Source organism: Oncorhynchus masou, chromosome 28 (genome assembly GCF_036934945.1).
Source record: "Oncorhynchus masou masou isolate Uvic2021 chromosome 28, UVic_Omas_1.1, whole genome shotgun sequence".
In the NCBI taxonomy this organism is placed as follows: Eukaryota; Metazoa; Chordata; class Actinopteri; order Salmoniformes; family Salmonidae; genus Oncorhynchus; species Oncorhynchus masou.
In genome coordinates this window covers 82,384,571-82,510,910 of record NC_088239.1, presented here as the reverse complement: position 1 = coordinate 82,510,910, position 126,340 = coordinate 82,384,571, and the positions used below count along the sequence as shown (strand labels likewise).

General features: G+C 48.4%; 1 protein-coding gene across 1 annotated transcript; it reads left to right on the top strand.

Annotated features, from left to right (window-relative positions):
* The first annotated feature begins 6,161 nt into the window (after positions 1 to 6,161).
* Positions 6,162 to 116,592, top strand: LOC135517077 (WD repeat-containing protein 7-like). The gene is made up of 22 exons (XM_064941099.1): positions 6,162 to 6,289; positions 7,250 to 7,421; positions 9,925 to 10,032; positions 12,357 to 12,434; positions 15,813 to 15,987; positions 20,319 to 20,395; positions 20,702 to 20,821; positions 21,080 to 21,225; positions 24,353 to 24,455; positions 34,362 to 34,509; positions 34,766 to 35,014; positions 36,814 to 37,034; positions 47,190 to 47,385; positions 58,295 to 58,509; positions 80,246 to 80,479; positions 81,733 to 82,026; positions 82,267 to 82,463; positions 92,046 to 92,137; positions 107,496 to 107,614; positions 109,126 to 109,370; positions 109,795 to 110,007; positions 116,529 to 116,592. The coding sequence occupies exons 1-22, from the start codon at positions 6,201 to 6,203 to the stop codon at positions 116,590 to 116,592; spliced, it is 3,555 nt and encodes a 1,184-aa protein (XP_064797171.1). The 5' UTR covers positions 6,162 to 6,200.
* Positions 116,593 to 126,340: the final 9,748 nt, after the last annotated feature.

Genomic DNA, 126,340 nt, shown 5'->3' with positions numbered 1-126,340 from the left:
CGTTTATTTTTTACGGCAGTAATATCGATTAACGGCAACGCCGAACGCTGTCCCGTAATCAGCTGACTTGAGAGGATCTGCAAATATCCCGAGTGGAGTAATCAAGACGAATTAGACTACCGATGACCTACACTGACCGAGTATTTCATCAAGACTGTTCCCCTAAAAAAGTTTAATGGTGCAGTATAACCTGTCATAGGTAAGTGTTTAAAACGTATTTGTCAATTTTAGCTTTATTTTGTATTTTTTTAACCAGGAAGTTGCGACATATAGGTGCTTTAATGTCAGCTAGCTAAGCTATCACCTGCTAGCGAAGCCAACGGTTTTTGCCAAGGTATGCAATATAGTGAATAATACTGTACTGTCTTTTGTTACACGGCGTTTTACTTACACTGGCATACATGGATATCATAGCTAGCTATGGTAGTGTCTCTCAACGTATAATGTGCTAGCTAGCTCATATGTGTCAACCCATCATTATCTGGCTAATATCATTATCTCGCAACGATTTGCATCCAAATTCTGTAATAATCGATAACCTAGTTACATGACACAGAGAAGATTGAGCTTCTTCTAGTGACACACATGATAACTCATTGAGTTGGGTATTTCATGCACCCAAACCTTCGAACAGGCATGCTGTCTGGTTGTTTGATGATCATCCATTGAATGATTTTTTTTTTTTTGCGCAAGATCTTCTGTAAATGTCTTCTGCACGCAGTTCACGGTAGACTTACTGCATCCATTACATTTCCCTACACTTGAAGTACACTTTATAGCTGATTTTAGTTTTTTAAATATTTATGTCAGGGTGTTTCGGAACAGTATTGTGGATTCACTTGTTCTGTGTTTGGAAAGAGATGCTAGTAATGAGTGGGCGTTCCGGGTAAGTTACATGGTGTCATCGTTCATCCTTTTGTAACTACCGCACTGTTTCCCAGGCTGCCAGTCGGCATTGTAGGACCCTATAAAATCAACTTTACGCAATTCAACAATATTGACAAATGTATTGAATTTAATAGGGAATCCACTACATGTATTAAACTGTTAAATTGTTACATTGATCATAAGACAATAACAGAATGGATAAGAGACCAGGATAATTCCCCGTCTGCCGAGGCTAGGATGTGCGATGCGCGCAGCTGCAACTTCGTTTAGCCGTTAGCGGTGATGCTAATGAACAATCTATTTGTATATGGAAATTATTTTTCTCAATTAAATGTTAATTACAAAGTATACTGTTAACGTTATCTGTTTTGCAAACTCTACCATCGTATGCGCGCTACAAAACACCACCGAACAACAGCTAGTAGGTCCACACTGGAATTAAAGGGTAGGCCTAACTACACCCCAAAATCAAGTGGTCTCCATATGTGGTTTAAGCATTGTGGACTTAGAACATCCAATGTAGGTGTTTAATTACCCCCCCCCCCCCCCCAAAAAAAAACAGTAACATGGAATCAGGCAAAAAATACAACTGGGTTTTATAGGGCCCTATCAGCAGAGAGTAGAGTGGTTATGGTATCCTCTTTCATTCTACAATGTGAGCTACCTGATACTGGACAAGTCATGATATTCTTCAAAAATAAAATACAAGCATACTTGCACTGATACCTTTTAATGGCAATGTATTGCACACAAAATGATCACCTTATTGGTTGCCAAAATCAAATTGTATTTGTCACGTGTGCTGAATATATGCCTTACAAGCCCTTAACCAACAGTGCAGTTCAAGAAATAGTTAAACTTTTTATTTAGGAAATGTTAACAGTAGAATTACATAATAACGAGGCTATATACAGGGGGCACTGGTACCGAGTGGATGGTCAGGGGTACAGTTTAGTGTAGGTAATTTGTACATGTAGATAGGGGTGAAGTGACTATGCATAGATAGCAGCAGTGTAAAACCAAATGTCAACGTGAATAGTCCGGTTGGCCATTTTGATTAATTGTTCAGCAGTCTTATAGCTTGGCGGTAGAAGCCGTTAAAGAGCCTTTTGGCCCTCTACTTGGTGTCCTGGTACTGCTTGCCCTGCGGTAGTGGAGAGATCACTCTATGATTTGGGTGACTGGAGTCTTTGATAATTCTTTGGGCCTTTCTCTGACGCTGCCTGGTATGGAAGGAAGCTTGGCCCCATTGATGTACTGGGCCTTAAGTACTACCCTCTGTAGTGCTTTTCGGTTGAAGGCCGAGCAGTTGCCATACCAGGCAGTGATGCAACCAGTCAGGATGCTCTCGATAGTGTAGCTGTAGAACCTTTTGAGGATCTGGGGACCCATGCCAAATCGTTCCCGTCTCCTGAGGGGGAAAGGTGTTGTCGTGCGCTCTTCATGAATGAGCAGCTAACGGTTAGCTGCTAACCGATCGCTGCAGCTGTACATAGTCTATTGGTAAATAGCCCAACCATTTTCACCTACCTCATCCCCATACTGTTTTTATTTATTTACTTTTCTGCTCTTTTGCACACCAATATCTCTACCTGTACATGACCATCTGATCATTTATCACTCCAGTGTTAATCTGCAAAATTGTAATTATTCACCTACTTCCTCATGCCTTTTGCACACAATGTATATAGACTCCCCTTTTTTTTGTACTGTGTTATTGACTTGTTAATTGTTTACTCCATGTGTAACTCTGTGTTGTCTGTAAACACTGCTATGCTTTATCTTGGCCAGGTCGCAGTTGCAAATGAGAACTTGTTCTCAACTAGCCTACCTGGTTAAATAAAGGTGAAATAAATAAAAAATAAATAAAGAATGTCTTGGTATGTTTGGACCATGAAGGAGCTTGAAACTCTTGACCCTCTCCCACTACAGCCCCGTCAACATAAACAGGGGCCTGTTTGGCTCTCCCTTTTCCTGTAGTCCACGATCAGCTCCTTTGTTTTGCACACATTGAGGTAAGAGGTTGTTGTCCTTGCACCACACTGCCAGGTCTCTGACCTCCTTATAAGCTGTCTCGTCGTTGTCGGTGATCAGGCCGACCACTGTTGTGTCGTCAGCAAACTTAATGATGGTGTTGGAGTCGTGCTTGGCCAGTCGTCAGTGACAGGGAGTACAGGAGGGGACTAAGCACGCACCCCTGAGGGGAACCGGTGTTGAGGATCTGCGTGGCAGATGTTTTGTTGCCTTCCCTTCCCAACTGGGAGTGGCTCATCAGGAAGTCCAGGACCCAATTGCAGGAGGAAGTGTTTGGTCCCAGGGTCCTTAGCTTTGTGGCCACTATGGTGTTGAATGCTGAGCTGTCGTCAATGAATAGCATTCTCACATTGGTGTTCCTTTTGTCCAGGTGGGAAAGGGCAATATGGAGTGCATTCGAGATTGCGTCATCTGTTGAGATGATATGCAAATTGGAGTGTGTCTAGGGTTTCCGGGGTGATGGTATTGATGTGAGCCATGACCAGCCTTTCAAAGCACTTCATGGCTACCGACTTGAGTGGTACATGAAAGTAGTCATTTAGGCAAGTTACCTTTGCATTCTTGGGTGCAGGGACTATGGTGGTCTGCTTGAAACATGTAGGTATTACAGTTGAAAATATCAGTGTGGACACTTGCCAGTTGGTCCGCACATGCTCTGAGTACACATCCCGATAATCCATCTGTCCCCGCTGCTTGTGAATGTTGACCTGTGTTATGGTCTTTCTTACGTCGGCTGTGGAGAGCATGATCACACAGTCGTCCGGAACAGCTGGTGCTCTCATGCATGCGTCTGTTGCTTGCCTCGAAGCCAGCATAACATTCATTTTCTCGTATGGTAGGCTTATGTCACTAGGCAGCTCGCGTCTGGGTGTCCCTTTGTAGTCTGTTTATAGTTTGCAATCCCTGCCATATCCGACAAACGTCAGAGCCGGTGTACGAGACATCAATCTTAGTCCCCGGCCACTAGGCGCGCCACTTCTGGATGAGCATTTTCCTGTTTGCTTTTGGCCTACAGCTCGTTGAGTGCGGTCTTAGTGCCAGCATCGGTTTGTGGTTGTACAGTTGAAGTCTGAAGTTTACATACACCTTAGCCAAAATACATTTAAACTCAGTTTTTCACAATTCCTGACATTTAATCCTAGTAAAAATTCCCTGTCTTAGGTCAGTTAGGATCACCACTTTAGTTTAAGAATGTGAAATGTCAGAATAATAGTAGAGAGAATGATTTATTTCAGCTTTTATTTCTTTCATCACATTCCCAGTGGGTCAGAAGTTTACATACACTCAATTAGTGTTGGGCCAAATGTTTTGGGTAGCCTTCCACAAGCTTCCCACAATAAGTTTGATTAATTTTGTCCCATTCCTCTTGACAGAGCTGGTGTAACTGAGTCAGGTTTGTAAGGCCTCCTTGCTCGCACACACACTTTCAGTTCTGCCCACAAATGTTCTATAGGATTGAGGTCAGGGTTTTGTGATGGCCACTCCAATACCTTGCCTTTGTTGTCCTTAAGCCGTTTTGCCACAACTTTGGAAGTATGCTTGGGGTCATTGTCCATTTGAAAGACTTATTTGCGACCAAGCTTTAACTTCCTGACTGATATCTTGATTTTGCTTCAATATATCCACCTACTTTTCCTACCTCATGATGCCATCTATTTTGTGAAGTGCACCAGTCCCTCCTGCAGCAAAGCACCCCCACAACATGATGCTGCCACCCCCGTGCTTCACGGTTGGGATGATGTTCTTCGGCTTGCAAGCTTTTTCCTCCAAACATAACGATGGTCGTTATGACCGAACAGTTCTATTTTTGTTTCATCAGATCAGAGGACATTTCTCCAAAAAGTACGATCTTTGTCCCCATGTGCAGTTGCAAACCGTAGTCTGCCTTATTTCTATGGCAGTTTTGGAGCAGTGGATTCTTCCTTGTTGAGCAACCTTTTAAGGTTATGTCGGTATAGTACTCGTTTTACTGTGGATATAGATACTTTTGTACCCGTTTCCTCCAGTATCTTCACAGGGTCCTTTGCTGTTGTTCTGGGATTGATTTGCACTTTTCACACCAAAGTACGTTCATCTCTCGGAGACAGAACACGTTTCCTTCCTGAGTGGTATGACGGCTGCCTGGTCACATGGTGTTTATACTTGCGTACTATTGTTTGTACAGATGAACGTGGTACCTTCAGGCATTTGGAAATTGCTCCCAAGGATGAACCAGACTTGTGGAGGTCTACACATGTTTTTTTCTGAGGTCTTGGCTGATTTCATTTGATTTCCACATGATGTCAAGCAAAGAGGCACTGAGTTTGAAGGTAGGCCATGAAATATATACACAGGTACACCTCCAATTGACTCAAATGATGTCAATTAGCCTATCAGAAACTTCTAAAGCCATGGCATAATTTTCTGGATTTTCCAAGCTGTTCAAAGGCACAGTCAACTTCTGACCCACTGGAATTGTGATGCAGTGAATTATAAATGAAATCTGTGCATGACAAGTCATTTTTCCAACAATTTTTTACTAAGTAGATGTCCTAACCGACAAAACTATAGTTTGTTGACAAGTTTTAATAACTCCAACCTAAGTGTATGTAAACTTCCGACTTCAACTGTATATAGACGGCTACGAATAATCTAGATGAATACTCTCTCTTGGTAGGTAGTGTGGTCTACAGTTTATCGTGAGGTACTCTACCTAGCCTTCTTGAGAGGCTCGTCCTGTGCCTAGGCCTGATGTTGTTGCTATAGGTGATGGAATGGGAAGATAATGATGCCTGTTGCAACCTGCCAGCCTGCCGCCTCAGTCCTCCCACTGCTCTGTCCTCCTCACCTATTATCGACGCAGCTGCTTGTTGTGAAAACTAACCTATCCTCATCCAAAGAAACAAGAAGTTATCACGACCACAAAGTGTGCTTAACACAAAACCAATAACAATGGGTTACAAAAATATACGCAGTTCACAGTCCTGCCCTGTTCATTTTGCCAACAGACGGCACATGTTGTTCTGTACGTCACACAGGTTGTGTCCTAAATCACAGCCTATTCCCTACAAAGCACTATGTGGTTCTATGGATCGCCCTCACTTCACTGACTCCATGTCCTACTGTTGTGGGCACGCTGCCTGTTTTTGATTGATTAAACTCTGAAAGCCTGTGGGGAGAGATTGGTGGTAGACTTTGAAAGTCAAAAGCAGTGTGTCACTGTCTAGTACAAGTTTGTTGGACTGAAAGCAGAGGTAGTTCTGGCGCTACGACAGCGATATCACTGAATTATCTAAAAAATGAAGTTGATGCATCTTGGGAAGATAAAAGTGATGTTTCGCAGGCTGAGGTCTGCTCTGACTGAGACAACTCATGAGTGTATCATAAGGTATTGTACTGCTGATTTTTAAACTTGGAAACTGAATGACACATGACTTCGGCCTAACCTTTTTGTGTTTTCAGTTTTCAATAAGAATCTAGATGTGTCTCTAATCCCTAGCCTCCATTTTATGGCTTAAAAAAAAAGAAAATAAGTTTTGGCAAGACGATTAGGAATTATTTTCACGGTTTGACCGCTTGTTTGGAAGGATGTTAACCAGTAGACATTTTGCAGTAAAGTTTGTTGTAATAGTGTAGGCTGTTCTGTTGTTCAGTACTGTTTAACATGTCATAACTCCACAGTTACGCTTTTATTTCATCAACAGTTTGATCTTTACATTTAATCTGGATATTGTGCTTGGGACTTAGCTCAATATGACTTATGTGTGAAAGCTATGCTACTACGGAAGCAGTAATGTTCAATAGGTGAATGATTGTGTAACATAAAACAGATGACCATTATTTTGTTTTCAAGAGCCTATTTTAATTATTGTAATCATTTAATTTTTGAATGTGATTCATGGGTTTTCGGCCAGGTCATGAAAGCACTCTGACCTACATTGGCAGTTGGTTCTGCTTTTCTGTGTTATGTCTTGGTAATGGTTTCTGTCTGTCATTGGAGGAAATTCCTGTTTTGCGTTGCTTCCCTAAAACTAACCTTAGTCCATCGGTATCTCTGTCACTATCTTATGTTTGAGTGAGCGTCACAATAGTCCTTAATGTTTTATTTTAATTACCACAGATTATTGACCGTAGATTTGTGAAGAGGTTATTGGAAAGTGTGGAATTGATCTGAAACTACTCTAACGTGCCGACAGTAACTCTCAACCTAGCGGTACGTCACCCACTGTAAAGTCTATGGTCTGCCCTTCAATAATGACTTCGATGACCTCAATGCTGCCTTGTGTAGTGCCCTCCCATCAATGTTTGTCAGCTCTTTTAACTCTGTCCCTCTCTCTCCTCTCCACAGGTCAACAGAGAAAATGTCAGGAAACAGCCTGGTTTTACCCATAGTGCTGTGGGGCCGGACGGCGCCCACTCACTGCATCTCCAGCCTGCTGGTCATGGATGACCTCGCCACCATCATCACCGGCTGCCACGATGGACAGATCTGCATTTGGGATATGACCTCCGACCTCGAGGTAAGCCTGACGTGACCTTTGACCTCCAAATATGCGTTTTGGTCCGAAAGGTAAACATGTTACTCATTCTGGTTAAATATGGACTCTGTGAATCATCAGGATTGTCTTCAGTGTGGTGAGATGTAGCAAAATGTTTCGAAACGCCCCCCCCCCAAAAATAAGTTTGTCCATGTAGGCCAGGGATTGGCAACAGGTGGCGCGTGAGGGTGCAAAGATTTTGGGAGAATTTTGTTTTTTGGTCAAAAAATATTGTAATATCACCAGGGTTTAATTTAGGAAACCTGTTCCCAAGTATTCCCACAAATAAATAAAAATAAAGGTGATGCAGTCTCAATGTAATCAAGTGATGAAATTAAACGTGTGTCGTTATTGGGGCTTCTCTAGCAAAATTACTAAGAATAAACAAAATGGTCAGTTGTCAACACCACATTAAGGTGTGGGGGACATTCATTGTATGAAAATAATAAACCAGCAACTCTATTTCGCTCGGGCGTATAGCATTATCTGTCAGTCAACAATTCATCTGTGGGAGCGTGGCGGCTCTCAAAACCAGACCGCAGAAACAGCTGGCCGCTACTTTCCAGGAGATTGTTTGTGAGGAGATTTACTTCCGGGTTAAGTGGGCGGGTGTTAAGAAGCGCGGTTTGGCGGGTAATGTTTCAGAGGACGATTGACTCGACCTTTGACACCCGAGCCCATTGGGGAGTTGCTGCGATGAGATGATCAAAATTGGGGAGAATAAGGGGGTAAAATACAACAGAAAAATACATAATAAATAATAATAATAAATAATACTAATAATAATATTTGGTAAATCTCTGTCGCGTATTACACATCTTAGATGTTCATTACAGCCTTATCTCTCCATGCAGAAAATGGTTTTGAAAAGACTAGAATGGTCATATCTCTGGTCCGTCTTGGAACATGTGGGACTTGGCTCCAATTTCATTCATTTGATTAAAATACTATATGCTAATCCCTCAGCCATAGTAATTAGAGGAAATAACTGTTCTGTTCAGAATCACTAGAAGCCCAGGTAATCTACTTCATTCCAGTATACATAGACATGCAATTTTACTATATCAAGACAATGTATCTCAATCGGTCCCAAGCACATAAAATGAATCTAACCAAATCAGCCTTACTGCTTCCCCAAATGGAGGCCTACGGGTTCATGTTTTAGAAACGTACATTGAAATAAATAATGTACTTGCAAAACATTTTTGTGCTCTGTTTTGGTCAATTTGCGATGTACAAATTATTTGCATTTCCCGGCCACCAGACCATTCAAATCAAATTTTATTTGTCACATACACATGGTTAGCAGATGTTAATGCGAGTGTAGCGAAATGCTTGTGCTTCCAGTTCCGACAATGCAGTAATAACCAACAAGTAATCTAACTAACAATTCCTAAACTACTGTCTTATACACAGTGTAAGGGGATAAAGAATATGTACATAAGGATATATGAATGAGTGATGGTACAGAGCAGCATAGGCAAGATACAGTAGATGGTATCGAGTACAGTATATACATGTGAGATGAATATGTAAACAAAGTGGCATAGTTAAAGTGGCTAGTGATACATGTATTACATAAGGATGCAGTCGATGATATAGAGTACAGTATATACGTATGCATATGAGATGAATAATGTAGGGTAAGTAACATTATATAAGGTAGCATTGTTTAAAGTGGCTAGTGATATATTTACATTTCCCATCAATTCCCATTATTAAAGTGGCTGGAGTTGAGTCAGTGTCAGTGTGTTGGCAGCAGCCACTCAATGTTAGTGGTGGCTGTTTAACAGTCTGATGGCCTTGAGATAGAAGCTGTTTTTCAGTCTCTCGGTCCCAGCTTTGATGCACCTGTACTGACCTCGCCTTCTGGATGATAGCGGGGTGAACAGGCAGTGGCTCGGTTGGTTGATGTCCTTGATGATCTTTATGGCCTTCCTGTAACATCGGGTGGTGTAGGTGTCCTGGAGGGCAGGTAGTTTGCCCCCGGTGATGCGTTGTGCACACCTCACTACCCTCTGGAGACCCTTACGGTTGAGGGCGGAGCAGTTGCCGTACCAGGCGGTGATGCGCTCGATTGTGCATCTGTAGAAGTTTGTGAGTGCTTTTGGTGACAAGCCGAATTTCTTCAGCCTCCTGAGGTTGAAGAGGCGCTGCTGCGCTTTCTTCACGATGCTGTCTGTGTGAGTGGACCAATTCAGTTTGTCTGTGATGTGTATGCCGAGGACCCATCACAGACAAACTGAATTGGTCCACTCACACAGACAGATCTGCATTTGGGATTCACTCTCAACATAAAATCGGCACGTGGCTGAATCTAGTTGTCTTCCCCTGATGTAGGCCAGGCACACCTGAGTGGCCTGTGTAATGTTGTTACTGTGTTAATTCGCAGGTACAAGAGGATCTTAATGTGAAAGTGAAACATCGGTGTGCCTCTGTCCTGGTTTACCTGACTTGACTGTCCTGTCTCCTGTGCTGTTCTCAGATCAGTCCCAGGGCCATGTTGTTTGGTCACACAGCCTCCATCACCTGCCTGTCTAAAGCCAGCCCCTGCAGTGACAAGCAGTACATCGTCAGCGCCTCAGAGAGTGGGTGAGTAGTGAATACAGTAGGCATACCCCACAGGAAGTACAGTGGTGGGCGTACCCCACAGGAAGTACAGTGGTGGGCGTACCCCACAGGAAGTACAGTGGTGGGCGTACCCCACAGGAAGTACAGTGGTGGGCGTACCCCACAGGAAGTACAGTGGTGGGCGTACCCCACAGGAAGTACAGTGGTGGGCGTACCCCACAGGAAGTACAGTGGTGGGCGTACCCCACAGGAAGTACAGTGGTGGGCGTACCCCACAGGAAGTACAGTGGTGGGCGTACCCCACAGGAAGTACAGTGGTGGGCGTACATCATAGGGAGCCAATCAGTTGTTGTTACATGTTAGGGCTATCCTCTGTATACCACCCCTATTGCAAGGACTTTGACTGTTTCTTCAAGTGCAGTCGAAAATACCATCATGCTCTATGATGAAACTGGCTCTCATGAGGACCGCCACAGGAATGGAAGACCCAGAGTTTCCTCTGCTGCAGAGGATAAGATCATTAGAGTTGCCAGCCTCAGAAATTGCAGCCCAAATAAATGCTTCACAGAGTTCAAGTAACAGACACATCTCAACATCAACTGTTCAGAGGAGACTGTGTGAATCAGGCCTTCATGGTCAAATTGCTGTAAAGAAACCACTACTGAAGGACACCAATAAGAAGATGAGACTTGCCGGGCCAAGAAACACGAGCAATGAACATTAGACCGGTTGGGATCTGTCACCGTTCTTTGAGACGCAGAGTAGTTGAATGGATGATCTCCACATGTGTGGTTCTGACCGTGAAGCATGGAGGATGAGTAGTTATGGTGTGGGGGTACTTTGCTGGTGACGCTGTGATTTATTTAGAATTCAAGGCACACTTAACCTGCATGTCTACTACAGCATTCTGCAGCGATACGCCTCCCATCTGGTTTGCGCTTAGTCCCACTATCATTTGTTTTTCAACAGGACAATGACCCAAAACACACCTCCGAGTTGTGTAAAGGGCTATTTGACCAATAAGTATTGTGATGGAGTGCTGCATCAGATGACCTGGCCTCCACAATCACCCGACCTCAACCCAATTGAGATGATTTGGGATGAATTGGGCCGCAGAGTGAAGGAATGGCACTCAACAAGTGCTCAGCATATGTGGGAATTCCTTCAAGACTATTGGAAATGTATAACAGGTGAAGCTTAGTTGAGAGAATGCCAGGAGTGTGCATAGCTGTCATCAAGGCAAAGGGTGGCTACTTTGAAGAATCTCAAATATAAAATATATTTTGATTTGTTTAACACTTTTTTTTTTTGGTAATACATGATTCCATATGTGTTACACTACATGACTAAAAGTACCTGCTCGTCAAACATCTCATTACAAAATGATGGGCATTAATATGGAGTTGGTCCCCCCTTTGCTGCTATAAAAGCCTCCACTCTTCTGGGAAGGTTTTCCACTAGATGATGGAACATTCCTGCAGGGAGTGTTAGTGAGGTCGGGCACTGATTTTGGGCGGTAAGACCTGGCTTGCAGTCAGAGTCCCAATTCATCCCAACGGGTTGAGGTCAGGGCTCTGTGCAGGCAATCAAGTTCTTCCACACCGATCTTGACAAACCATTTCTGTATGGACCTCACTTTTTGCACAGGGGGCATTGTCATGCTGAAACGGGAAAGGGCTTTCCCAAACTGATGCCACAGAATCGTCTAGAATGTCATTGTATGCTGTAGTGTTAAGATATCCCTTCACTGGAACTAAGAGGCCTAACCCAAACCATGAAAAACAGCCCCAGACCATTATTCCTCTCCACCAAACTTTACAGTTGGCACTATGCATTGGGGCAGTTGTTGCTGAATAGTTGTTGAGCTGATGTTGCTTCCAGAGGCAATTTGGAACTCGGTAGTGAGTGTTGCAGATGAGGACAGACGATTTGTACTCTCTACGCTTTAAAGCACTCGCCGGTCCTATTCTGTGAGCTTGTGTGGCCTACCACTTCACGGCTTAGCCGTTGTTGCTCCTAGACGTTTCCACTTTACAGTAACAGCACATACAGTTGACCGGGGCAGCTCAAGCAGGGCAGAAATTTGACGAACTGTCCTGTTAGAAAGGTGGCATCCTATGATGGTTCCACGTTGAAAGTCACTGAGCTCTTCTTTAAGGCCATTCTACTGTCAATGTTTGTCTATTGAGATTGCATGGCCGTGTGCTCGATTTTATACACCTGTCAGCAACGGGTGTGGCTGAAATAGCAGAATCAACTTATTTCAAGGTGTGTGTACATACTTTTGTATCTATGGTATCGGTTATTGCTCTAAAGTTGTCTATTCACTATCTGCTTTGTGTGCAGGAGATGTGCTTGTGGGATGTCAACGATGGACGCTGTATTGAGTTCACTAAGCTGGCCTGCGCTCACACCGGGATCCAGGTAACGTATATGGCTTTTTTTCTCACCACGTATCTCTTTTTCCACGGCTCTCTTCCACGGCTCTCTTCCACGGCTCTCTTCCATGGCTGTCCTCTTCTGGATGTGCCAGGTGGAGATTATAACAACATGCCCAAGATGTTCAAATAATAATAATCACAGTAGTTGTCGCGGGTGCAACAAGTCAGCACCTCAGGAGTAAATGTCAGTTGGCTTTTCATATCCGATCATTAAGAGTATTTCTACCGCTCCTGCTGTCTCGAGAGAGTTGAAAACAGCAGGTCTGGGACAGGTAGCACGTCCGGTGGACAGGTCAGGGTTCCATAGCCGCAGGCAGAACAGTTGAAACTGGAGCAGCAGCACGGCCAGGTGGGGACAGCAAGGAGTCATCATGCCAGGTGGTCCTGAGGCGTTGTCCTAGGGCTCCGGTCCTCCTAGAGAAAGAGAGAGCACACTTAAATTCACACAGGACACTGGATAAGACAGGATAAATACTCCATATATAACAGACTGACCCTAGCCCCCCAGCACATAGAATGTTGCAGCTTAGATACTGGAGACTGAGACAGGAGGGGTCAGGACATTGTGGCTCCACCCGATGATACCCACGGACAGGGCCAAACAGGAAGGATATAACCCCACCCACTTAGCCAAAGCACAGCCCCTACACCACTAGAGGGATATATTCAACCACCAACTTACCATCCTGAGACAAGGCCGAGTATAGCCCACAATGCTCTCCGCCACGGCACAACCCAAGGGTGGGTGGGGAGGGGCGCCAACCCAGACAGGAAGACCACGTTAGTGACTCAACCCACTCAAGTGACGCACCCCTCCTAGGGACGGCATGAAAGAGCACCAGTAAGCCAGTGACTCAGCCCCTGTAATAGGGTTAGAGGCAGAGAATCCCAGTGGAAAGAGGGGAACCGGCCAGGCAGAGACAGCAAGGGCGGTTCGTTGCTCCAGAGCCTTTCCGTTCACCTTCACACTCCTGGGCCAGACTACACTCAATCATATGGCCCACTGAAGAGGTGAGTCTTCAGTAAAGACTTAAAGGTTGAGACCGAGTCTGCGTCTCTCACATGGATAGGCAGACCGTTCCATAAAAATGGAGCTCCTATAGGAGAAAGTCCTGCCTCCAGCTGTTTGCTTAGAAATTCTAGGGACAATTAGGAGGCCTGCGTCTTGTGACCGTAGCGTACGTGTAGGTATGTACGGCAGGACCAAATCGGGAAGATGGGTAGGAGCAAACCCATGTAATGCTTTGTAGGTTAGCAGTAAAGCACGTCACCTAATCCTCTCAGGGCATATCACTGGTCTCGGGGCATATCACTGGTCTCGGGGCATATCAGGGCATATCACTGGTCTCAGGGCGTATCACTGGTCTCAGGGCATATCACTGGTCTCAGGGCGTATCACTGGTCTCAGGGTGTATACTGTCTCCTCTAAGATTCTGACACCCTGTCCTGCCGTCTACCTAGTTCCACTTGTTCACCATCAACACGCAGCCTGAGGGCTGTCTGCTGTAAAACCCTGTTCTGTCATTGCCATACCTAATGGTCTGCTGCGAGCTGTGGCCATTTTAATAGTTTTATTCGACGTTGCGTTTCAGGTTCGGCTGACAGTCGGTCTGCGATTTTTAGATTTATTGAAATTGGAGCTTAAACAACTGCCACCCAAGTCATGGACTGTTCTCTCTGCTACCACACGGCAATCGGAACTGATGCACCAAGTGTAGAACCAACAGGACCCTGAACAGCTTCTACCTCCCAAGCCACAGGACTGATAAATAGTCATGAAAACCAGCGGGCTGCAACCGTTCTGAAATGTTTTGTCACTGGTGGTTGTTTTGTTGACATGTTTACTCCTCACTGTTGCTTCTACTGGACTAATCCGCTGAGACTGTTGTTCCAACGTCACTAATCCGCTGAGACTGTTGTTCCACCTGGACTAATCCGCTGAGACTGTTGTTCCACCTGGACTAATCCGCTGAGACTGTTGCTTCTACTGGACTAATCCCCCTGAGACTGTTGTTCCAACTGGACTAATCCGCTGAGACTGTTGTTCCACCTGGACTAATCCGCTGAGACTGTTGCTTCTACTGGACTAATCCCCCTGAGACTGTTGCTTCTACTGGACTAATCCACTGAGACTGTTGTTCCAACGTCACTAATCTGCTGAGACTGTTGTTCCACCTGGACTAATCCCCCTGAGACTGTTGTTCCAACGTCACTAATCCCCCTGAGACTGTTGCTTCTACTGGACTAATCCCCCTGAGACTGTTGTTCCAACGTCACTAATCCCCCTGAGACTGTTGCTTCTACTGGACTAATCCCCCTGAGACTGTTGCATCTACTGGACTAATCCCCCTGAGACTGTTGCTTCTACTGGACTAATCCCCTGAGACTGTTGCTCCACCTGGACTAATCCCCCTGAGACTGTTGCGTCTACTGGACTAATCCCCCTGAGACTGTTGCGTCTACTGGACTAATCCCCCTGAGACTGTTGTTCCAACGTCACTAATCCCCCTGAGACTGTTGCTTCTACTGGACTAATCCCCCTGAGACTTTTGTTCCACCTGGACTAATCCCCTGGACTGGACTGTGTTGTGTATCCCCCTGAGACTGTTGCTCCAACTGGACTAATCCCCTGAGACTGTTGCTTCTACTGGACTAATCCCCCTGAGACTGTTGTTCCAACGTCACTAATCCCCTTGAGACTGTTGCTCCACCTGGACTAATCCCCTTGAGACTGTTGCTTCTACTGGACTAATCCCCCTGAGACTGTTGTTCCAACGTCACTAATCCCCTGAGACTGTTGTTCCACCTGGACTAATCCGCTGAGACTGTTGCTCCACCTGGACTAATCCCCTGAGACTGTTGCATCTACTGGACTAATCCCCTGAGACTGTTGTTCCAACGTCACTAATCCCCTGAGACTGTTGGGTCTACTGGACTAATCCCCCTGAGACTGTTGCTCCACCTGGACTAATCCCCCTGAGACTGTTGCTCCACCTGGACTAATCCACTACCTTCTGGAGCTCTGCTCAAGCAAGGCATTTGATTGGTTTGTTGTGAGGTGTCATTGATTTACACCGTGTTCCCGCCCTGTTTTCTGTCATTGAACTTCCCTAGACTTCCCGTTTTAGGGATACCTGGTTCGTAACGAGGCGGGCGATACCCTGACCTTATCACTAGTCTGTTTTTATATTGTGGATACCCTGACCTTATCACTAGTCTGTTTTTATATTGTGTCTGAGTCTCACTGGTCCTGTCCTCTACCTATTTCTACCTGTCTGCTGTGTAACGGACATTACCCAGAGATCCTACGTGCTACTATCCTTGGAACTAACCCCAACCCTCACTCTTCTCCGCTGTCTAGTTCTACCAGTTCACCATCGGTACGCAGCGTGAGGGTCGTCTGCTGTGTAATGGACATTACCCAGAGATCCTAGTGGTGGACGCCACCAGCCTGGAGGTCCTCTACTCCCTCGTCTCTAAGATCTCTCCTGATTGGATCAGCTCCATGAGCATCATACACTCACATCGCACACAAGGTAGCCTACTTCACACTATGCTATCCAATACTATCTTATGCTATACAATACTATCCTATCTTATGCTATGCTATACAATACTATCCTATATTATGCTATGCTATACAATACTATCCTATCTTATGCTATACAATACTATCCTATCTTATGCTATGCTATACAATACTATCCTATATTATGCTATACAATACTATCCTATATTATGCTATACAATACTATCCTATATTATGCTATACAATACTATCCTATATTATGCTATACAATACTATCCTATATTATGCTATACAATACTATCCTATATTATGCTATACAATACTATCCTATAATACTATCCTATATTATGCTATGCTATACAATACTATCCTATATTATGCTATACAATACTATCCTATATTATGCTACTATCCTATACAATACTATCCTATATTATGCTATACAATACTATCCTATATTATGCTATACAATACTATCCTATATTATGCTATGCTATACAATACTATCCTATACTATATGCTATACAATACTATCCTATCTATGCTATGCTATTATGCTATGTATACAATGCTATCCTATATTATGCTATACAATACTATCCTATATTATGCTATGCTATACAATATTATCCTATGCTATGATATACTATGCTATACAATGCTATCCTATATTATGCTATGCTATACAATACTATCCTATATTATGCTATGCTATACAATATACAATATTATGCTATGCTATGCTATGCTATACTACTATATTATGCTTCTATAAATGCTATGCTATACAATACTATCCTATATTATGCTATGCTATACAATACTATCCTATATTATGCTATGCTAAGGTCAGTCAACCATAGGGTTCCAAAATTTCAGGAGCTTTACCAGGTTTTTCAAATATCCCGTTTGTATGATTTCCAGAATCAGTAGGAGAAAGGCAGGGAGGGAATCCTGCAAATGGGATTTTTAAAAATGTAACTGAACCTTGCAGCTCTAGTGGTCCCACACGGCTAACATCAGCCTCTGACTGCCGTGCAGGAACAGTCCACTAACGCTTCTAAAACTAGTGGTCCCACGCGGCTAACATCAGCCTCTCTGACTGCCGTCCAGGAACAGTCCACTAACGCTTCTAAAACTAGTGGTCCCACGCGGCTAACATCAGCCTCTGACTGCCGTCCAGGAACAGTCCACTAACGCTTCTAAAACTAGTGGTCCCACGCGGCTAACATCAGCCTCTCTGACTGCCGTGCAGGAACAGTCCACTAACGCTTCTAAAACTAGTGGTCCCACAGGAACAGTCCACTAACGCTAAAACATCAGCCTCTCTGACTGCCGTCCAGGAACAGTCCACTAACGCTTCTAAAACTAGTGGTCCCACGCGGCTAACATCAGCCTCTCTGACTCCAGGAACAGCCGTCTAAAACTAGGAACAGTCCACTAACGCTTCTAAAACTAGTGGTCCCACGCGGCTAACATCAGCCTCTCTGACTGCCGTCCAGGAACAGGAACAGTCCACTAACGCTTCTAAAACTAGTGGTCCCACGCGGCTAACATCAGCCTCTCTGACTGCCGTCCAGGAACAGTCCACTAACGCTTCTAAAACTAGTGGTCCCACGCGGCTAACAACATCAGCTCTCTGACTGCCGTCCAGGAACAGTCCACTAACGCTTCTAAAACTAGTGGTCCCACGCGGCTAACATCAGCCTCTCTGACTGCCGTCCAGGAACAGTCCACTAACGCTTCTAAAACTAGTGGTCCCACGCGGCTAACATCAGCCTCTCTGACTGCCGTCCAGGAACAGTCCACTAACGCTTCTAAAACTAGTGGTCCCACGCGGCTAACATCAGCCTCTCTGACTGCCGTCCAGGAACAGTCCACTAACGCTTCTAAAACTAGTGGTCCCACGCGGCTAACATCAGCCTCTCTGACTGCCGTCCAGGAACAGTCCACTAACGCTTCTAAAACTAGTGGTCCCACGCGGCTAACATCAGCCTCTCTGACTGCCGTCAGGAACAGGAACAGTCCACTAACGCAGTTCTAAAACTAGTGGTCCCACGCGGCTAACATCAGCCTCTCTGACTGCCGTCCAGGAACAGTCCACTAACGCTTCTAAAACTAGTGGTCCCACGCGGCTAACATCAGCCTCTCTGACTGCCGTCCAGGAACAGTCCACTAACGCTTCTAAAACTAGTGGTCCCACGCGGCTAACATCAGCCTCTCTGACTGCCGTGCAGGAACAGTCCACTAACGCTTCTAAAACTAGTGGTCCCACGCGGCTAACATCAGCCTCTCTGACTGCCGTCCAGGAACAGTCCACTAACGCTTCTAAAACTAGTGGTCCCACGCGGCTAAATCATCTGACTGCTCCAGGAACAGTCTGACTGCCGACTCCAGGAACAGTCCACTAACGCTTCTAAAACTAGTGGTCCCACGCGGCTAACATCAGCCCTCTGACTGCCGTCCAGGAACAGTCCACTAACGCTTCTAAAACTAGTGGTCCCACGCGGCTAACATCAGCCTCTCTGACTGCCGTCCAGGAACAGTCCACTAACGCTTCTAAAACTAGTGGTCCCTGACAGGAACAGTCCACTAACGCTTCTAAAACATCAGCCTCTCTGACTGCCGTCCAGGAACAGTCCACTAACGTCTTCTAAAACTAGTGGTCCCACGCTTCTAAAACTAGTGGGCTAACATCAGCCTCTCTGACTGCCGTCCAGGAACAGTCCACTAACGCTTCTAAAACTAGTGGTCCCACGCGGCTAACATCAGCCTCTCTGACTGCCGTCCAGGCTTCTAAAACAGTCCACTAACGCTTCTAAAACTAGTGGTCCCACGCGGCTAACATCAGCCTCTCTGACTGCCGTCCAGGAACAGTCCACTAACGCTTCTAAAACTAGTGGTCCCACGCGGCTAACATCAGCCTCTCTGACTGCCGTGCAGGAACAGTCCACTAACGCTTCTAAAACTAGTGGTCCCACGCGGCTAACATCAGCCTCTCTGACTGCCGTCCAGGAACAGTCCACTAACGCTTCTAAAACTAGTCGTCCCACACGGCTAACATCAGCCTCTCTGACTGCCGTCCAGGAACGGTCCACTAACGCTTCTAAAACTAGTGGTCCCAGCTAACATCATCTGACTGCCTCCAGGACAGTCCACTAACGCTTCTAAAACTAGTGGTCCCTGCGGCTAACATCAGCCTCTCTGACTGCCGTGCAGGAACAGTCCACGAACAGTCCACTAACGCTTCTAAAACTAGTGGTCGGCTAACATCAGCCTCTCTGACTGCCGTCAACAGTCACGCTTCTAAAACTAGTGGTCCCTGCTAACATCAGCCTCTCTGACTGCCCAGGAACAGTCCACTAACGTCTGTATTTCAGCCCTCTGACTGCCGTCCAGGGTCCACTAACCTAAAACGTTGTTCAGCCCTCTGACGGTCTGAACAGTCCACTAACGCTTTAAAACTTGGATCAGATAGTCCTTGACCACGGTAACGTTGTTCAACCGTCACGGTCTGTATTGCCACTGTAACGTTGTTCAACTGTCACGGTCTGTATTGCGGTCTGTATTGTAACGTTGTTCAACTGTATTGCCTGACGGTCTGGTCTATTGCCATGGTAACGTTGTTCAACCGTCACGGTCTGTATTGCCATGGTAACGTTGTTCAACCGTCACGGTCTGTATTGCCATGGTAACGTTCAACCATCACGGTCTGTTGCCATGATAACGTCGTTTCACGGTCTGTATGGTTGCCACTGTAACGTCGTTCAACCGTCATGGTCTGTATTTGCCATGGTAACGCTGTCGGTCATTTACCACTAACGTTGTTCACGGTCTGTATTTACCAAGGTAATGTCGTTCAACTGTCACGGTCTGTATTTTCCACGGTAACGTTGCTCAACCGTCACGGTCTGTATTTGCCACGTTAACGTTGTTCAACCGTCACGGTCTGTATGTCTATATTGATCCATTGATAGTTGATTCAAACTGTAAACTCCTGATTTGGGGCGGCAGGGTAGCCTAGTGGTTAGAGCGTTGGACTAGTAACCGGAAGGTTGCAAGTTCAAACCCCCGAGCTGACAAGGTACAAATCTGTCGTTCTGCCCCTGAACAGGCAGTTAACCCACTGTTCCCCTAGGCTGTCATTGTAAATAAAATTTGTTCCTAGTTAAATAAAAGTAAAATAATAAAACCACTCAGACTAAAACGTATCTGTCTGTGCTTTGCGTTGTCACCCAATTGTTGCGTTTGTAAAATCACTTCATTAAACAATTATAGGCGCTGTTAAACTGACACTATGCCTGTGTCCCCTCATCATAATGTGTGCTATCTTTTCAGAGGACACAGTGGTGGCAGTATCGGTCACTGGGATACTGAAGGTGTGGATCATCACTCAGGATGTCAACAGAATGCAGGTAGAGGGGGACAGAGGCACATCGGGATGTTGTTGTGATCGATACTGTTGTTGTTGTTGTGATCATCTACACAATACTCCAGGATTTGTTCCAGCTAAGATCATGACTATTGGGACTAATTAGAGTAACTGGGACACACGCAGACAATTCAAATGTCTATTATGGTTCTATTTTTTTTTTTTTTAGTGGTTCCTAGGAACATTAGCGGGTCGCTAAGTGGGATGGAAATGAATAATGCATTTTGGTCACCTCCTACGTGTGTGTGTTTCCTGTTTCTGTGTGTTTCCTCTTCCTGTTCCCCAACAGGATCTGGATCCAGTGTTTGAGGAGGAGTCTAAGCCCATCTACTGTGGGGGCTGTCAGAGCATCTCCTTCTGCACCTTCACACAGCTCTCTCTGCTGGTGGTCTGCTCCAAGTACTGGAGGGTAGGTGGCTAGAGCCCATGCTCCCTGCGTCTCTCCCTCACTGCCCTGGTTGAAACATTCATAGAATCACACTGTAGACCTAAGCCCCTTAGATTAGGCCCGTTTCCAGATCTGTTTATGCTGTCAATATGACAATGGGAGTTGTGGCAAGACGACACAAACCGATTTGGCATCAAGCTACAGTAGCGTAGCTTCGGCACGGGGGGGTTGTGACAACTCTTAATCTCAGACTAACGTATCCTGCAATGTTTGTGTCAGGTGTTTGATGCGGGGGACTATTCCTTGCTGTGCTCAGTGCCCAGTGAGAACGACCAGTCGTGGACCGGAGGAGACTTCATCGCCGCCGACAAGATCATCATCTGGACCGAGGACGGATGCTCCTACATCTACAAGCTCCCCGCCAGGTGAGGAACAACATCACCTGTATAGGAGACGTGTGTTATGGCGTCCGTTAGTCTGTTATGTTGTCTGTTATACTCTCCTTATACCTCTACTCACCTGACAACTATGAATGAATGTCAGTATTATTTTTTAAATGCAGTTATCACAAATATATTATTTTCCATGTTAATATCCTCACTAGACGATGGGCTATAAAGGCCTGTGGAAAGTTGTGTAATGTAACTAAAACCAGGGAGGTTGAGTCAAACTAGACTCATTTGGTGACTTTGCGATGCATTCCATAAGAGTCTGCCATTTCCAGCTACAATAGTTATTTACAACCTTAACAATGTCTACACTATATTTCTGATAAATTTGATATTTTAATGGACAAAAAAAGTGTTTTTCTTTCGAAAACAAGAATTTCTAAGTGACCCTAAACTTTTGAACGGTGGTGTTAAGTGTTCAGACCCTTTGCTATGAGACAGGAAGTTGAGATCAGGTGCATCCTGTTTCCATTGATGATCCTTGAGATGTTTCTACAACTCGATTTGAGTCCACCAGTGGTAAATTCAATAGTTTGGACATGATTATTTTGGGAAAGAAACACACCAGTCTACATATGAAGTCCCACAGTTGACAGTGCATGTCAGAGAAGAAAAACAAGCCATGAGGTTGAAGGAATTGTCTGTAGATCCAGACAGAGACATATCTGGGGATTGGGATGGGTACCAAAAAATATCTGCAGTATTGAAGGTCCCAAAGAACACATTGGCCTCCATCATTGTTGAATGGAAGATGTTTGGAACCACCAAGACTCTTTCTAGAGCTGGCCACCCGGCCAAACTGAGCAATCGGGGGAGAAGTGCCTTGGTCAGGGAGGTGTTCAGAACCCAATGGTCACTCTGACAGAGCTGTAGAGCGCTCTTCTGTGGAGAAGGACAACCATCTCTCCACCATTCAGGCCTTTTATGGTAGAGTGACCAGACGGAAGCCACTCCTCAGTAAAATGCACATGACAGCCCGCTTGGAGTTTACCAAAAGGCAACTAAAGGACTCTCAGACCATGAGAAACAAGATTCTCTGGTCTGATGAAACCAAGATTGAACTCTCTTCCCTGAAGGCCAAGCGTTACGCCTGGAGGAAACCTGGCACCATCCCTACATGGTTGTGGCAGCATCATGTGGCAGGGACTGAGAGACCTGTCGAGGGAAAGATGAACGGAGCAAAGCACAGAGAGCCTTGATGAAAACCTGCTCCAGAGCGCTCAGGACCCCAGACTGGGGGCGACAGTTCACCTTCCAACAGGACAATGACCCTGAGCACACAGCCAAGACAACGCAGAAGGGCTTCGGGACAAGTCTCTGAATGTCCTTGTGTCCCAGCCAGAGCCCGGACTTGAAACCGATCTCTGGATAGACCTGAAAATAGCTGTTCAGCGACACTCCCCATCCAACCTGACAGAGCTTGAGAGGATCTGCAGAGAAGAATGGGAGAAACTCTCCAAATACAGGTGTGCCAAGCTTGTAGCTTCATACCCAAGAAGACTCGAGCTGCAATCACTGACAAAGTGCCTCAACAAAGTACTGAGTCAAGGGTCTGAATACTTTACGTAAATGTGATATTTCACTTTTAGGTTTTTATTAAAAGCAAACATTTCTAAAAACCTGCTTTTGCTTTGTCATTGTGTGTAGATGGATGATTGATCCATTTTAGAGTAAGGCTGTAATGTAACAAAGTCAAAGATTAAGTCAAAGGGTCTGAATGCTTTCCAAATGCACTCTATACTCAGTTCTTTGTGCCTGCCTCTTCTCCCTCGCGCTGGCTTGCCTGAACTTTTTCTGCGCTAATGATACCAGTGTGTGTTAAGTCTTCGGTCTGTTGCCTGTAGAATATCCTATAAATTGACGATGGGCCCTGATTTACTGAAGTTGCAAGACATTGCGAGATAATGTGTTGCGAGATAATGCTTTTTATTAATACCGATGGATAGGCCCAGTGCTGATTCTGACTGTCTTGCCTGGTGGCCGACCTGCCTTATACTGTGCCCCTCTCTCTCCGTTCCTTGCTAGCTCGCTATGAAAGATAGCGTGTGTGTGTGTGTTCTCGGAAGTATGACAACTAATCAGTCTCCTCTGTTCCCAAAATACTGAATCTTAGGAGTCGAGTTGTCAATTCCTGGTGGAGTCTGAAAGGGACGTAAACCCGAACCATTGCTGGCAGCAGCACAATGCATTGTGGGATTTTTATGAACTTTTCATTTTAACGGATAAGCAATTTTTTTTATTTTTTTTTATATAAAAAATGTGCGGTTAGAACGTTGAGAAGTCGATATATCGCACCCTTGATTTTGATTGGTCCCTAAAGATGATACACAGTATTGCTGTCAGCTATGATACATGCTTGGAAAGGAACTAGTTTCCCAGGAAGCAATAGACACTTTTCAACTTTTAATCATGTTTGTGTAAACTTTGAACGTAAGAGTTCTATGTAAGAGTATACCTGCACTAAACTAAGTTTCATTTCACTTCCTCTTCTTATGGATTGTGTGTGTCTGGTAAGTGGCTCTGAAAAGCTTTTTTTTTTTAAATATTTGCCACTATGGTTTTTTTCTTGAGACTAGCGGTTTTAGTTGTAGTTTGGGTTTAGCAGGGAAACCACTAGTCAGAAAGGCTGCCCGTCTTCTACGTGCCAATCCGTAAGAAACCATTCTGAGGTGGATTTCCCTGTTAGGTTTAGTTTGTTTTACAGGTTTGTGTGTTTTACAGTTGCAATGGTGGATTAGTTAGTTCTAGTTTTAGTTGATTTGTAGGTGGTGAGAGAAATAACTAAACTGGGCTGACCTCTGCTCCTTTTTCTCTCCACTCCCCTCCCCTCTCCTCTCCTTCCCTCTCCCTCTCCCTCCCCTCTCCTTCCCTCTCCCTCTCCCTTCCCCTCCCTCCTCCCCTCCTTCCCTCCCTCTCCCTCCTCCCTCTCCCCTCTCCTTCCCTCTCCCTCCTCCCTCCCTCCTCCTCTCCCTTCCCTCTCCCTCTCCTCTCCTCTCTCCTCTCTCCCCTCTCCTTCCCTCTCCTCCTCCCTCTCCCTCCCTCCCCTCTCCCTCTCCTCTCCTCTCCTCTCCCTCTCCTCTCCCTTCCCTCTCCTCTCCTCCAGCTGCCTGCCTGCCAGTGAACACTTCCGTACTGATGTAGGAAAGACTGCCGAAGGCTCCATCCCACCTCTGGTGTACAGCATCGCGGACCGTACAGACAAACAGGTTACTCCTCTCCATCCATCACTCACTCTGTGAAGAGCTTTCTGGTTTAAAGACATAAATAAGATCTGTTTTGAAGTCCTTTTTGCACAACTAAACCCTGTGCCACCTCTATGTTAATGGAACATGCGCTCTCATGTCGAAGAGAGTCAGTAGCACTGCTAGTATCAATCCTTTAACTAGGTAACGGAGTGTCTTTTGTTGTTTGTCAATGTCTTTGTTTTGTCTGTTAGCCTGGGTGGGTGCCAGTCTGTTTTTGCTTTCTCGCCAAATGTGACAAGGAGTTGTCAAGAATGGCACAAACAGATCTGGGATCAGGCTAGTGTTTTGTACTGTATTTAATTTAAGATGTTACGTAGTCTATATATTAATTTCCTGTCTGCCTTTGTTGTTTTTCTTATTGTTTTGCTCTTTGTCTGTCTGTTTTATTACCCTCCCCTCCCCAATGGGCCTTGGCCCTGATCGGAGGGCCTGTGCTCCTCAGACTGAGGAGTCTGGTGAGGGGGTAGACATGGTGGTGTTGTGCCACCCTGCCAGCGGAGTAGATTTGGAGCTCTACATCCCAGAGCTGCTATTCCACCAGCAGCCTCTAGAGGCACCAGTAAGCTCAGTGCTGCAGTGTTCAGCAGGAGAGACGCACACACTGGCTCTGTCCAGTAGGGGGAGCCCTCAGCTCTCAGTCACAGATTCAGCACATCCACTCAATGTTCAGAGATGAAGCATGCAGACCGGGGATAGGAAGATGTATGTTGGTGTGATGTTATGGGGAAATTACAGATAACGACATTTAGTGCCCCATGTATAGTATACTAGTGATTTGATCAATACCATATTTGATGTTAATTAAAAGTAGACACAGCGATATGACGTAGCTGCAGAAGGTCATCAGCGGTGTGGGGCGATTTCCGCGAGCATTGAAGCACGAGGATCAACTTCTCCCCTATTTTGGTCCCGTGACGAACAGTGTGAAGCCAACCCGTGCTCATGCGCAGATACTGTGTGAGAGTACAGTCTTTCATCTTGCTCATCTCAATATCTGCGGTGCTGCTCGTGGGCAATGTAATTTCGCTGAGTCTATTTGCAAATTGGTATCCAAAAATATTACTAATATAGTCTTTGATCTGTATTATCTTGGCGACATGCCTGATAATCGATCTGCAATACATTGATCTGAATTCCGATTGACTCTCATGCTTTGGTTTATGATATATCAGCCAATCAAAATCAAATCTCCAAAGCCCTGTTTATTTAGTAAGCTGAACAGCGATTTGATGCCTGACCCTGTGACGTGTGCACCTCTACGATGCTGTCTTTCTGATTGGCCAGTTCTGTCAACTCACTCTGACTCACCTGATTCCATGCTCCTCCCACTAAAATCTCAATCATCATTCTCATCTTGGTCTTCACACTGGGGCAGATGCATGCCAAGTCCCTAAACTGCTTTCCCTCTAGAAATCAGATCAATACACCGATAATGACCTATGATACATTGATAACAGGTAGACAATTTATCATCTACATTTAAACTAAAACCCAGTGGAAGAAGAGTGGAAGCCATTCTTAAGTCTGTTGCCCCCCCCCTTTATTCTCTAGTCATTCTCCAACACTCCAGTGCCTTTGTCTTTAACCTATGGATTATATTTCGTAATCTTTTGGATTGAGTTCATCTTTCACATCAATCTTTGATTAGTTTTCTGTGTGTTCTCGTGTGTGTGTGTGTTCTGTGTTCTCGTTTGTGTGTTCTGTGTTCTCGTTTGTGTGTTCTCGTTTGTGTGTTCTCGTTTGTGTGTTCTCGTTTGTGTGTTCTCGTTTGTGTGTTCTCGTGTGTGTGTTCTCGTGTGTGTGTTCTGTGTTCTCGTGTGTGTGTTCTGTGTTCTCGTGTGTGTGTTCTGTGTTCTCGTGTGTGTGTTCGTGTTCTCGTGTGTGTGTTCGTGTTCTCGTGTGTGTGTTCGTGTTCTCGTGTGTGTGTGTGTGTGTGTGTGTGTGTTCTCGTGTGTGTGTGTGTGTGTGTGTGTGTTCTCGTGTGTGTGTGTGTGTTCTGTGTGTGTGTGTGTGTTCTGTGTATGTGTGTGTGTTCTGTGTATGTGTGTGTGCTTCTGTGTGACCCGATGGGCGTGGCACTTTTTTTTTTTTTGTAGGCTATTTGTTAGTTAACTTGTCTATAATTAGATACATGCTGCCTCTCTGTCATTACTTGTTGCCCTAAAGGACTAAATAAACCCTTGCTCACCAAAAAAAGATGTCGTACATCGATAGAATGAATGTCTCAATTGAGTTGACACAGTTTTCTCTTTCATTTCTGCTTCTCTCACACAGAAAATAAGTTTAGGGACCGGGGGAAAAAAATACAACAACAACCACAACAAAACTGGAACATTTCCAAGTTCGACTGGTTTTAAGGGAACTAAAAGCTGTGAAAACAACACGTTTCTGATAAGTTTGTCTTGGATGCATACGGGGCGGCAGGGTAGCCTACTGGTAACCGGAAGGTTGCAAGTTCAAACCCCGAGCTGACAAGGTACAAATCTGTCGTTCTGCCCCTGAACAAGGCAGTTAACCCACTGTTCCTAGGCCGTCATTGAAAATAAGAATTTGTTCTTAACTGACTTGCCTAGTTAAATAAAGGTAATCATTTTTTTTTTTTGTGGTTGAAATACTATCAGCTCTGACGATGCTGATAAAGAGAGCACCTTTGCAGATATTCCCTGACCACGCTGTCATTCTCTGACGATGCTGAAATGAATCATATTTCTCCACTCTTGTTCCCGAGTCAAAATTTGACTGCAACAATTGCTTAATCCTGCTGGAGTTAACTTAAGATGAGGCTTTGTGACAGGTTATAGACCAACAGTTAATATTATATGAGGCTATGTGAGGGGTTATAGTTAACATGAGGCTATGTGAGAGGTTATAGATCATCAGACTTCCATTCCATTTATACCACCTGCACAGTAGCCTTCAGTTCCCTTCATATCTAATTGTATTGGTCACATACACATATTTAGCAGATGTTATTGTGGTTGTAGCGAAATACTTGTGCTCCAAGCTCCAACAGTGCAGTAATATCTTACAATACACACATCTAAAAGAATGAGAAAGAAATACACTGCTCAAAAAAATAAAGGGAACACTTAAACAACACAATGTAACTCCAAGTCAATCACACTTCTGTGAAATCAAACTGTCCACTTAGGAAGCAACACTGATTGACAATAAATTTCACATGCTTTGTGCAAATGGAATAGACAACAGCTGGAAATTATAGGCAATTAGCAAGACACCCCCAATAAAGGAGTGGTTCTGCAGGTGGGGACCACAGACCACTTCTCAGTTCCTATGCTTCCTGGCTGATGTTTTGGTCACTTTTGAATGCTGGCGGTGCTTTCACTCTAGTGGTAGCATGAGACGGAGTCTACAACCCACACAAGTGGCTCAGGTAGTGGAGCTCATCCAGGATGGCACATCAATGCGAGCTGTGGCAAGAAGGTTTGCTGTGTCTGTCAGCGTAGTGTCCAGAGCACGGAGGCGCTACCAGGAGAAAGGCCAGTACATCAGGAGATGTGGAGGAGGCTGTAGGAGGGCAACAACCCAGCAGCAGGACCGCTACCGTCACCTTTGTGCAAGGAGAAGCAGAAGGAGCACTGCCAGAGCCCTGCAAAATGACCTCCAGCAGGCCACAAATGTGCATGTCTGCTCAAATGGTCAGAAACAGACTCCATGAGGGTGGTATGAGGGCCTGACGTGCACAGGTGGGGGTTGGGCTTACAGCCCAACACCGTGCAGGACGTTTGGCATTTGCCAGAGAACACCAAGATTGGCAAATTCGCCACTGGCGCCCTGTGCTCTTCACAGATGAAAGCAGGTTCACACTGAGCACATGTGACAGACGTGACAGTCTGGAGACGCTGTGGAGAACGTTCTGCTGCCTGCAACATCCTCCAGCATGACCGGTTTGGCGGTGGGTCAGTCATGGTGTGGGGTGGCATTTCTTTGGGGGGCCGCACAGCCCTCCATGTGCTCGCCAGAGGTAGCCTGACTGCCATTAGGTACCGAGATGAGATCCTCAGACCCCTTGTGAGACCGTATGCTGGTGCAGTTGGCCCTGGGTTCCTCCTAATGCAAGACAATGCTAGACCTCATGTGGCTGGAGTGTGTCAGCAGTTCCTGCAAGAGGAAGGCATTGATGCTATGGACTGCCCCGCCCATTCCCCAGACCTGAATCCAATTGAGCACATCTGGGACATCATGTCTTGCTCCATCCACCAACGCCACATTGCACCACAGACTGTCCAGGAGTTGGCGGATGCTTTAGTCCAGTTCTGGGAGGAGATCCCTCAGGAGACCATCCGCCACCTCATCAGGAGCATGCCCAGGTGTTGTAGGGAGGTCATACAGGCACGTGGAGGCCACACACACTACTGAGCCTCATTTTGACTTGTTTTAAGGACATTACATCAAAGTTGAATCAACCTGTAGTGTGGTTTTCCACTTTATTTTATTGTGACTCCAAATCCAGACCTCCATGGGTTGATACATTTGATTTCCATTGATCATTTTTGACGGATTTTGTTGTCAGCACATTCAACTTAGTATTTAATAAGAATATTTCATTCATTCAGATCTAGGATGTTATTTTAGTGTTCCCTTTATTTTTTGGAGCAGTGTACATAAATATTAGGATGAGAAATGTAGTTATGAGACGAGTAAAGCGGTATGTAAACATGATTAAACTGACCAGTGATTCCATGTCGTATGTAGGACAGTGGCCTCTAAGGTGAAGGGTTGCGTAACTGGGTGGTAGCCGGCTAGTGATGGCTATTCAACAGTCTGATGGCCTTGAGAAGGAAGCTGTTTTTCCATCTCTCGGTCCCAGCTTTGATGCACCTGTACTGACCTCGCCTTCTGGATGGAAGCGGGGTGAACAGGCAGTGGCTCGGATGGTTATTGTCCTTGATTTATCTTTTTGGTTCTCCTGTGACATCGGATGATGTAGGCGTCCTGGGGGGCTGGCAGTGTGTCCCCGGTGATGCGTTGGGAAGACTGCACAACCCTCTGGAGAGCCCTGCTGTTGCCGACACTACAATTGTGCATCTGTTAAAGTTTGAGGTTCTTTGCTGAATTTCTTCAGCCTCCTGAGGGTTGAAGAGGCACTGTTGTGCCTTCACCACACTGTCTGTGTGACTGGACCATTTCAGTTTGTCAGTGATGTGTACGCCGAGGAACTTGAAGCTTTACACTTTTAAGGCCGTCGAGGTTTCGGCTTGAGGTGGGATGTAAATGACCGTGGTGATGACTCGTTCTCTTGGGAGGTAATATGGTTGCTATTTTAATTGAGGTTTTCTAGGTCAGGTAAACAAAATGACTTGAGTTCCTGTATGTTCCTAGAATTACACTATGAATGAAACATACACCCCCGCCCTTCTTCTTCCCGTAGAGAGATTTATTCCTGTCTGTGTGATGTACTGAGAATCCTGCTGGCTTTACTGACTCTGACAGAGTATCCCAAGAGAGCCATGTTTCCTTGAAACAAACTATGTTACAGGCCCTGATGTCTCTCTGGAAAGAAAGCTCTAAGCTCATCAACTCTGGAAGGAGATCAAATCAAAATCATCAAATCAAATGTTATTTGTCACATACACATGGTTAGCAGATGTTAATGCGAGTGTAGCGAAATGCTTGTGCTTTTAGTTCCGACAATGCAGTAATAACCAACAAGTAATCTAACTAACAATTCCTAAACTACTGTCTTATACACAGTGTGAGGGGATAAAGAATATGTACATAAGGATATATGAATGAGTGATGGTACAGAGCAGCATAGGCAAGATACAGTAGATGGTATCGAGTACAGTATATACATATGAGATGAGTATGTAAACAAAGTGGCATAGTTAAAGTGGCTAGTGATACATGTATTACATAAGGATGCAGTCGATGATATAGAGTACAGTATATACGTATGCATATGAGATGAATAATGTAGGGTAAGTAACATTATATAAGGTAGCATTGTTTAAAGTGGCTAGTGATATATTTACATCATTTCCCATCAATTCCCATTATTAAAGTGGCTGGAGTTGAGTCAGTGTCAGTGTGTTGGCAGCAGCCACTCAATGTTAGTGGTGGCTGTTTAACAGTCTGATGGCCTTGAGATAGAAGCTGTTTTTCAGTCTCTCGGTCCCAGCTTTGATGCACCTGTACTGACCTCGCCTTCTGGATGATAGCGGGCAGTGGCTGCCGGCGTCGGTTCTGGCTGCACCACACAGGCACTGAGGTTACCAATAATTTAATACCTTTATTTACCGATTGATTGCCTTCAACATAATAATTAAAACAATTGATATTTAAAAAAACAACAAACTACATCTACCATTTAAAAACTGTCAGCTTATTATAATCCACATAAGAAGTCAGCAAACGCTGTAGCCTCAAAAACAAAAAAGCCTCCACTTAGCCTACATAGAAACTCAGCAACAACAAAAAAACGTCCTTGTCCTGTCAACTGCGTTTTATTTTCGGCGAACGTAACGTGTGTGAATATTTGTATAAACGTAAGATTCAACAACAGACACAAACGTAACAAGTTCCACAGACATGTGACTGACAGAAATGGAATAATGTGTCCCTGAACAAAGGGGGGGGTGTCAAAATCAAAAGTAACAGTCAGTATGTGGTGTGGCCACCAGCTGCAGTAAGTACTGCAGTGCATCTCCTCCTCATGGACTGCACCAGATTTGCCAGTTCTTACTGTGAGATGTTACCCCACTCGTCCACCAAGGCACCTGCAAGGTCCCGGACATTTCTGGGGGGAATGGTCCTAGCCCTCACCCTCCGATCCAACAGGTCCCAGATGTGCTCAATGGGATTGAGATCTGCGTTCTTCTCTGGTCACGGCAGAACACTGACATTCCTGTCTTGTACGAAAACACACACAGAACTAGCAGTATGGCTGGTGGCATTGTCATGCTGGAGGGTCATGTCAGGATGAGCCAGCAGGAAAGGTACCACATGGAGGAGGATGTCTTCCCTGTAACGCAAAGCGTTGAAATTGCCTGCAATGACAACAAGCTCAGTCCGATGATGCTGTGACACACCGCCCCAGACCATGACGGACCCTCCACCTCAAAATCGATTCCGCTCCAGAGTACAGGCCTCAGTGTAACACTCATTCCTACGACGATAAACGCGAATCCGATCCTTCACTGACAAAACCGTGACTCGTCAGTGAAGAGCACTTTTTGCCAATCCTGTCTGTCTGGTCCAGCGACGGTGGGTTTGTGCCCTTAGGCGACATTGTTGCCGGTGATGTCTGGTGAGGACCTGCCTTACAACAGGCTTAGAAGCCCTCAGTCCAGCCTCTCTCAGCCTATTGCGGACAGTCTGAGCACTGATGGAGGGATTGTGCGTTCCTGGTGTAACTCGGGCAGTTGTTTCTGCCATCCTGTACCTGTCCCACAGGTGGTATGTTCGGATGTACCAATCCTGTGCAGGTGTTGTTACATGTGGTCTGCCACTGCGAGGACGATCAGCTGTCCAACCTTTCTCGCTGTCTTTGGCGTCTCCCAGTACGGACATTGCAATTTCTTGCCCTGGCCACATCTACAGTCCTCATGCCTCCTTGCAGCATGCCAAAGGCACGTTCACGCAGATGAGCTGATTTATTTTTGGTTTTTCAGAGTCAGTGGAAAGGCCTCTAGTGGACTAAGTTTTCATAACTGTGACCTTAATTGCCTACCGTCTGTAAGCTGTTAGTGTCTTAATGACCGTTCCACAGGTGCATGTTTATTAATTGTTTATGGTTCATTGAACAAGCATGGGAAACAGTGTTTAAACCCTTTACAATGAAGAGTCTGTGAACTTATTTAGATTTTTACGAATTATCTTTGAAAGACAGGGTCCTGAAAAAGGGATGTTTTTTTTTGCTGAGTTTAGTACTGCATGGTTTACAAACACCGCTTCATGCTGCCACCTGGTGGCCATTCTAAATATATTCTTCTGATATTCAAACCTTCCTGCTGCAGGATTTATTATTTTCCTCCTGCGACGAACGAGGTCAAATTAAGATCCGACTTCTGTATAAGTCTGTTTTTTTTTTTTTAAATTGATGTTTATTTTACATTTATTTAACTAGGCAAGTCAGTTAAGAACAAATTCTTTTTTTCAATTACGGCCTAGGAACAGTGGGTTAACTGCCTGTTCAGGGGCAGAACGACAGATTTGTACCTTGTCAGCTCGGGGGTTTAAACTTGCAACCTTCCGGTGACTAGTCCAACGCTCTAACCACTAGGCTACCCTGCCGCCTCTACACTCTAACCACTAGGCTACCCTGCTGTCAACGTACAGATTTGACATATGGTAAACCGTAAGGAATTTCATACATGCTACGTTTATTATTCAGTCCGCTGATTTCCATGTAAACTTCTGATTTTGACATTTTATTTTATTTTAAGGTTAGTTCTTTTTTGACCAAGTCCTTCATTTAACTACCCTGTTTTGTTTCTCAGACAGTGTCAAGTCAATCGACTGTCGTCTGAGCATCTACCTCAACATCTAGCCACCTCATATTAGGTGCCTGACTACCTGACAACCTGGCCACAGAGTGTCTCCTCCATTAGACATTACAGGGATCCGGTTCCATCCCATCTTTTTCTGTTACCGTGACGATCACATTAACTAGGACTTCCTGGAAATGGGGTCAGCGGGCAGGTTGCCAGGTCGTTAGGTTGGTTACCACGTTGCCTTTTTTTTCTACTGCAGTCAGGAACACAATTATAGCTGTGTAAATAGGTCAAATGAAAGATCAACGTTTGCATCCCAAATGGCACACTGTTCCCTACATAGTGCCCTACTTTAGACCAGAACCCTATGGCACCCTATTCCCTACATAGTGCTCTACTTTAGACCAGAACCCTATGGCACCCTATTCCCCACGTAGTGCTCTACTTTAGACCAGAACCCTATGGCACCCTATTCCCTACTTCTGACCAGAACCCTATTCCCTACGTAGTGCACTAGCCCGTGGCACCCTACTAGTGCCCACTTCTGACCAGAGCCCTATGGCACCCTATTCCGTATGTCGTGCCCTACTTCTGACCAGAGCCCTATTCCCTACGTAGTGCCCTACTTTAGACCAGGGTGCAATTAGTTTTATTAGGCAAAGGGTCAGTTAATGAAGGACCATTAACCAACATGCATAACTATGGATATTCAGTCCTGCTAGATCTTTTAGGTAGACAAATTAAAACCGATCCCAAGTCTCATATGTTGTTCATGGCACCAGTGTTCTGCCTCAACAATTTATTGTGTCTAGCTAGCTGGTTTGTATCCTGATGATTCAGTGCTTTGCTGTCCAGAGAACTGAGTTAGGGGATATTTTAGTATGGGGGAGGGGGGGAATCAATGCATGTGTTGTACTGTAGGTAACCCTGTTGGTAGTTGAGTAAGCGGTCAGTTCTTCCAGCTTGGCATCCTCTTTATATCACAGTGGTGTTTTCTAGTGCTAAACGTTAATAACAGCACATCCCAATGCTCCCATGGCATGAGATCATGTCCCCTGCAAGGCTGGCTTCCCCTTCTTGTACAGAGCAGAATATAACATTCTGGAGTTTTTAGATCCATGGTACAACAAGACGACGGTATGCTGTCCTGCTTTCATTGGCACCATTTACTATCCTTCAATACAATCCCTGTAGTTGTTATGAAATAATTGTTATCGTTAAGACGGCATGGATATAGGAGGGTGTCGGTGTCTCCTGTATGTATGTTACATGGTACTGTGCTTTGACAGAGACGGTCATGTCCTGCAGTAGACATGGCCCTGAACGCAGAGATATACAGACAAAATAGATTCTAGATTCAGATTCTAGAACACTATTTTCATCTTCTAACGTTCTGTGTTCCGTGTTCCAGCTCCTCATCTGTCCCCCGGTGACACGGTTCTTCTATGGCCGCCGGGAGCCCTTCCACAAGCTGCTGGTCCAGGGAGATTCAGCCGGACGCCTCACCCTCTGGAGCATCCCAGACACCTCGCCCCTGCAGCCCCTCTCCACCGCAGCAGGTACCATTTAGTCCACTAGGTGGCGGAAGTGTCCCAAGTCTTTATTGATGCTGTGGGTGAGAATTAGATGACTTTTATGCCATCAGCTTGCAAAAACCAGTGAAATCCTTCCAGTGCATGTGAAGTACATTCCTCATGATTCATCGTCATGACGATGCAAAGGCCCTTGTCTGGTGTAAGTCAGGTTGGATAGATGTGTCTGTTTTGGATCTGTACGTAGTTAATACTGTTGTTATCTACTTCCCCTGTCCCTCAGAGCTCCAAGTGTCCTCCACCATCTCCCTCCAGGAGGCCTTTGACAAGCTGGCTCCCCTGTCGGCGGGCATCATAGACCAGCTGAGTGTGACGCCCGGGTCGGAGGAGCCCATCAAGGTGACGGCCAGCGTCTACATCCCCTCCCAGGGCAGGCTGGTGTGTGGCAGAGAGGACGGAAGCATCATCCTGGTCCCCGCCACGCAGACCGCCATCGTACAGCTGCTGCAGGGAGAACACATGCTGCGGAGAGGTGAGGGAGGGGGTCAGGGGAGGGAGGGGGTCAGGGGAGAGTGTGGGTCAGGGGAGAGTGTGGGTCGGGGGAGAGGAGGGGAGAGTGTGGGTCAGGGGAGAGTGTGGGTCAGGGGGGTCAGGGGAGTGTGTGGGTCAGGGGAGAGTGTGGGTCAGGGGAGAGTGTGGGTCAGTGGGGAGTCAGGGGAGTGTGGGTCAGGGGAGAGTGTGGGTCAGGTCAGGGGGTCAGGGGAGTGTGGGTGGGGTCAGAGTGTGGGTGGGGTCAGTGTGGGTGGGGTCAGGGGAGAGTGTGGGTGGGGTCAGGGGGTCAGGGGAGAGTGTGGGTCAGGGAAAAAGCAAAGGTGATACCTAAGACTGTTGCGACGGCTGTATTACCGCCACACCGGCAGTCATGAGTCATGACCGCAGACAAATTCCACGTGACCGTTGAGTCATGGTAACCTCCTTTTAATCACTCTGGACATGTGTTAGTAGTACCCAGCTTGTTAAACAACCATCAGGTCACCATTGGCCAGGTACTCGGGGCTCTATTGTCCCTCCATCAGGACCTAATGGCCTGGTACTCATTGCTCTATTTTTGAATGCAAATCCATTCAGAAATCACATCAAACACTCATCAAAACAGTGTGTGTTTTTAAGTCACCTCACTGTGGTTGAAACTGAGTGTGAAAACTCGGGTTTGTGGTGGTGGATGTTTTCTAAAAACCAAACACAATGAAATGGACAGTGCTTTCTAAGGGGATGAGTTTATGCATAAATGTAGACCTATATATATGAGGCCAAGCTCCCCCCCCCAAAAAAAATAAATAATCCAGATTTTAAAATAATGATTGTGACCTTATACAATACATAGTAAACAGCTGGTGGAAAAGTGTGTTAGTGGTTTTAAGGTATCTTTGGTGCGTCAATTGGTCTAGCCTAAATTGAACGTTATAGCCTAAATTAAACTGTTATGATTTGGTCTAGCCTAAATTAAACCGTTATGATTTGCCTTCAATTATAGTGAATTTGAATAGCCTGGTAATAGGGGCTTTTTTGTTTATATATTCATATTTATTAATAGTCTGACACATGATCTTTTTTTAAAATAGAGATTATCACTGAGCGTTTCCATCTCCTCCCTCACTGCTTTCCCCAGCGCGTGGAGGGAGAGGGGCTGTCAACCGTTTTTAATGAAATGTGTTTTCTTGTGAAATACATTTTTACTGTGCTATGTTCCCAGACAGATTTAACTTGGTTTCCCAAACGATTCACTGGGTCGCTGCAGAAACACGGAGAGTTCGTGGCGGAGTTTGGGTTTAATATCACTTAATATCACTTGTCGCGCAGCCAAAATGACCAGAGTAAACCTACCCAATAGGAGTTATAAAATGTACCCGGAGGTTGAAGTGGTCTCCATCCTCTATTCCAGTGTGTATACACACAACAGGTGTTCCTTCCCCTCCTCTTGTTCCTGCCCGTTTAATAATGGGCCATTCTCAAATCAAAACTCATTTTTACATATTCGGTAAGAATAGTCTGATTGATGGGTGAAAATGTGATCACTTGCTGAGAGAACAGTTTGTGCAGCCCGAGGCGAGGAGCAGAGCGCAATATATTTTATTTGCTACATTCTCAAATAATCAATAGCCTGTAGTCGTATCCTGCAGCCCATATATCTTGTGATTTCTAAGGTTTGTTTCATCAGGGTCTACAGTATTAGATGGGGGGGGTGGTGGGGGTGGGGGTGATTGTTTTACCACAGATTGTATCTCTGGATAAGAGCATGTGCAGCATTATAAAATCTTCTCTCGTTCCCAGGCTGGCCCCCTCACCGCACCCTGCGGGGTCACCATAACAAAGTGACGTGCCTGCTGTACCCCCACCAGGTGTCCCCTCGCTACGACCAGCGCTCGCTGGTGTCCGGCGGTGTGGACTTCAGCGTCATCGTCTGGGACATCTTCACTGGGGAGATGAAGCACGTCTTCTGTGTCCACGGGGGGGAGATCACACAGATCCTGGTCCCGCCTGAGAACTGCAGCGTGAGTGCTGTTCACACGTGTGGAAGGGACTTTGTTTTTCAATTCCCCTCCCCAGGCCTCACTCTTTCATCTAAGGATTTTCTTGTGGGTGGTACTGTTGTGAAAATCTGTTTAAAAAAAATATATATATATCCCTTTTAAAAATGATTTATTGTATAAAGACTGTCGTGGATTTTCCAGCGTGGAGAGGTGAGGCCTCAGAGTGATCGTTGATTCTAGTCCTGCCCTCTGATCTCACTCAATGATGCCTCCTGCTTCTTCTTAAGAAAAGTGGAGAGGCCTGTCACACACACACACAGACACACACACACACACACACACACACACACAGACACACACAGACACACACACGCACACACACACACACACACAGACACAGACACAGACACAGACACGCACACCAACACACACAACCTCCATCCATCCATCCACCCTCAGCAGCCTTGTGTTCTCCTTCTATCCCGTCTGTGTCTGTCTGAATGACAGGTACTAACTTGGTGTCCATTACATGAGACTGGTCCACACTGTAAGTAAAGGTGTCTCTTCTGCTCTGAATGACCTGTTTAGTTATGCAGCTGCTTTAAAGCACGTCGATACTTAAGGAGCGGGACATTTAATTGATACGTGTGAGAGAGAGAGAGAGAGAGAGAGAGCGAGCGAGGCTGGCGGGATGGCGGGATCCATAATCCCTGTTGGGGCGTTACCTGTGCCCGTCTGGCTCCTCCTCCTCGTCCTCCTTAGTACATCCAACATCCAAGCGGATTGGTTGATGAACATGACCCTGAGCAGCAGTCTTCTCCTGCGTTGTTCAAGGCTCTCTGTACGTCACCTATACACTTCCCACTGTCTGTCAAGCCCTGCTCTTAGCCCTGGATACAGACTGTAGTCCTTGTACAGTACAATGGCCTTGACGTGTGCTTGACGTGTGCTTGACGTGTGCTTGACGTGTGCTTGACGTGTGCTTGCTGGATGTGGTGAGGTGTGTTTTTAATTATTTTTTAATTTCACCTTTATTTAACCAGGTAGGCAAGTTGAGAACAAGTTCTCCTTTACAATTGCGACCTGGCCAAGATGAAGCAAAGCAGTTCGACACATACAACAACACAGAGTTACACATGGAGTAAAACAAACATACAGTCAATAATACAGTATAAACAAGTCTATATACGATGTGAGCAAATGAGGTGAGATAAGGGAGGTAAAGGCAAAAAAAGGCCATGGTGGCAAAGTGTGTGTGTGTGTGTGTTAGTTGGATACATTATAACCCTGGTGTGTGTGTGTGTGTTAGTTGGATACATTATAACCCTGGTGTGTGTGTGTTAGTTGGATACATTATAACCCTGGTGTGTGTGTGTGTGTGTTAGTTGGATACAGTACAACCCTGGTGAGTGTGTGTGTGTGTGTTAGTTGGATACAGTACAACCCTGGTGAGGTGTGTGTGTTGGATACAGTATAACCCGTGTGTGTGTGTGTGTGTGTGTGTTAGTTGGATACAGTATAACCTTGGTGAGGTGTGTGTGTGTGTGTGTTAGTTGGATACAGTATAACCCTGGTGTGGTGTGTGTGTGTTAGTTGGATACAGTACAACCCTGGTGAGGTGTGTGTGTTAGTTGGATACAGTATAACCCAGGTGAGGGTGTGTGTGTGTGTTAGTTGAATACATTATAACCCTGGTGAGGTGTGTGTGTGTGTGTGTGTGTGTGTTAGTTGGATACAGTATAACCCTGGTGAGGTGTGTGTTAGTTGGATACAGTATAACCCTGGTGAGGTGTGTGTGTGTTAGTTGGATACAGTATAGCCCTGGTGAGGTGTGTGTGTGTGTGTTAGTTGGATACAGTATAACCCTGGTGAGGTGTGTGTGTGTGTGTGTGTTAGTTGGATACAGTATAACCCTGGTGAGGTGTGTGTGTGTGTTAGTTGGATACAGTATAACCCTGGTGAGGTGTGTGTGTGTGTGTGTGTTATTTGGATACAGTATAACCCTGGTGAGGGGGGTGTGTGTGTGTGTTAGTTGGATACAGTATAACCCTGGTGTGTGTGTGTGTGTGTTAGTTGGATACAGTATAACCCTGGTGAGGTGTGTGTGTGTGTTGGATACAGTATAACCCTGGTGAGTGTGTGTGTGTGTGTGTGTTTTTATAGATGTAATAAAACATAAAAAATAAAAATCTTTATAGATTGTGTTTAATACTGTCTACTAAGATACTGAAAAATCGGATTTCTTACATTTGAGGAAAGAACATTAATTTAAGCACCACGTAATATTTAGGAGCACCAGAGACTATTTATTTAAATGAATAACGGTGTTAGTCTCGTGAAAGGAGAATAAACTGCGCTCATTCCAGAAATAAACTTTCCTCTGAAGACGTATTTTCAATGTATTGGTGTTTCAGCCGTGTTTTCGTGGATTGTTGTAGGGCTGTAGTCGCTGAATTCTCGTAGTTGGCACTTGAAAGGAAAGACATCCATTGCAAAATTCATAGCTGGCACAGCGTTGCCTTTTGCCCCGAGCGTTGCCTCAGTGACCGGTCCTTGCTATCCGGGATCCCACTGAAGTTGACTTTTTATTATGGCTACGGGAAGGGTTGAGGTTTGAGTTAGGGAAGGGTTGAGGTTTGAGTTAGGGAAGGGTTGAGGTTTGAGTTAGGGGAGGGTTGAGGTTTGAGCTAGGGGAGGGTTGAGGTTTGAGCTAGGGGAGGGTTGAGGTTTGAGCTAGGGGAGGGTTGAGGTTTGAGCTAGGGGAGGGTTGAGGTTTGAGCTAGGGGAGGGTTGAGGTTTGAGCTAGGGGAGGGTTGAGGTTTGAGCTAGGGGAGGGTTGAGGTTTGAGCTAGGGGAGGGTTGAGGTTTGAGCTAGGGGAGGGTTGAGGTTTGAGCTAGGGGAGGGTTGAGGTTTGAGCTAGGGGAGGGTTGAGGTTTGAGCTAGGGGAGGGTTGAGGTTTGAGCTAGGGGAGGGTTGAGGTTTGAGCTAGGGGAGGGTTGAGGTTTGAGCTAGGGGAGGGTTGAGGTTTGAGCTAGGGGAGGGTTGAGGTTTGAGCTAGGGGAGGGTTGAGGTTTGAGCTAGGGAGGGTTGAGGTTTGAGCTAGGGGAGGGTTGAGGTTTGAGCTAGGGGAGGGTTGAGGTTTGAGCTAGGGGAGGGTTGAGGTTTAGTGTAGCGATGTCGCAAAGATTCCGCAATGCACTCACCCACGGTGAATGGCATCAAGTACACTCACACAGCTAGCTAGCTGGATAGATGTGGGTGGTGAATCTTGAATTTGGACCAGTCCCTGACAAATAACAGCCCATACATCAATGCTGTATAGATGTGTTGGCTGATTGTGTCCATTCTTGCTGTAGAGTGCCAAGGCAAGATGGCTGTCCAGGCTTTACCTCTCCAGGACAAATAATGAAATACAAGAATCGAAGTCCTATTCTATGAAGAACGGCTAGTTTCCTCAAGCGTTTTCTCTGCGTCTTATATCGGTCATTGTTCGGTGGGTTGAAAAAGCTGATACAAATACGTCGGTAAAAGGATAATATCGGTCTACCGATAAATCGGTCAGGCTCTCTAGCCAGGTGTGGCGTCGAGTGGTGTGGGGTGGATGGGTAATTGCCCTGCAGCCGCGGCAGCAGCCGGTGGAGGCCGGAGGGACGACGGTGATGAAGAGTGATGAAGAGTGATGTGTCCTTGTATTCCCGACATCCCCCGCTCTCCTCTCCTTCCCTCCTCACCCCCTCTCATCTCTCATCTCTCTCATGGTCAAGGTTTCCTATGCCACTACATCAACACTCAGAACATTGCCTGTCAGCGCTCATCACCATTTAGTCTGCTTTCAGTTCCCCTCCCTCCGTCTCTCCCTGCCTCCGTCTCTCCCTGCCTCCGTCTCTCCCTGCCTCCGTCTCTCCCTGCCTCCGTCTCTCCCTGCCTCCGTCTCTCCCTGCCTCCGTCTCTCCCTGCCTCCGTCTCTCCCTGCCTCCGTCTCTCCCTGCCTCCGTCTCTCCTGCCTCCGTCTCTCCCTGCCTCCGTCTCTCCCTGCCTCCGTCTCTCCCCCTCCGTCTCGCCTCCGTCCCTCCTCCCTCCTCTCCCTCCCTCCGTCTCTCCCTCCCTCAGTCTCTCCCTACCTCCGTCTCTCCCTACCTCCGTCTCTCCGTCTCCCTCCGTCTCTCTCTCCCTCTCTCCCTACCTCTCTCCGTCCCTCCGTCTCTCTCTCCCTACCTCCCTCCGTCCGTCTCTCTCTCCCTACCTCCCTCCGTCCGTCTCTCTCTCCCTACCTCCCTCCGTCCGTCTCTCTCTCCCTACCTCCCTCCGTCCGTCTCTCTCTCCCTACCTCTCTCCCTACCTCTCTCCCTCCCTCCCTACCTCTCTCCCTACCTCCTCCTATCTCCCTCCCTCCCCTCCCTCCCTCCCTCCCTCCCTCCCTCCCTCCCTCCCTCCCTCCCTCCCTCCCTCCCTCCCTCCCTCCTCCCTCCCTCCCTCCCTCCCTACCTCTCTCTCTCCCTACCTCTCTCCTCCCTACCTCTCTCTCTCCCTACCTCTCTCTCCCTACCCTCTCTCTCTCCCTACCTCTCTCTCTCCCTACCTCTCTCTCTCCCTACCTCTCTCTCTCCCTACCTCTCTCTCTCCCTACCTCTCTCTCTCTCTACCTCTCCCTCTCTCTCTCCCTACCTCTCTCTCTCCCTACCTCCTCTCTCCCTACCTCTCTCTCTCTCCCTCCTCTCTCTCTCTCCTCTCCCTCTCCTCTACCTCTCCCTCTCTCTCTACCCTCTCCTCTCCTCTCTACCTCTCCCTCTCTCTCTACCTCTCTCCCTCTCTCTCTACCTCTCTCCCTCTCTCTCTACCTCTCTCCCTCTCTCTCTACCTCTCTCCCTCTCTCTCTACCTCTCTCCCTCTCTCTCTACCTCTCTCCCTCTCCTCTACCTCTCTCTCTCTCTACCTCTCTCCCTCTCCCTACCCTACCCTCCCTCTCTACCTCTCTCCCTCTCTCTCTACCTCTCTCCCTCCCTCTCTACCTCCCTACCCTCCCTCTCTACCTCCCTACCCTCCCTCTCTACCTCCCTACCCTCCCTCTCTCCCTACCCTCCCTCTCTCCCTCTGTCTCTCCCTCTGCTTTGTAGACAACAGGTGTAGACTAATAGTGAAATGCTTACTTACGGGTCCTTTTCAAACAATGCAGACTTAAAGATAAGATAAAATAGACAATGACAGGGTTATATACAGGAAGTAGAAAACAACATGGCTATATACAGGAAGTAGAAAACAACATGGCTATATACAGGAAGTAGAAAACAACATGGCTATATACAGGAAGTAGAAAACAACATGGCTATATACAGGAAGTAGAAAACAACATGGCTATATACAGGAAGTAGAAAACAACATGGCTATATACAGGAAGTAGAAAACAACATGGCTATATACAGGGAGTAGAAAACATCATGGCTATATACAGGGAGTAGAAAACAACATGGCTATATACAGGGAGTAGAAAATAACATGGCTATATACAGGGAGTAGAAAACAACATGGCTATATACAGGGAGTAGAAAACAACATGGCTATATACAGGGAGTACAAAACATGGCTATATACAGGAAGTACAAAACAACATGGCTATATACAGGAAGTAGAAAACAACATGGCTATATACAGGAAGTAGAAAACAACATGGCTATATACAGGGAGTAGAAAACAACATGGCTATATACAGGGAGTAGAAAACAACATGGCTATATACAGGGAGTAGAAAATAACATGGCTATATACAGGAAGTAGAAAATAACATGGCTATATACAGGAAGTAGGAAATAACATGGCTATATACAGGAAGTAGAAAACAACATGGCTATATACAGGGAGTACCAGTACCAAGTTGGTGTGTAGGGGTTGGAGGTAATTGAGGTAGATATGTTCATGTCGGTGGGGGTAAAGTGACTAGGCAGCAGGAAAGACAGCAGCTGTGTGTGTGTGTGTGAAGAGTCAGTGCAAAAGAGTTAATGCAACAATGGATAATTGCAGGTAGTCCGGATAGCCATTTTGATTGTGGTCAAATGCCAAGCAGTTGCCATACCAAGCAGGGATGCAGCCAGTCAAGATTCTGTAAGGCTTTTTGAGGATCTGAGGGCCCGTGCCAAATCTTTTCTGTCTCCTGAGGGGGTTGGTGTGTTTGGACCATGATAGTTTGTTGGTGATGTGGACACCAATGAACTTGAAACTCTCGACCCGCTCCACTACAGCCGCGTACATGTTAATGGGAGCCTGTTCGGCCCACCTTTTCCTGTAGTCCACAATCAGCTCCTTTGTCTTGCCGGAGAGGTTGTTGTTGTCCTTGCCTGTTCTCCTCCCAATAGGATGTCTCATCGTTGTTGGTAATCAGGCCTTCCACTGTTGTCGTCGGCGAACTCAATGATGGTGTTGGAGTCGTGTTTGGCCATGCAATCGTGGGTGAACAGGGAGTAGATGAGGGGACTAAGCATTAGAGGTCAACCGATTATCATTTTTCAATGCCGATTTATTGGAGGACCAAAAAAGCCAATTAATCGACCCAATTTTTTTATATTTTATTTTTTTGTAATAATGACAATTACAACAATACTGAATGAACACCTATTTTAACTTAATACATCAATAAAATCAATTTAGCTTCAAATAAATAATGAAACATGTTCAATTTGGTTTAAATAATACAAAAACAAAGTGTTGGAGAAGAAAGTAAAAGTGCAATATGTGCCATGTAAGAAAGCTAACGTTTTTGTTCCTTGCTCAGAACATGAGAACATAGAAAGCTGGTGGTTCCTTTTAACATGAGTCTTCAATATTCCCAGGTAAGAAGGTTGAGGTTGTAGTTATTATAGGAATTATAGGACTATTTCTCTCTATCATTTGTATTTCATTAACCTTTGACTATTGGATGTTCTTACAGGCACTTTAGTATTGCCAGTGTAACAGTATAGCTTCCGTCTCGCTCCTACCTGGGCTTGAACCAGGAACACATCGACAACAGCCACCCTCGAAGCAACGTTACCCATGTAGAGCAAGGGGAACAACCACTCCAAGTCTCAGAGTGAGCGAGTGACGTTTGAAATGCTATTAGCGCGCGCTAAATAGCCAGCCATTTCACTTAGGTTACACCAGCCTCATCTCAGGAGTTGATATGCTTGAAGTCATAAACAGCGCAATGCTTGACGCACAACGAAGAGCTGCTGGCAAAACGCACGAAAGTGCTGTTTGAATAAATGTTTACGCGCCTGCTTCTGCCTACCACCGCACAGGCAGATACTTAGATACTTGTATGCTCAGTCAGATTATACACAACGCAGGACACGCTAGATAATATCATCAACCATGTGTAGTTAACTAGTGATTATGATTGATTCATTGTTTTTTTACAAGATAAGTTTAATGCTAGCTAGCAACTTTCCTTGGCTAACTACATTCGCGTAACAGGCAGTCTCCTGCAACGAGAGAGAGGCAGGTCGTTATTGCGTTGGACTAGGTAACTGTAAGGTTGCAATATTGGATCCCCCGAGCTGACAAGGTGAAAATCTGTCGTTCTGCCCCTGAACAGGCAGTTAACCCACTGTTCCCAGGCCGTCATTGAAAATAAGAATATGTTCTTAACTGACTTGCCTAGTTAGAAAAAAAAATGCCGATTTATTTTGTAATTTTTTTTTTTTTAATATATATATATATATATATTTCCTCCGATTGTTATGAAAATCGGCCCTAATTAATCGGCCATTCCTATTAGTTGGTCGACCTCTACTATGCATGCACCCCTGAGGGCCCCCGTGTTGAGGGACAGCGTGGCGGATCTGTTGTTGCCTACCCTCACCACCTGGGGGCGTCCCATCAGGAAGTCCAGGATCCAGTTGCAGAGGGAGGTGTTTAGTCCCAGGGTCCTGAGCTTAGTGATGAGCTTTGAGGGCACTATGGTGTTGAACGCTGAGCTGTAGCCAATGAACAGCATTCTAACGTTAGTGTTCCTTTTGTTCAGGTGGGAAAAGGGCAGTGTGGAGTGCAATAGAGATAATCTGTGGATCTTACCTATGTGATGAGCTTTGAGGGCACTATGGTGTTGAACGCTGAGCTGTAGTCAATGAACAGCATTCTAACATTAGTGTTCCTTTTGTTCAGGTGGGAAAAGGGCAGTGTGGAGTGCAATAGAGATAATCTGTGGATCTTACCTATGTGATGAGCTTTGAGGGCACTATGGTGTTGAACGCTGAGCTGTAGTCAATGAACAGCATTCTCACCAAGATGTGAAAGGGCGTTGTGGAGTGTAATAGAGATTACGTCGTGTGTTATGGGAAGTGGAGAGGGTCCAGGGATGATGGTGTTGAAGTGAGCCAATCATTTAGACAGGTTACCTTGGTGTTCTTGGGCACGGATGGTCTGCTAGGGGGGCACGGGTGGTCTGCTAGGGGGGGACTCTGGTGGTCTGCTAGGGGGGGACTCTGGTGGTCTGCTCGGGGGGACTCTGGTGGTCTGCTCGGGGGGACTCTGGTGGTCTGCTAGGAGGGACTCTGGTGGGGCAGGCGGGCGGTCTTTCTCTGTGGGGCGGGCGGGCGATCTGTCTGTCTGTGTGTCCATCTCTATTCCTCTCTTCCTGACTCAGCTGTGTGTGTGACGGCAGCGGTGGCTGGTGATTTACTCTCAGGAGGCCCTGAGCAGCCTCCTTCTCATTAGTTAACTTTGTGCCGGTTTGACTTGAAAAAAAAATTCAAACCTTGTCGAGTTTTTCTCCCCGGCAACAACTCCACTACCCTGAAATGTCAGTCATTTATAGGTCCTCCTGTCCAGTTGACATGGGGATAAAAGGGCCTTGCTCTTAGATCATTGGTTAATGACATTACTAATCCAAATGGAGCAGGTCGTTTCATTGTCGTAACCGTGGAGATGGAGTTTGTGTTCCGTTCTATTGTCATTGACACCATTGAAGGGTCAGACAGTAGTGTTTCACCTATTCCTTCATTCAGCCTTTCTAAATGTCATGATGTATGCTGTTCTTGTCCATCGTCTGCAACAATACCTTTTTTATGTTCAGTATTTTTTTTGCTTAATTATGTTGGTGTTTAGCCGTCTCTTGTTTCCACAAAGAAACAACATATTTGACATTTACACAAATGTTGTCTTCCCTTGATACCACAACCTGACTCTGGTCTGGGCCTGGTGACTGTCCGACACCTCTCTGGTCTGGGCCTGGTGACTGTCCGACACTTCTCTCTGGTCTGGGCCTGGTGACTGTCCGACACCTCTCTCTGGTCTGGGCCTGGTGACTGTCCGACACCTCTCTCTGGTCTGGGCCTGGTGACTGTCCGACACTTCTCTCTGGTCTGGGCCTGGTGACTGTCCGACACTTCTCTCTGGTCTGGGCCTGGTGACTGTCCGACACTTCTCTCTGGTCTGGGCCTGGTGACTGTCCGACACCTCTCTCTGGTCTGGGCCTGGTGACTGTCCGACACCTCTCTCTGGTCTGGGCCTGGTGACTGTCCGACACCTCTCTGCCCCCAACAGCTTTGGTTCAGCTGTGTGACCACTCTGTAACTCTCTCTCTCTCAATTCAATTCAATGTGCTTTAATGGCATGGGAAACATATGTTAACATTGCCAAAGCAAGTGAGGTATATAATTTACAGAAGTGAAATAAACAATAAAATGGACAGTACACATTACACTCACAGAAGTTCCAAAATAAACACATTTAAAATGTCATATGTCTGTCTATATACAATGTTGTATATAGTGCAGCTCAGTTTCCACCTCATTTTGTGGGCAGTGAGCACATAGCCTGTCTTCTCTTGAGAGCCATGTCTGCCTTTCCTTAAGTTTGGGTCAGCCACAGAGGTCAGGTATTCTGTCACTGTATGCTCTCTGTTTTGGGCAAAATAGCATTCTAGTTTGCTCTGTTTTTCCAATGTGCAAAATAATTATTTTTTTCTCATGATTTGGTTTGGTCTAATTGTGTTGCTGTTGCTGTCCTTGGTGCTCTGTGGGGTGTGTTTGTAAACAGAGCCACAGGACCTGCTTGCTTAGGGGACTCTTCTCCAGGTTCATCTCTCTGTAGGAAATGTCTTTTATGGGAGGTTTGGGAATCACTTTCTTTTAGGTGGTTGTAGAATTGAACAGCTTTTTTCTGGATCTTGATAATTTGCTCTCTTCTCTCTGGCCCCCCGACAGAATCGTGTTCAGCACTGTGTGTGCTCTGTGGCCAGTGACCACTCCGTGGGTCTGCTCAGCCTGCGGGAGAGGAAGTGCATCATGCTGGCGTCTCGACACCTCTTCCCCATCCAGGCCATCAAGTGGCGGCCCTGTGATGACTACCTGGTGGTGGGCTGCTCTGATGGCTCAGTGTATGTGTGGCAGATGGACACAGGTGAGACACACACACAGTCATCACAGAGACTAGCTGGTGGAAGGGGGGAACTACCTGGTGGTGGCTGCTTTGATGGCTCAGTGTGTGTGTGTGGCAGATGGACACAGGTGAGACGGAGAGACACACACACATACCGTTGCGACACGCATACATGTACACACATGATTAAAATAGAATGCTGTGTTACATGGCAGAGGGTTTGTTCATTGTAACCATGATTAATGGGAGTTTTGTTGGTGTCTATATTCTTATTTTTTGACTATTTTATTTAACCTTTTTTTTTAACTAGGCAAGTCAGTTAAGAACAAATTCTTATTTTCAATGACGGCCTAGGAACAGTGGGTTAACTGCCTGTTCAGGGGCAGAACGACAGATTTGTACCTTGTCAGCTCGGGGATTTGAACTGGCAACGCTCTACCCTGCCGCCCCGGCACTCTGGTAGCTGTTTGTAATTCAACAACCTTCTCTGTTGTCTGGTAATGGAACGGTGCTGAATGCACGACATCAAGCTTTAATACACTTTGCTTTTTCTTCAACTCTGTACTATTTGTTTGCTGGGGACTTTGTTCTGTCTGCATTTATAAGAGTACATGGCCATTATGGGCAGATCGTTCTTCAAGATGTTCAAATGTTCATAGATGACCAACAGGGTCAAATAATAATCAGTGGTTGTCGAGGGTGCAACCGGTCAGCACCTCAGAAGTAAATGTAAAAAAATAATAATAATTCTTTCCAAGCCAAATCTTCATATCATAACCGCTAACTGCTACACACAGCCTACCTTGTTAACAAATTACTTCATAGTTCAACTTCATAGTCAACGTAGATAAGAACTAACACATTAGTGAACCGCTACAATCATTCAGTACGGTATATTTACATTCGCTTGCTGGGAAAGTGAAATAAATACAAGGAAATATAAATCAAATCAAATGTATTTATATAGCCCTTCGTACATCAGCTGATATCTCAAAGTGCTGTACAGAAACCCAGCCTAAAACCCCAAACAGCAAGCAATGCAGGTGTAGAAGCACGGTGGCTAGGAAATACTCCCTAGAAAGGCAAGAACCTAGGAAGAAACCTAGAGAGGAACCAGGCTATGAGGGGTGGCCAGTCCTCTTCTGGCTGTGCCGGGTGGAGATTATAACAGAACATGGCCAAGATGTTCAAATGTTCATAAATGACCAGCATAGTCAAATAATAATAATGACAGTCAGAACAGTTGAAACTGGAGCAGCAGCACGACCAGGTGGATTGGGGACAGCAAGGAGTCATCATGCCAGGTAGTCCTGAGGCATTGTCCTAGGGCTCAAGTCTTCCGAGAGAGAGAATAAGAGAGAGCATACTTAAATTCACACAGGACACCGGATAAGACAGGAGAAGTACTCCAGATATAACACTGACCCTAGCCCCCCGCCACACAAACTACTGCAGTATAAATACTGGAGACTGAGACAGTCGGGGTCAGGAGACACTGTTGCCCCATCCAATGATACCCCCGGACAGGGCCAAACAGGAAGGATATAACCCAACCCACTTTGCCCCACACCACTAGAGGGACATCTTCAACCACCAACTTACCATCCTGAGACAAGGCTGAGTATAGCCCCAAAGATCTCCGCCACGGCACAACCCAAGGGGGGGCGCCAACCAGATTCATTGTCAGATCAAACAGGAGATCTCGTTGTTTCTTGGGACCTAGAATTAGCATCTCTGTTTTGTCCAAGTGTAAAAGTAGAACATTTGCCGCCATCCACTTCCTTTATGTCTGAAATACAGGCTTCCGGGCAATTTAGGGGCTTCACCATGTTTCATCGAAATGTACAGCTGTGTGTCGTCTGCACAGCAGTGAAAAGTTGTCGTTGTGTTTCCCGAATGACATCACCAAGAGGTAGCATTATGTAGTGAAAACAATAATGGTCTGAAAACGGAACCTTGAGGAACTCTGGAACTTTCCATTGGTTTGTCAGAGAACAAACCATCCACACAGACAAACTGATATCTTTCCCACATATCTAAAACAGGCAAGAACTTGTCTGCATAGTTGTTTTAATAACCAAAGTCATTGAGATGTAGTAGGTTACAAAGTGAGCCGATAGGCTGATATGTTGTCTTGGTGGAGGTGTTCGATAAGACACCACTGATAGGCAGATTGGTTTAATACAATATTCCTGTTTTATCACTGGTTGGCGTCCCAAAGGGCTCCCTGTTCCCTGCTGTGGCGCCCTGTTCCCTACCGTGGCGCCCTGTTCCCTACCGTGGCTCCCTGTTCCCTACCGTGGCTCCCTGTTCCCTGCCGTGGCTCCCTGTTTCCTGCCGTGGCTCCCTGTTTCCTGCCGTGGCTCCCTGTTTCCTGCCGTGGCGCCCTGTTTCCTGCCGTGGCGCCCTGTTTCCTGCCGTGGCGCCCTGTTTCCTGCCGTGGCGCCCTGTTTCCTGCCGTGGCTCCCTGTTTCCTGCCGTGGCGCCCTGTTTCCTGCCGTGGCGCCCTGTTTCCTGCCGTGGCGCCCTGTTTCCTGCCGTGGCGCCCTGTTTCCTGCCGTGGCGCCCTGTTTCCTGCCGTGGCGCCCTGTTTCCTGCCGTGGCGCCCTGTTTCCTGCCGTGGCGCCCTGTTTCCTGCCGTGGCGCCCTGTTTCCTGCCGTGGCGCCCTGTTTCCTGCCGTGGCGCCCTGTTTCCTGCCGTGGCGCCCTGTTTCCTGCCGTGGCGCCCTGTTTCCTGCCGTGGCGCCCTGTTTCCTGCCGTGGCGCCCTGTTTCCTGCCGTGGCGCCCTGTTTCCTGCCGTGGCGCCCTGTTTCCTGCCGTGGCGCGCCCTGTTTCCTGCCGTGGCGCCCTGTTTCCTGCCGTGGCGCCCTGTTTCCTGCCGTGGCGCCCTGTTTCCTGCCGTGGCGCCCTGTTTCCTGCCGTGGCGCCCTGTTTCCTGCCGTGGCGCCCTGTTTCCTGCCGTGGCGCCCTGTTTCCTGCCGTGGCGCCCTGTTTCCTGCCGTGGCGCCCTGTTTCCTGCCGTGGCGCCCCTGTTTCCTGCCGTGGCGCCCTGTTTCCTGCCGTGGCGCCCTGTTTCCTGCCGTGGCGCCCTGTTTCCTGCCGTGGCGCCCTGTTTCCTGCCGTGGCGCCCTGTTTCCTGCCGTGGCGCCCTGTTTCCTGCCGTGGCGCCCTGTTTCCTGCCGTGGCGCCCTGTTTCCTGCCGTGGCGCCCTGTTTCCTGCCGTGGCGTTCCCCTGTTTCCTGCCGTGGCGCCCTGTTTCCTGCCGTGGCGCCCTGTTTCCTGCCGTGGCGCCCTGTTTCCTGCCGTGGCGCCCTGTTCCTGCCGTGGCTCCCTGTTCCCTACTGTGTTCCCTGCTGTGGCTCCCTGTTCCCTGCTGTGGCGCCCCCTGCCGTGGCTCCCTGTTCCCTGCCGTGGCTCCCTGTTCCCTACTGTGGCTCCCTGTTCCCTGCTGTGTTCCCTGCTGTGGCTCCCTGTTCCCTACTGTGGCTCCCTGTTCCCTACTGTGGCTCCCTGTTCCCTACTGTGGCTCCCTGTTCCCTACTGTGGCTCCCTGTTCCCTACTGTGTTCCCTGCTGTGGCTCCCTGTTCCCTACTGTGGCTCCCTGTTCCCTACTGTGGCTCCCTGTTCCCTACTGTGGCTCCCTGTTCCCTACTGTGGCTCCCTGTTCCCTACTGTGGCTCCCTGTTCCCTACTGTGTTCCCTGCTGTGGCTCCCTGTTCCCTACTGGGGCGCCCTGTTCCCTGCTGTGGCGCCCTGTTCCCTGCTGTGGCTCCCTGTTCCCTGCTGTGGCTCCCTGTTCCCTACTGTGTTCCCTGCTGTGGCTCCCTGTTCCCTGCTGTGGCTCCCTGTTCCCTGCTGTGGCTCCCTGTTCCCTGCTGTGGCTCCCTGTTCCCTGCTGTGGCTCCCTGTTCCCTGCTGTGGCTCCCTGTTCCCTGCTGTGGCTCCCTGTTCCCTGCTGTGGCTCCCTGTTCCCTGCTGTGGCTCCCTGTTTCCTGCTGTGGCTCCCTGTTCCCTGCTGTGTTCCCTGCTGTGGCTCCCTGTTCCCTACTGTGGCTCCCTGTTCCCTACTGTGGCTCCCTGTTCCCTACTGTGGCTCCCTGTTCCCTACTGTGTTCCCTGCTGTGGCTCCCCCTGCTGTGGCTCCCTGTTCCCTACTGTGGCTCCCTGTTCCCTACTGTGGCTCCCTGTTCCCTACTGTGGCTCCCTGTTCCCTACTGTGGCTCCCTGTTCCCTACTGTGTTCCCTGCTGTGGCTCCCTGTTCCCTACTGGGGCGCCCTGTTCCCTGCTGTGGCGCCCTGTTCCCTGCTGTGGCTCCCTGTTCCCTGCTGTGGCTCCCTGTTCCCTACTGTGTTCCCTGCTGTGGCTCCCTGTTCCCTGCTGTGGCTCCCTGTTCCCTGCTGTGGCTCCCTGTTCCCTGCTGTGGCTCCCTGTTCCCTGCTGTGGCTCCCTGTTCCCTGCTGTGGCTCCCTGTTCCCTGCTGTGGCTCCCTGTTCCCTGCTGTGGCTCCCTGTTCCCTGCTGTGGCTCCCTGTTCCCTGCTGTGGCTCCCTGTTCCCTGCTGTGGCTCCCTGTTTCCTGCTGTGGCTCCCTGTTTCCTGCTGTGGCTCCCTGTTCCCTGCTGGGGCGCCCTGTTCCCTGCTGGGGCGCCCTGTTCCCTGCTGTGGCTCCCTGTTCCCTGCTGTGGCTCCCTGTTTCCTGCTGTGGCTCCCTGTTTCCTGCTGTGGCTCCCTGTTCCCTACTGTGGCTCCCTGTTCCCTGCTGTGGCTCCCTGTTCTCTACTGTGGCTCCCTGTTTCCTGCTGTGGCTCCCTGTTCCCTACTGTGTTCCCTGCTGTGGCTCCCTGTTCCCTGCTGTGGCTCCCTGTTTCCTGCTGTGGCTCCCTGTTTCCTGCTGTGGCTCCCTGTTCCCTGCTGTGGCTCCCTGTTCCCTACTGTGGCTCCCTGTTCCCTGCTGGGGCGCCCTGTTCCCTGCTGTGGCTCCCTGTTCCCTGCTGGGGCGCCCTGTTTCCTGCTGTGGCTCCCTGTTCCCTGCTGTGGCTCCCTGTTCCCTACTGTGGCTCCCTGTTCCCTGCTGGGGCGCCCTGTTCCCTACTGTGGCTCCCTGTTCCCTGCTGGGGCGCCCTGTTCCCTGCTGTGGCTCCCTGTTTCCTGCTGTGGCTCCCTGTTCCCTACTGTGTTCCCTGCTGTGGCTCCCTGTTCCCTACTGTGGCTCCCTGCTGTGGCTCCCTGTTTCCTGCTGTGGCTCCCTGTTTCCTGCTGTGGCTCCCTGTTCCCTGCTGTGGCTCCCTGTTCCCTGCTGTGGCTCCCTGTTCCCTGCTGTGGCTCCCTGTTCCCTGCTGTGGCTCCCTGTTCCCTACTGTGGCTCCCTACTGTGGCGCCCTGTTCCCTACTGTGGCGCCCTGTTCCCTACTGTGGCTCCCTGTTCCCTACTGTGTTCCCTGCTGTGGCTCCCTGTTCCCTGCTGTGGCTCCCTGTTCCCTACTGTGGCGCCCTGTTCCCTACTGTGGCTCCCTGTTCCCTGCTGTGGCTCCCTGTTCCCTACTGTGTTCCCTGCTGTGGCTCCCTGTTTCCTGCTGTGGCTCCCTGTTTCCTGCTGTGGCTCCCTGTTTCCTGCTGTGGCTCCCTGTTTCCTGCTGTGGCTCCCTGTTCCCTGCTGTGGCTCCCTGTTCCCTACCGTGGCTCCCTGTTCCCTACTGTGGCGCCCTGTTCCCTGCTGTGGCGCCCTGTTCCCTGCTGTGGCTCCCTGTTCCCTACTGTGGCTCCCTGTTCCCTACTGTGGCGCCCTGTTCCCTACTGTGGCTCCCTGTTCCCTACTGTGTTCCCTGCTGTGGCGCCCTGTTCCCTGCTGTGGCTCCCTGTTCCCTGCTGTGGCTCCCTGTTCCCTGCTGTGGCTCCCTGTTCCCTACTGTGGCTCCCTGTTCCCTGCTGTGGCTCCCTGTTCCCTGCTGTGGCTCCCTGTTCCCTGCTGGGGCGCCCTGTTCCCTGCTGTGGCGCCCTGTTCCCTGCTGTGGCGCCCTGTTCCCTGCTGTGGCGCCCTGTTCCCTGCTGTGGCGCCCTGTTCCCTGCTGGGGCTCCTGTTCCCTACTTTTTACCAGTGCCCATAGGGAACTACATAGGGAATAGGGCTCCATTTGGGATGCACACACTGTGTGGTGACTACTAGAAACCAGTAGGGTCCTTATGTCCATTCTGTTTCTGTACCATCCCGGGGTCTCCAGTATGACAGGAAGTCGTTTTCTATTTTTTGATTCAGGAACGTGAATCAGTATCGAGGAGGGCATTGAATGTCTCTGCTGGAACCAAAGATGCTTGTTCTTCCCAACTTGCCATCGAGCAAACCAAATGCATAATATAATATGATTATATTTCTAAGCAGTGGTGTGCCGATGTGAAGAAGAGGGGAGGAGGAAGAAGCTTGAGTCTCTTCTGTTCTCCCTCCCGATGACGACCGACTTAAAAAAAACTACCAGGGTAGCTCCGACCTTGTGTTCTTCCCCTCACTTCGCGATGTTTTTGCTCAGCGACGATCACACAAACACACACCCTTTCCCAGGTTGAATAATAGATTGTCTGAAGTATTCGTTTCTTCCGTCCTGCCCCCTATATACGAAGCCGCATGTTTAGCGTTTGTAAAGCAACGCAGCACTCTCATAAAACGTTAGACCGATTTTTAAACTCCCCCTCACAGCAATGGAAGTTAAGATGATGGCTGAGGAGGAAGTGGGGGGAGGGGAGGAGAGAGTAGGAGGGAAGTCAAGCACTTACAAAACATCTCCCTAAATGTGGAGTCTCTCTCTCTCTCTGCCCATTGCTGCATTAGCGAGGCACATTAGTGTGTTTATGTCTGCTCTTAAAGCTGGTTATGTTTCGTTGTGCTGAGTAGGACAGAAGAACGTACAGTAGCAAGCCTCGTCGACTCACAGGGCTGGGGTGCAGAAGGGGCGTGGCTGTAAGGTGTGTGTGTGTGTGTGTGTTAGACATGCGGAGGGGTAGCCTAAGTAATGATCCCTGAGGTTTGTCTGGAACCACTTGATAGGAGCTGAAGGAGTGAGGGAAACAGCCTCTCCATTTATAGAGTCATTATATTACTGATGGACAGCTACATTTCCTCTCTCCTCTGTTCAGTGCTTTTTCCCATAGAGATAAATCATTTATCTTCTATGGGTTCCCACCCCCATACACATCAGCTCTAATGGAATAGAACTCACTTTCTTAAAGGGAAATTTTACCATTCATTCATCTCCAGCAACCCTCCCAACATCAACATAATATGAGAAAATGTTTTGTAGTAAAAAGAAAAGATGGACTGTTTCCAATGACATCATTGGTGTGCATTAAGTGGTCTTAACCCGTTATGAGAAGGAATGACCTACTAGTTGGTGAGTGTTTCCAATGACATCATTGGTGTGCATTAAGTGGTCTTAACCCGTTATGAGAAGGAATGACCTACTAGTTGGTGGATGTCATTGAAAACACTCATCTTCCTCTTTTTTATTACTACAACACATAGAAACGTGACATTTTCACATGTTGATTTTAAGGTGGTGCTGTAGATTTTGTTATCAATTAAAACAAAAAAAAAATGATTTAGCTAGTCCAGTTAATAACAAATTCTTATTTACAATGACGGCCTAACAACCAAAAGGCCTCCTGCTGGGACGGGGGCCTGGGATTAAAATAAATAAATACAGTTCATATAAATATAGGACAAAACACACATCAACACCACATAAAGAGAGACCTAAGACAGCACCGCAACATGACAACATAGCATGGTTGCCAACATATCATGAATATGAAGTTGGAACGTCTGTGTGAATTTCCCTTTAAGGAGAAGATGAAGCTTCGTCAAATCCACTTACAATGACGAGAACATGTTATACATCTCCTGGTATATTATGACAACCGATACATTCATACTGGTTTCACATGCAGGATGTTGGAGACCAGTGTTGACCTGCTGGGCTGGGAACCGATACATTCATACTGGTTTCACATGCAGAATGTTGGAGACCAGTGTTGACCTGCAGGGCTTTGAATTGCCAAGGGGCCACACAATACAATACTATATTGATACTTCAGTGTCGACACGACGATATGTATTGCAATCAAGGGTTGGAACCGGTTCAGGGAACAAAACCGGAATATTATGTCATTTCAGTCACATCTTGCTTCATAGGCTACACTTGTCTGTCCATAACGCAATGTAAACAACTAGCTTAGCTGCTCTATTCGCACTGATTGGTGTAAACAACTAGCTTTGCTGCTCTATTTGCACTGGTTGGTGTAAACAACTAGCTTACCTGCTCTATCCGCACTGATTGGTGTAAACAACTAGCTTAGCTGCTCTATTCAGTGATTGGTGTAAACAACTAGTTTACCTGCTCTATTCGCACTGGTTGGCGTAAACTAGCTTACCTGCTCTATCCGCACTGATTGGTGAACTCATTTAATGAGCTATAAGTTTTTATAAAATGGTTGATTTCACAGGTTAAAAAAAGGGACAGAAAGGAACGATATTATACAATTTTTCAGGCCTTTCTCTGACACCGCTGAGTATACACTGAGTGTTCAATACATTTAAACAACTCCTTTGTGTTTCAGAGCTTTGCCTCTCCCGAGTCTGTGTGGAAGTTTCAGCGACAGGGCAATACTGTAACTACTAATTGGATTACATGAAGTTGGGGAGAGAAAAGGATAAAAAGTACCCCCCCCCCAAAAAAAAACAAACAAACAAAACAAATTATTTCTTCCTAATGTTGAGTTGCACCTCCCCATTTTTCCTCAGAACAGCCTCTATTCGTCGGGACATGGACTCTACAAGGTGTTGAAAGTTCTCCAAAGGGATGCTGGTCCATGTTGACTCCAATGCTTCCCACAGTTCAAGTTGGCTGGATGTCCTTTGGGGTGGCGGACTGTTCTTGATATAAACCGGAAACCGTTGAGCTGGCACCTACTACTATACCCCATTCAAATGCATTTTAATATTTTGTCTTGCCCGTTCACCCTCCTAAATGGCGTACGTTCACAATCCAAAATTGTCCCGAGGCCTAAAAATCCTCCTTTCACCTGTCTCCTCACCTTGATCTACACATACGAGGAATACAACATCAGGAAAAGCTCATGCTGGTCCTGATGACGACGTGATCTCGCGCTCTGTGGTCGATGTTTACATTTACATTTAAGTCATTTAGCAGACGCTCTTATCCAGAGCGACTTACAAATTGGTGAATTCACCTTCTGACATCAGTGGAACAGCCACTTTACAATAGTGCATCTAAATCATTTAAGGGGGGGGGTGAGAAGGATTGCTTTATCCTATCCTAGGTATTCCTTGAAGAGGTGGGGTTTCAGGTGTCTCCGGAAGGTGGTGATTGACTCCGCTGTCCTGGCGTCGTGAGGGAGTTTGTTCCACCATTGGGGGGCCAGAGCAGCGAACAGTTTTGACTGGGCTGAGCGGGAACTGTAGGGAGGCGAGCAGGCCAGAGGTGGATGAACGCAGTGCCCTTGTTTGGGTGTAGGGCCTGATCAGAGCCTGAGCAAAATGTTTAATACATGCGGCGAGCGTCAGAGCTACCTTCTACCTTCCTACCATATTGTCCTTTTAGCGAGGTCGTAGTGGGTTTTCTTGTACGAGTCCATGTCAGTATCCCGTTCATTATAAGCGGTAGCGTGAATATTGCCTGTAATCCAGGGTTTTAGGTTTGGATACGTTCTATTGCTACTGCTTGCTAACTCCAATGCTAGATTTGGATACGCTCAAATGTCACTGCTAGTTAGCTACAATGCTACTGCTGTTTAGCTCCAATGCGACTGTTGGCTAGCGACTGTTGGCTAGCGACTGTTGGCTAGCGACTGTTGGCTAGCGACTGTTGGCTAGCGACTGTTGGCTAGCTCCAATGCGACTGTTGGCTAGCGACTGTTGGCTAGCTCCAATGCGACTGTTGGCTAGCTCCAACACGTTTTGTTGGGAGAGAGTTTAGTATCTGGGCAGAACTTTACAGGAGAGCTTGACGGAGGAGGGCATTGGTCTTGGAGATGGTGACCAATATCCCTAGTGACCAGAAAACTATCTTTTCTCTCGCTCTCTCTATTTTCTCTCTGTCCTCTATCCACACACACTCACTCACCCACACACACAGAGGTGCCTAATAGAGTAGAAATGGGAGTGTCTTTGTATCAGGTTGACAGTTGGAATCAATTTTACTTTCACATTTTCTCGGTGAAGTATGGTATAAAAAAAAAAAATGCTAATCCCAGTAGCCATCATCCCAGTAGCCATCATCCCAGTCTGTTGAACCCAACCAGAACGGTATCTGAATGTCCCGATTTTTCTCTCTCTCCCCCGTCTTCTCTCTCTCTCTCCCCCGTCTTCTCTCTCGATCTCCCCCGTCTTCTCTCTCTCTCTCCCCCGTCTTCTCTCTCTCTCTCCCCGTCTTCTCTCTCTCTCTCTCCCCCCGTCTTCTCTCTCTCTCTCCCCCCGTCTTCTCTCTCTCTCTCCCCCCGTCTTCTCTCTCTCTCTCCCCCGTCTTCTCTCTCTCTCTCCCCCCGTCTTCTCTCTCTCTCCCCCCGTCTTCTCTCTCTCTCCCCCGTCTTCTCTCTCTCTCTCCCCCCGTCTTCTCTCTCTCTCTCCCCCCGTCTTCTCTCTCTCTCTCTCCCCCCGTCTTTCTCTCTCTCTCTCCCCCGTCTTCTCTCTCTCTCTCCCCCCCGTCTTCTCTCTCTCTCTCTCCCCCGTCTTCTCTCTCTCTCTCCCCCCGTCTTCTCTCTCTCTCTCCCCCCGTCTTCTCTCTCTCTCTCCCCCCGTCTTCTCTCTCTCTCTCCCCCCGTCTTCTCTCTCTCTCTCTCTCTCTCTCTCCCGTCTTCTCTCTCTCTCTCTCTCTCTCTCCCCGTCTTCTCTCTCTCCCCCGTCTCTCTCTCTCTCTCTCTCAGGTGCGTTGGACCGTTGCGTGATGGGCATCACGGCTGTAGAGATCCTGAATGCGTGTGACGAGGTGGTGCCGGCCGCTGTGGACGCTCTAAGCCACCCTGCGGTCAACCTGAAACAGGCCATGACACGACGCAGCCTGGCCGCGCTCAAGAACATGGCCACGCACAAACTACAGACCCTGGCTACCAACCTACTGGCTGCAGACAACGCAGACAAGGTCAGTTGTAACCCCTTGTTCATAATGTTTGTGACCTACTATGACTTTATGAATGCATACATAGGGGAATAGCTAAACCCTAACCCTATAACTTATTGAAACCATGAGCCCTGTATACTGTATGTAGGGTTGCTTCTCGGGGGTCCGGGGTCAAAGGTTAGAAAGCAATGAACTCAGTCTGGTGTACTGGTCCTTTTTTAATGGATATGTTTCAAAACCTGATCAGCACTTCATCACTGGAGAGGTGTTCTCCATCGCAACACACACACACACACACACACATCACTGTTTCTCTGCCAATGGCCATTGTTACGCACGCCTCTATGAAGAGGGAACGCAACACCTTGCTACAACTAAACTCTCCGTGAAGTGAAAAAGGTATGGACTGTAGGTGCCAGGATGTTTCACTTTTCAGATGTGGCCGGGAGAAGAAGGAAAGAGCTCCGAGCTCTGACTAGAATCGTCATAGTTCAGGGAGGCTGATTGGTTCTGTGGTTGTGCCTGTCACCCTCTGTGCTGGGATGCAGAGAGCAGCGGAGCGTCTCCTTCTGAGTAAAGGGAAGCACTTTACTGGTGGCCATTTTGGAAACCGGTGGGCTTTTTAAAAAGCATGAAGGCGATATTGCGGGGGTCGTGAACAGGTCAAATAGCAGGAGATTATCATCTGGAGAAATATCGTAGAGCCCGACCGATATATCGGTTCATCGATTAATCATTGGCCGATATAGGCCTTATAAATTGCTATCGAAAGATAATTCTGCCGATAAGATATTTAATAAATAGGATGAAAAAAGGGAATCTGAATACTTGCGGCAATTCTTATGATGTTGTTGTTATTATTGTCACAATAATCAACATTTTATTGTTATTGGTTAATTGCTCTTTTGGCAATTTATGAGATGTCAATGTATGGGGAAAATGACCTTTCATTTGCCCGCTGTAAAACACTATATAGGTATTGGTAAGTTTAAAAAACATATTTTTTTTATTTTTATCCCCCCACCCCACAAATATCGGAATGGGTGTCGGGCCCCCAAAAAATGTATGCCTTGCTTCCATCCCATGGGAGGACACGAGCCAGCCAGCCGACCAGCCAGCCAGGCAGGCAGGCAACATTCTAAGATGTTGCTGGAGAGAATAGATAAAGAGGAAGAGAGTGGTTCTTCCACTCTTCCTCCTTCCTCCTCTTCATCGCTCTTCTCCTAGTCCTCCCCCTCTTCCTCCCGCTTCTCTTCCTCCCTCTCGTCACTTCCTGCATGGAGGTGGTGTGTGTGGTGAAGAGGGTTTTCCAGTCCGGCGGCCTGCAGGGACCAGGGCTTAGTTAAAGTGGAGCCTGGGCTCTTAGTGTTGTGGGCTTGGGGGTGTTGGGATGGAGGCATGGATCTGGATACTACCAGGGGAGAAGATGGAATGAGAGGTAATCCTCCCTCCCTCTTGTCCTCGTTTCTCTCATCTCACTCCATCGCTCCCTGAGATTCACACCTCTGCCTCAGATTGCCAGAAGGGATAGAGGAATGGAACTCAAGCTAGATACCACTGTGTGTGTGTGTGTGTGTGTGTTTTATAGCACCATCTAGCTAACACTAGAAGTGTCCTATGTGGCTTACTTGCAGTTGGTGCGAGTGTGGTTCAGCTGGTGTGAAGTGGGCCTAAATGACTCAGTTGGTACGAGTGTGGTTCAGTTGGTGTGAAGTGGGCCTAAATGACTCAGTTGGTGCGAGTGTGGTTCAGTTGGTGTGAAGTGGGCCTAAATGACTCAGTTGGTGCGAGTGTGGTTCAGCTGGTGCGAAGTGGGCCTATATGACTCAGTTGGTGCGAGTGTGGTTCAGCTGGTGTGAAGTGGGCCTAAATGACTCAGTTGTTGCGAGTGTGGTTCAGTTGGTGTGAAGTGGGCCTATATGACTCAGTTGGTGCGAGTGTGGTTCAGCTGGTGCGAAGTGGATTATTTCAAACAGATTATTTCACTTAGAATTCACTGTATCACAATTCCAGTGGGTCAGAATTTTACATACACTAAGTTGACTGTGCCTTTAAACAGCTTGGAAAATTCCAGAAAATGATGGCATGGCTTTAGAAGCTTCTGATAGGCTAATTGACATCATTTGAGTCGATTGGAGGTGTACCTGTGGATGTATTTCAAGGCCTACCTTCAAGCTCAGTGCCTATTTGCTTGACATCATGGGAAAATCAAATGAAATCAGCCAAAACCTCAGAAAAAAAATTGTATACCTCCACAAGTCTGGTTCATGATTGGGAGCAATTTCCAAATGTCTGAAGGTACCACGTTCATCTGTACAAACAATAGTACGCAAGTATAAACACCATGGGACCACGCAGCTGTCATACCGCACAGGAAGGAGACGCTTTCTGTCTCCAAGAGATGAACGTTCTTTGGTGAGAAAAGCGCAAATCAATCCCAGAACAACAGCAAAGGACCTTGTGAAGATATAAAAGTATCTATATCCACAGTCCTATATCGACATAACTTGAACGGCCGCTCAGCAAGGACAAAGCCACGGCTCCAAAAACGCCAATAAAAAGGTTTGCAACTGCACATGTGGACAAAGATTGTACTTTTTGGAGAAATGTCCTCTGGTCTGATGAAACAAAAATAGAACTGTTTGGCCATAATGACTATCGTTGTGTTTGGAGGAAGAAGAGGGAGGCTTGCAAGCCAAAGAACACCATCCCAACGGTGAAGCACGGGGGTGGCAGCATCATGTTGTGGGGGTCCTTTGCTGCACGAGGGACTGGTGCACTTCACAAAATAGATAACATCAAGAGGAAGAAAAATTAGGTGGATGTATTGAAGCAACATCTCAAGACATCAGTCAGGAAGTTAAAGCTTGGTCGCAAATGGGTCTTCCAAATGGACAATGACCCCCAAGCATACTTCCCGAAGTTGTGGCAAAATGGCTTAAGGACAACGAAGTCAAGGTATTAGAGTGGCCATCACAAAGCCCTGACCTCAATCCTAAAGAAAATTTGTGGGCATAACTGAAAAAGCGTGTGCGAGCAAGGAGGCCTACAAACCTGACTCAGTTACACCAGCTCTGACAAGAGGAATGGGCCAAAATTCACCCGACTTATTGTGGGAAGCTTGTGGAAGGCTACTCGAAACGTTTGACCCACGTTAAACAATTTAAAGGCAATGCTACCAAATACTAATCGAGTGTATGTAAACTTCTGACCCACTGGGAACGTGATGAAATAAATCATTCTCTCCACTATTATTCTCAAACTTCACATTCTTAAAATAAAGTGGTGATCCTAACTGACCTAAGACGGGTCATTTTTACTTGGATTTAATGTCAGGAATTGTGAAAAACTGAGTTTAGATGTATTTGGGTTAAGGTGTATGTAAACTTCCGACTTGAACTGTATCTGAAACAGATCAGAATGGTTTCCCTGTCATGGCTGGTCATAGAAAGACCAACATCCGGTGCCTTTCCTCTCCCTCTGTCGTGTTTCTCTTCCTGCTGGTCTGTAGTGGCTGAATGGCAACCAGGCCAGATGTGCTCCTCTCTGATGAGCTGTGTGTGTGTTTTGGTCTGAGAGCCCAGGAGCTCGTTAAGGCTATCAAGCAGCAGAGGAATGTTGGGGAGGAAGGATGACCTTAAATGAAGAACATAGCAGGCTGCCAGGAGAGTTGTGTATAGCCAGTCTGGCTGTTTCCCTTCTCTCTGTCGGTCTGGCTGTCTCCCTTCTCTCTGACTGGTCTGGCTGTCTCCCTTCTCTCTGACTGGTCTGGCTGTCTCCCTTCTCTCTGACTGGTCTGGCTGTCTCCCTTCTCTCTGACTGGTCTGGCTGTCTCCCTTCTCTCTGACTGGTCTGGCTGTCTCCCTTCTCTCTGACCGGTCTGGCTGTCTCCCTTCTCTCTGACTGGTCTGGCTGTCTCCCTTCTCACTGCCGGTCTGGCTGTCTCCCTTCTCTCTGCCGGTCTGTCTGTACAGAGCCTGTGTCTTCCCTTCCGAACGCATGTCTCTGTGTAAAGCATGTTGGTCTGTGTCCGTCCGTCTGCCTGTCTATACAGAGTAGGGATGGGCGACTTGTAGTTCCCCCTCCCCCCACCCACAACTCATCATGAGGGGTCACTGTGGCTCGCCTGTCTGCGTATCCACATCTGTATCCTCACATACAGTCAGATCTGGGCCTCTCACAATTTTACAGCAATTGTACACATTTTTGCCATGGGGCGGAGAGACATATTTGGAGTTTTGAATATGATATCTGATTGAAAGTGACTAACACAATTAATGTGGGCCCCCCGGTCTGTAATTTGACCATGATTACTACAAGTTTAGACAGCTGGCAAACTTACCAATCTAAAACGTTAGCAGACATGAAATAACAAGAGAGAAACTGCTGATGCACAACCACATGACCAAATGACACCTGGTGTATCGTATTGTCATCATTCTAACTGTCACCTGGTGTATTGTACTGTCATCATTCTAAATGACACCTGGTGTATTGTACTGTCATCATTCTAAATGACACCTGGTTTATTGTACTGTCATCATTCTAAATGACACCTGGTGTATTGTACTGTCATCATTCTAAATGACACCTGGTGTATCGTACTGTCATCATTCTAAATGACACCTGGTGTATTGTACTGTCATCATTCTAAATGACACCTGGTGTATTGTACTGTCATCATTCTAAATGACACCTGGTGTATTGTACTGTCATCATTCTAAATGACACCTGGTGTATTGTACTGTAGAGTAGACTCTGGACAAAGAGCCCCCCCCCCACACCATACCACTGTCTTCCCGTCACTAAGGAAGAGGGACTTGGTTGTCAGGTGTGTGTAGATGGATGTACAGTGTGAATTGGTCCACGGTGTCACAACCTGGCTCTTAGATGTTGACAAGCACGGAAGTCCACACATTGGTAGTTAAGGAGTAACAAAGACATTTATTAAATAACTGAAGTATAAAACTATTAAGGAGAACTAACCTGTGACGTGTAGGGGTTGTCACGGAGATGCATGGATGAAGTGTAAGATGGGTTTAAGTGTTCAAATCATTTCTAATTCCTAATACAAAAACATTATCAACCTAGATGACAAAACAAAATGTGTTTTTTTTGTGGAGGGGGAGAAGGGTGGAGAGAGAGAGACTCTGATCTCCTAGTTGATCCCAAACCCAGGTGCAACTTGTCACCGTAACGACCCAATCAGCTCCACGTGTCTGTAAATGAAAGGACACAGTGAAGGGGGTCGGGAGAGGGCAACAACGGACACGATATCTTTCCTTTGTTCAGGGGGTAAAGGTCACAGTTTTTCTTTTTTTTTTTTCTTTGCTGTTTTCAGAATCCGAAACACAACTCTTCCTCTTCCTCTTCCTCCACTTTAGTGGTCATCACAAGGTGGTATCATTTATGATTATTATTGCTATAGCTTGGTCTCCTGTTCTCTGTAACAGCCCGTAATAACACGGTTCTCCACATGAAGACAGGCAGTTGTTCAATTTGTGTCTACTGGCTCCTTCCCTCATCATAACGGTTGTCTTGGACTTGTCCCAGATGGCACCCTGTTCACTAGATACGGCACTACTTTCCTACCAGAGGTCCTGGTCAATAGGGTGCCATTGGGGACACAGACTAAGTGTCTTGACTGGAGATCAAATGGTCCGAGCCGGGAATCCAAAGAGCCCCCCCCCCAGGCCAGCTGCTGTCTTTCTATAATGTCCCATCATTTCCTCCGACACCATAATTCTACCTCCACCCTGGGGCTGTGATACCTGCTGTCAATGCGCACCATTATTCCCACTACAACACACACAGCCAGCCCACAACAACAGGCCCTGATGCAGCCTCTAGCCAGCCCACAACAACAGGCCCTGATGCAGCCTCTAGCCAGCCCACAACAACAGGCCCTGATGCAGCCTCTAGCCAGCCCACAACAACGGGCCCTGATGCAGCCTCTAGCCAGCCCACAACAACAGGCCCTGATGCAGCCTCTAGCCAGCCCACAACAACAGGCCCTGATGCAGCCTCTAGCCAGCCCACAACAACAGGCCCTGAGGCAGCCTCTAGCCAGCCCACAACAACAGGCCCTGATGCAGCCTCTAGCCAGCCCACAACAACAGGCCCTGATGCAGCCTCTAGCCAGCCCACAACAACAGGCCCTGATGCAGCCTCTAGCCAGCCCACAACAACAGGCCCTGATGCAGCCTCTAGCCAGCCCACAACAACAGGCCCTGATGCAGCCTCTAGCCATCCCACAACAACAGGCCCTGATGCAGCCTCTAGCCAGCCCACAACAACAGGCCCTGATGCAGCCTCTAGCCAGCCCACAACAACAGGCCCTGATGCAGCCACTAGCCAGCCCACAACAACAGGCCCTGATGCAGCCTCTAGCCAGCCCACAACAACAGGCCCTGATGCAGCCTCTAGCCAGCCCACAACAACAGGCCCTGATGCAGCCACTAGCCAGCCCACAACAACAGGCCCTGATGCAGCCTCTAGCCAGCCCACAACAACAGGCCCTGATGCAGCCTCTAGCCAGCCCACAACAACAGGCACTGATGCAGCCTCTAGCCAGCCCACAACAACAGGCCCTGATGCAGCCTCTAGCCAGCCCACAACAACAGGCCCTGATGCAGCCACTAGCCAGCCCACAACAACAGGCCCTGATGCAGCCTCTAGCCAGCCAACAACAACAGGCCCTGATGCAGCCACTAGCCAGCCCACAACAACAGGCCCTGATGCAGCCACTAGCCAGCCCACAACAACAGGCCCTGATGCAGCCTCTAGCCAGCCCACAACAACAGGCCCTGATGCAGCCTCTAGCCAGCCCACAACAACAGGCCCTGATGCAGCCTCTAGCCAGCCCACAACAACAGGCCCTGATGCAGTCTCTAGCCAGCCCACAACAACAGGCCCTGATGCAGCCTCTAGCCAGCCCACAACAACAGGCCCTGATGCAGCCTCTAGCCAGCCCACAACAACAGGCCCTGATGCAGCCTCTAGCCAGCCCACAACAACAGGCCCTGATGCAGCCACTAGCCAGCCAACAACAACAGGCCCTGATGCAGCCACCAGCCAGCCCACAATAACGGGCCCTGATGCAGCCTCTAGCCAGCCCACAACAACAGGCCCTGATGCAGCCACTAGCCAGCCCACAACAACAGGCCCTGATGCAGCCACTAGCCAGCCAACAACAACAGGCCCTGATGCAGCCACTAGCCAGCCCACAACAACAGGCCCTGATGCAGCCTCTAGCCAGCCCACAACAACAGGCCCTGATGCAGCCTCTAGCCAGCCCACAACAACAGGCCCTGATGCAGCCTCTAGCCAGCCCACAGCAACAGGCCCTGATGCAGCCTCTAGCCAGCCCACAACAACAGGCCCTGATGCAGCCTCTAGCCAGCCCACAGCAACAGGCCCTGATGCAGCCTCTAGCCAGCCCACCTGGCCACCCATTGGGGTAACTGCCTTCCAATCAACCTGCCTGCCTGCACTTTGGTGCCACCATTACACTTGCACTGCCTGCCTGCAAAACCACTTTTATTTGCGTGTGTGTGTGTGTGTGTGTGTGTGTGCCGTGGTCAGTTTTTCTGTGTTGGGGTTCTTGAGTGTCAAAACATGTGCCTTTTTTATAAAAGTGTATTTGTGAGTCCTGACCCTTTGGTGTGTGTGTGTGTGTTGCATGTTTGTTGTTGTGGAGGTGTGTGTATGTGTTGCATGTTTGTTGTTGTGGAGGTGTGTGTGTTGCATGTTTGTTGTTGTGGAGGTGTGTGTGTGTGTTGCATGTTTGTTGTTGTGGAGGTGTGTGTGTTGCATGTTTGTTGTTGTGGAGGTGTGTGTGTGTGTGGGTGGTGTTCTGGAGGACGGTTGGTAACAGAGTAGCTCTTGAGGCATATTGATTTTGTAACGTCTCCCTGAATGCTCTTAATCAAGGTTCAACAAAGTTTTTCACCGAGTTGATTAGTCTCAGTCCAAGGCTGGCAGCACCAGAACCATTAGCAGCCCCCGCAGCATCCTAATGATAGACTGGTGCTCTACAAGATGGACTTTCACTGGCACGTGAAGGACAACATTCGACATGTCGTTTCCCCCCTTTTGACCCAGACAGTGTCAGTGAAAATCACCCCCATGGGGTTATGGATCCTATTTCATATAGACAGCAAATACAATTTTATTTGTCACGTGCACATGTTTAACAGATGTTAATGTGAGTGTCGCGAAATGCTTGTGCTTCTAGTTCCCGACAGTGCAGTAATATCTAACAATTCCCCCAACAACTACCTAATGCACACACATCTAAAGGGATGGATGAGAATATGTACATATAAATATATGGATGAGCATTGGCCCGAGTGGCATAGGCAAGATGGTATAGAGTACAGTATATACATATGAGATGAGTAATGTAAGATATGTAAACATTATTAAAGTGACTAGTGATCCATTTATTAGAGTGGCCAGTGATTGGGTCTCAGTGTAGGCAGCAGCCTCTCTGAGTTAGTGATGGCTTTTTAACAGTCTGATGTCCCAGCTTTGATGAACCTGTACTGACCTCACCTTCTGGATGATGCCTTGTGGTTGTGGGCGGTACAGTTGACGTACCAGCCCGACAGGATGCTCTCGATTGTGGGTGGCAGGTAGCCTAGTGGTGGGCGGCAGGTAGCCTAGTGGTGGGCGGCAGGTAGCCTAGTGGTGGGCGGCAGGTAGCCTAGTGGTGGGCGGCAGGTAGCCTAGTGGTGGGCGGCAGGTAGCCTAGTGGTGGGCGGCAGGTAGCCTAGTGGTGGGCGGCAGGTAGCCTAGTGGTGGGCGGCAGGTAGCCTAGTGGTTAGAGCGTTGGACTAGTAACCGAAAGGTTTCTAGATCGAATCCCCGAGCTAGTTGTTCAGGGGTAGAATGACAGATTTGAACAAGGCAGTTAACCTGCTGTTATTGTTGTGAGAATTTGTTCTTAGCTGACTTGCCAAGTTAAATAAAGGTAAAAAAACAAAAAAACATTGCATCTGTAAAACTTTGTCAGGGTTTTAGGTGACAGGCCAAATTTCTTCAGCCTTCTGAGGTTGAAGAGGCACTGTTGTGCCTTCACTACACTTTCTGTGTGAATGGACCATTTCAGTTTGTCCCTGATGTGTACGCCGAGGAACTTAAAACTTTATACCTTTTCCACTGCTGTCCCTTCGATGTGGATAGGGGCGTGTTCCCTCTGCTGTTTCCTGAAATCCACGATCATCTCCTTTGTTTTGTTGATGTTGAGTGTGAGGTTATTTCCCTGACACCACACTCAGTGCCTTCACCTCCTCCCTGTAGACCGTCTCGTCGTTGTTGGTAATCAAGCCCACTACTGTTGTGACGTCTGCATAGACACTTCCTCTATAGCTTCTGGGTCTTTCTGTCTCCCTGCCTGCCGTTTTCACTCCTCTAGTCTGGAGAGGGGAGGACGAGAGAGGAGGAGGGGTCCTGTGGGACAATGACCTTTTTATAATAACCTGGGTCTTTGTTTACAGTTCAGGAGCCCTTCCTCTCCTCCCCTCCGCCCGGTCACACCGCTCTCCTCCCCTCCCCTCCGCCCGGTCACACCGCTCTCCTCTCCTCCCCTCCCCTCCGCCCGGTCACACCGCTCTCCTCCCCTCCGCCCGGTCACACTGCTCTCCTCTCCTCTCCTCCCCTCCGCCCGGTCACACCGCTCTCCTCTCCTCCCCTCCGCCCGGTCACCGCTCTCCTCTCCTCCCCTCCGCCCCGGTCACACCCCTCTCCTCTCCTCTCCTCCCCTCCGCCCGGTCACACCGCTCTCCTCTCCTCTCCTCCCCTCCGCCCGGTCACACCGCTCTCCTCTCCTCCCCTCCGCCCGGTCACACCCCTCTCCTCTCCTCTCCTCCCCTCCGCCCGGTCACACCGCTCTCCTCTCCTCTCCTCCCCTCCGCCCGGTCACACCGCTCTCCTCTCCTCCCCTCCGCCCGGTCACACCCCTCTCCTCTCCTCCCCTCCGCCCGGTCACACCGCTCTCCTCTCCTCCCCTCCGCCCGGTCACACCGCTCTCCTCCCCTCCCCTCCGCCCGGTCACACCGCTCTCCTCTCCTCCCCTCCGCCCGGTCACACCGCTCTCCTCCCCTCCGCCCGGTCACACCGCTCTCCTCTCCTCCCCTCCGCCCGGTCACACCGCTCTCCTCCCCTCCGCCCGGTCACACCGCTCTCCTCTCCTCCCCTCCGCCCGGTCACACCGCTCTCCTCTCCTCCCCTCCGCCCGGTCACACCGCTCTCCTCTCCTCCCCTCCGCCCGGTCACACCGCTCTCCTCTCCTCTCCTCTCCTCCCCTCCGCCCGGTCACACCGCTCTCCTCTCCTCTCCTCTCCTCCCCTCCGCCCGGTCACACCGCTCTCCTCTCCTCTCCTCTCCTCCCCTCCGCCCGGTCACACCGCTCTCCTCTCCTCTCCTCTCCTCCCCTCCGCCCGGTCACACCGCTCTCCTCTCCTCTCCTCTCCTCCCCTCCGCCCGGTCACACCGCTCTCCTCTCCTCCGCCCGGTCACACCGCTCTCCTCCCCTCCGCCCGGTCACACCGCTCTCCTCCCCTCCGCCCGGTCACACCGCTCTCCTCCCCTCCGCCCGGTCACACCGCTCTCCTCCCCTCCGCCCGGTCACACCGCTCTCCTCCCCTCCGCCCGGTCACACCGCTCTCCTCCCCTCCGCCCGGTCACACCGCTCTCCTCCCCTCCGCCCGGTCACACCGCTCTCCTCCCCTCCGCCCGGTCACACCGCTCTCCTCCCCTCCGCCCGGTCACACCGCTCTCCTCCCCTCCGCCCGGTCACACCGCTCTCCTCCCCTCCGCCCGGTCACACCGCTCTCCTCCCCTCCGCCCGGTCACACCGCTCTCCTCCCCTCCGCCCGGTCACACCGCTCTCCTCCCCTCCGCCCGGTCACACCGCTCTCCTCCCCTCCCCTCCGCCCGGTCACCGCTCTCTCCTCTCCTCCCCTCCGGCCGGTCACTCCGCTCTCCTCCCCTCCGCCCGGTCACACCGCTCTCCCCTCCGCCCGGTCACACCGCTCTCCTCCCCTCCGCCCGGTCACACTGCTCTCCTCCCCTCCGCCCGGTCACACCGCTCTCCTCTCCTCCCCTCCGCCCGGTCACACCGCTCTCCTCCCCTCCCCTCCGCCCGGTCACACCGCCCTCCTCTCCTCCCCTCCGCCCGGTCACACCGCTCTCCTCTCCTCCCCTCCGCCCGGTCACACCGCTCTCCTCTCCTCCCCTCCGCCCGGTCACACCGCTCTCCTCTCCTCCCCTCCGCCCGGTCACACCGCTCTCCTCTCCTCCCCTCCGCCCGGTCACACCGCTCTCCTCCCCTCCGCCCGGTCACACCGCTCTCCTCTCCTCCCCTCCGCCCGGTCACACCGCTCTCCTCTCCTCCGCCCGGTCACACCGCCCTCCTCTCCTCCCCTCCGCCCGGTCACACCGCTCTCCTCTCCTCCCCTCCGCCCGGTCACACCGCTCTCCTCTCCTCTCCTCCCCTCCGCCCGGTCACACCGCTCTCCTCTCTCCTCTCCTCCGCCCGGTCACACCGCTCTCCTCTCCTCCCCTCCGCCCGGTCACACCGCTCTCCTCTCCTCCCCTCCGCCCGGTCACACCGCTCTCCTCTCCTCCCCTCCGCCCGGTCACACCGCTCTCCTCTCCTCCCCTCCGCCCGGTCACACCGCTCTCCTCTCCTCCCCTCCGCCCGGTCACACCGCTCTCCTCTCCTCCCCTCCGCCCGGTCACACCGCTCTCCTCTCCTCCCCTCCGCCCGGTCACACCGCTCTCCTCTCCTCCCCTCCGCCCGGTCACACCGCTCTCCTCTCCTCCCCTCCGCCCGGTCACACCGCTCTCCTCTCCTCCCCTCCGCCCGGTCACACCGCTCTCCTCTCCTCCCCTCCGCCCGGTCACACCGCTCTCCTCTCCTCTCCTCCCCTCCGCCCGGTCACACCGCTCTCCTCTCCTCTCCTCCCCTCCGCCCGGTCACACCGCTCTCCTCTCCTCCCCTCCGCCCGGTCACACCGCTCTCCTCTCCCTCCTCCCCTCCGCCCCGGTCACACCGCTCTCCTCTCCTCTCCTCCCCTCCGCCCGGTCACACCGCTCTCCTCCCCTCCGCCCGGTCACACCGCTCTCCTCCCCTCCGCCCGGTCACACCGCTCTCCTCCCCTCCGCCCGGTCACACCGCTCTCCTCCCCTCCGCCCGGTCACACCGCTCTCCTCCCCTCCGCCCGGTCACACCGCTCTCCTCTCCTCTCCTCCGCCCGGTCACACCGCTCTCCTCTCCTCCCCTCCGCCCGGTCACACCGCTCTCCTCTCCTCCCCTCCGCCCGGTCACACCGCTCTCCTCTCCTCCCTTCCGCCCGGTCACACCGCTCTCCTCTCCTCCCTTCCGCCCGGTCACACCTCTCTCCTCTCCTCCCCTCCGCCCGGCCACACCGCTCTCCTCTCCTCTCCTCCCCTCCGCCCGGTCACACCGCTCTCCTCCCCTCAGCCCGGTCACACCGCTCTCCTCCCCTCTGCCCGGTCACACCGCTCTCAACTCCTCCCCTCCGCCCGGTCACACCGCTCTCCTCTCCTCCCTTCCGCCCGGTCACACCGCTCTCCTCTCCTCCCTTCCGCCCGGTCACACCGCTCTCCTCTCCTCCCCTCCGCCCGGTCACACCGCTCTCCTCTCCTCTCCTCCCCTCCGCCCGGTCACACCGCTCTCCTCCCCTCAGCCCGGTCACACCGCTCTCCTCCCCTCAGCCCGGTCACACCGCTCTCCTCCCCTCCGCCCGGTCACACCGCTCTCCTCTCCTCCCCTCCGCCCGGTCACACCGCTCTCCTCCCCTCTGCCCGGTCACACCGCTCTCAACTCCTCCCCTCCGCCCGGTCACACCGCTCTCCTCTCCTCCCCTCCGCCCGGTCACACCGCTCTCCTCTCCTCCCTTCCGCCCGGTCACACCGCTCCTCTCCTCCCCTCCGCCCGGTCACACCGCTCTCCTCTCCTCCCCTCCGCCCGGTCACACCGCTCTCCTCTCCTCCCCTCCGCCCGGTCACACCGCTCTCCTCTCCTCCCCTCCGCCCGGTCACACCGCTCTCCTCTCCTCCCCTCCGCCCGGTCACACCGCTCTCCTCTCCTCCCCTCCCCTCCGCCCGGTCACACCGCTCTCCTCTCCTCTCCTCCCCTCCGCCCCGGTCACACCGCTCTCCTCTCCTCTCCTCCCCTCCGCCCGGTCACACCGCTCTCCTCTCCTCTCCTCCCCTCCGCCCGGTCACACCGCTCTCCTCTCCTCTCCTCCCCTCCGCCCGGTCACACCGCTCTCCTCTCCTCTCCTCCCCTCCGCCCGGTCACACCGCTCTCCTCCCCCTCCGCCCGGTCACACCGCTCTCCTCCCCCTCCGCCCGGTCACACCGCTCTCCTCCCCTCCGCCCGGTCACACCGCTCTCCTCCCCTCCGCCCGGTCACACCGCTCTCCTCCCCTCCGCCCGGTCACACCGCTCTCCTCCCCTCCGCCCGGTCACACCGCTCTCCTCTCCTCTCCTCCGCCCGGTCACACCGCTCTCCTCTCCTCTCCTCCGCCCGGTCACACCGCTCTCCTCTCCTCTCCTCCGCCCGGTCACACCGCTCTCCTCTCCTCTCCTCTCCTCCGCCCGGTCACACCGCTCTCCTCTCCTCTCCTCCCCTCCGCCCGGTCACACCGCTCTCCTCTCCTCCCCTCCGCCCGGTCACACCGCTCTCCTCTCCTCCCCTCCGCCCGGTCACACCGCTCTCCTCTCCTCCCCTCCGCCCGGTCACACCGCTCTCCTCTCCTCCCCTCCGCCCGGTCACACCGCTCTCCTCCCCTCTGCCCGGTCACACCGCTCTCAACTCCTCCCCTCCGCCCGGTCACACCGCTCTCCTCTCCTCCCTTCCGCCCGGTCACACCGCTCTCCTCTCCTCCCTTCCGCCCGGTCACACCGCTCTCCTCTCCTCCCCTCCGCCCGGTCACACCGCTCTCCTCTCCTCTCCTCCCCTCCGCCCGGTCACACCGCTCTCCTCCCCTCAGCCCGGTCACACCGCTCTCCTCCCCTCAGCCCGGTCACACCGCTCTCCTCCCCCTCCGCCCGGTCACACCGCTCTCCTCTCCTCCCCTCCGCCCGGTCACACCGCTCTCCTCTCCTCCCCTCCGCCCGGTCACACCGCTCTCCTCTCCTCTCCTCCCCTCCGTCCGGTCACACCGCTCTCCTCTCCTCTCCCCCCCTCCGTCCGGTCACACCGCTCTCCTCTCCTCCCCTCCGCCCGGTCACACCGCTCTCCTCTCCTCCCCTCCGCCCGGTCACACCGCTCTCCTCTCCTCCCCTCCGCCCGGTCACACCGCTCTCCTCTCCTCCCCTCCGCCCGGTCACACCGCTCTCCTCTCCTCCCCTCCGCCCGGTCACACCGCTCTCCTCCCCTCAGCCCGGTCACACCGCTCTCCTCCCCTCAGCCCGGTCACACCGCTCTCCTCCCCTCAGCCCGGTCACACCGCTCTCCTCCCCTCAGCCCGGTCACACCGCTCTCCTCCCCTCCGCCCGGTCACACCGCTCTCCTCCCCTCCGCCCGGTCACACCGCTCTCCTCTCCTCCCTTCCGCCCGGTCACACCGCTCTCCTCTCCTCCCTTCCGCCCGGTCACACCGCTCTCCTCTCCTCCCCTCCGCCCGGTCACACCGCTCTCCTCTCCTCCCCTCCGCCCGGTCACACCGCTCTCCTCCCCTCAGCCCGGTCACACCGCTCTCCTCCCCTCCGCCCGGTCACACCGCTCTCCTCCCCTCCGCCCGGTCACACCGCTCTCCTCCCCTCCGCCCGGTCACACCGCTCTCCTCTCCTCCCCTCCGCCCGGTCACACCGCTCTCCTCTCCTCCCCTCCGCCCGGTCACACCGCTCTCCTCTCCTCCCCTCCGTCCGGTCACACCGCTCTCCTCTCCTCTCCTCCCCTCCGTCCGGTCACACCGCTCTCCTCTCCTCCCCTCCGCCCGGTCACACCGCTCTCCTCTCCTCCCCTCCGCCCGGTCACACCGCTCTCCTCTCCTCTCCTCCCCTCCGCCCGGTCACACCGCTCTCCTCTCCTCTCCTCCCCCTCCGCCCGGTCACACCGCTCTCCTCTCTCCTCCCCCTCCGCCCGGTCACACCGCTCTCCTCTCCCCTCCTCCCCTCCGCCCGGTCACACCGCTCTCCTCTCCTCCCCTCCGCCCGGTCACACCGCTCTCCTCTCCTCCCCTCCGCCCGGTCACACCGCTCTCCTCCTCCTCCCCTCCGCCCGGTCACACCGCTCTCCTCCCCTCCCCTCCGCCCGGTCACACCGCTCTCCTCTCCTCCCCTCCGCCCGGTCACACCGCTCTCCCTCCCCTCCCCTCCGCCCGGTCACACCGCTCTCCTCCCCTCCCCCTCCGCCCGGTCACACCGCTCCCCTCCTCCCCTCCTCCTCCCCCGGTCACACCGCTCCTCCCCTCCGCCCTCCTCCTCCTCCCCTCCGCCCGGTCACACCGCTCTCCTCTCCTCCCCTCCGCCCGGTCACACCGCTCTCCTCTCCCTCCCCTCCGCCCGGTCACACCGCTCTCCTCCCCCTCCCCTCCGCCCGGTCACACCGCTCTCCTCTCCCCTCTCCGCCCTCCTCCCCTCCGCCCGGTCACACCGCTCTCCCTCTCCTCCTCCCCTCCGCCCGGTCACACCGCTCTCCTCTCCTCTCCCTCCCTCCCCTCCGCCCGGTCACACCGCTCTCCTCTCCTCCCCTCCCCTCCGCCCGGTCACACCGCTCTCTCCTCTCCTCCTCCCCTCCCCTCCGCCCCGGTCACACCGCTCTCCTCTCCTCCCCTCCCCTCCGCCCGGTCACACCGCTCTCCTCTCCTCCCCTCCCCTCCGCCCGGTCACACCGCTCTCCTCTCCTCCCCCTCCCCTCCGCCCGGTCACACCGCTCTCCTCTCCTCCCCTCCCCTCCGCCCGGTCACACCGCTCCTCTCCTCCCCTCCCCTCCGCCCGGTCACACCGCTCTCCTCTCCTCCCCTCCCCCTCCGCCCGGTCACACCGCTCTCCTCTCCTCCCCTCCCCTCCGCCCGGTCACACCGCTCTCCTCTCCTCCCCTCCCCTCCGCCCGGTCACACCGCTCTCCTCTCCTCTCCCTCCCCTCCGCCCGGTCACACCGCTCTCCTCTCCTCCCCTCCCTCCGCCCGGTCACACCGCTCTCCTCTCCTCCCCCCCCTCCGCCCGGTCACACCGCTCTCCTCCTCTCCTCCTCCCCTCCGCCCGGTCACACCGCTCTCTCTCCTCCCCTCCCCTCCGCCCGGTCACACCGCTCTCCTCTCCCTCCCTCCGCCCCGGTCACACCGCTCTCTCCTCTCCTCCCTCCCCTCCGCCCGGTCACACCGCTCTCCTCTCCTCCCCTCCCCTCCGCCCGGTCACACCGCTCTCCTCTCCTCCCCTCCCCTCCGCCCGGTCACACCGCTCTCCTCTCCTCCCCTCCCCTCCGCCCGGTCACACCGCTCTCCTCTCCTCCCCTCCCCTCCGCCCGGTCACACCGCTCTCCCTCTCCTCCCCTCCCCTCCGCCCGGTCACACCGCTCTCCTCTCTTCCCCTCCCCTCCGCCCGGTCACACCGCTCTCCTCTCCTCCCCTCCCCTCCGCCCGGTCACACCGTTCTCCCTCCCCTCCCTCCGCCCGGTCACACCGCTCTCCTCTCCTCCCCTCCCTCCGCCCGGTCACACCGCTCTCCTCCCCTCCCCTCCGCCCGGTCACACCGCTCTCCTCCCCTCCCCTCCGCCCGGTCACACTTTCTATTCATGGCTTGTCACTGGGCTGGCCAGTCAGTCAGTTACAACAAGGCTAGCTATCTACCAGCTATCTACAGGTTTTAAAGCAGCCGATGTATTCATCAACTGAGAACTTAGAATGGGTTAGTTGGCAAATATGAGTGATAGTTATGACCTATTTTTGCTCGATTGCAGTCTCTTGGCATGTAGCACTATCCATATGTTCCTGTGTGTACACTGTGAGTGTTCAAATGGCCAATATGATTTGTATATTTCATTATGGGGGTTGGGGTCAAATCTCTGGTCAATAATGTCCATTTTTCAACAAGTAAACTGCAATTCCAATTTTCCTCTTTGAAAATGATCTACTATGATAATGCACTGTATGATAATGCACTGTACCAGTCTTCCTCTCTATGTTTTGACTGCTCTCCAGGGCTCCGGCCAGCCAGTCAGATGTGTGGGTTGCTATGCAGACTCTCCAGTCCACTGGCTCTATATGTAGTCCAGGGGGAGAGTTTAATAGAAGTGATATGAAATGCTCCTTCCCTGGCATTGCAGGCGCACTGGCTCTGTGATTCTGTGATTGAATTATCTGCTGTTATTCTGGTGTCTGTCCTCTCCGAGCTCCACTCTGCTCTCCTGTGTGTCTGTCCTCTCCTAGATCCACTCTGCTCTCCTGTGTGTCTGTCCTCCGAGCTCCGCTCTGCTCTCCTGTGTGTCTGTCCTCTCCGAGCTCCACTCTGCTCTCCTGTGTGTCTGTCCTCTCCTAGATCCACTCTGCTCTCCTGTGTGTCTGTCCTCTCCGATCTCCACTCTGCTCTCCTGTGTCTGTCCTCTCCTAGATCCACTCTGCTCTCTTGTGTGTCTGTCCTCTCCTAGATCCACTCTGCTCTCCTGTGTGTCTGTCCTCTCCGATCTCCACTCTGCTCTCCTGTGTGTCTGTCCTCTCCGAGCTCCGCTCTGCTCTCCTGTGTGTCTGTCCTCTCCGAGCTCCGCTCTGCTCTCCTGTGTGTCTGTCCTCTCCTAGATCCGCTCTGCTCTCCTGTGTGTCTGTCCTCTCCTAGATCCGCTCTGCTCTCCTGTGTGTCTGTCCTCTCCGAGCTCCGCTCTGCTCTCCTGTGTGTCTGTCCTCTCCGATCTCCGCTCTGCTCTCCTGTGTCTGTCCTCTCCGATCTCCGCTCTGCTCTCCTGTGTCTGTCCTCTCCGATCTCCACTCCGCTCTCCTGTGTGTCTGTCCTCTCCGAGCTCCACTCTGCTCTCCTGTGTGATTTGGGAATTAGCCCTGGTTCCCTTGTGGTCTCAGATGTTAGAGATGCACCTGATTCCACACAGCGATCTACCATCAGATCTACTACCCCTCTCCAGCCCGACGCCCGGTCCCCTCTCCAGCCCGGTCCCCTCTCCAGCCCGGTCCCCTCTCCAGCCCGGTCCCCTCTCCAGCCCGGTCCCCTCTCCAGCCCGGTCCCCTCTCCAGCCCGGTCCCCTCTCCAGCCCGGTCCCCTCTCCAGCCCGTTCCCCTCTCCAGCCCGTTCCCCTCTCCAGCCCGTTCCCCTCTCCAGCCCGGTCCCCTCTCCAGCCCGGTCCCCTCTCCAGCCCGTTCCCCTCTCCAGCCCGTTCCCCTCTCCAGCCCGGTCCCCTCTCCAGCCCTCCCATCATCTCGTCAGGCCGTCAGTAAAGACATTGGAGAAGATGGCTGTCATAAGAGCGTGTGTGTGTGCGCGTGTGTGTGTGTGGCGTGCGCGTGTGTGTGTGTGGCGGGGCGATAGAAATAAATGAACGCCTGCAGCTATGATAGAAGGAATGGGTGGAGGAGAGGGGGCTGTTTTCTTCTCATCTTCTAGAGTCCACCTGCAGCCTAGTTGTGTCCTCAGAGGGAGGGGGCTGGAGGGAGAGGGAGGGAGGGAGGGGGCTGGAGGGAGAGGGAGGTGGGCAGGGGAAGATGGTGCTGGGGGAGGGTCCCTTTTGTCTTGTGGTTTTGGCAGTCGTTATCCTGTGGAGGGCAGCCTTCCTCCATCGAAACAACACCACTGGCTGGTAGAAATCTGTCATCATCAGTGAGCGGTTAAAAAAGCTAATTCATTAAGCCACACTTATCAGAACCCATCACTACTTCTGCTGTAGGACACAAAAAAAATCTGAACGTAGCATCATGTCTAAGGACATTTGTGCAACGTCTCTACTGTGTGTGTGTATTCTGTGTGTGTGTGTGTGTGTCACAGGTGCAGGTGCAATGGCTCCCCATCAGTCAGGACACTAGAAAGGCTAATTACTGAACAGGGAAGCCGTGAACTGGGCTGGGCCTTCTCTCTCACACACACACTGCCGTCTCATGGCTCGTTACGGAGTGTGACTCGGAGCCTGGAGAAGTAGACATCTGTCGAACAACTGAGCCAACGTACGGTCTGTGGCTTTGATTCGCTGTTCCCTCATCAAACAGACAAAACTGATGGCTCCAATCCCAGGCGGACCAAGCTGATGGCTCCAATCCCAGGCGGACCAAGCTGATGGCTCCAATCCCAGGCGGACCAAGCTGATGGCTCCAATCCCAGACCGACCAAGCTGATGGCTCCAATCCCAGACCGACCAAGCTGATGGCTCCAATCCCAGGCCGACCAAGCTGATGGCTCCAATCCCAGGCGGACCAAGCTGATGGCTCCAATCCCAGGCGGACCAAGCTGATGGCTCCAATCCCAGGCGGACCAAGCTGATGGCTCCAATCCCAGGCGGACCAAGCTGATGGCTCCAATCCCAGGCGGACCAAGCTGATGGCTCCAATCCCAGGCGGACCAAGCTGATGGCTCCAATCCCAGGCGGACCAAGCTGATGGCTCCAATCCCAGGCGGACCAAGCTGATGGCTCCAATCCCAGGCGGACCAAGGAGCTGGACTGTACCTATCCTCACGCCGCTGCGCTTCTCTCTGCTGGTGTGTGTGTGTGTGTGTGTGTGTGTGTGTTAGGAGTCTCTTCTCTCTGATAAATGTCTGTCAGACAGGGTCCTGGTTATAACTTTCAATAAAGACTTATAACACACACCACACCATGTTGTCTTCTTTTTAAAATCCAATTCTATTACTATAATTATAGATTTTGCTACTCATTCAAAAATAGTTTAGGAGTACTGCAACATGTATATCATACTATGTGCTATTGTTCAAGTCCCATAACAAAAGACTGTGTAATTGTTAGTTCAAGTCCCATAACAAACCAATGTCCCTTTTCGTATATTGTGCGTTCTGGTTTTGTAATTTTTCACTGAGATGCTGGTGTAAAGTAGTTGGTTTTGTGTCCTTTCATGTCATGAAGCCGATAGAGGAGGTCCAGCCTGTTAGGCCTCCCTCCATCCCTCATCCTTTCTCCTCTACGCCTGACATTGTTCTGCTCTGTGATCACTGAGACACACACAGCAGTGCCCATTGAAGCTGTTTAACTGCCATTGAGCACAGTGACAATGCTGACCCTGTGTGCTAATTGTTAGAGATAGACCTTACTCTATTGTCTGAGCCCTCCCTCCCTCCCTCCCTCCCTCCCTCCCTCCCTCCCTCCCTCCCTCCCTCCCTCCCTCCCTCCCTCCCTCCCTCCCTCCCTCCCTCCCCCTCCCTCCCTCCCTCCCTCCCTCCCTCCCTCCCTCCCTCCCTCCCTCCCTCCCTCCCTCCCTCCCTCCCTCCCTCCCTCCCTCCCTCCCTCCCTCCCTCCCTCCCTCCCTCCCTCCCTCCCAGACAGAGCAGATGCAGGATGGGGGTTAGGGGGCTTGGGGACCTAACAGCAGCTTCTCTGTCTTTCTCGCTCTTCTCTCTCCTTCTCTCGTTCTTTATCCTCTCTTGTTCTTTCTCTCCTCTCTCGTTCTTTATCCTCGCTCTCGTTCTCTCGTTCTCTCTCTCTCTCTCTCTCCTCTTGGAAGAAAGTAAACTAATGTTGTGACGTCCTAGTCCAGTCATTATAGACCTTGTTTGTTTTATGTGAACATCCTTTCCTGTGCAAAGAGTGTGGTGCCTTTCAAGTTGAATAGGGATTAGCATGTTTGTAAATGACACGTAATGTGGTTAGAAAACGGAATGAGATTCTGTGGAAGAAATGTGGTATATTTCACCCCCCCATGTCCCCCATGTTAACACACAGTGACTAAAACCTGTATCTACATCTTTGCTCCTGAATCCAGACCCAGTGAAATGGAAGGGCAACACGGTGATTGAGATTGATGGACTGCTGTTCAGAGTTGACCTACACATTGAACTCCTAAAAGTATTGGGACACACAGTGACACATTGTTTTGTTGTTGTTTTGGCTCTGTACTTCCAGCGCTTTGGATTTGAAATGATATGATGACTATGAGGTTAAAGTGCAGACTGTCAGCTTTAATTTGAGGGTATTTTCATTCCTATCGGATGAACTGTTTATAAATTACACCACTTGTTGTACACTGTCCCACCATTTTAGGGGACAAATTCACGTGTGTGTATTAAATTAGTAGAAAGTGAAGTGTGTGGTTCTAAATTCATAGCACGCAATTATTACATCAAGTTTGTGACTCTACACATTTGTTGGATGCATTTGCACTTAGTTTTGGTTGTTTCAGATAATTTTGTGCCCAATAGAAATTAATGGTAAATAATGTAGTGTGTCATTTTGGAGTCACTTTTATTGTAAATCAGAATAGAATGTTTCTACAGACTTCTAATGAGACGTTAGCATGTCTTGGTGGGTATGATATAAAAGGCTAACCTCTTATGGTGAGACGTTAGCATGTCTTGGTGGGTATGATCTAAAAGGATAACCTCTAATGGTGTGACGTTAGCATGTCTTGGTGGGTATGATCTAAAAGGATAACCTCTAATGGTGAGAGGTTAGCATGTCTTGGTGGGTATGTGATTTGTGCGTGTGTTACTTTCTCACTCATCATTATTCACGATTCATTCAGGATTGTCCGTAACCATGGTAGCATCCACATTAATGTAGAAGTTTGTAGAAACATTCTATTCTGATTTACAATAAAAGTGTCTTTGTTGTTTCCCAGGGCAACCTACAGAAGTACTCCAACAACAGTCTGGTGGTGCAGGCCATGAAGACCAATCTGACAGACCCTGACATGCATGTCCTGTTCTTTGACGTGGAGTCGGTGATCATCCAGCTGCTGACTGAGGAGGCCCAGCGGCCCAACCCCACCCTGGTCTCCCCTGAGACCCTCCAGAAGGCCCAGGGAGCAGCCGACAAAGGAGGGTCCTTCCTCGCTAACAAGATCTTCAAACAGGTGAAGGAGCGATGGCTAGTTGGTCCTGCTGGGTTGGGACTGAGATGACTACCTGTGTCGTGCACTTTTGGCTATGGCCAAATGGGGACGAGGGTGCCGTGCTGGCTCTGGCCAAATGGGGACGAGGGTGCCGTGCTGGCTCTGGCCAAATGGGGACGAGGGTGCCGTGCTGGCTCTGGCCAAATGGGGACGAGGGTGCCGTGCTGGCTCTGGCCAAATGGGGACGAGGGTGCCGTGCTGGCTCTGGCCAAATGGGGACGAGGGTGCCGTGCTGGCTCTGGCCAAATGGGGACGAGGGTGCCGTGCTGGCTCTGGCCAAATGGGGACGAGGGTGCCGTGCTGGCTCTGGCCAAATGGGGACGAGGGTGCCGTGCTGGCTCTGGCCAAATGGGAACGAGGGTGCCGTGCTGGCTCTGGCCAAATGGGAACGAGGGTGCCGTGCTGGCTCTGGCCAAATGGGGACGAGGGTGCCGTGCTGGCTCTGGCCAAATGGGGACGAGGGTGCCGTGCTGGCTCTGGCCAAATGGGGACGAGGGTGCCGTGCTGGCTCTGGCCAAATGGGGACGAGGGTGCCGTGCTGGCTCTGGCCAAATGGGGACGAGGGTGCCGTGCTGGCTCTGGCCAAATGGGGACGAGGGTGCCGTGCTGGCTCTGGCCAAATGGGGACGAGGGTGCCGTGCTGGCTCTGGCCAAATGGGGACGAGGGTGCCGTGCTGGCTCTGGCCAAATGGGGACGAGGGTGCCGTGCTGGCTCTGGCCAAATGGGGACGAGGGTGCCGTGCTGGCTCTGGCCAAATGGGGACGAGGGTGCCGTGCTGGCTCTGGCCAAATGGGGACGAGGGTGCCGTGCTGGCTCTGGCCAAATGGGGACGAGGGTGCCGTGCTGGCTCTGGCCAAATGGGGACGAGGGTGCCGTGCTGGCTCTGGCCAAATGGGGACGAGGGTGCCGTGCTGGCTCTGGCCAAATGGGGACGAGGGTGCCGTGCTGGCTCTGGCCAAATGGGGACGAGGGTGTCGTGCTTATTACATTTTTTTTCTTCACATTATTCACAACAAAAGTAATTGTTGGACTTATACAATTACTTGACCTTTTGTACCGTGTACCTTTTCATGAGAATCTGACTGTATAACATTTCCTTGGACAATAATCCAATTGAAATAATTCTCATAAGAACTGCTCACAATAAGCAACAATAATTATTATTTCTGTTGTTTTTATCACTGACTGGCGGCCATTTTGTCATGTCCAACAGGTGAAGGAGACAATGAAGGAGACCATTAAGGAGCACCTCCTGGATGAAGACGAGGAGGAAGAGGAGGAGATGAGGAGACGCGAGGAGAAGTCTAAATCTCTGTCTCTGTTGGAGTATAACCTGACTATGGACACGGCCAAACTGTTCATGTCCTGTCTCCACGCCTGGGGCCTCAACGGACCACTGGACGAGGTGTGTCTGAGCAGACTGGGCATGCTCAAACCCCATTGCCCCATCTCCTTCGGTCTCATATCCCGAGGAGGTCATATGTCTCTCATGCTGCCCACCTTCAAGGTAAGGTGTTCATTTTTACAATTTATGGATTTTCCGTATATTTTTGTGTGTGTATATCGATAGATAGAGATAGATATAGAGATAGATAGAGATATATAGATATATGTGTATGTATGTGTATATATGTGTATATATACATAAATGTATATATGTATGTATATATATGTATAGATATATAGATATAGATATGTGTGTGTGTGTGTGTTTCGACTCAATATGTAACTCCTCTGTACTAATTAGGAGTCCCTGCTGCGTCAGATGGCCCTGTCCACGGGCAGGAAGTTGTCCCTGTCAGAGATGGTGGGTAAAGGGACATACGGAGTGTCCCGGGCCGTGACTACCCAGCACCTGCTCTCTGTCATCTCATTGGCTAACACCCTGATGGGCATGACCAATGCCACCTTCGTGGGAGAACACATGAAGAAGGCACCTGTCAGGTAAGCAGCGTTGTCACACAGGCACCGACACCTGGCTCAGGTGATATTTCATTAAAGGGGCAATCAGCAGTAGAAACGATAACAAAGCAGCCTCCCATTCCTCTGTTTCGGTATACTGCTGAGGATTGATGCTGAATAAACGTATCCACTCTATCAAATTCATAGACAGAGCTGTGGAGGCAACGACTGACCAGCCAGGATGTCACAATGATCATTTGAACCATGTTTTGAGGCTATATAGTTAAGATTTTCTTTGTTTACTGACAGTGGAGTGAAAACACGTTTATATTTGGGTTCTGGTGGACTGTGACAGTTACACTGAGCTCATGAGGGATGCAATATTCCTAAAGAATCAATGGGTACATATCATTCATTTAGAAGTCCAAATATACTTGTAGCAATGACTGATTGCCCCCTTTTTAAAATATGTACACACACACACACACACACACACACACACACACACACACACACACGTAGGTAGAGACCTGCTCGACGTGTGTGTGTGTAGGTAGAACCCTGCTCGACCTTTGTATGTGGGTAGAGCCCTGCTCGAACTTTGTGTATGTGGGTAGAGCCCTGCTCAAACTTTGTGTCTGTAGGTAGAACCCTGCTCGACGTGTGTCTGTAGGTAGAACCCTGCTCGACGTGTGTGTATGTAGGTAGAACCCTGCTCGACGTGTGTGTGTATGTAGGTAGAACCCTGCTCGACGTGTGTGTGTGTGTGTGTGTGTGTGTGTGTGTGTCTGTAGGTAGAACCCTGCTCGACGTGTGTCTGTAGGTAGAACCCTGCTCGACGTGTGTGTGTCTGTAGGTAGAACCCTGCTCGACGTGTGTGTGTCTGTAGGTAGAGCCCTGCTCGACGTGTGTGTGTGTAGGTAGAGCCCTGCTCGACGTGTGTGTGTGTAGGTAGAACACTGCTCGACGTGTGTGTGTGTAGGTAGAACACTGCTCGACGTGTGTGTAGGTAGAACCCTGATTGACGTGTGTAGGTAGAACCCTGATTGACGTGTGTAGGTAGAACCCTGCTTGACGTGCGTGTGTATGTAGGTAGAACCCTGCTTGACGTGCGTGTGTATGTAGAACCCTGCTTGACGTGCGTGTGTGTGTAGGTAGAACCCTGTTTGACGTGCATGTGTGCGTGGGTAGAACCCTGTTTGACGTGCGTGTGTGTAGATAGAACCCTGCTTGACGTGCGTGTGTATGTAGGTAGAACCCTGCTCGACGTGTGTATGTAGGTAGAACCCTGCTTGACGTGTGTATTTAGGTAGAACCCTGCTTGACGTGAGTGTGTATGTAGGTAGAACCCTGCTTGACGTGAGTGTGTATGTAGGTAGAACCCTGTTTGACGTGCGTGTGTGTATGTATTGTCGTTGTTTCTGGCTATGTCGGATGAAGTGGTATGACATGCAATTCTATAAAATCATTTCTCCGTAATTAATATTACCTGATTGAGCTAATCATGTAAATGTAATTAACTAGAGAGTCGGGGCACGCCAAAATAATATTTATAGAGCTGTTATCTTCCGAATAAACTCTTAAAGACCTAGTAATATTTTACATCAATAGCAGTCAATATTAATAGTCCTCTTAATTCAGTCTCATCTGAAAGTTGTAAAGTCTTGGTTATCTGCACAAACCCTGCCTAACAAGTTGAATCAGCAATACAGAATTGGGTTTAATTATTTATTTACTAAATACCCAACTAATCACACAGAATTACACATACACATAATTAAATCATAACTTAATTACAAATTGCGTCATAAAGGAAAACGTCCCTAGCGGGCGGAACAGATATGACAGCTTGTTACTCAAAGGAAAAGGGGCGGGGTTAGAGTGAAAGAGCGGGAAGACTGAGGGACACAGGGAGAAGCTGTGCTATCGCAAATACAGTATCTGATGCATTCTAAATTACCGCCCATTTGGAAAAGGAAAATGCAATACATATTTACTCTGAGCTGCGTTTCAGTACGTTGGTGGTAGATGGAAGGCCGTGTTGCCAAACCGAGTCCTTTGTCCTTTGAAGAATGTCTCTGGTGGTCAATTGGATACGTTGTAGTAACGTCGTTGTGTGGTAGATGGGATACTCTGTCTGTTCCTTCCTAACCCACGTTTGCAGCTGCTGTTGCTAACTCAACGGCGAGGAGGTATCACTTCTGTAGTGAATAATAGTTCAAAGTTCATAACATTCGCAACCAAAGCTCACGCTGATGTTGGCTTCGTTCTGTAGTTATTATCTGAAACATTCTGACATCGGACCGTCGTCTTCACATCCTCAGAACAGAAGGTTATGTTGTCGTCAAGGCTTTTTATAGGAAGGGAGAAGGAGGGCGTGTTTGAAAAGGTTTATAGCCCATGTCTCTTCACAGGGGAGGGCCACTGATTGAGCAGAGCCCTAACTTATGAAGACCCAAATCTCACATTTTAAATTGAACAACAATTCCTTGTGAATCCGATAACTCTGATGTGTAGACTTTCCACTGTAGAGTTAGGATGACAATCATCGATGAGAATGTCTCAGATGACAACCGAACTGACATCATATTCATTAAGTACCAACCCATATGTTCAATTGGTCGGATTACCAGAATATAGTTCATTTCCCCCCACCTTCTGATGTTCTCAGGATCTCTATGTTAATGAAGGGGTTTTCAAATGTCACATCAGTAGGGTAGAGAGAGGAAGAAGGGGGGGGGGGAAGAGGTGTTTGTAACTGTCATAAACCTACCCACAGGCCAACGTCTTGACAGTATGTATGTAGGTAGAACCTTGCTTGACATGTATGTAATGTATGTATGTATGTATGTATGTATGCATGTATGTATGTCTAACATTAAGAAGGGTGCTGTGTAGCTTTGAATGGTGGGTAGATCCTCAGTCTCTAGTACCCCCAGGACCCCCATGTCCTCTGTGGGCCCCTGGCCCTGTGACTACCTGTCCCCAGTCTGTAGGACCCCCAGGCCCCCCATGTCCTCTGTGGGCCCCTGGTGAGGCGTTGCTGAAATTGGGGAGGATTGCCTGGTTTGTATTGAGCTGTTGTTCAGTCTTAGTTTACTATTTGTACAGTGACCCGCGAGCAGAGACCGGAGCAGTGGTGGTCTGATTGTTGGAGCTTCCTTCTCTTGGTCTCGTAGGGAAGCTGAATGATTTAACAACATGCTGTTGCTGAAATGCCAGAAAGATGATGACAATTTTATGAAGTCTGTCGACGGCCGGCCCGTTGCCCCTTGATGTGTGTTTTGTATTTTTATCTTACATAAAACGGGGGGGCGGGCGAACGGACAGACGTGGTTCATAGTTAACGAGGGAGTACAGATGGATGGACAGACGTGGTTCATAGTTAACGAGGGAGTACAGATGGACGGACAGACGTGGTTCATAGTTAACGAGGGAGTACAGATGGACGAACAGACGTGGTTCATAGTTAACGAGGGAGTACAGATGGACGGACAGACGTGGTTCATAGTTAACGAGGGAGTACAGATGGACGGACAGACGTGGTTCATAGTTAACGAGGGAGTACAGATGGACGGACAGACGTGGTTCATAGTTAACGAGGGAGTACAGATGGATGGACAGACCTCTTCGCATCCTGTCTCCTAGCCATACAGATGCTCCAAGTCCTCAATATTTCAAACTTCCTGGTCTTCCTGGTTAAAATGTAAAGAATCTCCAGAAAGCCCATTTAAACAATGTATTATCCCCCCCAGCCAGGGCCTAGTGCGTTATTTCCCCCCCCCCCCCCAGCCAGGGCCTAGTGCGTTATTTCCCCCCCCCAGCCAGGGCCTAATGCGTTATTTCCCCCCCCCAGCCAGGGCCTAATGCGTTATTTCCCCCCCCCAGCCAGGGCCTAATACGTTAACCCCCCAGCCAGGGCCTAATGCGTTATCCCCCCCCAGCCAGGGCCTAATGCGTTATCCCCCCCCAGCCAGGGCCTAATGCGTTATCCCCCCCAGCCAGGTCAACACATGTCTCCTCATGTAAAAGAGGAGCTTTAAACACCTCTGACATGTATTACTTTAAGTTGTGCAGTTGTCGGCCTGGTACACGTCAGGATCTCTGTCGGCCTGGTACACTTCAGGATCTCTGTCGGCCTGGTACACGTCAGGATCTCTGTCGGCCTGGTACACGTCAGGATCTCTGTCGGCCTGGTACACGTCAGGATCTCTGTCGGCCTGGTACACGTCGGATCTCTGTCGGCCTGGTACACGTCGGATCTCTGTCGGCCTGGTACGCGTCGGGTCTCTGTCGGCCTGGTACACGTCGGATCTCTGTCGGCCTGGTACACGTCGGGTCTCTGTCGGCCTGGTACGCGTCGGGTCTCTGTCGGCCTGGTACGCGTCGGGTCTCTGTCGGCCTGGTACACGTCGGATCTCTGTCGGCCTGGTACACGTCGGGTCTCTGTCGGCCTGGTACACGTCGGGTCTCTGTCGGCCTGGTACACGTCGGATCTCTGTCGGCCTGGTACACGTCGGGTCTCTGTCGGCCTGGTACACGTCGGGTCTCTGTCGGCCTGGTACACGTCGGGTCTCTGTCGGCCTGGTACGCGTCGGGTCTCTGTCGGCCTGGTACGCGTCGGGTCTCTGTCGGCCTGGTACGCGTCAGATCTCTGTCGTAAGTTTACATGCACCTTAGCCAAATATATTTAAACTTATTTTTTCACAATTCCTGACATTTAATCCTAGTAAAAATCCACTGTCTTAGGTCAGTTAGGATCACCACTTTATTTTAAGAATGTGAAATGTCAGAATAATAGTAGAGTTTCATTTCAGCTTTTATATCATTCATCACATTCCCAGTGAGTCAGACGTTTTCATACACTCAATTAGTATGTGGTAGCATTGTATTTGGTAGCATTGTCTTTGTCCCCATGTGCAGTTGCAAACCGTAGTCTGACTTTTTTTATGGGGGTTTTGGAGCAGTGGCTTTTTCCTTGCTGAGCGGCCTTTCAGGTTATGCAGATATAGGAATCGTTTTTACTGTGGATATATAGATACTTATGTACCTGTTTCCTCCAGCATCTTCACAGGGTCCTTTGCTGTTGTTCTGAGATTGATTCGCACTTGTCGCACCAAAGAACATTCATCTCTAGGAGACAGAACGCGCTTCCTTCCTGAGCGGTATGACGGCTGCGTGGTCCCATGGTGTTTATACTTGCGTACTATTGTTTGTACAGATGAACGTGGTACATTCAGCCATTTGGAAATTGCTCCCAAGGATGAACCAGACTTGTGGAGGTCTACATATTATTTTTCTGAGGTCTGATTGGCTGATTTCTTTAGATTTTCCCATGATGTCAAGCAGAGAAGCACTGAGTTTGAAGGTAGGCCTTGAAATACATCTTCAGGTACACTTCCAATTGACTCAAATTATGTCAATTAGCCTATCAGAAGCTTCTAAAGCCATGACTGCTAATAGCAGTAAGGAATGTCTGTTGAATCTGTTATCCAATGTGCTTGTCTGAGCTAATAGCAGCCCAAAACATTTTTCATGTTTATTTTTATATACTTCAAGGGGTCTTAATATTCATAATCAAATAGCTAAATGACCCTTGGTATGACCTTAAAACAATTCCGTATAGGTTAGTAGAACCTCCCCTCCCCCCGGTTTAGGCAGGGCTTAGACTCTTAAGGTTTAACACATTTTGGCAAAGGGATCCGTGGAATAACTTTAGCGGGTGTAATATAATACAATGTATTATTAATTATTAATCTGTAAATATGTTTTTAACCCTTGGCAACATGAGTCTTCGATGCTCACAGCGATATTGGTATCCAAAGTACGCCACCAATTCAATTTATTTCCAACTCAATGCATCTTGTATTTCTCCAACTTTTTCAGTTTTTTTTTTTTTTTTTGCTATAAATGTATTTTAAACTTTAAAACTGCAAAGTTTTCTCTCTGCCGCATGGAAAAAGCTGTAGAATTGCAGTATATTCGCTTTAAGGTTGCAACAACAAAAACATCTCTCTGTGTTGACACATTTGTCGAATTGCAGGAAATTACAGTAGCTTGAAAACGGCAACATTTTATTTCCGATGCCAAGAGGCGAGCCTTTAAAATGGTCTTTCCTAGGGACAGAGATTTGGTTGGTCCGGCCGTGCTCTGCCGACATCATAAGTAAAACTCCTTGTTTGCTATTTTCATCTCACTTGAGCTTTTCTGACTATGAGGGGGTCCCTGATGAATTTCTTAACATTAAAGGGGTCCCTGGACCCACAACAATTTGAGAAGCCCTGGCCTAAACAACAACAACAGTAATTGTGTGAAGGCAGGGATGCAAGGCTGTGTTCAAAACAACTACAAGTGTGCTTGCTCTTGTTCCTCAACGGCACAGCTCGGAGAACAAAAAAAACAACACTTATAATATATAGTAATAATAATAATATATCCCATTTAGCAGACGCTTTTGTCCAAAGCGACTTACAAGTCGGCTGGGGCCACTACTTTTACATATGGGTGGCCCCAGCGGGAATCGAACCCACGACGCTTGGCGTTGCAAGCGCCATGCTCTACCGACTGAGCCACACAGGACCCAGGACCCTTATAGTTGAAGACTCTGGTTTGACAGCTGTGTTCACTTGGAAACACCAGTTAGACCTCTCACTCAAACCCTTATTATTGTCTTATGTTGCAACTATCCCAATTTCTAATAGGGTCCTGTGTGGCTCAGTCGGTAGAGCATGGCGCTTGCAACGCCAAGCGTCGTGGGTTCGATTCCCGCTAGGGCCACCCATATGTAAAAGTAGTGGCCCCAGCCGACTTGTAAGTCGCTTTGGACAAAAGCGTCTGCTAAATGGGATATATATTTATATATATATAATATTATTATCATGCTACTGATTGTATTCAGAGTATTTTCAGTGTTCATGATCAACACATGCGGCCGAAAAGTACAGCTAATATTTAATATGAAATCAACAGTGTAATGTTTAGATTCAATCTCGTATCAGGTGAATTGTCCTCACCTATTTTGCCTAATCATTACCCCATCGTTCCAAACTCTTCCATTTGAATTGCTACCGTGGTTACACATGTTTTCCATATTGGCCAATCCCCTGGAGTTCAGCTTTTGCTGCACTTTTTCCACCCTATTCGTTGTGTGTGTGTTTCCTGTATCTTGTGTTAACAATGGGTAAGATGTTCAGTGTTAAAGAGGAGTGCATTTCCATGTTTGCATCCCAAATTGAATCCTATTCCCTACGTACTGCACTAAATAGGTAATAGGGTGCCCTTTTTGGGATGCATGCATAGCTGTGTCTATCTGCCTGGCCTTTAAGTGTGATAAACAGTGGATGGGCCCTAAATTAAATGAATGCTCTGGGTAGCGGTATTGTACAGCTCTCTCTTAGCGAATCATTGAACAGGCCTCTTCTACAGACTGGGACAATGGGCCCTGATCACTCTAAAGGGGTTCTATCCTGTTTCTATGCCGACTTCAACGAGCTGAGTAAACGTGTCCGTGTCGCGTGATGATTAGGAATTCAGCCTCCTGTTGTTCAGATTACCGTTGGCTGTCTACCACATCTAGCGAGTCGCTTTATGCAGGCAGGCAGGGTAGCCTAGTGGTTAGAGCGTTGGACTTGTAACCTGAAGGTTGCAAGTTCGAATCCCCGAGCTGACAAGGTACAAATCTGTCGTTCTGCCCCTGAACAGGCAGTTAACCCACTGTTCCTAGGCCGTCATTGAAAATAAGAATTTGTTCTTAACTGACTTGCCTAGTAAAATAAAGGTGTAAAACAAAAAACAAAAAAAACAAAATGGAGAAGTGTCATCTGGGATCCAACTTAAAGGGGATGAAATACATCAATTAAATAAAGATCCAAAGTCCAAACATAAATGTAAATACTTCACTATTGACGGTACAAGTTAGTTCTCTGTGATAAGATGTTGACCGCTTTTACTGTCGTGATATTTTATAGAGACCCACCATGGACGTAGGAGTCACGTTTCTGGACCGAACGTGGGGCGAAGGGGACTGGGGTGGAGGGGACTGAACGAAGGACCCGGCTGGGGTGGAGGGGACTGAACGAAGGACCCGGCTGGGGTGGAGGGGACTGAACGAAGGACCCGGCTGGGGTGGAGGGGACTGAACGAAGGACCCGGCTGGGGTGGAGGGGACTGAACGAAGGACCCGGCTGGGGTGGAGGGGACTGAACGAAGGACCCGGCTGGGGTGGAGGGGACTGAACGAAGGACCCGGCTGGGGTGGAGGGGACTGAACGAAGGACTCGGCTGGGGTGGAGGGGACTGAACGAAGGACCCGGCTGGGGTGGAGGGGACTGAACGAAGGACCCGGCTGGGGTGGAGGGGACTGAACGAAGGACCCGGCTGGGGTGGAGGGGACTGAACGAAGGACCCGGCTGGGGTGGAGGGGACTGAACGAAGGACTCGGCTGGGGTGGAGGGGACTGAACGAAGGACCCGGCTGGGGTGGAGGGGACTGAACGAAGGACTCGGCTGGGGTGGAGGGGACTGAACGAAGGACTCGGCTGGGGTGGAGGGGACTGAACGAAGGACCCGGCTGGGGTGGAGGGGACTGAACGAAGGACCCGGCTGGGGTGGAGGGGACTGAACGAAGGACCCGGCTGGGGTGGAGGGGACTGAACGAAGGACTCGGCTGGGGTGGAGGGGACTGAACGAAGGACCCGGCTGCGGTGGAGGGGACTGAACGAAGGACCCGGCTGGGGTGGAGGGGTTGCTCAACGAAGGACCCGGCTGGGGTGGAGGGGTTGCTCAACGAAGGATCTCATCATCACGCTTTTTCTCCAGACTTAGTAAAAGCGACAGACTTCTCTCTGTGGCTAAACTTCTCTCTGTGACTAAACTTTACTCTGTCTTCTCTCACCTGAGAGAATAACTAGTTTTTTCAGATTAAATGTCAGAACGTTTCCCTCCAGGCCAGGATTTGTAACATCACAGGATCACAGTAAGCCCTGTTAGTGTCAGATCGCAGTACAGCACATGTCTACTTTTAGCTAACGAGAGAGAAACTGTTCTACTCTTCATTGTCTTCATTAGTCCCAATGCAACAGGTGTAGTCAGCAGAATGGAACACTTACCCTGAGGCTTTTCTTAAAAGGGGGTGGCGTGGGCTGTGAGGCGCTGTAAAGATCACAGGTGGAGGTCTGGAGACACCTGTTAACAGCCTGTGATTTTATATGTGCTACGGTGTATTTTTGTCCTTGGTGATTTAGTCAGGATGGAAAGGAAACCCTAGTGGGAGGAGAACTGCAAGGTGTTCGAGGTAATAATGATGGGGCCACCTTCCCTTTAACATTGTGGACTGAGAGGTGGGGGTGGGGGGGGGAGCCTTGGGTCTTTCAACTACTAGATAGAACAGAACACATCTGAACCTGTAGTTAGCCTGAATTTAAAAAAAAAAGAAGGAATTTGAGTGTTTGTATAGTGATGATTTGTTGTTCATCACCTCTCTGACCACATACACACACATGCTTACATACCCCACCCCCACCCCCCTCATACTACTAAGCTTGTCTTTTCTACACAGTACATGGACACAATTCAAGCTTCTCTGTCTGCTAAATATTTGATGGTATCTTATGTATTCTATTCTCCAGGCCTCCTAGACCCGGGACCCCTGAGACCCCCAAGAAGACTGCAGCACCCCCCCAGGTGTCTAGTCCGGCCGTGCAGGGACAGATCAAACAAGGTAACTACAAAAGGCTGTTTTCCCTCGGGGCGGTGCTCGGAGATCCACTGATGTACAGGGCAGGCAGCGGGCGCTGTGAACCTCAGATCTAGGAGAGAATCCGCTCCTGGCCTTTCAAACTTAGGATGAGTCCCTAATGCACCCTATTCCCTATATAGTGCACTACACTGGTCAAACGTTTTTCACTATATAGCGGGATAGAATGTCATTTGAGACCCTAGAATACTTCATGTCGTCTCCACAGGAGTAAACGAAGGTGTCACCGACAGTCTCTACAGGGTAGCCTAGTGGTTAGAGTGTAGAGGCGGCAGGGTAGCCTAGTGGTTAGAGTGTAGAGGCGGCAGGGTAGCCTAGTGGTTAGAGTGTAGAGGCGGCAGGGTAGCCTAGTGGTTAGAGTGTAGAGGCGGCAGGGTAGCCTAGTGGTTAGAGTGTTGAACTAGTAACCGGAAGGTTGCGAGTTCAAACCCCCGAGCTGACAAGGTAAAAATCTGTCGTTCTGCCCCTGAACAGGCAGTTAACCCACTGTTCCTAGGCCGTCATTGAAAATAAGAATTTGTTCTTAACTGACTTGCCTAGTTAAATAAAGGTGTAAAAAAAACAACAACAAAAAAACAATAACAAATCAAGCTGTGTTTGTCCAATGCCCCGAATACAACAAGTGAAGACCTTACCGTGAAATGCTTAGTTACAAGCCCTTAACCAACAATGCACTTCAAGAAATAAAGTTGAGATAATATTTACCAAATAAACATAATTAAATTATAATCAAAAGTAACACCATAAAATAACAATAACAAGGCTATATACAGGGGGGTACCGGTACCGAGTGACTGTGCGGGGGTACAGGTTAGTTGAGGTAATTTGTACATGTAGGTAGGTGTGAGGTGACTATGCATAGATAATAAACAATGAGTTGCAGCAGTGTACAAAACAAATGGAGGGGAGGGGAGGGGCGGGGGTGTTGGTGTAATATATACATTTACAGCACAGCGCACCTGTTATACTACAGGATTGGGGTCAATTCATGAAGTAAAGGTGTCATTTAGAATGATGATCCCAGTACGATACACCAGGTCAGGACATTTATATTCAATCATTGAAAAAAAATACCATCTACTTTCAACGATTTCTCAGAAATTAAAGGATAGGCAAATGATGACGTGCATTTTTTAACTCAAAACACTTCCTCAATTTACTGACTTAAATTTGAATTGACCCCAGCCCCTGGCGTTTGCCCCCAGCCCCTGGCGTTTGCCCCCAGCCCCTGGTGTTTGCCCCCAGCCCCTGGCGCTTGACCCCAGCCCCTGGCGCTTGACCCCAGCCCCTGGCGCTTGACCCCAGCCCCTGGCGCTTGACCCCAGCCCCTGGCGTTTGACCCCAGCCCCTGCCCGACAAAACAACAGTTATGTCTGTCTCACTGCTGTCTGTCTGGCCTTGTCCCTGACTCATACCAGTCAACGGTTGTTCAGTATCTACATACTTCAGTGAAAGGCAACTGGCCCTTTTTGTAAGCAAGGGGGGAGGGGTCTCAACTTACTGTTAAAATAGTAGAATACCCCAGGTGACATTTAGAATGATGACAATACGATACACCAGGTGTCACTTAGAATGATGACAGTACGATACACCAGGTGTCATTTAGAATGATGACAGTACGATACACCAGGTGACATTTAGAATGATGACAATACAATACACCAGGTGTCATTTAGAATTATGACAGTACGATACACCAGGTGACATTTAGAATGATGACAGTACAATACACCAGGTGTCATTTAGAATGATGACAGTACGATACACCAGGTGTCATTTAGAATGATGACAGTACGATACACCAGGTCTCATTTAGAATGATGACAGTACGATACACCAGGTCTCATTTAGAATGATGACAGTACGATACACCAGGTGTAATTTGGTCATGTGGTTGTGCATCAGCAGTTTCTCTCTTGTTATTTCATGTCAGCTAACATGTTTTAGATTGGTAAGTTCGCCAGCTGTCTAAACTTGTAGTAATCATGGTCAAATTACAGACCGGGGGGCCCACATTGATTTTGTTAGTCACTTTCAATCAGATATCACATTCAAAACTGCAAATATGTCTCTCCGCCCCATGATAAAATGTGTAAAATTTCAGGACTCACTTCACTAACTAACTTCACTTGGGCCCTCCAAAAGACTAAGGCTGCCTCTGACTGCATGTGTGGGGTATGTATCTGGACAGCAGACCCACAAGTCACTGCAACCTGTCATGATAAGTTCAGAGAGTTCCCTGTCAGTTGCCCATCCCTGAGCGAGGTGATCCAGGTCAGTTTGGGTGGTGTGTCCATATATGGAATGATAATAATAATATTGTACCCCATGACTAGGGATCAGACGATGTCTTAATGGCATATATTAAACACATTTAATAAAAATAAATTGATAAAAAAGAAAAAGGAAGATAAACCGGAAATGAAATGATTTGTTCTTGCATGTACATATTTTAATATTATCTATTTATCTAGCTATCTAACTATTTTTTTTATTTTTCTGTTCTTAATTTTATTTTATTTTTTTACATTATGTAAAGATGCACTATGCAGAAATCGCTCCGCCACTTCCTGGTTTGCTAAAAGTCTAATAGTTTTCCTAATTTCAGTTTGTGACAAAACATGCAACAAGTGTAGTGTAGAGAATCATTGTACCGTCTAAACCACTGTGAAATATCTTTTCACCAAAAATGTGTTCTCAGCTGTTTGAAGCTGGTGTATAAAACCCGAAAGTAAAAGACTCAAACTAAATTTAAGAATGGGAAGCATAGAAATAGAGTACATAGAACAGATCTACCGCTTCTTAGACTTGCTTTCAATGTGAACGACATATCTATAACACGCATTTCTATGTGAATGCGGTCACATACTGCAGCTTTAATTGTAGGAACTGAGTAGTGTATGTGGTATGGCCCAATCATGGCCCTGCTGCACTCGTCTTTTGTTGTTGTATCATAATTAAATGTAGAAATTAAAGTATAGTGCTTATGCATGAACATCGTTATTAACTAACGACGACCCCGCTAACCTTGAACACACACACACACACACACACACACACGTACGTACTGGTCTCCATGCAGATGACACAAAGGCCAGTTGAACAAACAACAACGCCCCCTTCCCCACACACACACACACACACACGTGCCTGCGCCCCCCCATTGGCTCTCGGAGCCATGGGGCCGTTGTTACACCTCTATATCAGAGGGTGGTGAGGACAGCAGGGTACATCACTGGGGCCGAGCCCCCTGCCATCCAGGACCTCTCTATCAGAGGGTGGTGAGGACAGCAGGGTACATCACTGGGGCCGAGCCCCCTGCCATCCAAGACCTCTATATCAGAGGGTGATGAGGACAGCCCAGTACATCACTGGGGCCAAGCCCCCTGCCATCCAGGACCTCTATATCAGAGGGTAGTGAGGACAGCCCAGTACATCACTGGGGTCCAGCCCCCTGCCGTCCAGGACCTCTATATCAGAGGGTAGTGAGGACAGCCCAGTACATCACTGGGGTCCAGCCCCCTGCCGTCCAGGACCTCTATATCAGAGGGTGGTGAGGACAGCCCAGTACATCACTGGGGCCAAGCCCCCTGCCGTCCAGGACCTCTGTATCAGAGGGTGGTGAGGACAGCCCAGTACATCACTGGGGCCGAGCCCCCTGCCATCCAGGACCTCTATATCAGAGGGTAGTGAGGACAGCCCAGTACATCACTGGGGTCCAGCCCCCTGCCGTCCAGGACCTCTATATCAGGCGGTGTGAAAAGAAAAGCCTGGGAAATTGTCACTCAAGCCATAGACTATTTTCTCTGCTGCAGGCATGGCAAGAGGTACCGGTGTATCAAGTCTGACACCAACCTCCATCACGCCCGTATCCCTTTCCCCTTCCCCCTATACATATCTACCTCCATCACTCCAGTATCTCTGTCCCCTTCCCCCTATACATATCTACCTCCATCACTCCAGTATCCCTGTCCCCTATACATATCTACCTCCATCACTCCAGTATCCCTGTCCCCTTCCCCCTATACATATCTACCTCCATCACGCCCGTATCCCTGTCCCCTTCCCCCTATACATATCTACCTCTATCACTCCAGTATCCCTGTCCCCTATACATATCTACCTCCATCACTCCAGTATCCCTGTCCCCTTCCCCCTATACATATCTACCTCCATCACGCCCGTATCCCTGTCCCCTTCCCCCTATACATATCTACCTCCATCACTCCAGTATCCCTGTCTCCTATACATATCTACCTCCATCACTCCAGTATCTCTGTCCCCTTCCCCCTATACATATCTACCTCCATCACTCCAGTATCCCTGTCCCCTATACATATCTACCTCCATCACTCCAGTATCCCTGTCCCCTATACATATCTACCTCCATCACTCCAGTGTCCCTGTCCCCTATACATATCTACGTCCATCACTCCAGTATCTTTGTCCCCTTCCCCCTATACATATCTACCTCCATCACGCCCGTATCCCTGTCCCCTTCCCCCTATACATATCAGTATCCCTGTCCCTATACATATCTACCTCCATCACTCCAGTATCTCTGTCCCCTTCCCCCTATACATATCTACCTCCATCACGCCAGTATCTCTGTCCCCTATACATATCTACGTCCATCACTCCAGTATCTTTGTCCCCTTCCCCCTATACATATCTACCTCCATCACGCCCGTATCCCTGTCCCCTTCCCCCTATACATATCTACCTCTATCACTCCAGTATCCCTGTCCCCTATACATATCTACCTCCATCACTCCAGTATCCCTGTCCCCTTCCCCCTATACATATCTACCTCCATCACGCCCGTATCCCTGTCCCCTTCCCCCTATACATATCTACCTCCATCACTCCAGTATCCCTGTCCCCTATACATATCTACCTCCATCACTCCAGTATCCCTGTCCCCTATACATATCTACCTCCATCACTCCAGTATCCCTGTCCCCTATACATATCTACCTCCATCACGCCAGTATCCCTGTGCCCTATACATATCTACCGCCATCACTCCAGTATCCCTGTCCCCTATACATATCTACCGCCATCACTCCAGTATCCCTGTCCCCCTATACATATCAACCTCCATCACTCCAGTATCCCTGTCTCCTATACATATCTACCTCCATCACTCCAGTATCTCTGTCCCCTTCCCCCTATACATATCTACCTCCATCACTCCAGTATCCCTGTCTCCTATACATATCTACCTCCATCACTCCCGTATCCCTGTCCCCTTCCCCCTATACATATCTACCTCCATCACTCCAGTATCCCTGTCCCCTATACATATCTACCTCCATCACTCCAGTATCCCTGTCCCCTATACATATCTACCTCCATCACTCCAGTATCCCTGTCCCCTATACATATCTACCTCCATCACTCCAGTATCCCTGTCCCCTTTACATATCTACCTCATCACGCCAGTATCCCTGTCCCCTATACATATCTACCTCCATCACGCCAGTATCCCTGTCCCCTATACATATCTACCTCCATCACTCCAGTATCCCTGTCCCCTATACATATCTACCGCCATCACTCCAGTATCCCTGTCCCCTATACATATCTACCTCCATCACGCCAGTATCCCTGTCCCCTATACATATCTACCTCCATCACTCCAGTATCCCTGTCCCCTATACATATCTACCGCCATCACTCCAGTATCCCTGTCCCCTATACATATCTACCTCCATCACGCCAGTATCCCTGTCCCCTATACATATCTACCTCCATCACTCCAGTATCCCTGTCCCCTATACATATCTACCGCCATCGCTCCAGTATCCCTGTCCCCTATACATATCTACCTCCATCACTCCAGTATCCCTGTCCCCTTCCCCCTATACATATATACCTCCATCACTCCAGTATCCCTGTCTCCTATACATATCTACCTCCATCACTCCAGTATCCCTGTCCCCTTCCCCCTATACATATCTACCTCCATCACTCCAGTATCCCTGTCCCCTTCCCCCTATACATATCTACCTCCATCACTCCAGTATCCCTGTCCCCTTCCCCCTATACATATCTACCTCCATCACTCCAGTATCCCTGTCCCCTATACATATCTACCTCCATCACTCCAGTATCCCTGTCCCCTATACATATCTACCTCCATCGCTCCAGTATCTCTGTCCCCTATACATATCTACCTCCATCACGCCAGTATCCCTGCCCCCTATACATATCTACCTCCATCACTCCAGTGTCCCTGTCCCCTATACATATCTACCTCCATCACTCCAGTATCTTTGTCCCATTCCCCCTATACATATCTACCTCCATCACTCCAGTATCCCTGTCCCCTATACATATCTACCTCCATCACTCCAGTATCCCTGTCCCCTATACATATCTACCTCCATCACTCCAGTATCCCTGTCCCCTATACATATCTACCTCCATCACTCCAGTGTCCCTGTCCCCTATTCATATCTACCTCCATCACGCCAGTATCTCTGTCCCCTATACATATCTACGTCCATCACTCCAGTATCTTTGTCCCCTTCCCCCTATACATATCTACCTCCATCACTCCAGTATCTCTGTCTCCTTCCCCCTATACATATCTACCTCCATCACTCCAGTATCCCTGTCCCCTTCCCCCTATACATATCTACCTGGTATTGGATTTGACTTTTTAAATGTTTCCTGCTTGCTTGCTTACTTTGTTTATTTCGTATTCTTATTTCTCGTGTGTTTGTTTTCTAGTATTACACTATTGATTATTGCATTGTTGGGTTTTGAGTTGTCAAGAAAGTTATTTCACTGTACTTGTGCATCTGAATGGCACCTATAATGTAGATTTAGCCATGTGTTATAGGTTATTGTCCTGCTGAACTGCACCTATAATGTAGATTTAGCCATGTGTTATAGGTTATTGTCCTGCTGAAAGGTGATTTAATCTCCCAGTGTCTGGTGTAAAGCAGAAGGAAGCAGGTCTTCCTCTAGGGTTTTCCCTGTGCTTAGGTCCATCCTGTTTGTTTTTATCCTGGGAAAAACTCCCCAGTCTTTGCCATTGACAAGCATACCCATACCACGATGCAGCCTCCACCATGCTTGAAAATAAGGAGGAAGTTACTCAGTGATGTGGTGGTTTGCGTTTCGGCCAAAAAGTTTGTTCCTTTGCTGTGTTTTTTTTTTAGCAGTATTACTTTAGTGCCTGTTTTTGGAATATGTTTTATATATTTGTATTCTGCGTATTTGTATTCCTCTTTTCAATCTGTCATTTACGTCATTACATTTACATTTACATTTAAGTCATTTAGCAGACGCTCTTATCCAGAGCGACTTACAAATTGGTGAATTCACCTTCTGACATCCAGTGGAACAGCCACTTTACAATAGTGCATCTAAATCATTTAAGGGGGGGGGTGAGAAGGATTACTTTATCCTATTGTGGAGTCACAACAATGTTATTGATCCATCCTCAGTTTACTCCCATCACAGCCAAACTGAACTCTGTAAGCTGTTTTTAAAATCACCAATAGAGTCATGGTAACATCCCTGAGCAGTTTCCTTCCCGTCCTGCAGCTCAGTTCGGAAGGACGACTGCGTCTTTGTGTCTGGGGTGGTTTTAATACAGCATCGTTATTAACTGGTCCATGTTTAAAGACATATTTAATGTCGGATTTTGTTGTTGTTTCCCATCTGCCAATCAAAAGCCTCAAAAGTAGGGCAGTGAAAAACTTCCTGGTCTTTGTAGTTGAATCTGTGCTTGAAATTCACTACTAGACTGAGGGACCTTACAGATGCTGTATGTATGACAGAGGAAGGGCTAGTCATTCACTACTAGATTGAGGGACCTTACAGATGTATGTATGGGGGACAGAGGAAGGCGTGGTCATTCACTACTAGACTGAGGGACCTTACAGATGCTGTATATATGGGGGACAGGAAGGCGTGGTCATTCACTACTAGACTGAGGGACCTTACAGATGCTGTATATATGGGGGACAGGAAGGCGTGGTCATTCACTACTAGACTGAGGGACCTTACAGATGCTGTATGTATGGGGGACAGGAAGGGTTAGTCATTCACTACTAGACTGAGGGACCTTACAGATGTATGTATGGGGGACAGAGGAAGGAGTAGTCAACCCCTATCATTTCACACAGAGTAAGTTCATTTAATTTAAGTTTTTTTTTTTGTTCAGCCAAATTTGACTCCTGAACTAATTTCAGTTTGCTTTAACAAAGGGTGTGAATACTCATGCACCAATTATTTAAGTTATTTAATTGCTCGTCATTTGTAAAAATATGTGTGTGTGTGTGTGTGTATGTTTCTTTACTTTGACAGTATCTAGTATTTTGTATAGATCCAAAAAAAAAAACACAATTGAATCTATTTCAATCCCGCACTGTAACACCACATAATGTGAAGAGATAATGATACCCACTGTATATAGTGGCTATTGATTCTGGTTTTTATTTTGGTTTTGAGGAGATAACGAAAGTTACTCAAAGCGTGAGAAGGTTTTTTTTCTTCTTCTCTCGTTTCCTGTTCTATTGATCTGAACGCGTTTTGTGAAAACTGTTCCACGATTGTATCATTAAGTGTTCTTTAATGGAGTCGTTCTGTTAACTCTGGTGCCAAGATAAAGGCCGAGGCTCCGTTCCAAATGGTACCCGTTTCCTTATAAATATAACTAATAAATACGAAAGTAGTGCCCTAATGAAGGGAATAGCGTGCAATTTGGAACACTTTGTAAGTGTTTTGAACGGCATGGTGAGCCGTTGTAGCAACTTGTTAAAAGAGAGGGATTTGGAGGAACTAATGCTTTCTCAGGCTGTCACACAGCCATTAAGGAACATGAAGGGCTTGGAGGGAGAGGGGGAGCGAGAAGGGGAGCGATGGGGGGGAGAGAATCCACGATCACGTCTCGTCTTTTTATTATGGGAACGGCAGTCGGACTGGAGGAAGACTTCTACTGCTTCATAGGTTTTTATTCTGAAACGGCTTTATTCGCGCACGGCAACAACAACAACAACAACAACAAAAATAACATTCAATATGCGTTTCTGCAATGCCTTTATAATTTTAGTTGCATTAATCCATTATATTATAATACATTATATTACATTACATATACATTATATTATAATCCATTATATTACATTACATATACATTATATTATAATCCATTATATTACATTACATATACATTATATTATAATCCATTATATTACATATACATTTATTGCATTATTGTGTTTGACTTCACCATGAAAAGGGAGAGGTTTGATTTCAACCAGGGACACAGACACTGCTCTGACACCGATAACCTGCTATCAGTCTGCCAGCCTCTCCTCCTTTTCTCCCTTGCCTCTCCTTGCCTCCTCCTCTCCCTCGCCTCCTCCTCTCCCTCGCCTCCTCCTCTCCCTCGCCTCCTCCTCTCCCTCGCCTCCTCCTCTCCCTCGCCTCCTCCTCTCCCTCGCCTCCTCTCCCTCGCCTCCTCTCCCTCGCCTCCTCTCCCTCGCCTCCTCCTCTCCCTCGCCTCCTGCTCTCCTTCGACGACGACTCTCCCTCGACGACCCCTCTCCCCCGACGACTCCTCTCCCCCGACGACTCCTCTCCCCCGACGACTCCTCTCCCCCGACGACTCCTCTCCCCCGACGACTCCTCTCCCTCGACGACGACTCCTCTCCCTCGACTCCTTCTCTTCCTCCTGGTATTATTTACTGTTTTCATGGCTTGAGCTTCCTCTCTGCCTGTTAGTGCCTGCTCACCAAAGGCCCTCACCTCTCTCTTGACCCCCAGCCCTCACCTCTCTCTCGACCCCCAGCCCTCACCTCTCTCTCGAACCCCAGCCCTCACCTCTCTCTCGAACCCCAGCCCTCACCTCTCTCTCGAACCCCAGCCCTCACCTCTCTCTCGAACCCCAGCCCTCACCTCTCTCTCGAACCCCAGCCCTCACCTCTCTCTCGAACCCCAGCCCTCACCTCTCTCGAACCCCAGCCCTCACCTCTCTCTCGAACCCCAGCCCTAACCTCTCTCTCGAACCCCAGCCCTAACCTCTCTCTCGAACCCCAGCCCTCACCTCTCTCTCTAACCCCAGCCCTCACCTCTCTCTCGAACCCCAGCCCTCACCTCTCTCTCGAACCCCAGCCCTAACCTCTCTCTCGAACCCCAGCCCTCACCTCTCTCTCGAACCCCAGCCCTCACCTCTCTCTCGAACCCCAGCCCTCACCTCTCTCTCGAACCCCAGCCCTAACCTCTCTCTCGAACCCCAGCCCTCACCTCTCTCTCGAACCCCAGCCCTCACCTCTCTCTCGAACCCCAGCCCTAACCTCTCTCTCGAACCCCAGCCCTAACCTCTCTCTCGAACCCCAGCCCTCACCTCTCTCTCGAACCCCAGCCCTCACCTCTCTCTCGGGCCCCCAGCCCTCACCCCTCTCTCGCACTCGCCTTCCTCCGCTCTGCTCCTCTCTAGGGAGAGTTCAGTGGGGAAACCACAGGTGGGTTTTTCAGGTCACATGACAGGTTTGTGCCACCACCACCCATCTTCCTAGTTGACATAACAGCCCAAATCCATCCTCCTAACTCGCCGGTTTGGAAACAAAACACGTTTTTTTCCCCACTGAACTCTCCCACCGTGTGTGTGTGTGTGTGTGCGCGTGTGTGTGTATGACGTGTGTCTGACCAATACACATGTCTTTTGGAAACGTCTGTTCTGTTTCTCATCTGATGTACTTTATTGTTTCTCTGGTCTCTCATTCTAGCTAACGCCAGCAAGCTGTATACATTTATAAACAGAACCAGTGAAAAGACAACACTAACCGTTCAGTTAGCTAACGCCAGCAAGCTGTATACATTTATATACAGAACCAGTGAAAAGACAACACTAACCGTTCAGCTAGCTAACGCCAGCAAGCTGTATACATTTATATACAGAACCAGTGAAAAGTTTGGACTCACCGACTCATTCAAGGGTTTTTCTTTATATTTACTATTTTCTACATTGTAGAATAATAGTGAAGACAGTAAAACTATGAAATAACACATATGGAAGTAACTAAAAAAGTGTTAAACAAATCAAAATAGTTTTGAGATTATTCAATGTAGCCACCCTTTGCCTTGATGACAGCTTTGCACCCTCTTTGAATTTTCTCAACCAGCTTCATAACGTAGTCACCTGGAATGCATTTCAATTAGAACTTTGAAAGTTTCTTCAAGTGCAGTCGCAAATACCACCAAGCGCTATAATGAAACTGGCTCTCATGAGGACCGCCACAGGAAAGGAAGACCCAGAGTTACCTCTGCTGCAGAGGATAAGTTCATTAGAGTTACCAGCTTCAGAAATTGCAGCCCAAATAAATTCTTCACAGAGTTCAAGTAACAGACACATCTCAACATCAACTGTGCAAAGGAGACTGTGTGAATCAGGCTTTCATGGTCGAATTGCTGCAAAGAAACCACTACTGAAGGACACAGATAAGAAGAGACTTGCTTGGGCCAACAAACACGAGCAATGGACATTAGACCGGTTGGGATCTGTCCTTTGGTCTGATGAGCCCAAATTTGAGATTTTTGGTTCCAACCGCCGTTCCTTTGTGAGACGCAGAGTGGATGTTCTCTGCATGTGTGGTTCCCACTGTGAAGCATGGAGGAGGAGGAGGTGGGATGGTGCTTTGCTGGTGACACTGTCAGAGATTTATTTAGAATTCAAGGCACACTTAACCAGCATGGCTACCACAGCATTCTGCATCAATATGCCAGACCCACTAAGCCCAGACCAGATGGGAATTAATTTATTTTTCAACATGACAATGACCCAAAACAGACCTCGAGGCTGTGTAAGGGAAGGAGCGTGATGGAGTGCTGCATCAGATGACCTGGCCTTCACAATCACCCAACCTCAACACAATTGAGATGGTTTGGGATGAGTTGGACCACAGAGTGAAGGAAAAGTAGCCAACAAGTACTCAGCGTATGTTGGAACTCTTTCAAGACTGTTGGAAAAGCATTCCAGGTGAAGCTGGTTGAGAGACTGCCAAGAGTGTGCGAAGCTGTCATCAAGGCAAAGGGGGCTTCTTTGAAACCAATATTTTGATTGGTTTAACACTTGTTTGGTTACTACATGATTCCATATGTGTTATTTCATAGTTTTGATGTCTTCACTAGTATTATGCAATGTAGAAGATATCAAGAAAAACCATTGAATGAGTAGATGTGTCCAAAATATTTAGTATACTGTGTATACTTGTTTTTGTCACAAGAAGTTATGTATTATGTTTTGTTAAAAAAAAATTATGGCATTTGTTTTATAAAACGCAACATTTAGATGATTCATGACATCAATAATTACATGTTTGGGCTGAAATAAATTTAAAAAGGTTTCAAATGCTCAAACCTAGCTCTGTAATTAATTTGATTTAAACAAATTTAAAAAAAATCACATTTTTAAAACTAAAATGAAATTACTGCAACTGTTGATATTTACATCAATTTGCTAGAAAATCTTCTGAAATCTTTAACTCCCGACCCAAACTCTGTGGTTCTCTGTTTGCTTCATCTCTGTTACTAACTGCTGTTCTCCTGAAAACTGTGGAGTCCGTGTGTTTTTATTTTTATTTTTCTCCCTCTTGACTGATCTTTAATTTCCTCTGCAAGCCGCTGCTGTTGCTGCTTCTACCAGTCCTGGCATTGGGGCTTTCCCCCCAGGTCCAACTGCTTTCCATTGTCCCTCAGTCAACGAAGGTACAACCAACCCCTGACAACATTGCCCTCTAACTATATACTCTCTCCATCTTCATCTTTCTTTCTCTCTCAATTTCAATTCTCTCTGTTCCCCCCCCCCCCCATCTGCCATGCGCTCATCTTCCCCTTGGTCCAAATAGTGCCCCATCTCGGTCGTGTGTTGTTTTGTCTGTCTCTTCTGGTCTGTCTTTTGTCCTGGTGATTTCCATGTCTTGTTAGTCTTTCCTATACAGGACCTATATTCACAAAGCATCTGTGTTGTTTTGCTGCTTTTTAAAAATCAAATTCTAATGAATAAGGCAACTGGATGCTTTGTGAATGTGGTTCCAGATGTCACTGTGTGTGCATGCTGGTTCCGCCGGGGAGACTACCAGAAAACACCCCCAACATCAACACATCCAGCTGAATCACGGGGACCCACTTGGCTTTTTCTCCCTTTTTATGCAGTGCTGAATTTCATGTTGTATTTTTCAGCTGGATTCAATAAGCATTTTTCCAGGTGGATTTAAAAAAAAAAAAATTATCGTAATTTTTTTAAATTTTTTTTTAAATAGAAAAACTAAAATGTGGTTTTCGTTTTTCTCCTTTCATCACAAGAGAACATATATTTTCAAGTTAATTCAATAGATTCATAGAAATGTACACTTTCAGGATCTATAACATTTTCTCTGTGGAATCTAAATATGTTCACTGATATTTGCAGTGCAACAGATAGTTGCGTAAGTGTCCTGAGTGGCCTTTTATTCTTTAACAAAAGGCAGATCCAATGCAATATTGGCAAATGATTAAACAATTGTTTGTTGCAATTTTTAACAATCAATGTTGTAATTATTTTTTCGACGCCTTGGATTTAATGAAATAATAAATTACTCATTTTACAAAGATGGTGACATAGATGCCCCTGACATTTTGTTGAATTCTGTAGTGAGTAAATAATTGAATTAAAAAATAAAATAAATAAAAAATAAAATAAATTTGCCTTAAGTGTTCACACCCCTTTTTCCACATGTTATCTGAATTCAAAATGGATTTATTTGAAATTGTTTTTACCCCATAATGACAATGAAAACATGTTTAAAAAATAAATAATTTAAATATCTAAATTACTTAAGTATTCACACCCCTGAGTCGATTTGTATCAGCACCTGCTATGAGATGCACCTGCTATGAGATGCACCTGCTATGAGATGCACCTGCTATGAGATGCACCTGCTATGAGATGCACCTGCTATGAGATGCACCTGCTATGAGATGCACCTGCTATGAGATGCACCTGCTATGAGATGCACCTGCTATGAGATGCACCTGCTATGAGATGCACCTGCTATGAGATGCACCTGCTATGAGATGCACCTGCTATGAGATGCACCTGCTATGAGATGCACCTGATATTAGATGCACCTGATATTAGATGCACCTGATATTAGATGCACCTGAGCTGAATATGGAGTGTCACAGCAAAGGGGCGTGAAATAATTATGTAAATTAGTTTTCTGTATTTCATTTTCAAATACATTTGCAAACATTTCTCGGCTATGTTTTCACTTTTTGTCATTATAAGGGGGTATATTGTGTGTAGCAAGGTGAGAGAGAAACACGTCTATTTTAAATCCATGTTGAATTCAGGCTGTAACACAACAGTACTTTGTGGAGGCAGCGGAAACACTGTTTTATTGGCGTTATACATAACAGAACCGAAATCAAACGAAGGTAAGTACTTATTGTATGGGGCAGCATTGGATAGTACCATACGATGTTCACATACAAATACATTTTGTATGCCGTGCATCCCCAAATCGGCAAGATTTAATCCCGAACCATATATTTGAATGATATATGTGAATAGGATGCATACCATTGTTCGATATTAAATAGTCTCTTCCACATTCATATGTTATTTTGATGACATTCAAAGTTATTCAAATTGTCCACAAGCTCCGGTTGCTTCCTTGCTGTTTGTTCATGTCTGTCTGAAGGTTGTAGGATCTTCCAAATATTTTTTATTTTTTTTAATGCGCCCGTGAACGGATGAGACTGCTGTGACTGCCCCCCCCCCGGTCACTGTTACCATGTGACTACTGTTATAACCCCCCTGGTCACTGTTACCATGTGACTACTGTTATAACCCCCCTGGTCACTGTGTTACCATGTGACTACTGTTATAACCCCCCCCTCCCCCCTTGGTCACTGTGTTACCATGTGACTACTGTTATAACCCCCCCCTCCCCCTTGGTCACTGTGTTACCATGTGACTACTGTTATAACCCCCCCCCCTCCCCCCTTGGTCACTGTGTTACCATGTGACTACTGTTATAACCCCCTGGTCACTGTTACCATGTGACTACTGTTATAACCCCCCCCCCTTGGTCACTGTGTTACCATGTGACTACTGTTATAACCCCCCTGGTCACTGTGTTACCATGTGACTACTGTTATAACCCCCCCCCCTGGTCACTGTGTTACCATGTGACTACTGTTATAACCCCCTGATCACTGTTACCATGTGACTACTGTTATAACCCCCCCGGTCACTGTTGATCTGTGACTACTGTGTCGCCCTGTGTGACCTTGCGGCTGCTGTTTTTAACCCCTGCAGGTTGGAGCCAGCTGGCTGCTATGCACTGTGTGATGCTGCCTGACCTGCTGGGCCTGGACAAGTTCAGACCACCTCTTCTGGAGATGTTGGCTCGCCGCTGGCAGGACCGCTGTCTGGAGGTAAATCACTCTACAGATATTTCAAATCTATTCAAACATGTCAACGTAAACTCTCTGGTGCACAGAGTAACACGGCCAGGCCAGGATTAGAGTTAGTGGAGCTGTGTGAGGGGGTTAGTGGAGCTGTGTGAGGGGGTTAGTGGAGCTGTGTGAGGGGGTTAGTGGAGCTGTGTGAGGGGGTTAGTGGAGCTGTGTGAGGGGGTTAGTGGAGCTGTGTGAGGGGGTTAGTGGAGCTGTGTGAGGGGGTTAGTGGAGCTGTGTGAGGGGGTTAGTGGAGCTGTGTGAGGGGGTTAGTGGAGCTGTGTGAGGGGGTTAGTGGAGCTGTGTGAGGGGGTTAGTGGAGCTGTGTGAGGGGGTTAGTGGAGCTGTGTGAGGGGGTCAGTGGAGCTGTGTGAGGGGGTTAGTGGAGCTGTGTGAGGGGGTTAGTGGAGCTGTGTGAGGGGGTTAGTGGAGCTGTGTGAGGGGGTTAGTGGAGCTGTGTGAGGGGGTTAGTGGAGCTGTGTGAGGGGGTTAGTGGAGCTGTGTGAGGGGGTTAGTGGAGCTGTGTGAGTGGGTTAGTGGAGCTGTGTGAGGGGTTAGTGGAGCTGTGTGGGGGTTAGTGGAGCTGTGTGAGGGGGTTAGTGGAGCTGTGTGAGGGGGTTAGTGGAGCTGTGTGAGGGGGTTAGTGGAGCTGTGTGAGGGGGTTAGTGGAGCTGTGTGAGGGGGTTAGTGGAGCTGTGTGAGGGGGTTAGTGGAGCTGTGTGGGGGGTTAGTGGAGCTGTGTGGGGGGTTAGTGGAGCTGTGTGAGGGGGTTAGTGGAGCTGTGTGAGGGGGTTAGTGGAGCTGTGTGAGGGGTTAGTGGAGCTGTGTGAGGGGAGCTGTGTGGGGGTTAGTGGAGCTGTGTGAGTGGGGGGTTAGTGGAGCTGTGTGGGGGGGGGAGCTGTGTGGGGGTTAGTGGAGCTGTGTGAGGGGGTTAGTGGAGCTGTGTGAGGGGGTTAGTGGAGCTGTGAGAGGGGGTTAGTGGAGCTGTGAGAGGGGGTTAGTGGAGCTGTGTGAGGGGGTTAGTGGAGCTGTGTGAGGGGGTTAGTGGAGCTGTGTGAGGGGGTTAGTGGAGCTGTGTGAGGGGGTTAGTGGAGCTGTGTGAGGGGGTTAGTGGACCTGTGTGGGGGGTTAGTGGACCTGTGTGGGGGGTTAGTGGACCTGTGTGAGGGGTTAGGGTTAGTGGAGCTATGTTAGGGGAGCTGTGTAAGGGGCTAGTGGAGCTGTGTGAGGGGTTAGGGTTAGTGGAGCTATGTTAGGGGTTAGGGTTAGTGGAGCTATGTTAGGGGTTAGGGTTAGTGGAGCTGTGTGAGGGGTTAGGGTTAGTGGAGCTATGTTAGGGGAGCTGTGTAAGGGGCTAGTGGAGCTGTGTGAGGGGTAGGGGAGCTATCTGTCCACTGCCGTACACCCTGAGAGACTGACTGGTTTCCTTCCTGTTGGGATGTCTCTGTTGTCAGCTACTGATGTTAATATCCTGCGTCTTTCTCCACTAGGTGAGGGAAGCGGCCCAGGCCCTGCTCCTGGCTGAGCTGCGGAGGATTGGTCAGTCAGGCAGGAAGGACACCATTGACCTGTGGGCCCCCTACCTGCCCCAGTACGTGGATCAAGTCAGCTCACGTAAGTGGGGGGACGGGTGTGGGGGCCGGGGAGCGGGTGGGGGGCCGCGGTGTGGGGCCGGGGGGCGGGTGTGGGGGCTGGGGTGTGGGGCCGGGGTGGGGGGACGGGTGTGGGGGCCGGGGTGTGGGGCCGGGTGTAGGGGCCGGGTGTAGGGGCGTGTGGGGACGGGTGTGCGGGCAGGAAATACAGTCTATAACATCAGTGGGCAGTCAGTCATATCCTATAGCCAACCTCAGTCAGAGCTGCCTTTCCTTCATCTGTTTTACTGTGTTCTCAGTTCTTTACAACACTTATTTCCTCGGTGCTCGTTGTCCGTCAGAACAAAAGTTGTGGGACAGAGGGGTTGTGAGCTCTTATTATAAACGACGGAGAACCAAAGAAATGTACCAGAACACGGAACGAAATAATGGATTGTGAGCGGCTGATCGAAGCCTTCGAATTGAGCTTCTGTGGTACGGCGTGGGCGTTGAGACGGGAAGAGGTGTGTGTGTGTGGGGAGAGGGGCTTGTGTTTCTTTACACACAGCTCCTGTATTGATCACACAGGTCAGATGTTATTGATGGAATCAAGAGAAGCCAGGCGTCACGGCGACGCCGCTTCCCCGACGTCACGGTGACGCCGCTTCCCCGACGTCACGGCGACGCCGCTTCCCCGACGTCACGGCGACGCCGCTTCCCCGACGTCACGGCGACGCCGCTTCCCCGACGTCACGGCGACGCCGCTTCCCCGACGTCACGGCGCTTCCCTGACTTCACAGTGTATGGGACAAACGCACACAATGCATGGGAAGGCAGTGTGGGAGTGTCACAGTGGTGTTTTGAAAGTGTACTGTGTTATTGAGCTGCTGATCCATCCCCTGATAGAGGTGTGTGTGTCCACTATGTGATGTGAGTGGCCGTGCCTCTCAAAGCATTAACCAATTAGCCCCATTCCAACATTTATCCTATTCCAACCAGAAACACACAGACCAAGAAAACATGAGTAAACACACCTTCACTATGATGAAACACTACAACATTACAGAAATACGCTATGGAAAAAGAAGGAACAGCAAGTCAGACATCAACTCAATGAAGAATCCAATGGATCTAACAATTGGAACTCACTAAACATAACTTTTCTATTGTTCCTCAACTTGTGTATGATATAATTAGACTAGCATAGCTAAATAAAGGTTAAATAAATACAAAAAAATATATATAATATTGTTTCTTTTTTTTTTTAGCTTTGGGTCCCTTTATCCAACCTAAAAAAGATATATATATATATATATATATATATATTTTTTTTTTAATTTGCTACATGAGACCGAATCAAGCCGGTCCATCACATTCATGAATGTGTTATTCAATGCAATAGTAGTGAAGGCCAAATTTTAAATATTTTACCAAATCATTTTTTATATATATTTCTAGAATAACTAAAGCGGTCATAAAATTTAGAAAATCCAAATGTCAGCGTAGAACCCCCCCCCCCCAATGTAATTGGCTTTTCACCAAATTACCGTACGAAAGACCACGTATTTACCCAGCACACCCTAATTGACAAACAAACAAAAGCAAAGTCTTTAATGCATATTGATTTCAAAAAAGCTTTTCACTCAATTTGGTGTGAGGGCTGCTATATAAATTGATGGGAAGTGTTGGGGGAAAAACAACATAAAATGTATGAAAACAAGTGTTTTGGTTAAAATGGGAAAAATACACGTTTCTTTCCTCAAGGCCGTGTGGTGAGACAAGGATGCACCTTGAGCCCCACCCTCATCGACATAATAGAGTATATAAATTAATTGGTGAGGGTACTTGAACAGTCTGGCTAACCCTATTAGATTCTGAAGTCAAATGTCTACTGTTTGCTCACGATCTGGTGCCTCTGTCACCAACCAAGGAGGGCCTATAGCAGTTCCTAGATCTTCTGCACAGATTGTCAGACCTGGCCCTGACAGTAAATCTCAGTAATACAGATATGCAGATACCCGCCATGTTGTGGAGTCAACAGAAGTCAGAAATAGCATTATAAATATTCACTTACCTTTGATGATCTTCATCGGAATGCACTCCCTGGAATCCCAGTTCCACAATAAATGTTTGTTTTGTTCGATAAAGTCCATAATTTATGTACAAATACCTCCTTTTTGTTCACACGTTTAGTTCACAAATCCAAATTCACAAGGCACAGGCACTTTGTTCAGACGAGAGTTCCAGTTCAGTTCGTAGAAACATTTCAAATGGTGTGTAGAATCAATCTTTAGGATATTTTTATCATAAATCTTCAATAATATTCCAACCGGACAATTCCTTTGTCTTTAGAAATGAAAACGAACAGAGCTCATGCTCACGGCATTCTACCACGGCATTTGACCTCACGGCATTTGACCTCACGGCATTTGACCTCTTAGTCAAACAGATCTTATTCGCTCCCCCTTCACAGTGGAAGCCTGAAACAAGGTTCTAGAGACTGTTGACATCTTGTGGAAGCCTTAGGAAGTGCAATCGGACCAGATTTTACACTCTGTATTGGATAGGCAAAGACTTGAAAACCTCAGATTTCCCTCTTCCGGGTTGGATTTTTTTCTCAAGTTTTTGCCTGCCATATGAGTTCTGTTCTACTCACATACATCATTCAAACAGTTTTAGAAACTTCAGTGTGTTTTCTATTCAAATCTACTAATATTATGCATATCTTAGCTTCTGGGCCTGAGTAGCAGGCAGTTTACCCGGGGCACCTTTTTTATCCAAGCTACTCAATACTCCCCACAGCCATAGGAAGTTAACCAACAGTGCAGTTCAAGAAATAGTTAAGAAAATATTTACCAAATAGACTCAAGTATCAAAATAACAGTAGTGAGGTTATATACAGGGGGGTTCCGGTAGCGAGTCAGTGTGCGGGGCTACAGGTTAGTTGAGGTAATTTATACATGTTGGTAGGGTCTTCCAAATGGACAATGACCCCAAGCATACTTCAAAAGTTGACAAAATGGCTTAAGGACAACAAAGTCGAGGTATGTACAGTGGCCATCACAAAGCCCTGACCTCAATCCTATAGAACATTTGTGGGCAGGACTGAAAAGTGTGTATGAGCAAGGAGGCCTACAAACCTGACTCAGTTACACCAGCTCTGTCAGGAGGAATTGGCCAAAATTCACCCAACTTATTGTGGGAAGCTTGTGGAAGGCTACCCGAAACGTTTGACCCAAGTTAAACCATTTAAAGGCAATGCTACCAAATACTAATCGAGTGTAGGTAAACTTCTGACCCACTGGGAATGTGATGAAAGAATTAAAAGCTGAAATAAATCACTCTGCTATTGTTCTGACATTTCACATTCTTAAACTAAAGTGGTGATCCTAACTGACCTAAGATGTGGAATTTTTACTAGAATTAAATGTCAGGAATTGTGCAAAGCTGAGTTTAAATGTATTTGGCTAAGGTGTATGTAAACTTCAGACTTCAACTGTATTAGGTGAAATACCACGGTGTGACATCACAACAGATGTTGTGCAAATATGAATAAAGGCCAATGACTTTTAGAGAAAATATTCAGACCCCTTTGATTTCCACATTGTTACGTTACAGCCTTGTTCTAAAATTAATTCAATGTTTTTTTCCCCCTCATCAATCAATCTACACCCGATACTCCATAATGACAAAGCAAAAACAGGTTTTTATAAATGTTAGGAAATGTATAAAATATATATTTTTAAATGAAGTATCACATTTCATATGTATTCAGACCCTTTACTCAGTACTTTGTTGAAGCACCTTTTGCAGCCATTGGCGCATCAAGTCTTCTTGGGTATGACGCTTCAAGCATGACACACCTGTATTTGGGGAGTTTCTCCCATTCTTCTCTGCAGATCCTCTCAAGCTCTGTCAGGTTGGATGGGGAGCGTGGATGCACAGCTATTTCCAGGTCTCTCCAGAGAACTTCACATCTGGGCTCTGGCTGTGCCACTCAAGGACATCTTTACCTCGACCTTTCCCAGTCCCTGAAAAACATCCCCAAAATATGATGCTGCCACCACCATGGTCCCCTTTAGGGATGGTGCCAGGTTTCTCCCAGTCCCTGAAAAACATCCCCACAGCATGATGCTGCCACCACCATGCTTCACCGTAGGGATGGTGCCAGGTTTCTCCCAGTCCCTGAAAAACATCCCCACAGCATGATGCTGCCACCACCATGCTTCACCGTAGGGATGGTGCCAGGTTTCTCCCAGTCCCAGTCCCTGAAAAACATCCCCACAGCATGATGCTGCCACCACCATGCTTCACCGTAGGGATGGTGCCAGGTTTCTTACAGACGTTTGAACTCTTTGGCCTGAATGCCAATCTCGCTTCCATCAGACCACAGAATCTTGTTTGTGGTCTGATTTGTCTCCACCATAAAGGCCAGATTGGTGGAGTTCTGCGGCGATCGTTGTCCTTCTGGAAGGTTCTCCCATCTCCACAGAGGAACTCTGGAGCTCTGTCAGTGACCATCGGGTTCTTGGTCACCTCCCAGACCAAGGCCCTTCTCCCCGATTGCTCAGTTTAGTTGGGCGGCCAGCTCTAGGAAGAGTCTTGGTGGTTCCAAACCTCTTCCATTTAAGAATGTTGGAGGCCACTGTGTTCTTGGGGTCCTTCAATGCTGCAGAAGTGTTTTGGTACCCTTCCCCAGATCTGCCTCGAGACACAATCCTGCCTTGGAGCTCTTACAGACAATTCCTTCAACCTCATGGCTTGGTTTTTGCTCTGACATGCATTGTCAACGGTGGGACCTTTTTTATATAGACCGGTGTGTGTGCCTTTCCAAATCATATCCAATCAATTGAATTTACTGCAGGTGGACTGCAATTTGTAGAAACATTCCAAGAATGATCGATGGAACCTGGATGCACCTTAGCTCAATTTCGAGTCTTGGGGATGTCATTTATGGGGCATTGTGATGTCATTTATGGGGCATTGTGATGTCATTTATGGGGCATTGTGATGTCATTTATGGGGCATTGTGATGTCATTTATGGGGCATTGTGATGTCATTTATGGGGCATTGTGATGTCATTTATTGGGTATTGTGTGTAAATTGCTTAGGATATTGTTTTATTGAATACGTTTTAGAATAAAGGCCGTAACGTAATTAAATGTGTTAAGGTTGAGGAGTCTGAATACTTTCCCGAAGGCACTGTATTTGTGACTTTCAGAAATAGAGACATGGAGGCTGAAGTTAGAAACGGCTTATCTGCCTGCCTGCCTCCCGGGCTGAATAATTAATGCAGAGTGGAACCCCCCCAGGGAGGCGGCATCCTCTTCCCTCCATCCCTCTCTACATTTCGTCATCCAGTCCACAGAGGATATCTTTATACCCAACATCCACCCAGCTTCTCCTCTGATCTGTGCTGCTGTGTGTGGTCCTGGAAGAGAGGGGTTGTGCCATGTCCACAACAGTGGAGCCACCAGGCCACACTGACGGGACAGACACTGGTGGCTCTGGGGAACAGCTGCCATGGCAACGGACCCTTGCTGCTCAGTCTAGTGTTACCACGGGGAGGGGGAGAGATGGAGAGAGAGAAAGGGGAGGGGGAGTTAAATTTGGTTTATTTATTTCACTTGCTTTGGCAATGTAAACATGTTTCACATGCCAATAAAGCTCCTTAAATTGAATTGAGAGAGCTGTGGCGGCTGACCTCGGCAGGGGAACAAGGCGGCAGGGGTCAGTGAATCGGATATCTTTTCGTTTTCCTCTGCAGCGCTCCTCTCTCTGCCTCCCCAAAGTGCTCTGGGACGGGTCTCTGGTCTCTCTGCCTCCCCAAAGCGCTCTGGGACGGGTCTCTGGTCTCTCTGCCTCCCCAAAGCGCTCTGGGACGGGTCTCTGGTCTCTCTGCCTCCCCAAAGCGCTCTGGGACGGGTCTCTGGTCTCTCTGCCTCCCCAAAGCGCTCTGAGACGGGTCTCTCTGCCTCCCCAAAGCGCTCTGAGACGGGTCTCTCTGCCTCCCCAAAGCGCTCTGAGACGGGTCTCTCTGCCTCCCCAAAGCGCTCTGAGACGGGTCTCTCTGCCTCCCCAAAGCGCTCTGAGACGGGTCTCTGGTCTCTCTGCCTCCCCAAAGCGCTCTGAGACGGGTCTCTGGTCTCTCTGCCTCCCCAAAGCGCTCTGAGACGGGTCTCTGGTCTCTCTGCCTCCCCAAAGCGCTCTGAGACGGGTCTCTGGTCTCTCTGCCTCCCCAAAGCGCTCTGAGACGGGTCTCTGGTCTCTCTGCCTCCCCAAAGCGCTCTGAGACGGGTCTCTGGTCTCTCTGCCTCCCCAAAGCGCTCTGAGACGGGTCTCTGGTCTCTCTGCCTCCCCAAAGCGCTCTGAGACGGGTCTCTGGTCTCTCTGCCTGCCTGCCCTGCTACATGGCTGTTGGCCTGGCAGCATGTATACAGAGGTTTGGTCCAGGCAGGGAGAATGTGACAGATCCTATGTAGACCTGGGTTAGAATTGACTCACCACACACTACCATACTAACCCAGCTAGCTGTATGTATCTATACAACATGTGTTTCTTATCCAGATAGATGTATGGGTCTGTACATCGTGTGGTTCTAATTCAGATAGATGTATGTGTCTATACAACATGTGGTTCTAATCCAGATGGCTGTATGTGTCTATACAACATGTGGTTCTAATTCAGATAGATGTATGTGTCTATACAACATGTGGTTCTAATCCAGATGGCTGTGTGTGGTTCTAATCCAGATGGCTGAATGTGTCTATACAACGTGTGGTTCTAATCCAGATAGCTGTATGTGTCTATACAACATGTGGTTCTAATCCAGATGGCTGTATGTGGCTCTAATACAGATAGCTGTATGTGTCTATACGACGTGTGGTTCTAATCCAGTGTCAATACGACGTGTGGTTCTAATCCAGATGGCTGTATGTGTCTATACAACGTGTGGTTCTAATCCAGATAGCTGTGTGTGGTTCTAATCCAGATGGCTGTATGTGTCTATACAACGTGTGGTTCTAATCCAGATAGCTGTATGTGTCTATACAACATGTGGTTCTAATCCAGATGGCTGTATGTGGTTCTAATCCAGATAGCTGTATGTGTCTATACGACGTGTGGTTCTAATCCAGATGGCTGTATGTGTCTATACAACATGTGGTTCTAATCCAGATGGCTGTATGTGGTTTTAATCCAGATGGCTGTATGTGTCTATACAACGTGTGGTTCTAATCCAGATGGCTGTATGTGTCTATACAACGTGTGGTTCTAATCCAGATGGCTGTATGTGTCTATACAACGTGTGGTTCTAATCCAGATGGCTGTATGTGTCTATACAACGTGTGGTTCTAAGCCAGTGTCGATACGACGTGTGGTTCTAATCCAGATAGCTGTGTGTGGTTCTAATCCAGATGGCTGTATGTGTCTATACAACGTGTGGTTCTAATCCAGATAGCTGTATGTGTATATACAACATGTGGTTCTAATCCAGATGGCTGTATGTGGTTCTAATCCAGATAGCTGTATGTGTCTATACGACGTGTGGTTCTAATCCAGATAGCTGTATGTGTCTATACGACGTGTGGTTCTAATCCAGATGGCTGTATGTGTCTATACAACGTGTGGTTCTAATCCAGATAGCTGTATGTGGTTCTAATCCAGATAGCTGTATGTGTCTATACGACGTGTGGTTCTAATCCAGATAGCTGTATGTGTCTATACAACATGTGGTTCTAATCCAGATGGCTGTATGTGGTTCTAATACAGATAGCTGTATGTGTCTATACGACGTGTGGTTCTAATCCAGATGGCTGTATGTGTCTATACGACGTGTGGTTCTAATCCAGATGGCTGTATGTGTCTATACAACGTGTGGTACTAATCCAGATAGCTGTGTGTGGTTCTAATCCAGATGGCTGTATGTGTCTATACAACGTGTGGTTCTAATCCAGTGTCAATACGACGTGTGGTTCTAATCCAGATGGCTGTATGTGTCTATACAACGTGTGGTTCTAATCCAGATAGCTGTGTGTGGTTCTAATCCAGATGGCTGTATGTGTCTATACAACGTGTGGTTCTAATCCAGATAGCTGTATGTGTCTATACAACATGTGGTTCTAATCCAGATGGCTGTATGTGGTTCTAATCCAGATAGCTGTATGTGTCTATACGATGTGTGGTTCTAATCCAGATAGCTGTATGTGTCTATACGACATGTGGTTCTAATCCAGATGGCTGTATGTGTCTATACAACATGTGGTTCTAATCCAGATGGCTGTATGTGGTTCTAATCCAGATAGCTGTATGTGTCTATACAACGTGTGGTTCTAATCCAGATAGCTGTATGTGTCTATACAACCTGTGGTTCTAATCCAGATGGCTGTATGTGTCTATACAACATGTGGTTCTAATCCAGATGGCTGTATGTGGTTCTAATACAGATAGCTGTATGTGTCTATACGACGTGTGGTTCTAATCCAGATGGCTGTATGTGTCTATACGACGTGTGGTTCTAATCCAGATGGCTGTATGTGTCTATACAACGTGTGGTACTAATCCAGATAGCTGTGTGTGGTTCTAATCCAGATGGCTGTATGTGTCTATACAACGTGTGGTTCTAATCCAGATAGCTGTATGTGTCTATACAACGTGTGGTTCTAATCCAGATGGCTGTATGTGTCTATACAACGTGTGGTTCTAATCCAGATAGCTGTATGTGTCTATACAACCTGTGGTTCTAATCCAGATGGCTGTATGTGTCTATACAACGTGTGGTTCTAATCCAGATAGCTGTATGTGTCTATACAACGTGTGGTTCTAATCCAGATGGCTGTATGTGTCTATACGACGTGTGGTTCTAATCCAGATGGCTGTATGTGTCTATACAACGTGTGGTTCTAATCCAGATAGCTGTATGTGTCTATACAACATGTGGTTCTAATCCAGATGGCTGTATGTGGTTCTAATCCAGATGGCTGTATGTGTCTATACAACGTGTGGTTCTAATCCAGATGGCTGTATGTGTCTATACAACGTGTGGTTCTAATCCAGATGGCTGTATGTGTCTATACAACGTGTGGTTCTAATCCAGATGGCTGTATGTGTCTATACAACGTGTGGTTCTAATCCAGTGTCGATACGACGTGTGGTTCTAATCCAGATAGCTGTGTGTGGTTCTAATCCAGATGGCTGTATGTGTCTATACAACGTGTGGTTCTAATCCAGATAGCTGTATGTGTATATACAACATGTGGTTCTAATCCAGATGGCTGTATGTGGTTCTAATCCAGATGGCTGTATGTGTCTATACAACGTGTGGTTCTAATCCAGATAGCTGTATGTGTCTATACAACATGTGGTTCTAATCCAGATGGGCCATGCTGAGACACACACACAGGGCCATGCTGAGACACACACAGGGCCATGCTGATGTGTCTATACAGGGCCATGCTGGTTCTAATCCAGATGGCTGTATGTGTCTATACAACGTGTGGTTCTAATCCAGATAGCTGTATGTGTCTATACAACGTGTGGTTCTAATCCAGATGGCTGTATGTGTCTATACAACGTGTGGTTCTAATCCAGTGTCGATACGACATGTGGTCGTATCCAGATAGCTGTGTGTGGTTCTAATCCAGATAGCTGTACGTGTCTATACAACGTGTGGTTCTAATCCAGATGGCTGTATGTGTCTATACAACGTGTGGTTCTAATCCAGATGGCTGTATGTGGTTCTAATCCAGATAGCTGTATGTGTCTATACGACGTGTGGTTCTAATCCAGATGCTATGTGTCACTAACATAGGGCCATGCTACACACAGGCTGTATGTGTCTATACGACGTGTGGTTCTAATCCAGATGGCTGTATGTGTCTATACAACGCCATGTGGTTCTAATCCAGATGGCTGTATGGGTCTATACAACCAGTGGTACTAATCCAGATAGCTGTGTGTGGTTCTAATCCAGACAGCTGTATGTGTCTATACACAACGTGTGGTTCTAATCCAGATAGCTGTATGTGTCTATACAACACTGTGGTTCTAATCCAGAGGGCTGTATGTGTCTATACAACGTGTGGTTCTAATCCAGATGGCTGTATGTGTCTATACAACGCCATGTGTTCTAACACACAGGGCCATGCTGGTTCTAATCCAGATGGCATGTATGTGTCTATACAACGTGTGGTTCTAATCCAGATGGCTGTATGTGTCTATACAACGTGTGGTTCTAACAGATGGCATGTGTCATACAACGTGTGGTTCATGATGGCTGTATGTGTCTATACAAGGGCCATGTGGTTCTAATCCAGATGGCTGTATGTGTCTATACAAGGGTGTGGTTCTAATCCAGATGCTGTATGGTTCTAATACAGATGCTGTGGTTCTAATACAGATAGCTGTATGTGTCTATACAACGTGTGGTTCTAATCCAGATGCTGTATGTGGTTCTAATCCAGATGGCATGAATGTGTCTATACACACGTGTGGTTCTAATCCAGATGGCTGTATGTGTCTATACAACGTGTGGTTCTAATCCAGATGGCTGTATGTGTCTATACACACGTGTGGTTCTAATCCAGATGGCTGTATGTGTCTATACAACAGGGCCATGTGGTTCTAATCCAGATGGCTGTATGTGACACACAACAGTGCCATGTTCTAATCACAGATGGCTGTAGACACACACACAGGGTGTCTATACGACAGGGCCATGTGTTCTAATCCAGATGGTTGTATGTGTCTATACAACGTGTGGTTCTAATCCAGATGGCTGTATGTGGTTCTAATACAGATAGCTGTATGTGTCTATACAACGTGTGGTTCTAATCCAGATGGTTGTATGTTCTAATCCAGATGGCCATGAATCCATGATGGCTGTACAGGGCCATGTGGTTCTAATCACAGATGGCTGTATGTGTCTATACAACGTGTGGTTCTAATCCAGATAGCTGTGTGTGGTTCTAATCCAGATGGCTGAATGTGTCTACACACGTGTGGTTCTAATCCAGATGGCTGTATGTGTCTATACACGTGTGGTTCTAACAGGTGCCATGTTGGTTCTAATCCAGATAGCTGTATGTGTCTATACAACATGTGGTTCTAATCCAGATGGCTGTATGTGTCTATACAACGCCATGTGGTTCTAATCCAGATGGCTGTATGTGTCTATACAACATGTGGTTCTAATCCAGATGGCTTTATGTGTCTATACAACGTGTGGTTCTAATACAGATGGCTGTATGTGTCTATACAACATGTGGTTCTAATCCAGATGGCTGTATGTGTCTATACAACATGTGGTTCTAATCCAGATGGCTGTATGTGTCTATACACACATGTGGTTCTAATCCAGATGGCTGACACTACACACATGCCATGTTCTATACAACAGGGCCATGCTGGTTCTAATCCACATGGCATGTTGGTTCTACAACAGATGGCCATGTTGTGTCTACACACACAGGGCCATGTTAATCCACACACAGGGCCATGTTGAGACATACAACATGTGGTTCTAATCCAGATGGCTGTATGTGTCTATACAACGTGTGGTTCTAATCCAGGGCCATGCTGACACGACATGTGGTCTATCCACAACAGCTGTGCCATGTGGTTCTAATCCAGATAGCTGTACGTGTCTATACAACGTGTGGTTCTAATCCAGATGGCATGTATGTGTCGTATCCATACAATGTGTGGTTCTAATCCAGTGCTGTACGTGATACGACATGTGGTCTAATCCAGATGGCTGCCATGTGGTTCTAATCCAGATAGCTGTACGTGTCAGATACAACGTGTGGTTCTAATCCAGATGGCTGTACGTGTCTATACACAGGGTGCTGGACATACAACAGGGCCATGCTGTTCTAATCCAGATGGCTGTATGTGTCTATACAACGTGTGGTTCTAATCCAGATGGATAGTCTATACAACTGTGTTCTAATCCAGATGTGGTTCTAATCCAGATGGCTGTATGTGTCTATACGACGTGTGGTTCTAATCCAGATGGCTGTATGTGTCTATACAACGTATGTGTCTATACAACGTGTGGTTCTAATCCAGATAGCTGTGTGTATGTATTTGCTTGGTGCAGGGACTCCACACTTTCATTTGAAAAAGCACCACTGAACCTACAGTACTCTGCCCCTAAGTGTAGGCTCGCTAGATGTCCTACCTGCTGTTAATTCTCCTCTCGTAAACTTTAGACTTCCTCTGCACTTAAGCAGATCTGTTACAGTGTAAAGGTCACTGATGCACAATGGTGTACACAAGCGGCCATGCTGAGACACACACACAGGGCCATGTTGAGGGAGGAGAGCCAAACTATAAGGCAATGAATAAGTGACCTTTTACAGGGAGGTAAAATTTACAAGAGCATAAAATGGAAACCAGTTTATTCCTATGAGGAGTATGTTGTTGGTATGGCTTGGAAAACATAGCCGTTGAATTATTTGTTATTATTGGAGAAATGTTAACGGAAAGGTTAACGGTGAGTTCTCTCTTTTTATTTATTTAATCCAGTTTATTTGTGAGGAATGTACCCTACATGACTACAAGTACGTGGATACCTGCTCGTCAAACATCTATTTCAAAATGATGGGCATTAATATGGAGTTGGTCCCCCGTTTTGCTGCTATAACAGCCTCTACTCTTCTGGGAAGGCTTTCCACTACATGTTGGAACATTGCTGCTATAACAGCCTCCACTCTTCTGGGAAGGCTTTCCACTACATGTTGGAACATTGCTGCTATAACAGCCTCCACTCTTCTGGGAAGGCTTTCCACTAGATGCTGGAACATTGCTGCTATAACAGCCACCACTCTTCTGGGAAGGCTTTCCACTAGATGCTGGAACATTGCTGCTATAACAGCCTCCACTCTAATGGGAAGGCTTTCCACTAGATGTTGGAACATTGCTGCTATAACAGCCTCCACTCTTCTGGGAAGGCTTTCCACTAGATGTTGGAACATTGCTGCTTTGACTTGCTTCCATTCAGCCACAAGCATTTATGAGGTCGGGAACAATGATGTTGGGCGATTAGGCCTGGCTCGCAGTCGGAATTCCAATTCATCCTAAATGTATTCGATTGGGTTGAGGTCAGGGCTCTGTGCAGGCCAGTCAAGGTCTTCCACTCCAATCTCGGTAAACCATTTCTGTATTGAGCTCGCTTTGTGCACTGGAGCATTGTCATGCTGAAACAGGAAAGGGCCTTCCCCAAACTGTTGCCACCAAGTTGGAAGCACAGAATCGTCTAGAATCTCATTGTATGCTGTAGCGTTAAGATTCCCCTTCGCTGGAACTAAGGGTAGGCTGGACAATAGGAGTCAAAATTCACCCCAAGGCTGAAAAACGTCTGAAGAACGTTGGCTAAACTGGAACACGAGCGCAAGCCAATAGCAAATGACTGGAATCAAACGTTCTCAGAGGCTGTTTTGACTGGAGGGGCGCTTAGATATCCATTTAGCCTAAATGGCACCGAAAAAGGTATCCCTTTTTTATTTTAACACTACAATCTGTTCTTAACAACTTGTGTAGAAAGTAAACATCCGCACCTCAATGGTGCCAAGTATGCTTATGTCTGCGTAATGAGGAAGTAGGGGGGAGGAAATGGAAACTTCTCTTTCTGGCGTTTGATGACAACGAGATACACTACCCAGCCTTACATCATTTGAAAGATGAGATTCTCATGATTAACATGGTGTCAGAATTGAAAAAAATAATCTAAATATACACATTTCGAGATATTTGGCAAAATAGACAGACATACCTATATTTCCCTATAGTAAGCAATGGGAATGACCTCAAGAGTTCTGAGTAATTTGTTGTTTACATTTGAACTGTAAACAATGTGAGGTGGTCTCATTGCCAACTATAACTAAGCTGCCATTGTGACACAGTACAACAAATCCAAATCAAATCAACAAAGTGGGATTAGAACGTTCTGAAGGCCGGTGCCACAGTGCTCAATAGAACTAATTGGAGCTGGCAGGGTGAAAGATGACCTAAAATAATGCCTTTTTTTGTGATTACTTCAAAACTACGGCAAGCAGCTGGGATATATGGTAATATTATGAAACTGGGCTCTTATTAGAAAAAAAGCATTGTTCAAAATGTCATGTCCAGCCTGTTAAAACGTATTTGTGATAGGGGGCAGTATTTTGACGTCTGGATGAAAAGCGTGCCCCAAAGTAAACTGCCTGCTACTCTGGCGCAGAAGCTAGGATATCATTTTTGGATTTGGATAGAAAACTGTTTAAATAATGTATGTGGGTATAACAGAACTGAAATGGCAGGCGAAACCCCGAGGACAAACCATCCCAAATAAAATAGAATCATCCTACCACTGATTTCAATGGCTGTCACTTTTATAATAGGGCGAAATTGTGCCCGATTGCAGTTCCTAGGGCTTCCACTAGATGTCAACAGTCTTAAGAAAGAGTTTCAGGCTGTGTTTTGGAAAAATTAGTCCGTAATTGTAGTTTTCTAGGTGACTCCATTTTGGCTGTAGTGTTTCCAAGCGCGTGAATGAGAATGGGTTCTTTGTTGTTTTTTTCCGGTAAAGACAATGAACGATTCTCCGTCTTAAATTGTATACTTTATTTGCGTATCAGAGTACCTTAGGTTTGATTATAAACGTTGATTGGCTTGTTTGGATACGTTTATTGGTAACGTCTGTGGATTCATTGTGTATGCATTTTGAAGGAGGAAACCGAGTGGATGATTGACTGAAGCGAGCTAGCTAAAAAGAATTTTTTAATTTTTAATTTTACCTTTATTTAACCAGGCAAGTCAGTTAAGAACACATTCTTATTTTCAATGACAGCCTGGGAACAGTGGGTTAACTGCCTGGTCAGGGGCAGAACGACAGATTTGTACCTTGTCAGCTCGGGGGTTTGAACTCACAACCTTCCGGTTACTAGTCTAACGCTCTAACCACTAGGCTACGCTGCCGCTCCTGCAGTCCAAAATTGAGTTTTTATGGATATAAAGGACGACATTATCGAACAAAAGGACCATTTGTAACTGAGACTTTTTGGAGTGCAGATGAAGATCTTCAAAGGTAAGGCATATATTACATCGCTATTTCCATGTCTCAACTCACTGGTTTGTTATGCATTTGTTGCTGGGCGCTGTCCTCAGATAATCACATGGTCTGCTTTCGACGCAGCGGCTGGATTAACAACAAGTTAAGCTTTATTTTTTTATTTTATTTTATTTTTGTTGAGATCTAGTGTGTATATAATAGTAGTTTAGGGATTATCAATCCCTTTATCTTCTGGGTTTGATAGTCTGGGTAGTAAATGTATGGCTGGTTATTGTAATATAGTTTTAGTGACGTGAAATGGGATTCCGGTTAACACAGTATGCCTCTTCCATCCTGGCACTAGCCTCTGTCTGTAGTGATGTTAACTGAAACATCCAGTACAGTACTTGGTGATTGTAAGTACCAGTATGTCTACTCTGTTGACATTAGCTTCAGGGTTTGGGTCAATTCCACAAATTAATTTATATTTCAATTCTATCTCCTTCTAAATTCTATTTAATTGGATTACAATTCCAGGTCAGTCTTTGACTTAAGAGATCATTAAATTCCTCTGAATTAAATTCCAATGTTAGGTCAATTCCAAAAATCATATTACCTTATTCAATATTTTTGTTATTTGTTGTTTTATGGGGATCTCCATGAGCTGTTGCTATTGCAGCAGCTACTCTTCCTGGGGTCCAACACAAAACATGAACCATGACGTAATACAGAACATGAATAGACAATAACAGCCCGACGACAGAACTACATACAATATTATCCCCAACAATTCCACAAATTCCGATTTTGACTTCAATTTCATCTGGTTTTGTGGCTGATCATGTCACTGTTCAGACAGTTTGAAATTATATGTGCATTAATTTTATTAACTGGGAAATGTAAATTAAATATTTACGTTCCATGTAAATTACAAAGATTAAATGTTTTTACAATTCCATTTAAATTACAATAAAACAAAAATCCAAAGTGTCTAGTTCCAATTTCATAAAATTAAGATATCAATTCTAATTTAATTCAATGTAGAAATTGAGAAATTGAGCTTAGGTACATCCTGTTTCCATTGATCATCCTTGATGTTTCTACAAATTGATTGGAGTCCGCCATTAAAGTCAATTCAATTGATTGGACATGATTTGGAAAGGCACACCCCAGTCTATAATGTCCCACAGTTGACAGTGCATGTCAGAGCAAAAATTAGGCCATGATGTCGAATGAATTGTCCATAGAGCTCCGAGACGGGATTGTGTTGAGGCAAAGAGCTGTGGAAGCATTGACAGTCTCCAAGAACACAGTGGCCTCCATCATTCTTAAATGGAAGATGTTTGGAACCACCAAGAATCATCCTAGAGCTGGCCGCCCGGCCCAAACTGAACAATTGGGTGAGAAGGGCCTTGTTCAAAGAGGGGACCAAGAACCTGATGGTCACTCTGACAGAGCTCCAGAGTTCCTCTGTGGAGATGGGAGAACCTTCCAGAAGGACAACCATCTCTGCAGCACTCCACCAGTCTGGCCTTTATGGTGGAGTGGCCAGACAGAAGCCACTCCTCAGTAAAACAAGATTCTCTGGTTTGATGAAACCAAGATTGAACTCTTTGGCCTGAATGCCAATCGTCACGTCTGGAGGAAACATGGCATCATCCCTACGGTGAAACATGGAGGTGGCAGCATCATGTTGTGGAGGCGTTTTTTCAGTTGTAGGGACTGGGAGACAAGTCAGGATCGAGGGACTCCTCTCCGCTTGATCAGAGCAGTGTTATTCAAACTGTGGACCCTCCTCTCCTATGTCCTAAATCGTTAGTTGGGGCAGGCGTCAGGATCTGGGGCTTTTTCCTGACGCGCGAGTATTTACATCGACCTGAAGTCTGTCAGGTGTTTCTGGTTGGTCTGTCTTTGTGAGGACTGTTCCATCCCTCCTAGAGAGCAGTCTTCAGACGCCAGCTAAACGTTCACATGCTGCTCAGACAGCATCCCTATGCACACTATTCCCTATGTAGTGCCCTACTTTAGACCAGAACCATGTTCCCTACGTAGTGCCCTACTTTAGACCAGAGCCCTATTCCCGATGTAGTGCCCTACTTTAGACC

What these genes read in the sequence shown, in the direction of transcription:
- LOC135517077 (XM_064941099.1), top strand. Translation starts at nt 6,201, where the DNA reads ATGAAGTTGATGCATCTTGGGAAGATAAAAGTGATGTTTCGCAGGCTG. An exon ending in ATATGACCTCCGACCTCGAG is followed by an intron (nt 7,422 to 9,924) that starts GTAAGCCTGACG and finishes TGCTGTTCTCAG; the next exon opens with ATCAGTCCCAGGGCCATGTT. An exon ending in CGCTTCCCTGACTTCACAGT is followed by an intron (nt 110,008 to 116,528) that starts GTATGGGACAAA and finishes GTTCTAATCCAG; the next exon opens with ATGGCTGTATGTGTCTATAC.